This window comes from Typha angustifolia, chromosome 13 (genome assembly GCF_048772165.1).
Source record: "Typha angustifolia cultivar Huaian chromosome 13, ASM4877216v1, whole genome shotgun sequence".
In the NCBI taxonomy this organism is placed as follows: Eukaryota; Viridiplantae; Streptophyta; class Magnoliopsida; order Poales; family Typhaceae; genus Typha; species Typha angustifolia.
Genome location: NC_133251.1, coordinates 6801263 through 6945441, shown reverse-complemented (window position 1 = coordinate 6945441; position 144179 = coordinate 6801263). Strand labels below are relative to the sequence as shown.

The 144179-nt window shown below is 36.5% G+C and overlaps 10 protein-coding genes and 1 pseudogene across 17 annotated transcripts in view; 7 read left to right on the top strand and 4 right to left on the bottom strand.

Annotated features, from left to right (window-relative positions):
- Nucleotides 1-8327, top strand: part of LOC140774304 (uncharacterized) — an 8584-nt gene extending 257 nt beyond the window's left edge. The window contains exons 2-4 of one of the 3 annotated variants that reach the window (XM_073117243.1): nucleotides 6443-7433; nucleotides 7782-7866; nucleotides 8077-8327. In XM_073117243.1, coding sequence (XP_072973344.1) covers nucleotides 6487-7433; nucleotides 7782-7827 — 993 coding nt within the window. In that variant the 5' untranslated portion in view covers nucleotides 6443-6486 and the 3' untranslated portion in view covers nucleotides 7828-7866; nucleotides 8077-8327. Of the gene's footprint in view, nucleotides 1-651; nucleotides 736-6442; nucleotides 7434-7781 lie in introns of all 3 variants that reach the window. The other 2 variants (XM_073117242.1, XM_073117241.1) reach the window with 2 other exon arrangements.
- Nucleotides 8328-41039: 32712 nt separating this feature from the next.
- LOC140772910 (uncharacterized) lies at nucleotides 41040-42196 on the top strand. The gene is made up of 2 exons (XM_073115163.1): nucleotides 41040-41963; nucleotides 42047-42196. The coding sequence occupies exons 1-2, from the start codon at nucleotides 41040-41042 to the stop codon at nucleotides 42194-42196; spliced, it is 1074 nt and encodes a 357-aa protein (XP_072971264.1).
- A 6604-nt stretch (nucleotides 42197-48800) lies between these two features.
- Nucleotides 48801-50082, bottom strand: LOC140774684 (peroxidase 45-like). The gene is made up of 4 exons (XM_073117771.1): nucleotides 49930-50082; nucleotides 49629-49826; nucleotides 49317-49476; nucleotides 48801-49207 (listed from the first exon to the last, which is right to left on the bottom strand). The coding sequence occupies exons 1-4, from the start codon at nucleotides 50080-50082 to the stop codon at nucleotides 48801-48803; spliced, it is 918 nt and encodes a 305-aa protein (XP_072973872.1).
- Nucleotides 50083-62537: 12455 nt separating this feature from the next.
- On the top strand, nucleotides 62538-64897 carry LOC140774522 (LEAF RUST 10 DISEASE-RESISTANCE LOCUS RECEPTOR-LIKE PROTEIN KINASE-like 2.2). Of its 2 annotated transcripts, XM_073117548.1 has the most exons (4): nucleotides 62541-62670; nucleotides 63238-63327; nucleotides 63423-63509; nucleotides 63586-64897. In XM_073117548.1, the coding sequence occupies exons 3-4, from the start codon at nucleotides 63425-63427 to the stop codon at nucleotides 64758-64760; spliced, it is 1260 nt and encodes a 419-aa protein (XP_072973649.1). In that variant the 5' UTR covers nucleotides 62541-62670; nucleotides 63238-63327; nucleotides 63423-63424; the 3' UTR covers nucleotides 64761-64897. The 2 variants fall into 2 exon arrangements, with proteins under 2 accessions (XP_072973648.1, XP_072973649.1); XM_073117547.1 differs by lacking the exon at nucleotides 63238-63327 and having other exon boundaries at nucleotides 62538-62670.
- An 11704-nt stretch (nucleotides 64898-76601) lies between these two features.
- Nucleotides 76602-87481, bottom strand: LOC140774414 (cysteine--tRNA ligase CPS1, chloroplastic/mitochondrial-like). 2 transcript variants are annotated; one of them, XM_073117409.1, is made up of 10 exons: nucleotides 87321-87480; nucleotides 87048-87278; nucleotides 85429-85492; nucleotides 84572-84733; nucleotides 78460-78636; nucleotides 78088-78369; nucleotides 77852-77977; nucleotides 77437-77640; nucleotides 77169-77276; nucleotides 76602-77085 (listed from the first exon to the last, which is right to left on the bottom strand). In XM_073117409.1, the coding sequence occupies exons 2-10, from the start codon at nucleotides 87224-87226 to the stop codon at nucleotides 76867-76869; spliced, it is 1521 nt and encodes a 506-aa protein (XP_072973510.1). In that variant the 5' UTR covers nucleotides 87227-87278; nucleotides 87321-87480; the 3' UTR covers nucleotides 76602-76866. The 2 variants fall into 2 exon arrangements, with proteins under 2 accessions (XP_072973510.1, XP_072973509.1); XM_073117408.1 differs by having other exon boundaries at nucleotides 87048-87481.
- Nucleotides 87482-94577: 7096 nt separating this feature from the next.
- Nucleotides 94578-95425, top strand: LOC140772908 (uncharacterized; annotated as a pseudogene).
- A 3389-nt stretch (nucleotides 95426-98814) lies between these two features.
- Nucleotides 98815-107674, top strand: LOC140774326 (cysteine--tRNA ligase CPS1, chloroplastic/mitochondrial-like). Its single transcript, XM_073117282.1, has 9 exons — nucleotides 98815-99354; nucleotides 101128-101191; nucleotides 102928-103089; nucleotides 105642-105818; nucleotides 105909-106190; nucleotides 106298-106423; nucleotides 106629-106832; nucleotides 106996-107103; nucleotides 107194-107674. The coding sequence occupies exons 1-9, from the start codon at nucleotides 99176-99178 to the stop codon at nucleotides 107410-107412; spliced, it is 1521 nt and encodes a 506-aa protein (XP_072973383.1). The 5' UTR covers nucleotides 98815-99175; the 3' UTR covers nucleotides 107413-107674.
- An 8598-nt stretch (nucleotides 107675-116272) lies between these two features.
- Nucleotides 116273-117750, bottom strand: LOC140774621 (rust resistance kinase Lr10-like). The gene is made up of 2 exons (XM_073117697.1): nucleotides 117539-117750; nucleotides 116273-117462 (listed from the first exon to the last, which is right to left on the bottom strand). Exons 1-2 carry the CDS (start codon nucleotides 117621-117623, stop codon nucleotides 116288-116290), a joined length of 1260 nt encoding a protein of 419 aa, XP_072973798.1. The 5' UTR covers nucleotides 117624-117750; the 3' UTR covers nucleotides 116273-116287.
- A 7241-nt stretch (nucleotides 117751-124991) lies between these two features.
- Nucleotides 124992-127023, top strand: LOC140774004 (rust resistance kinase Lr10-like). The gene is made up of 3 exons (XM_073116815.1): nucleotides 124992-125367; nucleotides 125470-125594; nucleotides 125677-127023. The coding sequence occupies exons 2-3, from the start codon at nucleotides 125498-125500 to the stop codon at nucleotides 126897-126899; spliced, it is 1320 nt and encodes a 439-aa protein (XP_072972916.1). The 5' UTR covers nucleotides 124992-125367; nucleotides 125470-125497; the 3' UTR covers nucleotides 126900-127023.
- A 758-nt stretch (nucleotides 127024-127781) lies between these two features.
- On the top strand, nucleotides 127782-130569 carry LOC140774280 (rust resistance kinase Lr10-like). Its single transcript, XM_073117203.1, has 2 exons — nucleotides 127782-127889; nucleotides 129285-130569. The coding sequence occupies exons 1-2, from the start codon at nucleotides 127847-127849 to the stop codon at nucleotides 130514-130516; spliced, it is 1275 nt and encodes a 424-aa protein (XP_072973304.1). The 5' UTR covers nucleotides 127782-127846; the 3' UTR covers nucleotides 130517-130569.
- Nucleotides 130570-130707: 138 nt separating this feature from the next.
- On the bottom strand, nucleotides 130708-136667 carry LOC140774281 (uncharacterized). Of its 4 annotated transcripts, none has more exons than XM_073117205.1 (4): nucleotides 136132-136667; nucleotides 135944-136056; nucleotides 131310-131360; nucleotides 130708-131236 (listed from the first exon to the last, which is right to left on the bottom strand). In XM_073117205.1, the coding sequence occupies exons 1-3, from the start codon at nucleotides 136469-136471 to the stop codon at nucleotides 131310-131312; spliced, it is 504 nt and encodes a 167-aa protein (XP_072973306.1). In that variant the 5' UTR covers nucleotides 136472-136667; the 3' UTR covers nucleotides 130708-131236. The 4 variants fall into 4 exon arrangements, with proteins under 4 accessions (XP_072973306.1, XP_072973307.1, XP_072973308.1 ...); XM_073117206.1 differs by having other exon boundaries at nucleotides 131310-131363; nucleotides 135959-136056; XM_073117207.1 differs by having other exon boundaries at nucleotides 135959-136056.
- Between the last annotated feature and the right edge of the window lie 7512 nt (nucleotides 136668-144179).

The following is a 144179-nucleotide window of genomic DNA, read 5'->3' as shown; positions in this document are numbered from 1 at the left end:
GCGGGTTTTAGGGTTCCTAATTCTGATAGTTCGAGATTTGAGGGGAACTAATTCTTGCGTGCTTTAGTTCTTTTCTTTTTTTTTTCTTTTTTTTTTCCTTTTGGTTTTTTTAGCAGTCAGGTTGAAATTTTCTTTTCTTAAATTGGGGTGGGGGGTGGGGGTGTTGGCGTTTATTAATTTCTTCTGGATCTGAGTGATGTTATGTAGAATTGTAGATTCAATTCTGTTGTGTGATTCTTGGGAAATGAAGAAAAGGTGGACTTCTTTCCAAGCTTAAGAGTTATGGGATGATGTTTCTAATTGTTCCTTTGACCTAGGGTAGTGCATCATGCATGATGTATTTTGTTCTTGTTGCGTGTTAAACAAACAAGGCACTCGGTATGTTTATAATTCTGATAAGAAGATTGGCCTTTTGCCATATCTATGGTACTATTTAGTAAAAGAATGTCTGATTCAGGACACTTTTTTTGATGAGTTTTATAGAAAGATATTGTGAGTTTGGCTTTTAGGATGATGTAGGTCTGACGTTATATGGAGCTAATGTGCTTGGATTTAACTTTAGCTTGCTCTAGGAGATACTTTGGAGTGTAAGGATATAGAATGTGGATAAAGTTTCCTCATCATCTTATACCTGTTTATACAATTTAATAGGAAGGAAGATTAAATGGGAAGGAAGAGCTATAAAAGCAGATATATGAATCTGAGCAAGAAAGGAAGTGGACACAAATGAGCCAGGTCACAACCTAACTTTTGCTGAATCACCTGGTTGGATCTGTTGAACTTTTTCCCCATTTGCTTTGCCTAATCCCATTCATTGACATCCCTTGTTGACATATTCAAGAGTCCTGATATTATGGATGAGATGTTACTAGCAATGATGTAGTTATCTCAGGATGCCAGGAGGCCAAATTCAGGCATAACCATATAAGATTGCAATATCTTAGGCTGCATTTAATGAGAGATGGAAAATTATCAAATATAAGGACACGAAGTGATTAAGTTGCAAGGTTGAAGTCTATCTGTGCTCACTAGTATTTGTTAATTGTCATCATAGGTTGTGTTTAGATTGGCCTGGTTTTGGCATTTAGGTAATTTCAAAGGGGTTGTGTACCATTTATTGCTTTGATTAAATATGATCTTACATTGATTATCCTAGGACTCACATTTGAATATCTTATGGTGAGCTGTCACTGAGTGTATTTCATTGCATAGTGTTTTTCTGCCACTAGATTATCATTCTCTTTAAGAGCTTAGGATGTTGTATAACTATTGTAGCATAGTACTTGGTGGATTGAGATCTAGAAAAATGGATTATCTAGTGCTAGAGAAAAGATGGATGTTTGATAGTTTTGTAGTAGTCCTACATTTGTCCTCTAATTGGATGAACCTCTAAGTATTTCTTCTTAGAATAAGAAAAGTATTTGTTTAGTTATCCGTAAGTTTAAAAAGAATCTCAAATATGAAGAATAGAAAGGAGAAGTTGAGAAATATTATTGAACAATCAAGTCATTTTCTGGGGAAATAGCAAAATCACAAGCTGAGACTCATTGTGGTAGGAAGAACTCCTAAGATTGGTCTCATGCCAATATGATATCACACCCATATCACACCTTATCAACAATAGAAAATGAGAGGTTTTATACGAGGTTTCAAAACTCAGTATCGGGATCGGTCATTTAGAAAAATGATACATTGATTGTTCGTATCGGATCGGATTATTTTTTAATTACACAAAATTCTAAATTTTATTTAATAATATTTAAAAATTTGTAAAACTTAAAAAATAATAATAAAATAAGAAAATAATAATTATTGACATATGAAGCACAAAACCTAAAAGATGCATTAACTTACTCAAAAATTTATGAATACCGAATTGTCTATCCCTTGTTTTTCCCTCTTTCTATTATTGTCAAGGCAAATTTATTTTTTTTTCTCTCTTTTTTCTTTCTTCTCTATCAATTCCTTTCTCTCTCTCTTCCTCTCTCTTATTGCTACAAGGAAAATTTTATTTTTTTCATTTCTTCTCTCTCCTTCCTCCTCCTTTCTTTCTCTCTTACAGCCGCAAGGCAATTTTTTTTCTTTGATTCTTTTTTTTTATTTCTTCTCTCCCTTCTTGTCTCTCTGGTTCTCCCTCTCAATCTCTTCCTCCTCTCACTCTTCATTCTATCTCTCATCTCTCTATTCTATCTCTCTATATCACAATGTTACTGCAGCAGATTTTTTGTTGTAGTAATAGAGGTTAAAAGAGAGAAAGAGAGGGAGGAAGAGATCGGATGAAAGAAAGAGAGGGAGACACTAGAGAGAGAAAAATAAATGAGAGATGGGGCACCAGAGAGAGAAAAAATAAAAAAATAAAGAAAGAAGAGAGAGAGAGAGAAGAGAGAGAAGAGATAAGGATAGTTCTACGTGAGATTGCTCGAAACTTGAACCATGGTGTTATAAGGAAGTTAATTCACGAATTGACTCCAATATGCACATTAGTGATTTGTCCGCTTAATATAACCATTTAGTCATCAAATAGAAATAAAACATGAAACAATAAAGAATCCGTCTTTTTGTCAAATAGGCTCCACAATATCAGCACCGGTTGACACTTAGCATTGGAGTGTGCTACTTACACACCTCGTGCCTGGTGTTGTGACTACCATCAGTATGCATATGCATATTACACTTGCTTGCATATGCACATGTACCACCCCCCACCCAACGATGCGCGTGCACACACACACACACATTTGCATACACATATACGCAAATAGGTGTCAGTAATGTACCTCTGTTTGGTTGCTTATATACACTCTGTTTGACAGTTGTCACTTTCCTATGCATTCTACTTGTCTAGGTTGGAGTCATGTAGAAGTCTTCTTTTCCTAATTCCTATCTCCAAATTGGTGGAGACTTTGTTCATTGGGACTCCTTATTTCTATTACATAGAGAATGTTCTACCTTACTATATGTATGTAACTATATATGCATTTGTATAGGAGATGAGAAAGCAGCAAGAGATAGAAAGTCATACTAAGGTTGCTGTCTTTTGTATAAATCATTTAACATGATGCATCATGTAACTAAATGTATGCTTCTTCTCTAGCTTAACATATAAGTTATAAATTGGCAAAGCATTTGCATCTTCTGTTCTGTGTTAACAAGATTGTCTTTCAAGCTTTTTTGATTGAACTCTAATTCAGCTCACTTTGTCTGTGTTCACTCGCTCTCTATGTATGTATATATATTCTAGATGCAAAATGTAAGCTCTTGGAGATGATGAACTAAGTTTAAAATGCTTAATGTACAGAAGCATGGGTTTGAAACCTTGTTTTGAAACATCAAATGATTCCAAATTAGTAATTGAATTATACTTTTCTTTTCATACTAAATGCAGAATTATTTCTAACAGGTATTTAAAATTGAATAGTTTCTACATAAGTCTGTATCTTGTAGCTCACATCTGGCTATTTATAATTTCCATCACTAAAATTGAAATTTGAGCTAGGAATGAATTGTCCAGGTATCCGTTTCAGATAATTCTAGATAATAAAACAGATGAGATTGCCAAGCAGGAGGATTGAGGGGGATAAAGGAGACTTAATTAGTAAATGAAGGAAGTGTTTAGTTTGTTCTCACACATAATATTAATATCACTTCGAGACTCAGAAGAAATGGGAAATGGGAAATGGGAGAAGTCTATCCAGATTAGCATGAGCACTTGATTTGTGGAAGAATTGTACTCCAATGAGCAATTGATAACACTTGAGAAGATCTTGCTCGCACTATGTTGCATGCATGGTATAGGACTTACCTTTTATATGTAAAGATCAGTTGCATAACTATAGAAGAATCAAGCTCTTTATTGGAGAACCATTCCCTTAGCAAATTGTACAAATTTTGGATTATTCATAATCAGTCAATCAATGGACTGTTTGGCGTAGGAAATTACTAGAACTTAAACTATGGATGCAAGAAAAACTAATAAGATTAGAAAATTTTCGTGAGAGAGGATTCCTAGACCAATTAGATTTAACGATATGAAAATAAAAGTCTAAATCTGAATTGGTTTAAGAAAACTGTATTCTATTAGGTTTAGAAAAACTGATTAAGAATCTTTTTCAGAAAACCGGAACCAAATAGGAAAAAGAAAATCCGAATGCTATAACTATAAAAATCGAACTCAAGTCGGTGAATAAAAGTCTGAGTAAGAGTAATAAAAGGAAACACAACACAACACATTTTTTTTTCTATTTTTAACGTGGAAAACCTCTTTTGCATAAAGAAGAAAAAATCATAGACCCCTCTAAAGCTGATTGATTTATTTCACCAAGCAATAGAAATAATATTTACTTACAACCCCTTTCGATACTTCAATATCATAGTGTTTAAGTAATTGCGTGAACATGAATCACCTAATTAACTATCCTTATAAAGTAGTAATCCTCTATTTGGTAACCATTCGAGCAATGGATCAACCTCAAGCACAATTGTCGATGTGGTGGTAAATGACGATGAAGACAATGTCGATTCAGCTCATCTGGTACTATTGAAGATCAATAATTGTAGCTTTAGCTCCTAGATACATGATAATAACTCTTCTTAAAGTTGATAGCAAGGTTCAAAAAATTAGGATCGGGATTGGCCTCCCAAAAAAAATTATATGTATCAATTGTATCGGCTAAATCAGCTGTATTGATTGCTTAAATCGGATTAAACTATTTTTCATTACATAATTTATAAATATTATTTGAAAATGTAGGAAAATTTCTAAATTTTGATTAAAAAATGACAAAACTAAGAAAATAAGAATTACTTACATATGAAGTCTAAAAATAAAAAAGGTACTAAATTACTCAAAACTGTTGCAACGAAGGGGAGAGAGAGTGAAAGAAATAGAAAGAAAAAAAAAGGAAAAATTCTGCTGTAGTGGAGAGGAAAAAAAAGTATAGGGAAGAATAAGAGAAGATAGAGAGAAATAAAAATCATATAGCAAAGGTCATTAGAGTTGGATCTGCCTTGGTGGAATTTGCGAAAGCTGGATTCCTGTGTCAAAGAAGCAATAGCTATTGGTAGGGAGAGAGAAAGAGAAACTAATGAAGGAGAAGGAAATTTAGATCAAGACCGGCCCATCTAGATTGGGATCGGTTGATCCCACCTGATCCCAATCAATTGATTGGATCTTGTTTAGATCGGGATCAGCCGATCCTTCAAACCATAGTTGATATGACATATGTTCCATTAGAGATTTTAGAATTAGATAATTTACTATTCACATGACTTGGATCCCTTTCTCTAAGACTATCACTTATAGAGGTGAATAATATTTTTGCTTCGAATTAGGAGAATCCACTAAAGAAAAATCCAAGTTTGAATAGGTTTCAGAAATCACATTTCTAATCCTGTGCACACTGACCGGATGCCTTTTTAAGTGCCTTTAGGACATCAGTTGAAATACATTAGGTGTTCTGTTCTTGTTGTTCGAACACTAATTAGCTTGTCCAGACAAGATCACTATAGCAAAAATTGCTGTAGCAAAGTACTGCTCATCCAGCACTGTAGCAATATTATTTACCTGACTAACCGACCTCACCTTCCCTTCTAGTTGGCTCGCTTGCGGTTCAATCCAACCCTGATTTGGTGAGATAAATGTTGAATTTGGAATTTTTGCTTCTTTTCATGTGAATCTTCAATTTCTTGATCATATGTAATTCCTGGATTGTACATCATATATACTTAAATGTTTTATATCCACGAGTTTGCCATTATAATATTTTGCACTAATTGATTAATTACTTAAATGTATGAAGGTATATTCTAAGAGAATGGATAGCAGAATGAACCCCAACTGTAGATTGTGAAATATAGAAATGGACAAATTTATGGAACCATTGTAGGTTTTTAATCCACTATATAACATAAAAGACAAGTAACCTCGTATAAGAGCTGACAGGAAGCAAAGTATGCCCCCTCACCTCCCACAGGTTGTGGCTAGTCTCATGGGCAAATTTATGGCAACATTATGGGTTCCTGATCCACTATGAAATGTTAAAGGCAGTACCCATGCTCTTATAAAGCTGAGAGAGAGCAGACTATGCTCCCTTACCCCTCCATGTTCTGCCTATTGTTAGTCTTATCTGCAACATATGGAGCTATGTTGTTATACATTCAACATATTGAGTGTAAAATTACCTAGACATAATGTTTCAGTGAGAGAATGGAATGCTAGATCTAAAATTTAGGATGACTATGGAAGTCATATATCTACAAGTTCTCATTGTTGTCTTACAGTCCTTAAAGTTCTCAAATGCAGCATCTGTGTTAAGTAAATTTCTGAATTTTCTTTTAAATAGTGTTTAAGCCGTTAGACCTTCTATTATATTTTCTCAAATATCTTCTTATTTCTAGAATACCAAAGTATCGATACAAAGCCAACTTTCATTGTTATATGCAGGTCATTACAGGCATTCTGCCAAAACCTACTTATTATTGGCCCTAATGTTTACTTGGGAAAGCTTTGATATGGCTTTCGGCAATTTGTCTAAGAGGTGGATCAAGTCAAATTCTTTGGAACTGAATATCCAGGTTGATAGCAACTGGGAGGATGTAACTTGCCCAATCTGTTTGGATTTCCCTCACAATGGGGTCCTTCTCATTTGCTCATCATATGACAAGGGGTGTCGACCATTTATATGCGATACTGATCAGACACGTTCAAACTGTCTTGAGCGATTCAAGAGTGCACATGGGCTTCCTGCTACTGTGAAGGTTTCTTCAACTACTAATATAACATCTTTGGAAAGCATTCATTTGATTCCATCAAACCCAAACAACCAACCAAGCTGTCCACTGTGTAGAGGAGATGTAATAGGGTGGGTTGTCATTGATGAGGCCCGCGTGCATCTTAATATGAAGAAACGATGCTGTGAAGAGAAACAGTGCTCATATGTCGGCAATTTTTTTGAGCTCGAAAAGCACACTCAATTAAAGCATCCCAATTCGCACCCATCGGAAATAGACCCTGCTAGACAACTTGATTGGGAAAATTTCCAGCAGTCATCTGATATCATAGATGTTTTGAGCACTATACATGCCGAAGTACCTCATGGGGTGGTGTTGGGGGACTATGTCATTGACTATGGAGATGATGAGACTGGAGATGAGTACGAAGATTTCCATAGGGTCAGGGGGAAGTGGTGGACCTCTTGTATTTTCTATAAGGTTTTTGCAAGGTCTTCAAGAAATCGGAGGAGGTCAAGAAGAAATGAAGGAAGAGAAAGCGAAAGGAGAAATAGCAACCGATCAAGTTCTGATAATTCAAATATTGACGGTGGTCCCACAAGATCTGTAGATATAAGGGACTATGGATTTGATGAAATTGATGATGATTTTGTAGGACCAGGCAGCGTTGCTGCAACATCTGGGAGAATTACTAACCATTACAGGTACGTTTTATTTCTCAACTGGTATTCCTCTATAGACTTTATTTTGGGGAAAAAGTGTTATTCCAGTCAAATGATACAGGCTCTCTTTTGGTTGAACTGCATGCTTTGCATAGTTGTTTGGATCAGCTAATAATCAAGTGAAAAGGAATATGGTTCTGACTTCTGATGATATGATTGAAAAGTGAAAAGGATAAAAATCATAAATATTTCTCCTGTAAAGAGGAAAGACAGAATTTTCTACATAAATACAAATTCTTTCTTTTATGTTACTTTTATACAGAAATACAGTTATACACTTTAAGTGATCTCTGACAACTCTTTCTAATAGTCTTTTGTTTACTCAAACAGGGAGAGATATGGGAGGCGACGCTCGCGTTACTATTATGATCATTGACTGCTATGCGTCGTGCCCCTTTGTTTCATCTGGCAATAGGCATAATCCCATCCTTTTCTTCCTTTTTTTTCTCCTGAATTACATTAACTCTCTATGGTTGCTAGAAGTTGTCAACCCACAATTATCTCGTGTATATAAATAATTATCAGTGGGCTTACATGCCACTGGCTGTTCATTTTGCTCTCTTTACACATTATTCGACCAATTCACTGATTAGGTGCGCTGATGAGAAGCCTTGATGTACTACAGAGAAAGGAGCTCGCATCCAACAAGTCATCAACCCTTGTTGGATCTTGTATCATGGCTAACCTAGGTGGATCAAAAGGACGATCCTAACAACGGCCCCTATCAACGGTATTTACACCACCCTCTCGAACATTGTTGGGTCTCGAAGCCTGCTTTGATGTGTTTGTGATAAAAAATAGTGTTTTTGAAAGACCAAGGTCGCCACCTATGGTTTATGTACATGTGACCATCTATTTGATGTGTTTCCTTTGCAAGTTTCTTTTTGTTAGGAACACAAAACCAAGCACAACAAAAGATTTAAAAGTTAGAAAGCTATCTCATGAATCTAAGAGAGCAGAATTATTAACTATGTTCCTAATTTTGTTCAAGGGTTGAGAAAGTCTAACCATTGAAACAAGCCTACCATCAAAACATAGTAAAAGATGGTTTGATTAGGTTTGAACATAATAGTATATATTAGTTCGTATACGTGCTTGCTATTTATTTGCGGGTGTACGTCGCATAACAGAACACAAAACCATGCCAACATCTTAAGCTATTAATAGAACACAACCACGCCAACATCTCAAGCTATTAAACTTAGAGCTAGCAATAGTGAGTATATCGTTTCAATTCACATAGGTTATTTTTTTCAGTAAAAATAAACGTAGTAGAAAGAAGGACCAGAACAACGATATACATGACTAAGCAATAAGTTTGAGAATTGACGGAGGGGGGGCCCATCAGTCTTAGAAAGAGAGGAGGGCAGATTAGCCAGGGGAATTCATAAAGTGTTATGGGTGAGCCAGTTGACTAAGGTGAGGGAATCTGATTCCACATCAATCAGAGGCAACTTGAGACGACACATGCAAGCAACCCAAGGCGAAGAGCTGAAACCTTAGCTTGGATATCACTAGAACAAGGAATTCGATTCGCACCTGCAAAAATAAGACTTCAATAGCATTGTGAATCAGGAACCTGATCCCACCCACCGATGCACCAGAGGCATAAGCCCCATCGGAGTCGAGCTTGCATCAGCCCGGAGGGGGAGGGGGCCATTTAACATTGACAATAATCATCTAGCAAAATAAATCGAGTTAAATGTGAACTGATTAGTGAAACACACCATATTCCTCGCCTTAAACCACACCTGCCAAAAGGGCACGAAAGCCCCCAGCTTGGGTTCCTGGTTACTACCTTCCTCAAGCCTGCCGCTTTCAACCCAGTCAGTAGTGAACGAGAGGCAAAGTTGAATTTAAATGATAACAACCCAACTACAAATAGATTGGGGGCAAAACAGATAAAGAAATGGGAAGGGTCCTCAGGTTCAACCAGACACCAACGACAACAAACATTAACATCAAGAGGGGCATGCCGTAGTAAGAGATGAACATTGGTAGGGAGGCAGTTATAGAGGGTTTACCAAAGGAAGATCTTAACAACGAGTAATGAATGGCATAACCAGATAAAAGCTCCAAAGGACCCGGAGCACAAAATGAGTGGAGATGCAATGGGGAATCAAAGACAAATAGGCTGACATAGCTCTAACTCGGCCCAACTGATCCTTGGTCCAGACCTAATAATCGGGGAAAAAGGATGGCAGGCAGGGGAGACGGGCCCAAATCATGATAGCAAATGCTCCATATTCCAAGAGCTGCAAGAAATAAGGGACTTGCAACCAAAAGAGATATGAGAGTTAACAAACGTAAGTTTATGGGAGATAGGGATGGAGAGGATCCAAGGATCACTAATGGTATATGTATCCCTATTCGTCCCAATAACTTGAGGAGGTCCTAGCAGGAGGAGATGAGAACCTTGCTGATGCAATGTACGAGTGGGGAGAAAGACTTCCAAAGATGAGTATGCCAAGGATGAAAGGTCCCAAGTTTAGAGCAAATAAGCTCACTCCATAGGGTGGTTGAGGGAGTCAAAAGCTCAAAAGCCCCAACGCACCACCCAAAGATTATGAATGCTCAGGCCTGACATGCTGCATACCTCTTTCAGAACTGTACCTCTCCCACAAAGATCTCTAGTAATACAAACCAAGGCATCCACAATGCCCATAGGAACATCAAGGTTAGAGAACAGATAGTAAAAATGGAGTTTAAGGTAGAGTTATTAAGGATAGTCCTTCCACCCTATGAAAGACAATCTTTTCCAATTGGAGAGGCGATTATTGGCCCTCTGCACTAAATCATTGTAATTTAAATCCTTATTCAAGGGGGACTAATCTTAATGCGAAGATACAAAGAAAGGGAAGGAGCAATGGGTGATACCTAGACGCTGATTGACCATCCTATGAAGGCTCGAAGGAACCTAGAGGGGAGCTAAAACACATACTCGGCAAATTTAACATGCAAAAAATTGGTTAGGGCTGAAAGGCAAAATTAATACTATCCAAATTACCGAAGAGAAACCAAGTTCATTTGGCTCGAACAACGTTTATTTATAGTATATGTTAGTTATCACACATTTTTTTCTATTTATGCCAGGTGCGGGCGTACTTCATGTAATAGAGCACAGAACCAAGCTAGAAGCTTAGTCTATTTGACTTAATAACACAATTTCTTATTCCAAATAACAACCTAATGACAGCTAAACATCGTAATATTATAATATTATGTCGCATTCCAAAATATAAATACTATTTATTAAGATTATATCTTATACCACACACTAACCTAATTACCAATTTATCTTTGATTTAACTATATCTTATTATAATTTATTACTCCTCTGTTATCTCTTTTAAATATCTTATCATAATTTATTACAACTCTTTCGTTTCTTTTAAACATCTTATCATAATTTATTATTTATCTTACTCTCTCTTTTCTTTTCATATTATTTTATTTTACAATAAATAAATAAAATTCAATTTAAACATAATAAATGTCAATAATTTAATAATTTCACAAAAAATAAGCATATTTTAAAAAAGTATTATTATTATTAAATATTATTTTAATTTTATATACTTAAGTATAAAAATAAATATCATAAAATTCCTAATAAGATAGTATTTATTGATATAATATCTTTTTATAAATTATCTTATTATTAAAATAATTTAATATGTACTAGTAACATCAAAAATATAATATTAATAAATTAATATTTTATCGAAATAAATATTTAATCATAGATAAAGTAATATAGTTACTACTTAAACTATGTGTTAGCCTAATTAAAATTTTCTTTCTTTACATAATAAAATAAGAATTTTGGAGAAAATTAGTATAATATTATTAATAATCTCATGTTTTAAACTAAAAAAAATATATATATTTTCAATGTAAATTCTATTATTTTTTACTATAAAATTTAATAATATTTTGAAAATTATTTCTACGTTATGAAAAGTATTTGTATACCTAACACTTATGGCATACTTAGTTGGTATTGCAGACATACCATAGCTAATATTAGAATAAGAGAGCTACGTTAATACTAGTATAAGTTATTCTAATATTTAGTTAAATATTAGTATAAGGAGTAATAATTACATTAATGTGACATAAAATTGATATTAAAGTATTAAAGAATAATGAAATTGTATTGGGAATTGGTGATGTTTTAAACTAAATGATGAAATACCTTTGAGTATATTTTAAACTAATAGTAATAAATAGTATTTTCCTAAAATAATATTATTTTTATTACAACTATGGATTTAAAATATTTTATATACTCGTACTATGAGGAAATAACTATGCACTATGGGGTAGATAATACGAGATTATAAGTTGCACTGTGGAAAAATAACCTCGCACTCTATGTAAAATTTATGCATTAAAGAATATAAAGATGTATTACGAGGTAATGCGGGGTTATAAACATACACTTTATATAAAATAACCATATACTAGAAGATATAAATAGACATTGCGAGGTAATATTGAGTGATAAGTCCATATTTTATATAAAATAATCATACACTTGAGAAAATAAAAAAACACTACGGGTAATGCGAGGTTATAAGCTCGCACACTACAAAGAAATAAGCCCGCATTAAATGTACAATAATTATGCACTAGAGGATTTAAAGAGACTACGAGGTAATGTAGGGTTATAGGTCCGCACTCTATATAAAATAATCAAGCACTAGAGGATATAAATAAGCATTGTGGAATAATACTGTGGAATAATGTATGATTATAAGTCTATATTCTATATAAAATAACCATGCACTAGAGGATGTAAAGAGACACTTCGAAGTAATGTATAGTTATAGGCCTGCACTCTATATAAAATAACCATGTACTATAAAAAATAAAGAGATACTACAGTATAATGCGGGGTTATAAGTTCACATTACGAAAAGATAATCCCGCACTTTATGTAAAAAAAAAAATTTAACGCCCTTGCTTAACATAGCCACGTGTTTGCCCACGCGCCCACAATGCACGAGTGGCATACATGACAGGATGGGCAGGGTCATCAAGCATAGATACACTAATGCTTATATAATTCATTTCAAAATAAATCATGACATCATCTAAATAAATATATTAACATATCAATATCCAAATCCATAAAAATTAACTTGGACTACTACATAATATACCAGGACGCACACAAATCATGACAAACTATCAAGATACAACAAATACAACTAATACAATACCATCCAATTTGTACAATAGTTTCTATTATATAAAACACGATCGAATATAATGGAACATAAAAATATGCATTAGTATAACTCAATTTCTAGATAAGCTACAGTAGATACAATCTTACGTCTAACTCACCTCATCTTTACCCTAAAATGTCTCTTCCCGATATCTCAAATCACTATCAGGTGCCTCATATTTAGGAGGTTAGAAAAGAAAGAGAGTCATAAGCTAAAAGCTTAGTAAATAGAGTTTATCCTAAATTAATTCTGTCAAAAAGAAAATAAATCATGTACTAAATAATATAAGTAAAAAAAAAACATCATGTCATAAATAAATATAAAGATATGTCCTTAATAATATATAAATATATAATAGATATCATGTCATGACTAATTAAGTATATAATTCTAACAACATATAAATAAGTCTAAAGTCATACCATTATTATAACTCTCTTAAATGTAATACATATGATGCACGCCGATCATGATCATACTATGATATTTAATGCAATTACATATGATGCATTATGATCATTCGATAATCAGGTACATTAGATGATAATGAAATCATATGTATTTTTTAATATCTTAGTCATTAATATTAATTTTGAATAGCATCATCATCATACTAGACCATTATGCATAGTCAACATTTGGTACCCAATCCCATCACATGCCCAAAGGCTTAAAGCATATCCTACCATTTGCTAAAAGTATTTTAGTAACAATCATACCCTACCATTCGCTAAAAGTATATAAACATCCATCCAGACCTGGCATCTCTTCTAGATGATAGAAATAATATGAGGATAACTTGTCATATATGCCCTAGCGAACACTATGTGACTGAATGTCTGCTGTGTACACAGACTAATGATCTCAGAAATGAGGCCAAAGAATCACAAATATATCAGAGAATTAATCATCCACCAAGCATATCCTAACCCTCGTGCCTACTTGGGTATCCTCACGCTTTCTATCAACTATCTTATCATTCAAATGCATGCTTTCCTTTTAAATAATAGATTATATACATTTATCCAATACTATAACAGATCATGAAACTTTAGAATTTAGGTGGCAAAAAAGTCAAAATAAATATGATGCGATGCAATATCTAATTGTACATCTATCACATACATATTCATACTAGAGATCATCTTGACATAAAGTCAAAACAGTATAGTCATCTTCAATCATCTCTAGATATCATTAACATACTAATATCTAGGATTAATCTAATTAAATAAATGATAAATTATGCTTGATTGTAATCATCTTTATATAAGATCATATAATCATGATCTTATATTCAAAGCAGAATATGTACACATATAAGTATAATATATGTTAATATAGGAAAGCTCTCTAGGAGGTAAGACTACTCATAATTTAATTAGAAGACATAACACACGTATCCCTTACATTTATCGACCAACCGTCAACTCATCACCAGCAAAGTTCAATGAGTCACAAATAAGAGGTCTGGGATCTAAAATTGCTTAAGTAATATAAAGTTAGTTATTTTATTTTAATCCATTTGAGTAAAATATGATAGTTTATTAAGTTTAAAATTAATTAGATTTATATGATAAATTTAATTGTAATAATATTGATATGCTATTACTATAATTTATATTTATCTAATAAGAATCCTAGTTTGTTAATTATAGAGTAAGTATATAATATTTTATCTTTTTTTAAAAAAAGGAAAGGATTTTTACAAATCAAGTGCCGCGGTTTCAAAAAGGCGCCATTGAGGTCGGAGCGCAAAAATTGGAGCAAGGGGCTAGGGAGTAGGGACCGCCCCAACCCAAGTACAACCATACCCAGAAGTCCTCCTTGTGTTGGCAAGCCAATTAGCACTCCTATTGGCTCTCTATACACATGGGTGACTTTTACACACATTAAAAAGAAAAATGGTGTATGTCAGAATGGATTCCAACGCACATGGAGGTTGGCGGAGTCTGTAGGACATGTTTTTAAGGACCACGGAGTTAGTCTCAATCTAGATATTGATAAAGTAATAGTTGTTTAGTTCCTTCAGGTCTTCTTGGACCACAACTGCTTATATAGCAAGGGTTCAGTACGCCACTATGCTTCTAGCACCTGCAAGAATAGGCGCTCCATTAGGGTGGTAGACCACAAAGCTTATACCCACTCACTCAAGGGGCCCTATGAAGGACCCATCCGTGTTGAGCTTCACCCAACCAGGAGGAGGGGGCTTCCAAAGGATTGTTTGGCTAGCTTGTATAGGGCGGTCAGAGGCCGGTTCATGTTTAAAAAATTCAAGAGCTAAGCTAATGGATGAGTTCTAGACCTTCAGGGTGGGGATCAAGGTACTATTATACACAGCCTCATTTCTCTTTTTCTACATTTGCCAGTTTTGTATGGAGCAATTTTTTATTCCTAGGCACTAATCCTTCCCCCTTATTTAACTAGTGTCTGGTAAGCTAGTTACGTTGGTTGATGTACGTATCAAATATCTCCTCTACGAAGGCCCAGAGAGGGGTACTAAATTGACGGTCATTGAAGAGGTGATTGATATTTTCAGGTAGGAGAATACTTTTTTCACAAGAGAGGGACTAAAAAGTTTAAGGATCATGTCCTCATTCTAGGTATTAGCTGTGATAACATCTAAAACTTGTCTAAAATAACCCATCGCATCCATATTTATGTAGGTAGGCTAGTAAATGATGGGTATAGAGCTAACCAAGGATCATGCCAAAGATTAGTGTCTCGCCCATTCTTAATTAGCTTGTGAAGGCCAGATTTGATTTGTTCAGTCAAATCCCAAATCAACCTCTAGCTCCATGCACAATGCCTTGGCCTAGAACCCTTCTAAGAATGCAACATTCTATATTTTGCCTAACCAAATCTACCCATGCTTGGGGTGTTGATTTAAGATAGATAGAACTTTCTTAGCCATGAGGGCCAAATGAACACTATGCAAATTATGAATAGCAAGGCCACCGTTCTGGCGTGGGAGAGTAGTTTTGTCCCGACCACAATGTGGAGGCCATCGCCATCTTTGCCTTCTTCCCAAAGAAATTTCTGTAACAGCTTTGTGATGCAATCCACTATGGCTATCTGGGTCTAAGTCAAGGACAGAAGATGGATAAGCATAGAGTTGAGTACCAAGTTAACGAGGGTAATGCGCCCCGCTTGAGTAAGTGAGACCCGTTTTCAGCCCGCTAACTTGGTTTCAACTCGAGCTAGAAAATCTTCATGGTCCTTGATTAATAGCCATTTAGGGGAGACTTTAGCTCCTAGGTATTTAAAAGGAAAGGACCTCGCTAGTATATTGAGGATGCACAAGACATCTTCTTTGTTAGGGGCTAGATAATTGTTTGGAAAATAAATTTTAGATTTTTGTCTATTGATTCTCATATTAGTAATGCATTCATAGGTCTTAAAAATTTTCATTAACGAAGAGCAGGACGCAACAAAAGCATATATCACAATTAGCAAATCATCCGCATACATTAAATGGCTAATAACAAAATGATCACCAATGTGAAAATGCTTCAAATCATTACTAAAAACAGCTTCTTTTATGAAGGCCATAAAAATTTATGAAACCTAAATAAAAAGATAGGGTGAGAGGGGGTCTCCTTGGTGGATACCCCTCTTTCCCACAAGCCACTTGAAATTATTGTTGTTAATCAAAATTGCAAAAATAGGAGAGTTGAGACAAACCAAAATCCAATTAACAAAATATTTGCAAAGCTCATTTTAGTCATGACACTTGTGATTGCCTTTCTTCTAATACGATCATAGGCTTCCTCAAGGTCCACTTGATCATAATATATCTACCATCCGACTCAGAGGAATTAATAAAGTGAGCAATTTCCTAGGCGATGGCTATGTTATCATTGATATAACAATCGACTACAAAAGCCGTTGCTCATAACCAACCAAGGGGTAAGGACTGGAGGTGAGGCTTGATTCTGTTTGTCAGAATCTTAGCCAAAATGTAATAATTCATATTACAAAATGAAATAGGCCTAAAGTCGCCAACCTTAGCCAGGTGGTCATTCTTTGGGATAAGGGTGATGGTTTGACCCCAGCTCCATGGGATATCATCATTCCTTTGAAAATGGACCATAGCATCCACCATAGTGTAGCCGACAGCGTCCCAATAATTTTTGTAGAACTTAGCATGATAATTGTTAGGGCTCGTGGCCTTTCTACTAGGTATCAAACTAAGAGCCTCTCTCATCTCAGTCTCAGAAATGTCCTTAGTAAAATCACCACTACTAAGTCTATCCATACGAAGGACCGGTGGCCAGTGATCTAATAGGAAGTTCCCCTTGACATCCTCACACAATAACCCTTTATAGAAATTCAGAAATTCCTTTCTCACCTCAATGTGGTTAGTCTGAGTTTCTTTTCTTTTATTGCAAATGCTTGTGATGAGGTTTCTCAGACTATGGATTTTAGTAGCAATATGAAAAAAAAACAAGAATTCTCATCACCCTTCTTTATCCAAACAACTCTAGATTTGCTATGCCACTTAAGGGTGATTTGTGCGAGCAGAGCCACGCATCTACAATTGAGGCAAGCAAGTCTAGTGCTGTCATCGACAGATAAGATATTGTTTTTAACATCCAATTGCACTTCTAGAAGAGTAATCTCATTTTTGACTCTATCTAATTACACTTCCAACCATCCCAAACAGTTGCGGTTCCAATTAATAAGTTCATGACGAATAAACGACAAATTATGATTAAGCAAAGAAGGAGAGGAAGAAACACTAAGATTATAGCTTCTAGCCCACACATCATCAATGATATTTTTAACATCAGGATATTCAAACGAAAACCATTTCAAACCGAAGCATAGGCTTAAACAGAAAATTATTTTCACCAAACTAAGTAATCAGGGGAGCATGATCAAATGCTATCCTAGAAACGTGAGAAAGTTCAAGTCAAGGAAAAGCATGAAGAAAAGCATTATTTATAAAGCATCTATCTAATCTAACCAGAATATGTGAGGAGCCATGCTTACTACTACACCAAGTGTAGGGATTTCCCATTTAGCCCACGTCGATCAAGGCAGCTTTAGAATTAAGTTTTTAAATGCCTTGATAGAGTAGGTTACTCTAAATGGGGATCTGCCACACTTGTCCTCCGAGTTAACAATTCAATTAAAATCACCAATAACACACCAAGGCATATCATGAATATCCAGACATCCCAGTTCATGCCAGAGAAATTTCTATCCATAGGATTTGTACTAGCATAAATAAAGAAGAGTAGCCATAGGGGCTTACCTTTCTCTGAGACAACGCAATGTAGAATCTAGGAAAGAAAGAGATTAGAGATACCTTTATTGACCTAGCAAGCTAGTAGCCTATGTTGCCACCTGCAGCACAGTTACCTAGGATGAAAGTCCCCTTTCATTTGGTCTCATCCTGCGGAGGAGAAACATAGTTTTTGAGAAAGTAGTATGTGTTTCAAATAATATAAACATATTAGGAGATTGAGGAAAGAAGACTTAACAGAGACGAACAGCCTTCTCTCTTGGCTATTCCTCTACAATTCTAGCTAAGGATACACATTAATCCATCCTTGTGGTGGTTGACTTGAGGTCCATGCCCCTTTGCTCCCAGTCTTTGCCCTCCTCATCGTGGTTGTGTTCACGCATTTGACATCTAAAGCCATGCTTTCTTCCTTTTGGTTTTAACAAAGTAGTGACTTGGACACTAGTAGTCCTAGCTAGCTTCTTTTGACGCAAGGATTGCAGCTACAGTCCAGGAAGAAGTTCCTTGTTAGGAGACTCCTTTAGGATGTGAACGTTGTCTACCCTCACCCTTTCCTGCACGACCATTTCTTCATGATCAAGGTCAAGAACAGTGTGATCCTTTAGGGTTAGGGGGAAGTCAACATTTAAGTTGGAGTTTAGATATGGAGGGAGTAGAGGGGGAAGGTTCGCAACCTGATTGAGAGAGCTACAGGTTTGTGTAGGGTGAGGAGAAAAGGGATGGGAGGTCATAGCATGGGTATTGGAGAGGTCTTCACTGGAAAATTCAATGTTGTCACTCATCATGTGGGTAGGGGAGTCCACTAACATCTCCTCGGGACCAGCCTGGCTCATTAATTATTCATGGCTTGAGGCGACCTTTGCTGTAACCACGTCAGTATCCTCACCCAAGATAGAGAAATTAGCCATTTGCTTAGAAACATTGGGTGGACCCACCACCACATTGCTAGCACCATGGCCAAGCTCTCCCCCTGCTGCGTTAATGGGATGGCCAAGCTTTTCCCACAAAGGCGATGCATGTGAGATCGAATAACATCTCTAGTCCCATCGACCTTGGGTGTGGTGCGCACGATAGAGACTGGTGCCCCTTTAGGCTGACTCATGGAGGTATCAGTAAGGTCGCCAACTCATTCTAGTGTAGAATTGGGGGTCACCTTACCATTAGGTTTTAGGGCAGCACTAATGGTAAAGTTGCCCCACCCCCTTTGGTGGCATTGGTGGAGCCACCATTAGCCGGGCAATTTTGCTGACCACATCTTTGAACCCTAATCTATGGCCCCAAGGCCTCCTGCTCCGGTGCCTGCACAGATTTGCTACCCTCGATGGAGCCACTACCATCTTGGGTGTTTTGGGCGAGTGCCTCTGTAGGTTGTGGGGTCTCTCAGATAGCAACTTCGGTGGCCGATGTAGGATCACAAGCTGCAAGTAGGTGCCCAAGACGCCCACGGATTTGCTACCCTTGGCAGAGCCACCACCATCTAAGGTGTTTTGGGCGAGTGCCTCCATAGGTTGTGGGGTCCCTCAAATAGCAACTTCGGTGACCGATGCAAGATCACAGGTGCAAGCAGGTCCCTCAAATAGCAACTTTGGTGAATATGAGTTTCTATCCGATTAAATAATTTGGATAAAAATCAGCATGAAACTTGCAAAGGTAATTGGGATCGATCAAAGTTGGATTGATATAAGGTTTGGATATATTCTTCCTCAACAAGTTAGGAATCTAACGCAACTAGAATCTTATTGATTAGATGAGTAGATCGAAAAGTACATATTAAATAATGACAGAAGGTTAGGGGATAGCAAGATGGACATAAAATACGTGGTTAGGGTATGAAAAGATGATTATCATACAGTGGATGGATTAGTGCTTGGAACTAGATGAGGGGAGAAAAGAGAGCTTTCAAGTATGGTTGGATACTAAAGAAAGAAGAAAGAAGCGACGAAGGATTAACCTCGACCTTAGACGAGAACTTGGGTTGGATACCAAAGAGGAGTAAGGAAAAGGGAGAAAATGGCTTAAGCCTAGATGAAAACTAATTTTAATATTCTATAATCAATAGAGGTTGCTTCTCCACATATAGAGAGGCTAGCTAAACATCCAAAAATTATAAACAAATCCTATTACAACTCAACTTAACCCTAAACAAGTTCTATTATAATTCAACTTTTCCGTCGTGTGTTTAAATACACCCCGATCACGTTCAAACGATCATAACGCGTTCTCTATATGTGCAAACATGAGAACAGACGTTCAAATGACCGTATTCAAACGCAATTCATTTGCATTCGAATGCCACCTGCTATAAACTATTTTATTTTCCTAAAACATAAATAAAAATTGATACAAATTGAAGCGGTTTTACTATGCACCTAAATCAAGAACCGCAACACATCAAAAAGAAATACTAGATAGATTTTCATAGGCAACCATCTAAAAAAATGTTTTACTAGCAGGACCAACTCTAGTGGATGATTTCAAAGGGGCAGCGAGGTTGATTTCCACAAAGACCCGGGCAAATCGACCACACGTTCTCGCCAAAGTATAGGCATCAACCTTGAGAGGCCTGCCAATGTCGGAGGCAACATCTAGGAGGATGTCTTTGGGCCAATACTCATTAGGCAACCTAATGAATTGGACCCAGATTGGAGTAGTCTTAATTTCCTCGACAAGAGGTTGAAATTTTGATTGCCAAGGGATGAGGTTTAAGATTGTTCCAACCGAGCCTAAAGCATTTTTATTTTTTTTTGTAATCTTTGTAGGATCTCGCTGCTTGTAGAAACCTGGTGCAGGCCCCCCTATGCCTAGCTTTAATTCCCTAAACAATTTGTGCCCAAGATGTCGGGGGTGGATTTAATTTGCCCATCGAGTCTTTGGCCTATGCTTTGGTCCTCCCGATTAACTGCTCCAAAATGTCAGTAGGGCTCACATTATTGAAATTAACTGCCATATCTAGCTACTCAACAACCATTTCAGAAGCGATGGCCGGGAGGCTTCTTTGGTTGCTTGCTCCAACGAAAGCAGCAGACATTGGGTAGAGGAATCCACTAACTAGCAGACATTGACATTAACTGCCATATATATTTCGTATATAATAGACAACAGGTATGTATGATTTAGAAAAATATAATAATAAACATAGTCTTATTATTAATTATTTTTGTTATTCTTACTATTGTTTAATTAATCTTTAATTATATGTAAAATATTCATTATCCAATTATAGATATAATATGTAAGATTAATCTTTAAATATAATATGTAAGAATATATTTCATTTTATAAAAAAAATTGTAGACAATAAGAAGATGCTAAAAATAATTATATAAACATGAATATAAGAATTTTATTAATATAACTATATGCATTAATCTAATAATAGTGCCAAAATTATAGATACATTTATACACAAATATTTATAATTATATTTAATCAATTTTATACCAATTTTACGTAGCTAAAAATTATACTAGAAAGTGTAAATTATCAAAACAATTTACTATCTAAATAATCTAATTTATCTTAATTTTAGAAAATATATTCCATAATTAATAGAAATTAAAAAGAGGGAGCAACCCTTTTGCTGTAGTGTTGGGCTCGGCCCAACACTGTTGTAGAAAGAGGAGGAACCGAGGAAGAAGAAGTAGAAATAAAGATAGAAGAAGAGGAGAAGAAGAAAGAGAAAGGACGGGAGTGGGGTAACTGGGCCGGTAGGGAGGGGTCTTGGCTGCTACTAGCTAGCTAGTAGTTGGCCTCTCACTAGCAGCTTGGTTCAACAAACCTAAGAGAAAGAAAGGAGAGAGAGAAAAGGGAAGAGAGAAGAGAGAGAAGAAGGCTCACCTTGACGGTGGCAAAGAGAGAGAGTGTGTGTAAGAGAGAGAGAGAGTGTGTAAGAGAGAGGAGAGTGAGAGAAAAGTATAAGGAGGAACGGAGAGAGAGCTGGGTTGTTGTAGTAGTGGTGCAGTGCATGCACAAGAGGTTGGCCACAGTGTCATGCACAAAAAAATTTTCTTTTTACGATTGGGTTATTATAATAATCATGAACTAGAGTATATAAATACACATTATGAAATAATAAAAGTTATAAGCTCACATTCTACGTAAAATAATCATGTATTAAAGGAAATAAAGAGACAACGAGATAATGCGGGGATAGAAGCTCGCACTACAAGAAAATAATCTTGCACTCTATGTAAAATAACTATGAACTAAAAGATATAAAAAGCACTATAGAGTAATATAGGGTTATAAGCTCACACTCTGTGTAAAATAACTATGCACTAAAGGATATAAAGAGGTACTACGGAGTTATAAGTCTACACTTAATGTAGAATAATCATGTATTAGAGGAAATAAAAAGACACCACGAGGTTATAAGCCCATACTATATATATAATAATCATGCACTAGAGAAAATAAAGAGACACTACAAAATAATACGATGTTATAAGCTCGCACTGCAAAAAAAGTATGTAGGCTTAAATTTTTTTTTAAAAGTTTTATAGAATTTCTAATTCGAAATAAAGATTGAGTCTCATCTGTAGGTTAAGATAACTAACCGTAGCTAAGATGACAAGTTTTTAAGAGAAAAGATAATGGAGAGAGAGAAAAAAGAGAATCTGAACTATATTTGAGGTGATTTATAATTAAATAGGTCTAATCTAATGTGAAAATAGTAATTATAGATTATTATTAAATTTTTTAAAAGATTATTTGAAATAAGATGAGAGAGACTATGAATTACCATACTAGAATAAGATAACTTATTATTTAGTTACTATTAAAAATAAGGAGGTTTATTTTAGAATAAACCTATTTCTATTCCATAAATGAACTGGGCTTAGCTGTCAATAATTGTTTACATAACACCATTGCATTGAATACTTGCATACTTAGTTGTATTTCATCTATCCCATCAATCTCCTTAATATAAAATCGAATGACATTTCAGTAATTGTTTTACTTTTATATCACATAAAAAATAAATATTATATTTTTATTTCAGAGTAAAAATAAACATATGAATAACTATTCATAAAATAAAACTCTTATTTAGTAATAACAAACCGCTGCGAATTTTCACTTGTGGCTCAATCGCACATGAAATGAATAACCTCTGAAATGAAACTATATATTCACTATTGCTGGCTCTAAGTTTAATAATAGCTTTAAGGTTCTGTCTTGGTTTCGTGTTCAGTTATGTGAAGTATACCTGCACATGGAATAAATAGCAAAAAAAAGATGTATAAGAATTAAATTATACTACAAATATTACCCATTTTCTTTAATTAAATTTATAAGTAGTTGCTTCAGTACTGAAAAGGAAAATTAACTTGCACTTTGAAGCAAGTCGTTCTTGTTCTAGTTTCTTGGTATCTTTGCAAGCCGGGGAGATGCGCATACCTTCGTGTGGATGAGGATTCCTCTCTTGCTTCAAATAAGCATTCATGGTCCTCTGCCTGCCTTCTCAAGTCATTGTTTCCTTTGTCAACATCTCCCTTGCTGACTTACTCTATACCTGTTTTAGTGCAGAACATTTAAAATATCTTCTTCTGCACTCTCTGACTGAAGTACATGTGAAGGGAAAGTTTAGTTGCAAATATACTCTTTGTAGTGCTTACTTACGTCAAGTAAACAGTCTCTCTACCAACGGAGACAAGCCAAACATATTTGCCCTCCTCAATCCTCGCACTGATACGAGTTTCGTGCTAGAATATCCTTAATTAGTGCCATTCTTTATGTTAATTACTGGGCTTTTATGCTAAAATCGAGATGACTCTATCCTTAATTAGCGCATTCTTCACGAATAAAGATCTGTCACTTGAAAACAAGGTTATCAACTTATCCTTGTCTTTCCTGTGTATGTCTTCCTGAGAAGATGGCTTTCTATGTGAGGTCAATGGGTTTTAATAGGGCTTAGCATTGAGGGGACCACTAGAGAATATCATAATGACTCGAAGAAACTACCTTCTAGATCTATGACTAGTCGAGTTAGAATTGTTGGGTTACTTTAGATGATATCTCATGCTATGAACTCAACAGTGATGCATGAGGATTAACTAATAAGGGATAAGGGAAAAGCAGATGCAATTGTTAATAAGATTCCAATGCTAGCTACGAACAGCAAAAACCCGAGGCCATTGTTAATAAGATTCCAAAGTGAGGAAGAAAAGATTTGTGCTTTAACTATGTGTCTTTGTAGATTATCTTGCATGCTTTATCTAGTTGTGTTGGATGATCTCCACCTAGGAGAGCGAGCCTAACCACATGAGTTTGATGCTTGAAAATAGGTCGAGGGCTTTTACATCTAGCCCCTTGCTATTTATCTATTTGCTTTTATCATAGTACTTGCTTATTAGAGTGCTTTTGCAATTTAGACCCTAATTGCACTATCACCATTGCCTAGCCGATCCACCACCATCGATGCCGAGCTCATCCACAACCCTCATTCAGACCGAAACCATAACAATGGTATCAGATTCATCAGTTTTTGGACCATGACCACCAGTTGTTCAATGGCAAACAGCAAGATTGCTACGGAGGTCAATGTCAAAGAAGAGCTATCTACCGTTGCGGCACCCTCGATGGAAGTTGAGGCCACCTTGAGATCACCGAACACGTCAATGGTTGGAGGGGCCATCATGACTGCCCTACCACCAACCTTATCCTCCAATGTTTGCTAGAGTTGCAAGAGAGGTTGCAAGAGGAGATTAGAGGCTTGCGGGAGAACCTTCGCACCCTCGTGCTCAGTGGATGTGCGTCGGAATCGTGCGCCACTGCTGCACCAATCCATGGCCCCAGGGCTATCATCACCTATACCAAGCCCATCTTGCCTCCCCCCTAGTCCTATGACACATTACCACGTATGGACTGATGTGAGAAGGACTTTTGGTTGCGTCGAGATGAAGAAGATTGTATGCAACGTGACCATGTGGTGCAGCTATTCTATTCACTTGCGGTTAGACTTGAGCACATGTACACCCCAACTGTGATAATGGCATTCAAGGGTGAACGACAAGGCTCGAGTTTCTAACGTTGCAAGGAGGTAACTTATGGGATTGGATTTTTAGAGCTGAGCAAATTTTTGAATACCAAAGTATAACAGAGTTTTGCCAAGGTGGTACTAGCGAGCTTTCACTTGTAAAGAGCGACACTCCATCGGTACCAATTGGTGAGTGCCCACCAACCATTTGACACTTGGACGACACTCATTGATGGCATGTCTAGGTGGTCTAGGGTTGTTGGTTTCAAAGATTACAATGCTAGGCTCTCCAAATTGATGTAGTGGACAACAGTGGTTGCGTACAAAGTAGAGTTCGAGCATGCTAGTAGCCGGTGCTGACCACCTTGGCCTCAATAATTATTAGTCGGCACTTTCACACCCTGGCTGCATGAAAATATCAAGCCCGATGTCATTTCCCTTTAGCTTAGGAACTTGAGCGAGGCTTTTGAGGTTGCCACAAGGATGGAACAAAAGCATGCAGCCTTAAGGAGTGCCATGCGAACCACCTAGACCAGCCGAGACAGTCGATACACACCAAGAGCACTTGGTGTGGCCAAACAGTTTTGTTTCAGCCTTGAAGGCCGCACCAATGCCTTATGGGTCAAGGACAGCGTCGAGACCAACAACAGGTTTTGAAGGAAGAGCATGATCTTTGGTTTACACTCTCACATCGGTATAGACGGAGGAGCGATAGGCCAAGGGATTATGCTTTTTATGCAATAAGCGATTCACTTCGGGCCACCATTGTGCCAAGGTACCATGAGCATGATGTTGATTGATGGACAAAATGACGATGTATATGACATTACTAATGATGCTATTATTGTGGAGGATGTCAAGGAGGCTTCGGATTAAGGCTTAGAGTAGGAGATACTGGTCGAGATCTCCCTACATGCTTATTCTAGCATGAGCACCCCGAATACCCTAAGGGTGGATGGGTTGGTCGAGAAGCAATGCATACACATCCTTATTGACACCATGATTACTCATAACTTGTTGGACGAGTGCCTTATCTATAGGTTGGGGTTAGAGATGGAGATGACATCTAGATTTGAGATAGTATTTGGTAACAACACAAAGTTGCGGGCAAACAGCTTGTCACTGGGTTTGAATTCGCTTGCAAGGACATGAGCTTACCGTAGACTTGTACATAGTCACCCTTCGAGGAGCTAACATTCTACTAGGCACATAGTGATTGCGGAGTTTGGGACTAGTGACATTTTGACTTCAGTAGCATGTACATAACATTTTGGCAAAATGGTAGAGAAGTTCAACTTGAGGGCATGAAGACGAAGCCAAGCCCGTCCTTGCATTCAATAGCGGGGGTTAGTGTGGCAGCATGAGTCAGACTTACACGAAGCTGACCCGGCCGACTTGATCTATTGACTAATGAAGGCGGTTAGGCCTAGCCACCCAAATTCCAATCAATATTGGATTCAACCCACCTTGTTGCAGTGAGTTGATGATGTAGAAATTGAAGCTAAGATTTTGCGAGTTGGACACGAGCTGGACCTTGAAGCAAATAGGTCGAGCGGAATCAAAATGGTGAAGTTAGAGGATGGACTCAAGTCAGGCATGGGTATGACCCAGCTAAGGCATAATGAGTGGAGAAGTGCGAAGGGCAGTTGCGGTTCAGAAAGACTAAAGGGTAGTAATGACTTGAGAACAGTAAGGAACGCTGGCCTACTAATGACACAACTCGACTATATAAGGAGGCCTCTTTCTTCTAATGATCGTGGGAGGGTTAGTGATGACTACACTAGAGACTGAGTACTTTTCTCAATGCATATTACCAACTTTTCCTTATTGAAAATATGTGACTCGAAGTGGGAAAATGCTCAATCACTAGCATAAAAACCCACGAGGAGACATGGAGCTGGAGTGGAGATTCAAGATCAATCACCCACAAAAAGATCTCAAGGCTGACAATCCCCTAAGAAAGGTCACTCGAGGGCGAGTTTTGAATCGACTACTACATTGGGGCCGAACATTTGTCCCAACTTGAATTACCAACTAAGACACTAAAAGGTTGGTGATTTAAGTCGGGATTAACACTCAATTGCAGTTACTAAGACCATCAAAGAACAAGGGCTAGTAAGTCATAAATGCAAGGCCACTGACTTTACACCTTGACAACAAGGTGATAGAAGCGTGGTAGCCTATTATGATCCACCTAAGGGAGCGAGCATCACATGGGCTTCAACGCCTCGAAATATGTCGGGGGCTTTTACACCCAGTTCCCTAGCTATTTATCTATTTGCTTTTATCATTTTACTTGCTTATTGTAGTGCTTTTGCTATTTAGACGCTATAAGTGCTATAATTGCTTTCTAGTCCTTCTCTTATGAGTATTAGTCAATTGGTTATGAATATTAGTTGGACTAGAGCCTATTCGATCTGATTGAGTCAAATTGGATAGCCACCAAATAGTATGGTACACACTCTCATTAGGGATTATTGGACATTTGATCATTCTCTTTACCTTCTCTCTCTCTCTCTCTCTCTCTCTTGATTGCCCCTTTCCTTCGTCAAAGTTGTTGACCACCACTGGGGCTTGCCTTCCCCTACTGTCCATCCAATCCTCCTTGCCCCTAAGGAAAGGACCTTTCTCCCGTCTATTCTCTCCCTCTTATCTAAAACAACTACCACTACTACCCTAACCACACCATCACCATTGCCCTAGTCAATCCACCACCACCATCATCGCTGATGCTGAGCACATCCATAATCCTCATTCGAACCAGAACCATAACATGTAGATTGCAAGATCTTAGAAGGGAAGGAAGGTCCAATGTCGATTAATAGTGGGAGCACCCATAAGTTTGCAAGCAAGTTGATCATTAAAATGTTTTGGTATAAGATAGTGTCGCTTGCCTATTTTTAATATTGGTCTCTAATAGAAATAGACTGGAGTGCAAAGAGATCTACCATAATGTAGAGCTCTGATTGCAAGAATCACTTCCTTGTCCATATACATCCCTTGAGGATTACAAAAATCATTTTGGGAGTGCAATTTCTATAAAGTTTGGGAACAAATATCTTTATATAAAAAGTTTTAAAATGGATTTTGAGATGGAAGGAAAGATGTACAGATTATAAGGGGATGTAGGGGCGGGTCTTTAGATAGAAAAAAGTTGACACAATGGAAGATGATGAGCCACAAAGCGAGGGGGCATTCTTTATGATGACGATGAAGACTAGTCTAAAAAAGCCACCAATAGTAGCACAGAACCTATGGGATCCAGGGTAGGTAATTTGGATGTTGCTGAGTGTAGTCGAGAGATTAGAATAATTGCCATTAAAGGATTCTAAGTGGGAAGATTTTGAAGACTTGAATCAGCGATTTCTGTATCTCAACATTGAGGATATGGTTCATCTTCAAGGGGAGGAGAACGATAGGAATGGACGTATAATCGCTCCATTCTAATTTACTAATCATAGGAGGCAACACAATAGGTGGCTCGTGGAGAAGGAGAATCGATAGAATTTTAGTCCAGCATTCAAATGATTGGCCGGCCGTTCAAATGACATCTTAGTTTTTCTCAATGTGTTTGAATGGTTCCATGATATTTTCTCCATAGAGTATAACTTTTTTGCATTTCAAGCCCAACAGTGAAGACTTATATTAAATAAATTATTTTTGTGAGTTTGTGCTGGGTTAGGACTTATTTTTATTTATTTTTCTTTCTGTAGGTGATTAGTTTGATTGGGTTACTATATATAAATTATTTTTATTTAAAATTTGGAAAGTGATAAAGTATTCTCTTTCGTCTGTATCTCTTTCGTCTGTATCTCTTTCAATAGGTGATTAATTTGATTGCAAGACTATATAGGTCATTAGGCCATATCGTATCATATACCCAGATGTACGAGCTTGTCCACGGTATCATATATTTTGACCGTTGATTGCTTTCCTTATATGGGACTATGTAATGGTTAACTTCCATTTGTATCCTGAGAAAACTTAGGATAATATCTTCTATTTAAAGAAATAAAATCAATGCTCCAGTCTAGGAGAACAGACCAAAAACAATCGCCTACTCTCTCTCCGCATACGCAAAAAGCTCGACGCCATTTTCCTCTAGAGAACTGTGCAAGCCAGTAGAAGTGCTTTGATAGTACTAGTGAATGTCTTGTTCACCTATAAAAGTAAATATCCCTAAATAAAACTAGTTATCCTTCAACTTAGCATCAAGTGGTGTTATTCGGATGTTTAGAGAGTTCCTATTCTTCAAGATTGAAATATCTTCTAATGCTCTCACATGTTAAAGGGGAGTTCCTATGTCAGTCGATTGAAACAGGACTAATTGTTTTACAAACTTGCAGTCATTGATAAATAAACTACTCTTTTCTCAAGAGGAAAGAACATACAAATACGATTCAAACATGAATGTACAGGTTACCAACACCTAAAATATATTATGAATCCACAAGGTTTAATCACCTCTAGAAATGCACATCAAGACTCCTGATAGTTCCAACCTCTTGACAGTCCTCATCATCATCATCTTCATTGGTCTCAGGAAGCAACCATGTATAGGAACCATCTCCCTTTTGCTCCTCCTATATCCTCTCCGTGCAAGTTTGCCACCGTGAGAAAGCTGTGCACTTTGCATTGCCGGTGGAGGGCTCAGAGGTGGGATCATCTCACACTCAGTTGGACTCTTGGGCTTACCAGGCTCTGCTTCCCAATCAAAGGGTACTTTGCCACAGGCTCTGTAATAACCTCTTGACGAGAGCCCTACCTGGATGGAACTCCGGGAGAGAGCGCGGCCGGCGAAGGCTTCGTCTTCGTGGGACCTCAAGAGGGTGAAAGAGCTGTTGCTCTCCTTCTCCTCTGGTGTAGTAGCTCTGGATTCCATTGTATTCTTTGTTTCTTTTGTTGTTCACTAAGAAGGGTGTTGTAATGTTGTGGTGTAAATATACAGCAAAGCGTCTCTGATATGGATGTTTCTCTCTTGGATCATAGGCTGTGGATTCTCCGCAGCTTACACTGCAGGAATTCTCTACAGTCCAATTCAAAGGATGCCAAGTACCATGACTTGGCATTTCTATTCATGGATTTGAGGATATAGTGGATCTATTTCTCTTGGTTACAGGTGAACTTGGATTTGTAGCTTTGACTAGAATTCCACTATATGTAGCTTTATGGTGGATTGGGCGGCTGTTTCACGCCAATTACTGCCATATTAAGCATGGCAGCCGACTAGTTTTTTAATTTGATGGATGGCCAAAACGATACACAACAATCTGCAATGCTTTTATCTTGTACTTCTCAAGCAAAGGGATCTATTTTAAGGTGCGGCTCATGTGTGAGGTGAAACAAAATGGCGAAAAATATGGAGGACTTTGAGGAAAATTTTCGTCTACATGGAAGATACCATAATTAAATATACCGAAGCAGTTTTAGATTGTTTCAGATTTTAAGGTCAATATACACATCCCAATTTGTAATCATATTGTTGGATCCTCCATTTATTAATTATTTGGTTAGCTACAGAACCCAATACTATGGGCGTAAATGAGCGGACCTAGCTTGGTTCAAAATTAAATTTAATCTCTAAATTCATGTTCAAGCCCAATTTATGCCTAATTCGAGCATGAGTCAGCTTGAGCTTCAAGGAAATCCAATTCAAAACTATTTCAAACAAGCACAATTCAAATCTAGTCTGAGGACAAGCCTTAAGTAGACCCAATTCAAACCCAGCTTAAGTTGAATTTAAGCCTTAATCAAAATTGGTTGCTCAAAGACTGATTTAAGCTTGAATTGAATAAGGCCCAAATAGTATTGGAATAACCGATTATATTAGGCCAAAGAGAGTAGAAGATGATATGACCATTAGATCAAAGATCTAATATATTAGTATAATATATAGATCAATTGGAGCCAACCTTAAGTGAGCCAGGTTGTGTTCGAGCTCCACTCAGAATCAATTTTGAGCCTATCTTACTGTTCAAACTTAGCTTACTTAATTTTGAGCTGAGCTCGAATAAACCAATTTTTGCTCAAGCTTGACTCAAATTAATTTGGAAAATTATTGCTGGATTCACATAATTATGAGCTGAGCTTGAATTGAACCTGCATTGAACCGAGCCCAAGCCAACTTGAGTTGCTATGTTATTTTGACTGCGCTACCTGAACTAGGTTTGTTGACCTCATGGTGAGTGCTAAAATAAAGCAAGCCAGGGGAAATGAGTGGGTGAAAGAGAATGATGCGAACCGGGTCAGATCGGATCACATCAAAAGAAGTTTAGGATCAATAGATTGAGTCTAATTATCTTATTTGGTTATTTGGTTTAATTAAAATCTTAGCAGGTTAGGATTTTGTTTAATTAGCCAAATTTAGCTCTCCGCAGTTTCAGAAAAATATTCGCAAAATATTCTACATATATCCAAATAATATCAAACTAGTTGGATAAGGTCGCCAACCTTTAGATCTACAACTAAATTCGGAATCTATTTGCAATGAAATGAAGGGTTAATCTGAGAAAAAAAGGAAGATTGGTTTTGTTCGTTTGTTAGGGTTTTAACTTAGTTGTTGATTTGTTATGATTTGTTAGAGTTGTTTAATTTAGTTGATGAGTCCCTAGGATGAGTCTCTATATATATGTGGAGAAAACCCTAATTGGAGTATGATGATGATGATATTGGAATTGGCTTTGGCCCTTATCTTCTCCTCTACTTATCTCTAGCTATTGGCGCCCAAGTCTTTGGTTGACCTCTTCTAGCTTTTAACCTCCATCTTCTACAACAACTTCTCCTCTTTCACACCAAGAACTAAACTTAGCATCTATCTAGCCATTCGTGGGCTATCAAGCTAGGATCTAATTGACCTTCGCCCACTATTTGGTCGATATCTTGAGATCTAACCGTCCGAATTCTGTAATCTTGGATTCTTTAGAAAACTCTCTCCAAGAACAACAATATATCCAAAATTTATGAGGATCCGTTGGTTAGATTGTTCATAAGTCTCCTTGGAAGTTACGTGCTTCATCGAGTCCAGAACCGTTGTGGATTAAATTAAGCCGATTCGTAACAGAGAAGTCCCTCAAAGCTGCCTTGAAAACCTTTACCTCAAATAAGAGATCTATTGGAAGCATAGATTCAGAGTGGATTCGACTCAAAGATAGAACAACAAATTTTTCCATACTTGCCATCGACTCAATAAATAAGAAACTCCATTATTAACTCCCTCAACCTAGACTTTGACTCTCAAGGTACTCATTAGATTCACGATATCTGATAATCCGAGAGGCCTTTTAAAAAGCTTTTTACCTTCTTGAACCTGCAATCTATTTAACCTGTGCATTGACAAGAAGAAATTTTGTTCCTTAGGTTCCTACATCTGAACCTCAAATCCATTCCTTTGGAGGAGGAAATTGAGTCCACTCTTAGAAGCCTTGGCCCTGACAAGGCCTTGGATCCAAATGTCTAAATGCTTGGTTTCTTCAAGCTCTCTAGCCCACTTTGAAGACTGAGATCTGTAAGGCTGTCAAGGACTTCTCCTAGTTATATGGATTTGGCTCTCAATAAAACAAATATTGTCATTATCCCTTAAGAAGGATGACCTTTCTATCACCAATGGCCTAATCTGTGATGCCAAATTTGAGCATTCACATTATTAACAATAGAATAAGAAAAATTGCAGACTTGAACAATTGAATTCTTATTGCTAATATGATCTATGAATATCCCAAAATCAAGGACGAGATAATCAACCCTTTTACCCCTGCCAATTGTCTTCAATTATAGAAGATCTTGGATAAGACAAATTTGTGAGAAATTAGACACATAATGTAGAATTCCTAGTTGAAGCATTCATAGACAATAAGTTAAACTTGAACTGAGGCACATATAAAACATCATCAAGCACTAGTTGAGAAGATAGCCTCACATCACCAAGAAATAGACTGGAATCCTACTATAACTAGGTAAAGTAACAAAATCATTATGGACTGGTTTCATAGAAAGAAAATGTTATGAACAAGATCTAAATTGATCTGTTTATAAGAAATTTACAATATTTTTATTATTCATAGACTCACAAGGTAGAGTTATTTTGGCTCTTGTTTAACGTGATTCTGAGATCATTGTGACAAGATATGATTGAAATAATGGAGAAATGTCAAAATGGGATAGAAAAGAAAATCTCTGACGTTGCAGCGGTCATCAAAGGGTGGTGGTCAGCTGGCTATAGGTATGGATAACTTATAGAGAGTGATAGTAGATAGGGTTTGAAGGTGAAAGTGGTCTTTTCTAATTAGTCTACTCATAAGAAAATACTATGAATAATAATTATAATAAAAGAACTAGCTAACTTAATATTTGTCTTAACATCAAATAATTCCAAATGAACCATGATCACTCCTATTTATAGTAGTAGAGTGTCAGTGGATTGGATTCACATGTGAATTATTTGTTTTAATTCAAAATTAAAGATAATAAATAAATATAACTAACTAGAGTTGACTCGACTCAACTTGGCCGATTGAACTCTCATGGTCGGATCATAATAAAAAATAGTTTGATCGAAGCAAATATAACTTGTAGCACATGAGTCCACTATTCAAATAAAAGATAGGATTTATGGAGATAAACAAACAAGTACCTATAGCTTGAGTAGAAGAACTTTCAGCCTCTGCACCAATCTAACCAATAGATAGATGAGTACTCAACATGGCCGTTAAAAGAGAGACTTGATTAGCAAATTGAGTTACAATAGTAGTAGAATTTGACTTTTGTCTAGGCTTATAACCAGGAGGATAACTATGAAGTTTATAACTTCATGGTTACAACTTGAGTACAAATCAATTTTTCTTTCTTCTAGTAAAACCCTTGTTATGAGGATCAGACTTAATAGAGGAAGCTATAAAGGAAGATTGTTTAGAATTTCCAACAATATCATTGACATGTGTCTAATATTCCTCTTGGGAAACTTTAGCAAAGACTTTGTTAATTGGATGAATAGGATCCATGAGAAGCAATTGACCTCTAACTATGCAAAGTTAGGAAGGACATCATATATTCCATATGATGATGATCAACAAGAGCTTTCTTCCTCCACAAGAGCACTTACCACAAGAACAAACATGTCTATAATGTTAAGTCCTTCACAAATAATTTAAAGCTCGGTGAAATATGCATTAAGAGTCAATTGTCCCTATATATGGTTCATCAATTCACTAATTCACTTCTAAGCTAAAAAATACGAGGACCATTCCTAAAAATAAATCTAGATTTCATAAACAGATTGAAAATATATCATAGAAGTAGACACTTCTTTAGACATAGAATTGAGTATCCAAGATATGACTATATTGTTGTTTTAAATTCAAGAGTTAAGAAGAGGATCACTACCTATAGATCGATGGATTGATCCATCTATAAACCCTAATTTGTTCTTGATAGACAAAGCAATCACCATAGCTCAACCGAAGCATAATTTCGCTTGTGGGAGGTTGGGAAATAAGAACTAGACTGAGATAATAAAAATGATAAAGAAAGTAAGGACTCGATGTTTTCAATGGAAGATTTGCTCATTGAAGAACTAGATGAATTCTAAGATTGTAAAGAAGCTTCATTCACCATAGCAGAGAACATCAATCCAAAAACCACTAACATAACTAATAAATCAAAATGAATCAACAAAAGATAAAGCTTAGAAGAATTTGGATTGAAAGAATATGAACACTGGAGGAAGCACGCTAGTGCTGTGATACCATACTAAACCAGAGAAGGAGAACGAGAATTGATGAAATATTTTCACTATTTAATAAATTGATCGTTACAAGAGAAGCCTAGTTTATAAATAGCTACTTAAAAACCAAAACAAAACTAACTACATAACTAATCAAAATATGATAGCTGTACAACGAATTTAATAAATTGAATAACTAACTAAGTTCCAAATATAGAGAGCTCTTTATTTTTGCCGCTATCCGTTAAGAGAAGAAACAAGAAAGGGAATAGTGTTTAGAAGGAGATAGGTTCTTTTTTTTTTGGTAGAAGGAGATAGGTTGGTTCACTTGGTTATAGTATTTTTCTTTCTTTCTTTTCTATCTTTAAACATATTCGTCTGGCCCAAAAATAGTATGAGGGCTGGGTTATAGGAAAATTGGAAAATTCGGTTAGAGTTTAGTATTATTTATAATCATCTGGATTGTTTGATCATCACCCAAGTCTCCATTTCTCATTTCAATTCATTTTCAAATTTGTCCACGTTGATGTGGGCTTTGTCAAAGACTTTAGATAAGTTAGCTCTCATTCACTTGTGGAATAGGAATTATTCTAGAAACAGTTTGTTTACTCTGGTGTAATAATTAAACAACATCGTACATTTTTCTAGTATACTAATTCAACATTCTCTCTCATCTTATTACTTACAACCTGACAACATAAAATTACTAGTCATATCAGCTACGGTTGCTATCTCTTCTCTCACTCTCGCCTCTCTAAAGGCATACTCGCATAGTGTGGGGTAATACCTTGCACGCTCGAGTGCAGGGTAGTACCCCGCATATCTGAGTACGGGGTTATAACCCCATATATCTGTGTAGTGCAGGGTCATAAAACTACATATCCGCATAATGCGAAGAAATTTTAAAATATTGTTTCTCATCAGCTCAAATGTATTTTTGTCATTAGGTTTAAAACATCACCAATTCTCAATACTTACATATCAACTGTATGTCACATCGTATATAATTATTACTCGTTATATTAGTACTGAACTAAATATTAGAATACTTATACTAGTATTAGCTCTTCTTTTAGAATAATTATGCATATTCCACATTTATTCCACAAGTGAACATAGCCTTAGCTTTTAGGAAAATCCTGTCCACCGCATTAAAGCACTGAGGAAGACAAGCTTTTCTTGACAAAAGGTCTAATTATGTGCAATTAAAAGCCAAACACAAATGTATTTTGCTCCTTAGATGCAAGAGTTGTCCTTCCTACCACACAAGGGGTGTCATACTCAATAAAGTGGAATTTGATTTTATTTTGGAACCGTATCTACTTTCGCATCATTTGTTCTTGTCTCTACAAGAATGAATTGCACCAGCATTTTTATCAAGTGATCATTGAAGTATTTTGCTAAACAAAGATAGCTCTTTTGCTTCTAACAATCATTTGTTTGTTCATGCTTTTGATTTTGTTCGTTGTAATACTTGGGATCCTTTTCATACATCTACTCACAAAGATTTTTAGTACTTTCTTACATTGGTGGATGATTTACTAGCTTCACTTGGATCTATTTTATAAAACATAAGTCTGTGATGTGATCAAGTAATTTTATTTTGACGATGCTTTTTAGCTGTAGTTTACCAATTTATTTCTTACCAAAGGGGTCATTTACTAGAATAAAACTTAATAGTGGAGAGAAAGCATCAATATCTTCTTGATATACCTAGTGCCTTATTTTTTCAATCTCAAGTGGCTCTTCAGTTTTCGGGTGAATGTCTTCCTACTGCTATTTTTCTTATTAATAGAACTCCATTTCCTTTGTTAGCTAATCAAATTCCATACTCCTTCCTTTATAGCAAATTTGGTAGTCTTTGTTTTGCCTCCACCCTTTTTTCTCACATCACTAAATTTTCTCATTGCGTAAGAACTTGTGTTTCTGTTGGATATCCTCCGTGCATCAAAGATTATAAGGTTTGTGATATTGTTTCTAAGCAATTCTTTGTTTCGAGAAATATTATTTTTCATAAAAATATATATATTTTTTGCATACTATTTCTTCTTCTTAGCCCTTTAATTGATCTTTTTTCTGGCTTTGTTTTGCTTAACTCTCTTATACTACTTCTACTTCTGGTCATACAATTGATGTAGTAGTTCCACATGTTTCTCCTACTATTGATTCTATTTGAAAAGAAGAATTTAAATCTGCTTCTAGTCCTTCTTCAGCAGTTGATATTGCTCATTTTGAGTTGATTCCACCTCAGAAACTTTCTTCTATTGTTAGAACTTCTAGAGTTATCAAATTAATCTCCCTCTTATCTAAGAGATTTCTATTATAATCTCTCGGAAAATTCATTTCTTCCTCCGTCCACTTGTTTTTATCCACTTGCTAGCTATCTTTCTTCTAATTATTTTCTACACAATTCCTTGCTTTGTAACATCTCTTCCACTTTTAAGCCCCCAATTGTATCATCAAGCTTTTAAGTTTGATCATTGGAGAGATGCTATTGCCACTAAATTAGTTGTTATTGAGTTGAACAAAAGATGGATTGTTATGCCTTTACCCAAGGGCAAACATTCTACTAGTTGTAAGTAGATTTACAAGGTGAAATACCGGCATATGGGAGTATAGAAAAACACAAGGCATGTTTGGTTCCTAAATGATATACTCAATAAGAAGGCTTATACTTTATAGAGACTTTTTTCTCCGGTTGCCAAGTTGGTTATTGTCAATGTTCTTCTTGCTATTGTTGCTAAAAATCATTGAACTCTTGTTCAACTTGATGTGAATAATTCTTTTCTCTCAATAGAGATTTGTTTGAATAGGTTTACATGGATATGCCTATGGTATAGCAACTAAATTCTTGCATAGTCACTAAGGGGGAGAGATTGGTTTGCCGATTACATAAGTCCATTTATAGCATAAAACAAGCTTCTAGACAATGGTTTTCAAAGTTCTCAAATTTCTGAAATGATATTATTGTTCATGGTTTTCAATAGTACAAATCTAATTATTTATTGTTCACAAAAGGGTCTAGCCAGTCCTTTGTTGCTTTATTGGTTTACATTGATGACATTATCATTACTGGTGTTGGTTCCAAGTCTATTGATTATTTGAAGTCTTTTCTTCGTGGTTAGTTTAAATAATAAAATCTTGGTTCACTCAAATATTTTCTTGGTTTAGAATATGCTCGGTCCAAAAAGGATGTCGTTCTTCTTCAAAGACATTACTCTCCACATCTTCTTGAAGACATTTGATTTCTTGTCATTAAACTTGCTAATCTACCTATGGATCCTAAGATCAAATTGAGCTCGTTAAAAAGGAGATCTTCTTCCTAATACTATTGTTTATAGGAGGCTTATTGGATGAGTTCTTTACTCAAACCTTTCCTAAACCTAACATTACCTTTTTTGCTCAAAAGTTGAATCAATTTGTTTCTCAACCTCGACAGCCTCACCTTGATGTTGTTCACCACTTGCTTCGATATATTAAGTCCACTCCAGTTCAAGATTGGGGTGTGCTTGTTTAGATTAAAGAAAATATATTAGGGTGCTTGTTTAGATTAAAGAAAAATATATTTTCTAGTTTTTGTATGTTCCTTTGAGACTAGATAACTAATCTCTTGGAAAGTAACTTCTATTGCCAGTGAACTTGTTTGGATTCATGGATGCTTCAAGCTTTTCATGTTTCATATGTTGCTTTGAGCTTGATATTTTGTGATAATCAAGCTGCAAGTTATAACCCTACTTTCCATGAACACACCAAATATATTGGAATCAATTGTTATCTTATGCTGACAAGATCACCAAAAGATTTATCAAGTTGCTTCCTATTCGAACACAACAATAGCTTGCTGATGTCTTCACCAAAGGTCTTCCTACTTCTCAATTGTTTCCACTTCTATTAGAGATAGTTGTGATTGATCTTCACTGGCCATCTTGATTGGGAGTATTAGAAATTAGTTTGTTAGTTTGTAATATTCCTTGTACAACAATTATATTTTGATTTATTGTATAGTTAGTTTGTTTTAGTTATTATCTAGCTACTTATAAGCTAAGCTTCTTAAAACCTTTCATTAATTCTCAATCTCTCCTTCTCTAGTTCAATACTCTCCTTACCTTCTTGAGCTCTCTTCTCTTAGCTAGGAAAAAAAAAATCGCACACCTTCCTTCTTCACCTATAACCAAGGCTAGGCTCTAACAAGCTCCAACCGACGATGAGAAGGGTTGTGTCCAGTGATAAGGAGCCAACAGAACTAACATCGCCTCTGAGCTCGCTCCACCTTGCATTTTACTCGGCTATTTGGCTCAATGACATGAAACCATTATATATCTTCAACTTCAGCATTAACCCTCCTTTGGTTTAGACTAGAGCGCAACAATTACTTATTTTTATTATATTTGACTAATATAAATGTCGAATTTAAAAATTCTTATTAGAGATAAAAAAGTTATAGAGAATTGAATAACCTCTCCATTATATCTAAAATAATATCAATTGAATTTTAGATGATAAAAATATAAATATATTCAATATATTTATCATCTATAATTCAATTGATGCATTAAAAAGAATTAGTCCTCTACAATTTTATCTCTAATGATGACCTTCAAATTCGACTTCAGGTTAATTAAATATGATCGAAAAGTAACTATTATTCTTTAATGTAGACTATAGAGGAGTTAAATGCTTAAAGTCAAAATATAGTTGGGTATCATGTAATCGAGCCAAACCAGACGATATAGTATAGGTAGGTGGTTCCTCATGAAAAAAAAATGGCCAGTTAGCATTTTTAAAAATTGTTAAATGCTGTCTAGGGAGTTCTCCTAAACTAATGTTAAAATCCGACTATGTCAATGGTCACACAGTCAAACTAGAAGAAAATGGAGATTAAATAGTTTCAAAAATCATTAATATAGGATATATTCTATTAATTTAAATCTAAAAAAGTAAACCGTTAACAACCCAATCTAGTTGGCGTCCAATCAAAAATTATGCCTACTCTTCGGCCATGTCACCTATTATTAATCAAGACGAAACCGATAAAATCCCTACCCTAAACTTTAATTATCAAAACAATCCTGACATAAATGACTTGTACGATTCGGAGAGCAATTTGTCGAGAAAAGATTCCGACACGAACAATAAACATTGGTAAAGAATAATGCTATGCTCACATACACTTTTGATATAATCTTATTTATATTATATTTATAAAGTGATTGTGGGCACAGCGCTACGAAGTTTTTGATTAAACTAGACTTATTTTATATATTTTTACTGAAATAAGTTGCCGCTTAAATTTATTACTAAATAGGGTCACTATAGTCCTAATAAAAATATCGATCAATTTAACATTTTTAATTAGATATTTTTTTGCCTTAACTATTAAAAGACTAATTTAAAGATATTTATATACTTAAAACACTAATTATTTCATCGTTTTAGGATTATTAAAAACTGCCCAACCAAATTCCTAGACAAAGACGCTGATTAATTTAGCGTTTTTATTAGGACTACAATAAATTAGACCCAATTTAATAATAAATTTCAAAAATCTATTTCAATAAAAAAAATTGAATCAGAAAGCGAAAAACTCTTGCATTACTCATCTATGTGTTAATTCAGCAACATCACCTTGAAGGAATAATTAATAGATATTATAGTAATATAAAATAATTAAATAATAGTTAGGCAAGAATAAAGATAACAACTGGGGATAGGTGACTATTAAGTGCAATAGAAATAATTAATTTTCCAATATCATCAGTAAGGAAATAAAAAAATATTAAATAAGGGATTGGTAAGAGTAAAGATTATAATAAGGGCTAGGTGACAGTTGAGGTATTTTTGGCATGATAGAATAATCTATTTTCTTATCTTACCGCTTTGGAGTTCTGTATTATGATTTACAAGAGACATAGTATATATACATTTCTTTTATTAACATAATAAATGCATCATCCTCCTTTCTTCTAAAAAAGCATAATACTTGTATAGATTTAACCTATCATATTCTATATTTGGCACATATGGTTGGTGCTGAAAAATGAAATAAAAAAGATTATATTATAAGTAAATATGCTAGTATGGATCACTCTTATCTGTAATCCAGTTCTCTAACCTCAAGATAGCTCTTGCATGGTTACATTTTTTTGAATTAAGCAAAGACTTTGTCCAACTCGTTCATCTTACATCGATCGTTCCTTAGCCACAAGAGAGCTGTCCAATTTCGGGCAAACCTCCGCCAAACAAACCCCAAGCCCTCCGACAAATTTGGCGGCAAAAGTTCTAAAAATAACAAATCAAACAAACTGAGATAACTATATAACTGCCCTCGCCTCCATACGTCCTCCCAACCCAACCAAATAGATCCTTCCCAATAAGCCGAAAGGGCCCCTTGTAAATTCTAATAATGGCCTCCAAGGCTACGGCCGCCGTGGTGCTTCCGCTCCTCGTCTTCCTCTTCTCATCCACGTCGACCGTGGCCCACAACATCACCGAGATGCTCGCCGACTTCTCGGACTTCTCCACCTTCAACAGCTATCTCACCCAGACGAAGATAGCCGACGAGATCAACAGCCGGGAGACGATTACCGTCCTCGCGGTCGACAACTCCGCTATCGGCCCCATTACCTCCCTCTCAGCCGACGTCCGGAAGAATGTATTGGCCGTCCACGTCATCCTCGACTACTACGACCCCGTCAAACTCGACAGCCTCAGCAACAAGACCGCTCTCTTCACCACCCTCTACCAGACCACTGGCACCGCCACCGGCAAGTCGGGGTTCTTGAACTACACCGAGCTGCCCAACGAGCAGATGATCTTCGGCTCCGCCGAGCCCGGGGCACCCGTGGACTCGACATTGATCAAGGTCATCGCTGCTAAGCCGTACAATATATCGGTACTACAGATCAGCAAAGCCATCATTCCCCCTGGTATCCAGAACTCCGGGAAAGCATCGCCTCCTCCGGCTCAGGCCGCAGCACCACCCAAGAAGGCTCCTTCTCCGGCCCCGGCAAAGCCCGGATCTCCCGCTCCCGCTCCGGAGAAGAAGCCGGTCACTCCAGCCCCCGTTGAAGCCCCGAAGTCTAGCCCGCCCGCTCCCGAGAAGAAGCCAGTAACACCAGCCCCCGTGGAGGCCCCGAAGTCTAGCCCGCCCGCCCCCGAGAAGAAGCCAGTAACTCCAGCCCCCGTGGAGGCCCCGCAGTCTAGCCCACCGACCGAATCCGCCACCGTGCCTACACCGGTTGCTGATGCCAGCGCACCCGTGAGTGAAGGTCCGGTAGGGGCTGCAGGTCCCGTCGGGGAGGTGAAGCCGCACTCCTCGGCCAGCAAGGTGGCCGTCGGTGCGAGCCTTTGTTTTGCAATAGGGGCTGCCATTTTGTTGAGTGCTTACTGAATTATTAATTTACTATATAGTTTGTTTTGACGTTGGGTGATTGTGTCATGGGATTGGAAGGCCTTGCATTGGGTTTTAATAGGGACGTTTTGGTTCTCATGGGTGTATTAATCTTTGATGAGAGTGTACGCTACTTTGAGAACCTATTTGCATTTATGGCAGAGTTCTAATGGGCTTCCGGTTGTCCAAGGATAATCTGGTCCTGACGTATGTATAGTCTCAATTGTGGTTTGCGTTTGTTCATTAAAATTATCAAAAGTTGGAGTTTAATTAGCATTCTCAATTAAGTTGTGTACGAATTTTCAAATAACCCCCCCTTACATGTTTCAACTAGCTTAAAGTAGATTTGCTTCGGGTGAGAAAGGTATCATGGGCCTAGAGACTCTGGGTAGCGAAATTCAAGATTTGGCCCAAAGATCAGCCTGGTGATCAGATCTAGGGCTGAATCAAGGATTGGATCAATGATCGGATTGAGGGGATCAAAACTCGGAAAGTTCCAAGTGGTTGGATCGACAATCGACAAGTGAGAACTAACTATTCTCACCCACGACGGAGAGCTCGATGTGGTCTCATCTCTTCAACAATCACGCTAGAAGGAAGTGAGTACACTGAAATTTGATAGGGGAGAGAGTAGTAGACCGCTTTACAAGGAGGCTCTTCAAGGGTTTCAAGAAAAGCTGAGAGAAGATAGACAAGCTAGGGTTTCTTCATCTAAAGGAGTGAGAGGATTAGGAGGTATTTCCAGTGCGGTGATTGCAACCACTAGGCATCGACGTGCTGGAACAGTATCCTTTGCTAGAAGTGCGAAAGATTTGGGCATTGAGCAAGATTCTGCAAAATGGAGCAAAGAAATCAAAATTATGTCGAGAATGGCTCGCCGATGGTAATGTTGAGGGCATCAGAGGAGATGCAAAAAAATGAGTTCAACTTGAAATTATGTATGACAGTAAACATAGTAAGAGGATAGATCTCTACAAACAACCTGGAGCTAGCAATGGATGCCTTATGATCATGGGGCAATGTCTGGAGAGTTAGAGCGACATTGGGGAAGGAATACTTGGTGGACTTCCCATTGGTGATTCGCATGGAGGAGTTGCAAGAGTGGGGGAAATTGACTTGGGTAGCTACCGTGAAGTTCTCGGCATGGAGGAAAGATGTAAAAATGATAAGGAAAAGGGATCTAGTGTGGGTTCATATATGATTACATACATTTTCTTAAGATAGTGGATGCATTTGGCACTAGGGTCGTATTTCCCACCCGTGGTAAGAGCTAGGGTCGAAACCCTAGCTTTTCATCGCCTGCAATCTAAGTACTTTCGATCCAAACCACCACCTTTGGCACTTTCCTTGGACCGCCCACACCTGAGCCATGGCATAAACCACTTGCAGACCTTGGCTTGAACCACCAATAGCTATGATTTGGCCCGAGCCACCCACATTTAGGGCAAACTATGGCTCAAACAAGTGGGTCATAGAGCAGAACCCACCATAAGGTCGTCCTCCACATGGTAGATGAGACCAACATGGAGATTGAGGACATACAGTTCGAGAACGATGAAAGGTATCGAAACCATAATGAACACCTTGAAAATAAGGTGGCCAGAAGTATGGTGAATTAATGTGAACCAGGTCAGATCGAATTGTATCATAAGGACATTAGGCTCAATAAATCGAATCTATTTATCTCTTATGTAAGCCCTTAAGGCAAGTCTATTTAAGTCATGTAAGTTACTAAGGTAAGTTCAATTAAGTCACATAAGTCACTAAAGTAAGTTTAATTAAATCATGTAAGCTCTAAGATAAATACTAACTCAAATTATATAAGCCTTTAGGGGCTAAGTCTAAGTAAGACTCATTAGACCTGACCTCAATATATAGAGGGGCGAGCTTCTTTATTTAATCATCTAAGTATTAAGAAATTATTTTAGTCTTAAGTTATCTTAGGAGTATGAGTAAGATAATCTTAGAGTAGAAGTAAATTAATCATAGCCGTTTATTTTCCTAAAAATAGATCTAAATTAGAAACCCTAATACTACCTTTAACCCGTAGCCACCATCACCTCCACGAGCCACCCTATCTTATGGTCGTCTACCACCACCCCTACTCGTCCGCCATCCTCCAACGACTGCCGCCAACGTCGGATATTTACCGTTCTGACCTTGTTTCACTATTTTAATTATATATTTTCATCCAGACATTTGATTGATGTAAAATCAGAGCCATTAAAATCATATCCCGTAAGGCTACCATCACCTAAATTTTTATAATCTTTTTATATTCGAATCAGTCCAGATCTAATTCGTAACACAATTACTAGAGCAAGAGTAGGTTATTATATTATAAGTTTTTATGGCGAAGTTCCAAAAAAAGTAATATGAACTTTCTTAGATAATGGAAAGAAGTAATAGCATAAGATCCCACTAATCTATAGAAGCCTATAAATAAAGTAGTCATGGTAGGGGAGGAGAGGTATCAAACAGCAACAATGACGACAATGGAAAGATGAAGCAATGATGATGTTGAGAGGCGGTGACAGAATGAGGCGGTGGTGACAATGAAAGAAGACGACAGCTATGGAAGAAAGCAATAGAATGAGGGCACAAGGCAATGAGAAGACTCGATAAGATTTGGGAATGATGAAGGCAGACATATTTTTGTTTGGGTTGATATTCTTACCCAATTTTCTTTTTATTAAAGTACACTATCTTTTTTTAGTTAAAAGATGTATACTTAAACAACTTTAAAATGTATTTATATCAAATAGAGGAGGGTTCATGGAACAAGATTTTTCGTCGACAGATAAAATGGACTTTGATGGGTTGATATTCTCATCCAAATTTTTTATTAAAATGCATTCCCTCTCTTACTTTGTGTATAATTAAATAGCTTAAAAAGGTATATATATCAAATAGAATAAAGGAATATGGAAGAAGATATTTCATAGGCAAAATGAAGTAATTTGATTTTCGTGGATTAATTCTCACCCAATGTTTATAAACCTACACTCCCTCTTCTACTTAAAGGGTGTATTTAAATAAATTAAATAAGTATATATATCAAATTTAAGATAAGAGTAGGAAGAATCAATGAGGATTTTTACGTGCTATTTTAATTTTGGTGGGTTAATGTTCTTTAAATGTACACTTCCTCTTTTAATTATATATCGAATATAATTGTTGTTATGTAAGAATAGATAGTGACATTCATAAATCATCACTAAAAATATAAAATTACTTCTATACAAGAATAAATAGTAGCGTATGTAAATCATCACTAAGAATATTAAAGTTTATTACTGAGACAAATGTAATAACAACATTTGTTTATACATCACTACTTTATTTACTTATGAAAATTATTATGTCTAAATGTAATAGTAGAGTAATATATCTTGTAGTAAGAGTGAATGGTTAGGATAGTACTTCATGTCATACTAACTAGTGTTTTGGGTTAAATTTATTAAATATTATACAGTCTTAGCCATTGGATGATGAAACATTCCTAACTCACCATATGCTCCTCACGTGTAAACAAGAATAGCTAAATATATACACCTTATCATTGAATAAGACCAAAATAGCAAAAATAATAGTAAAGTCCATAAGAAACAATAAGTTTGACAATAGTACAACAGTGGATGGAGTATCAAAATATAAGAGTACATACTGAAATAAAGCTACAATAAGGGAAGAATATATCCCTTTACAATGCTACCATAAAATTAATATGCAAGAATTCTAAATACCCTACCTACTAAATAAACTTCTATAAAAGCTCTCATGAAGGCTGTAATCAATCTACATTACACATCAAAACTAGATAAGTCTAACACTCAGTAAGTACACTAACTCTAGCATAATAGTGCATAAAGAATTTTATGACATGATAAAGTTTATGCATTTACTATGTTCACTATGTTCATCAGTACACCTAATTTGCTAGTTATTAGGCTCATAGGCCAACGCCTATACTACACTCAACACTAGGCCCACTAGCAAACACCCATAAGGGGATAGATCTTAGCAATACAATTGCCTACTTATTATCAGGTGAACAACTAACCGATTTGTTGCTAAATGACTAAGAACCCTAATTGTAGGCCTATTACTATAGGTCAGCATTGTACCTCAAGGATACCAACCAAAGCTCTTGATTCAATATCATCACACTACTTATGCCAAATATCATGAGTCGCCGCTCAATAATGCCTTAATCTTGCGTTATCAGATACCTCTAAGTTCAAACCATCCCACTCCCCCTACCACCATTTTAATACAATAAGGGTTTGACTTTTGTGAGTCGACCATATATTGCCCAATAGGCTTGTCAAAATAAATAAGCAGCTCCAACTCAACTTGAACTCAACTCGGCTACAACTCGACTTAAGCTCAACTCGGCTAAATTTGAGCTAACCCAAGTCTAAACCAAAACTAAAGCTTGTTTATTAAATAAGCCGAGCTAAGCCAGAGTTGACTCACTTAAGCTCATCTTGATAGGCTCAAAAAAAATATTATTTATTAATATATATGTATATATATTATGTATATATATATTCTTAACCATTAGATCTCTGATCCAATAGCTCACCTAAGGCTTTTAGGCTAGTTTAATGCTTAGCCTCATTCGAAGCTTGGGCATTTAAGCCTTTTGGGCTTGTTTAAGGCTTGGGCTCATTTTTAAAAATGGGCTTGTTTGGCTCAAGCTCATATTGGTTTGAGTAAGCCGAGGCTAAACCTAAAATTAAAACTCCTTTATTAAACGTGATAAGCTTGAGCTGGAGCCAAATCACTTAAGACCGTACCATATAATATTATAATATAATTCTTTCACCCATTACCTTAGCTAGGGGTGCTAGAAACTATTCGACATGGATGTTATAGCTATTATAGTAGTGCATGTATGCCAGTAACATCCACATATCAACGAATAAGTATAAAGAAAATATCATAATGGAATAACAGGTATTATCAAACATATACTAATCAATATACACAATAATCACACGAAATGTAGTCATGTCAAGTATCAAAATGAGTCAATATGTACAATTAAGTAGGGTAACTCTACTATGCAACATATAAGTTAATAATAAAAGGAAAGATAGTTTATTTGCCCGCAATCACTATTTTTCTAGTAACGAAAAGACTCCACTCTAAACTCAATTCACTTTGGAGGTTTGTGCTAATCCAAGGATATCTGCGGTAAATGTTGAATTACTACTAGACTGACATTAAATGATAATAAAAGAGTAACATAACCTGCGAGAAGTTTGGGCTCAGCAATAGATAGGGCTTGGCCAAGACTCAGTCCGCAGCCCACCCAACAACCCACCTCGCTTTAGCCAGCTTGCATGGGCTTGGGCTCGGGCCTACCTAGCCCAACTCAAATTGGCTTGAGCTAATATGTCTTTCCAATTGATCTATAATTTCTTCAGATATAATACTCTTTGATAAGTAATGTGTCCTGATTATACATCATAAATACTTGATATTTTGTGCCCATAAATTTGTCATTACATAATTTGGTGCTAATGATTTTAGGCTCATTTCTTCACTCCAATCATCTAATAGAGGTTTGCCTTGACTGTGAACATATAAATTACAGATGTACATATGAATTACAATATATAGAATACCAAACTTATTTGCCACCTATATATTTGCATTACGAACTTATCTTAAGCATATCCAAGCTAATATAAGAGCACCTCGTTTATCAAGCTCCTCGCCTTCAAATGGTAATGGATCTTCTCTTTCTTCTTCACCCATTTTTTCTTTCTTTGCCAGTGTGACAAGATCAGTTGTAAACACTAAGTTTGGGACCAATAAGTTTAATTTACGAAATCTCTTTATATGATATTTTTTTTCCATAGAATCAAGAATTAGATAAATTGGAGATTATATGAGAAATCTATGAGCAAAATACTATTGTACCGTAAGGTAGGTGTTGGAGATAATCTGACAATTTTATGTCTATCTCTCAATTATTGAACCTTAATTCGAATGAATATTGATAAATGTTGAATATATAAATTGCAAATTACTAAATTACTTTTCTATCACATCACTTAGATATCATACCCCAAATTATGGTAAAAAAACCCATCAACTATATGTTCAAGACACAAAGCCATCATCAATGAACTTCAACATCTAATTGGACCTAATATAAATGTTGGTGGTGATATTGAATTGAGAAGGTTGGTATGGTCTGGTGATGAGCTTAGTGTGACAATGGTGAATAAGATGCTGTTATGGGACGACAAGGGGGAAGGACGTGGTAAGCAGTTTGATACTATCTGACCACATGAGTCAAGTTAGGTAGTCGAATTTATTTGTTACTTTTAATTTCAGATAAAGCAGTTATAATCCTAAATTTACAAAAGCATGAATCAATTAAAAGATAAATAGGCTCAATCCATTCAGCCTAATATCTTTATAATTCGATCTGATTAGACTTGGATCGTATCAAAAAATTAGTTTAATAAGATAATTCAACTCGAATCCTCACGTCATTTTTTTAATTTTTTGATTATTTAGTTATTTAATTGATCGAACTGGGTGTTACATAAATAATCCAAAACACTGCTGTGCATTATTTGAAAACCAAACGGCCCCTTAATTTATTCGTGCGTTTTACAGCATTGGCTTTAAAATATTCTTACTTGCAACTCACAGCTAGCACTCATGACAAGTAAGAAGAAAAAAATCCCAAGGAAGACCAAATCATTCACTGTGTCAAACAAACCATATCTCTACCGATCTCAGCGCAATCTAGTTCGGCTTGCTGCAATCGATCCGAATTTCTCCATTCGTACTATTCTTCACCCCGATCCTCCCCATTCTAGTCATGGCAGTAACGAATGCCTCGTAGAAGGCAGTCTGGTTGGCAGCAAACAAGTCGACGGTACCTTTCGACCTTGAATCGGTGTAGAGGACTTCATCGGAACCCAGCAAACCCTTGCCTTGCTGCAGAGCCTTGTAGTAACCATTGTCGAATCCGAACGGACTTACATCGTCCAAGAATTTGAAGGTTATTGAGTTGGGTTGCCGTGGACAATCTTTCATCAACTGAGCAGCAAATGCCGGATCCAGTGAGGGGTCCGTCGTTGCATTTGATGAGTAATTGTAGAGACGGTACCAGAACTTTTCACAGCGGGCGACTCCAATGGTATGGCCACCTAATAAGCAATACTCAGAAAATTATTAGTTTTCCTTGTTAGTTTGATAATACTAATCTATCTATAAATGCATATGTTCTTTATATATGGCCTAAAACAACCAACCAACCTGATAGAGCAATCATGTCAGTTTGTGTTAGGTTAAAATTCGAAAACATCTTGTTAAGCTCATCCAGATCGAAGTTCGGATGCGGGAGAATGACACTGCTGTTTGATGAATTCCTACCGTCAAGTCTCCCCAGCTCGACTGTGTATTGTGGTCCGCCAGTCTGCAGAAAATATTTAACAATAAGTATATAAGTCATTGATGAAGGCGGGCATGCATTAAATGTCGTAACCAGCTAGCCTTGAAGAATGTCATGAGCTAGTTACTATTTCATTAAATTGTTGAGCTTATATATATGTATATATATATACTTACAAACTTTACGACATCTCTTGCGGCAATGGCCAATATATCGGCGCAGGACACTTTGTTATTGCACTGCGGATCGCTATCAACAGCGACCTTCGCACTCACGATGGTATTGAAACCCTCCGCTGTAAGCGACATATCATCTGGGCTGTGCCATTCGTCGTCTTTATTTGGTGACAAGATCATCACTGACGCATCGCAACCCTGCATGGTCAAAGATCAAAATGATTTCATAATGAGCAAAAACAAAAAATAACTAGCAAACTATTAAAATTATAATTGCAGCATGCATGAAAGAAAGACACACGTTAACGAAGCAATCGTGGAAAAATAGCCGGAGGACTCCCGGGGCGACGATGACACTCTCCTTCGCCTTCTGGGTGACGACGTCAAACACAATTTTCTCGAGATTGGGACAGGTTGTGTTATAGTAACTCGGACTCAATTGAGCAGTAGCCATGGGTGATACGATGGAGAAAGCCAAAAGGAGGGAGAGAAGAAAAAATTGCAATCCCTCCATGGCGGCCTACCCTTTGGTAATATACGACTAGCTAGTGACCAAGTTTGCTTCAATTTGTTTCTTGTCCTTTGATGACAAAAAGTTATACCTATATATAGAGCTGGAGAAACCTTGAGGCGTGTGGATTCAATAATAATAAAAGTATACATAGAGTCAGATACAGAAAGATCTGTGTGCCCATAATCACAGGTTCTTTCTTTTTTTGATTAACGAACCCAGGTACTTTTATAAATATTATAGTCTAATTTGTTGCTATAATATCTCTTAAACATGGAGCTAGTGCTAGAAGACTCTAGTTTTCTATGGCAATAATAGTTGTTAATCATGGTATACAAGTGGAGAGAACGTCGGACGTTATGTTTTATCAAGAAAAACCTTATTAATTGAAGACGGAACTACGTGACGACGATATAGTATCTATAGAAGTATTAAAATCAATTTATATTCTCAGTCCATCTGATTTCGAGAGAAATAGAAATATCTGTGGGCTTCTAGCTAAGATTATTTAGCAAATAAATTAGTACATGTATTAACAGTATCTTGCCTCTTTATTAAATAATTCACTTGAAGTGTTTTATTACGTTATTGTGTTACTACAAACTTGAAACACCCACTTCCAAAAATCACGTGTTCTTCACATTGAGAGTTTCACGTGATTCTCACGTGACCTGTCAGTGAAATAATCTCACGAAGTATCTGGATAAGTCTAGAAATACCATAATAATCTAACAAATAATCTAAAGTTACAATTATCACAGACCTCAATAAGTCTCTAAGAATACAAGTTCATACATAAATTTTAAACATAAAAGCTCTTACAGGGTTAAGTCCAACTAGAAATAATAGAATAAATAATACTAATAGGGAAATGAATCTGCTACTCATCGATATCCACATCCTTCATAATTAGCTCTGAAATATTTTCATCAAAATGGCAGTGAGCACGGGGCGTAGCAGTATAACCCAATAGTAATCTATGAATATTGTATTGCATGATAAATAGAAATGCAAATCCATAAACAGATCAAGGAAATGTGTATAGTACAACTTTTAATAACTTTCATATCATAGCTCAATTACATATAAATCCACATAGAAACCGAGTCACTAATGACATGTCTCACAAAGCAACATAGTATTGAAAGGGACTAATCATCTAGCAATATTATCGCCCATATATGTTTGGCGACGCTGCATATAACCGGTTGTCTATGACCATCAAACTAAGGACCCCAGTCATAAGCCCATCAACACCGCTCTAGTAAATCATCGCACAGAGCATATTCATTACTTTTAGCTGAATCATCGCATAGAATAGAATCATCGCATACGGCAGGTAAGAGCACACAGCAAGATAGACGCCCTGACCCTACGTCTTCTAGTACCGCTAGAACTATAACCTTAGCTCTCAATCATCTTTACTAATATCATACTAGACTAGTCTCCAACTAGGGCAATATAATCACCTAAATGCTCCACCAGCTAACGACCTCAGGTGTAAACCGCTAATATAATACTATATAACACACTCTACCCTTAACCCAGATTGAGTGGGTGAGAGAGGTACTGCCTAGTTGGGACTCGACTAACAATGATACGTGCACGTGGTGCCATGACTTCTGTTATTTATTATATCATGATCATCAAAGTAACATGTATTATAAACAATGCATGGAGCCTATCGTACATGTGCAATAAATAGTAAATAATGCAGATAAGAATTAACATGTAATTAATACAAATAAGAAATAACATGTAATTATTGCAAGTAAGAAATGGCATATAATTAATGCAGGTAAGAAATGACATAAATATACATTATTCGAGACTAATATAGGATTCTACTCGCTTGGGATATCTCTAAAATACGTCTCACTCTCCTAATCAGTCGACTCCTCCTAAATTTCGAGATCCTCCCCGCATAGTAATTGGTCTAATAATTTATAGATAAAATAAACATAAGAATGATGAACTTATAAGACTAACTACCTTGTTGTATAAATTAAGTTTGATTTTCTAGGTCCGAGTAGTTGACTTGGTTTTGTATTTATCATTTCCTATTAATATATTATTTTGTATTAATTTAAAATGGTCATTTATGGTAAAATTAGAGTCATTTACATTTGCAAGTGTCGAAGATGATTGAAAAGACTAATAAATTTAAATACCTATTTTAATTATGTATTGTTCTTAATTTTATTAATAATATGATTGAGAAAGTAAAATAAATAATAAAAAAAAATGTAGCTAACAAAAGTTAAAAAGAAAAATATAAGACTAATAATGATTAGCCTATGGTCCATATGCTGGGCTGAGCTCAAGGCCCAGCATTGCTTAGATGAGAAAGTGGGCTGCTGACCTACCTGCAGCCCACTAGTCTAAAGGTGATGGACTGGGCTCAAAATACAATGTTATAAGCCCACACTAAAATAAAAGATTTAGATACATACCTATTAGTCATCACTATAGTGTAAGGCCACACTCTAATTTATTACAAAAATCTAAACTATTTTTATTTTGGGTTGAAACTAAATAAGTTTGGGTTAAAAAAGACATTGATGTCATCAAGTGATCTTTTAATAGGATATTTTAGCTAGCCAAAACTTATTGGATTACTTGTATACTCAAGCATGCATATATTTTGTATTTGAGTTTATTTTTAAAAAAAATTAGGATTGATTGATCATTTTTATTTTCAAGATTTAATTTAATTTTTATTATTTCATATTTCACTTTTTTTTATTTAAATATCTTATAAAATAAAATTAATAAAAACTATGATAATTTGAAATTTCGATATACTTATTGAGTTAGAGTAATTCTTTAAGTCGTTTGACTATATAGTTTATTATTGGAGTTATAATCATTTATCCGCACCATGTACTTTTTCATAATCCTGTCAACCTTAAGTGTCTTTGGTGCGACGAACCTTCTCATTGTCCTCCAACAGCTCATGGTTAGCGGACTCTTCCAAGAGCATTATCAAGGCCATCAAACGAGCGCATTTGTGCCTCGAAGTATAGCGTTTGTCATAATAAAATACTACCATTTAGCTCTTGGATCCTCTATCTAAACTTGTATTATATCAAAACATATATGATTGTCTTTGAGAGGAATATTGACAAAACGTGAAAGTGATAGAAGAGAGAGAACATTAACATAGCATGAAAGTAATAGATTTGAATCATATTAATGCTAAATTATAATTAATTCAAATTTATATTAGAATTTTTATTTTATTTACTAGGGAGTAGGGATCAAGTTTACCCCTTGAACTCAAAGCAAACAAGAGATAGAGGATTAAAGAGAAAATAGAATAATTTCATCTGAGATCATCTACGCCCTGGAGATTAATTGAGAGAATGGCACTTCGTATACGACTTACATATCGATGATTTCAACATCTCAACAAAGTGAGATTTGAGCGATCCAAGGTGATGGACGTCAATCAGAGGCGATCATTGATATGGGTAGTAGTTAATAATGGGATCTAGCGAGCAAGAGAAAGGCTCTAATAAATAATCATGGGTGTAATATCGAGAATTGTAAGTGAATTTTATATCTTCTAAAATTTCTTATTTATATATGTAGCCCTCTAAAGATTAAATCTTTTTTTAAACAAAAACTTGTGTGTATATCCCTTAATTTCTCTTATTTCATCAAGTTAACTATAGAAAGACAAAAATAAACTTGTTCTGCATTCTTTCTAGTTAAAAGGGAATTTATATCTTCCCAAATTTTAAGTTACTATGAATGTAGTTGTGAAAAATAAAATAAAGAGTATCCATATAAAAAGTATAATGGAAGTACACACAAATGTAAAATTTAAATAGATACACACGCTAATACAACTCGAGCTATATTGGTTCCATTCGCGATATTGGGTTTATTGGGATGAGTATATTTATCTAGTTGATTTTTATTTGAAAAAATAAAAAGATTATTGCTAAGAGGCGTTCGAACACAGGGACCACGTTTGAACGAGCCATGCGAACGCCTGCACACATTCACAAAAATAAAGAACACGATTTACGCATTCGAACAGGCTCGGGCCGTTTGAACGCGATTATTCGAATGCCTGCACACGTTCGCAACAATAGAGAATGGTAATTTCGTATTCAAGCGTGATCAGGCACATTCGAAAGCACCATGGCGAAAATTATTGGTGTGTTAGGGTTTTTAACTTAGTTGAAAGGTCTCTAGAGTGAGCCTCTATAAATATATTGAGGAAACCATAATTGGAGTTTATCTGATAATTAAAAACGATATTGTGCTTTTATCTCCTTCTCTACTTGTTCTAGCCATTGGCACTCTCTCCCACCTCCTTCCTTTCACTGTTCAAGTCTTTGGTCGGCCTTTTCTAACTCCTAATCATTGTCTTCTACAACAACTTCTCCCATTTCACTCCAAAAAATTAACCTAGTACCTATCCAGCCATTGAATGGCTATTAAGCTAAGGTTTACCAGACCTTCAGCCACTCTTCAGCCGATATCTCAAGATCTAGCTATCCAAATCATGCGATCTTATATTCATTGGAAAGCTCTTTTCAAGGGAGACAACATATCCAAATTTGCGAAAGATCCAACGACTAGATTATCTGTAGATTCCTTAAAAAGTCACGTCCCCAATCAATTCTAGAACCGTTTCGGATCGGATCAAGCGAGTTTGTAACAACTGGTATCAAAGCCAATGTTCCTTGAATCGTAATGGCTACCACAAGATCGAAGGTGGAAAAGCAAAGAAAATAAGTGATCAAGGCTTAGAGACGGACCACATGGCTCCGTCAAGATCACCATCCTCACAAAGTTTGCAAGGACGAAGAAAAGGCCCTTCCGATCTCTCTCAAACACTAGCACTCGTGGCACAAACGATGTTAGGGATCAAGGCAACCTTGGTGGACATGAACCAAAATCTTCCAAGGCGTACCTTGGAGCATTTCAATAATGGGGAAGTTAATCAAGGCGGCATTCCACCTAGGAACAATGAGGAAGAACCAGCCAGGGCTGCGTCTTCTGTGGCTCCACCACTTTTTGCTGCCCAACTAGATCGTCGACCTCCACCTCATGAGCATTATCTAAGACAAGAGGCTCATCCCTTACCATGAGATAGGATCCAGCGAGGACCGATCTTGGAAGCATCATGGCAATAACGCAACAAACCACAAGGGTGTTGCACCAATTTACCACCCTTGCACCCAACGGCACCTATAGCCCTATACCCAGAGGAGGAACCTTAGGAGGAGTCCCCATATCAACCAAGGGTCCAGCAACATGAGCCACTTCATCGAGGACACAAGAATAGACGTGACCAAATGCTACAATCCTGCACCATTCAAGTCGATTTTCCTAAATTCAGCGAGGGTGACTCATTAGATTAGATTTATAGAACGAAGCAATTCTTCACCTATCAAAGGTGCTTCTGGCCTCATTCCACCTTGAAGACGTAGCAGTGAGATAGTTCAAGCTACAACGCATGTGCCTTCATCACTTGGGAGGAGTTTGTCGACGCGCTTTGTGTGCGTTTCAGACTCTCTAACTATTAAGACTTCCAAGCTACTTTAACGAAGCTAACCCCAAAGACCTCTATAAGAACTCTCAAAAGCACTTTTTCTCCTGGCTCCGTCGTAATATCCAAGCGGAAGTCAAGACGACTCGTCCTACTATTTTGTTGGAAGCCTTTTCAATGGCTTAAATGATGGAAGAGAAGATAAAGGAGTTGAAGGTGACACACCATCCAGCATGGAGCACTAGCGACCCGCTCTCTAACCTTAGACCGCCGGTCTCGAGTGTGGCACGTTCAGGGTGGGTTCGGCCACACCCTAATCAACCACCCCCACCACGGACAGCCCCTGACCCTAGGGGATAGCCACGGATGATGGGATGACGCCTCACACCTACAGAGATCGAAGATTGGTGCTTGAAAAGCATATGCTTTTATTGTGACGGGCGCTTCGCATCGGGCCACAAATGCTCCAAATAGCCTGCTGCCATAATGCTCATGGAGGAGATGATCGAGGATTATCCCATTGAAGATCTTGAGGAGCAGCAAGAGAAGGTGGCCAAATCGAAGAGGACAACCCGCTTGATGTCCAAGCCAAGCTCTCTACTCTTTTGCTAGCAAGTTGACTCCGAAAACTCTTCGCGTCAAAGGTATGATCAAGAAGAACAAAGTCTTAATTCGTATTGATTTAGGAAGCACCCATAATTTTGTGGATTCTCGGATGGTGCAGCATTTGGGATTGGAGTGAGAACCTTCCAACAGCTTCGATGTGGTTATCGGTGATGGAACCATGTTGAGAACAGATGGCATATGCTGCAAGGGCCAATTACAAATTCAAGGCCATGTCTTCCGAATTGATCTATATTCGTTGGTTCTACGAGGAGCCAACTTGGTGCTTGGGGTGCAATGGCTTCGGAATCTTGGATCGATCACCTTCAACTTCATCACCATGGAGATGGAGTTTAGTTATAAAGGCTAACCGATCTAGCTACTACCCGCATCAAGCAAGGAAGTCAAGAAAGCACTACAGTCCTTAGAAGGGTTGTCGAAACCCAAGTGCCGCGGATCCCCCATGCAACTCATTGAAAGGGCCAAGGACGTAGACGATCCAACACACTTACTTGCTGACTTAAAGACTATTTTGCAAGAATTTAAAGAGGCATTCCATTAGCCACATGGATTGCCTCCACCTAGGACGCAAGACTATCGCATCGAAATCATGCTCGGGGTTGGTCCAGCAAATGTGAGGCCATACCATTATCCCTACATCCAAAAGGAGGCTATAACAAAGATGGTCCAAGAGATGTTGTCTAGCAGGGTGATAAAACCAAGTCGAAGCGCCTATTCTTCAACAGTCTTGCTTGTGTGAAAGAAGGATGGATCATGGCAGTTTTGTGTGGACTATCGAGCTCTCAATTCTATCACCGTCAAAAATCAGTATCCCATACTAGTGATCAAAGAGTTGCTGGATGAATTGGCGAGTGCATTTCTCAAATTTGGATTTGAGGGCAGGGCACTATCAAATTAGAGTAGAACCATCCGATGTGCACAAGATAGTGTTTAGAACTCATGATGGGCATTACGAGTTCCTCGTTATTCCCTTTGGTCTTACCAATGCTCCCGCCACCTTTCAATACTTAATGAATGATTTCTTTAGGCCTCATTTGAGGCAATATGTGCTGAAATTCTTTCATAATATATTGGTATACAACCGCACATGGGAGGAGCACTTGCAACACCTTCAGACGATACTTGGCCTATTGCAGCAACACAAATTGAAGGCCAAAGACTCCAAGTGTTTATGGGGTGTTAGGTTTTTATTTGTTGGCAATTGTGTACAAAATATTCTAAGTGTATTTTTTACATGTATATGAGCTTTACACAAGTCTAGAATATCTCTGGTCTGAAGAATTGCAAGGTTATTGGAGAAAAGCTGTTGAGTTCACACCGCGTTCACAAACGCGTTCGAACGCGGTGCGTTCACAAACGAGTTCGAACGCGGTGCGTTCACAAACGAGTTCGAATGCTAAATCTACGTTCACACAGACAGAGAGCCGCGTTCACAAACGCATTCGAACGCGGGCACTGCGTTTACACAGACAGAGAGTCGCGTTCACAAACGCGTTCGAACGCAACCTGAAGAATTCAAGCTGTCGCGTTCGAACGCACTCGAGCTTGTTCGAACGCACCAACAAAGTTTAAAAATATTGGACTTTCATGAGTACGGATAAGATTCAGATTTGGCTCTATCTTGAAGATCATGAGTACGAATATGACTCAGATTTGTCTCTATCTTGAAGATCATATATAAAGATTGTGAAACCCTATCTCAAGGGGAGTTGAAGAAATATTATTGAAGGAGACTTCTTGAGGCTACATCGATTCTTCAACTAACAATGTTCCACTCATCTACAAGAATTTAATCTTTCGTCTTAAGGGTGATCTAGACGAAAGATCAATCTCGAGGGCTACTGAGATTGGACTTCAATCATAGGAAGCAGTGAATCGTGGGTTCTAGCGATCAAGACTGAGAGAAACAAAGTCGTTTGGATCGACGAGGTGTTTTGTGAGTCAGTCTTGTAACTGCTACTATTATAGTGATTGGTTTTGATCCGAGTTTGGATCCGTGGTTTTTTCCCGTTTTGGGTTTTTTCACGTTAAAATCTTGGCGTTCATCTCTACTTTCGTTTTTAATATTTCTTCCGACTTTTACTTAAGCGAACGAGAAATATCATTACCTAGAGGTTAGATACATACGTGTGTCTAGGGATTTATTTTTTTTTTCATGGGGGCAGCAAAAGGTTGACTACCTGGGCCACATCATATCTAAGGATGGCGTGAAAGCTGACTCCAAGAAGATCCAAAGTATGCTGGAGTGGTCGTTGTCCAAGACAACCAAAGAGCTACGCGACTTCCTCGGCTTAATCGGCTACTATCATCAGTTTGTGGCGAACTATAGCAAGATTGTGGCTCCCTTCACGGCCTTGCTGCAAAAGGGTGCATTCACATGGACGGACAAAGAAAGCAAAGGAAGGATTTGAAGCCATGAAGAAGGCGATGATCTCAGCCTTAGTCCTTGCTTTAGCGGATTCACCAAATCGTTTACCATTGAGTGCGATGCGTCTGAAGTCAACGTTGGGGCTCTTTTGATGCAAGACGGTAGACCCGGGGCTTACATGAGCAATGCTCTTTCTAAATGTTCACAGCCGCTATCCACTTATGAAAGGAAGATGCTCGCCATCATCCATGCTATCACCAAGTGGAGGTCTTATCTCATCGGACAACGCTTCACGATTCGCACCGATCAAAGGAGTTTGCCCTACTTCCTTGGGCAGCACATACGCACACTAGCATAACAAAGGTGGGTATCCAAGCTACTTGGATACAATTACGAGTTGGTGTACAAGAAGGGGATCGAAAACAGCGTCGCCAATGCCTTATCAAGGTGCCCAAATCCAACCGAGTTGGCAACGATTTCAGTGCCGATTTTTCCTTTTTTAAGTAGCTATGGGAGGCCTACAAGAAGGATCTGAACACCATAACGATGCTGGCCAACCTTGCTACAGATCTCAGTTGTATGCAAGGAGTTTTGGTGGAGGACAAACTCTTGGTGGACAAAGACAAGATAATTTTTCTAGTTGACCGCCACTTGCGCTTGGAGTTAGTGCGCCACTTCCATGACACTCCTATGGCTGGACATGAAGGGGTGTTGTGCACCTATAAATGGCTGAGCTAGAGTTGCACATGGGATGGAATGAAGAAGGATGTACAAACCTACGTCAAGGCTTACAAGGTGTGTCAAAGAGCAAAGACGAAATCGATAAAATCTACTGGCTTGCTACAATCGCTTCCGATTCCAATGAAGGTTCGGGAGGACGTCGCCATGGATTTCATCGACGGTCTATCCAAGGCTAGAGGACATTCCGTGATCATGGTGATGGTAGATTGCCCCAGCAAGTATGCATATCTTTTAGCCTTGGTGCATCCCTACATGGCAAGGAAGGTTGTAGAGATTTAGGTGCGCAACGTGGTCAAGATGCATGGTATGCCAAAGTTGATTGTCTCAAATTATGATCTTATATTTGTGAGTAAATTTTGGTAGAAATTCTTTGCTCTCTAAGGGACTACCTTTCGTATGAGTTTAGCCTACCACCCTCAAACGAATGGCCAATCCGAGGTGCTGAACCGATGCTTAGAGCAGTATTTTCGGTGCTTTGTCAACAAACAACCATGGCAGTGGCTATCTTATTTGCCATGGGCAGAGTAGTCATACAACACGGTTTTTTATTCGGCAATTGGCATAACCCTGTTTGAGGCCATCAATGGTCAGTTGCCTCCGACCTTGCATACATACTTGCCATCAGCCCGAGCTGACCAAATTAAGGTGGATACAATTTTGCGAGATCGTGATAAGGTATTAAGGAGACTCAAGATGCACCTAACAGCTGCCCAAAACTGAATGAAGCAAGTCTTTGACCAGCGGCACTAAGAGAGGTCCTTTTCGATTGGGGATTGGGTTTACATCAAACTCCAACCATATCGGCAAAGCTCGGTTAGGCCCATTCCTAATCAAAAGTTGGCTCCAAAATTTTATGGACTCGTGGCATACCATCTAGACTTACCTAAAGAGGTGCGGATACATCCAGTTTTTCATGTCTCAAGCCTTAAGGCTCGAGTTCCCCCTGGCGAGCCAATAGGAGCTGTTACACCCAGGCCAATAAGGGCTGACCCCGACAAGTCAGAAGCTGAATTGAATACTCCTATTATAGTTCGGATCCTAATTAGATAATGCACTCGAGTCTAAGATGAGTGGGTGACTAAGATTTTGGTAGAGTGGTGAGGACGCATAGTGGACGAGGCAACTTGGATGCCTGAATCTGACTTCATGTACCGTTATCCAGAGCTGACACCTTGAGGGCAAGGTAAACGAAAGCGTGGTGAAGTGATACGACTAGGTCCATATTGGCTCCACTCGCGACATTGGGTTCATTGAGATGAGTCTATTAATCTAGTTGATTTTTGTTTGAAGAGGTAAAAGAAATTTTTTCGGGGGGCGTTCGAACGCAAGGATTGCGTTCAAACGTAAGGACCGCATTCGAACGGGCCATACGAATGCCTGCACGCGTTCACGACATGATTTATGTATTTAAACGAAATTGGGTCGTTCGAATGCAATCGTTCGAACGCCTACACACGTTAGCAACGACAGATAACTGTAATTTCACTTTCAGACGCAATCAGGCGTGTTCGAACACACCGCGGCGAAAATTATTGGTTTGTTAGAATTTTTTACTTAGTAGGTCTTTAGGGTGAACCTCTATAAATATGTGGGAAAACCATAATTGAAGTTTATGTGATAATTGAAAACGATATTGTGCATTTATCTCCTTCTCTACTTGCTCTAGCCATTAGCGCTCTCTCCCACCTCCTTCATTCCACCGCCCAAGTCTTTTGTCGCCTTCTTCTAACTCCTAATCCCCCTCTTCTACAACAACTTCTCCCTCTTCACTAAAGAATTAACCTAGCACCTATCTAGCTATTGAAGGGCTATTAAGCTAAAGTTTACCAGACTTTCGGTCACTGTTCAGGCGATATCTCAAGATCGAGTTATCCAAACCTTGAGATCTTAGATTCGTTGAAAAAAAAATTTTCAAGGGCGACAACATATCCAAATTTCACGAAGATCCAACAGCTAGATTATCCGCAGCTTTATTCGAAAGCTACGTCTCCAATCTAATCCAAAACCGTTTTGGATTGGATCAAGCCAGTGCACACGCCAATAAGGAATTTTGGAGGGGTATAGATATAAAAGAATCTTTTTATTTTTGTCTCTAAAGTTCTACTTATGTTTTCCACTTTTCCTCAATTTAAACAAGAAAAAAGAAAGTAGCTATAAGTTCTAATCCCACATTCTTTGTTCCCAGCAAATGCTATGAAATGATAATGGTAATTTTTTGTTAGGAAGTAAGTTCCATTAAAACTTTCACTTCCCATATCACTTCCTCTTATTTCACTTTTCGCAACCAAAACACCACCCTTTTAGCAAACCCAACAAAGGCGATGTATTGTTTGCATCCGTGTATATATATATATATAGACTTTTGTAATCTATGAGCTCAATATCATTTCTACATAAGCATCATATTGTTTTAGTACATAGAAAAAAAAAATCAAGCATTTAATGAGATGCCATCCCTTTTTTACACTTTACATGCTTATAAAAATAAAGGAAATTTTACAAATCAAACCATATATTTTATCTATTTTATTATTCATATCTCGTCTTTAAGGTTTTGTAATCCAACCCCTACTTTTTCTTTATATCCTCTATTAATTTAAACAGTACAAGCAAAAAAATATTTCATTATAATATATAAAATAATTTATAAATATCTAAATTATTCATGCCTTCTTCTGAGAGAGGAGGGGCAAAGAGGAGAAAAAAATAATGGTGAAGGTATATTATTAATTTGGTTAATATTCAATTAGTCAAAATAATATGAGAGTGTTAAACGAGAATCATAAAGAAAAAAGAAGGGATAAAATCATCGAAGACAGAGTATAAATTATAAAATAAGTAAAATATAGGGTGTGATTTGTAAAACACCCTAAAAAAACATCACTTACTTTTGAAGATGAATTCATTGGATTGGACTACTAGTTCAAAATTATGAAAGAGACATTACAGCTTACTAATAGTATATCTTATTGTAGTCCAGATAAATAAAAAAAATTTACAACTCGATGGTGATAACTAACATTGGATATTTGAGAATGCCATTATCTTTCCCTGTTCTTGTATTTGTTGCGTACAAGGTTTATCAATATCAATTGCAGATTAAGAGTTCAAACAATGTGCATAAGCACATAGCATTCATTTTTTTCCCTCTTAGATGAAGAATCTTCTGACAGTAGCCTTCTTTAATCATCTCCTGCCTTTGCTTATCTTGTTCTGTACTCTATATCTTGTCCAAGGAAGAAGAGGTTGGATTGTTGAGTTGTATAGCTTTCTGACATCATATAAACTTGTAAGTATTGTTATTGTTTGTTCCTTCCATGGTGGATCTCTTTTCGTTTAATTTTATTATCAAGATAGGGCTTGTATTAAGAACGTCATGCGCAAGTCCAGATTGGGGAGTTAGATTAGATTTATTAGACAATGCTGCAAAAATGATCTGGCAATCTAAGTTACAGCAACATCTCAATGACGTACATTGAAATGAATCCAGTATCCTAATATCGAAGATGTCCATAGTAAATCCTCGATAAATTATTGCCGATCCAATTGAGTTTTGTGATTCTATTTTGCTTTTCTGATGGGTAATTTCGTACATAATTTCTAAGGAAGTTGCACTTGGGTTGCAACTAGGAAGTTATCAGGTAGATCTTGCGTTATCATGATTATATCTATGACAGTTAATCAAGGATGAAAGAGTAATCAATTCTTAAATTCTAATTGCATATATAACATTGATCACAAACATCCGGGTTCAAGATATGAAAAAGTAACTTAACAGTACGAAAAATTCTTACTTACTAATAGCATTTTACTACGGTTCAGGCTATAACTTTGCAATTTGTCACTTTTTTGTAAGATTTCAATGAGCTTTTGAATTGACAACTACAAAAAGGTTAGCTTGAGGTAGACTATTCTGGAATTCAAGTAGCTTGCTCAATAAACAGAAGTAAGTACTACTCGAGCCATTTTTCTCTCTTCAGTATTCATCATATATATTCTGCTATCCTATCCTAATTTCGTTGTTGATTTAGCACCTTACAGCCATGGCGAGTTCATCAGACATCACACGATCACCTGCCTCAAATGGCTTCACAGGCAGCGCAATAGGCGACATTGTAGTTTATATCGGTACGCTGGTTGATTTACTCATGCAGTTAGTAGTATATTAAGTTCTCATTAACATATTTGGCTTTATTTTCTATAGCATCACCAATTGCGGGAGTTGTCCTAATAATCCTGACAGCAATTTTGATCTACAAATGCTCCCAGACTAGCTGCTTACACCGTAGAGTTGCAAATATACGATCCCCCAATGATTATATTACTGCTACTAATGATACTTCTACCTCGTACATGGAGACTCCAGATGTCGAAATGCAAACTGTTAATAGATTGATTGAAGACATTTTAGAAGGGAAGATAATTAGATTTACTTCACAGCATCTAAAATATTTCACTCAGAACTACACAGACAAACTTGGATCAAGTGTTTTTGGCACTGTCTACAAAGGAGAGTTTCCTACTGGAGTGCAAGTGGCAGTTAAGGTTCTCCATGACTTGGATAGCAAAGATGAGGAGGAGTTCACAGATGAGGTTACTACAATAGGAAGAACGGTTCACTTTCATTTAGTTAGGCTTTATGGCTTCTGCTTTGAGGCAACACTGAAGGCACTTGTGTACGAGTACATAGAGAAAGGTCCGTTAGATCGATATTTATTCGATCTAAGCCACCGTATTGACTTTGAGACGCTGCATGCGATTGCGGTTGGTACTGCGAAAGGAATCAGATACTTGCATGAGGAGTGTGAGCATAAGATAGTACGCTATGATATAAAGCCAGGCAACATTCTACTTACAGCAGATTTCTCCCCCAAAGTTGCTCATTTCGGACTTGCAAAGCTTTGTGATAGAGAGAGATCTCACGTCACAATCACAGGAGCAAGAGGAACTCCAGGTTATGCTGCACCAGAGCTGTGGATGCCACTACCTGTCACTGAGAAGTGTGATGTCTATAGTTTTGGAATGCTCCTATTTGAGATCCTTGGAAGGCGTAAGAACCTCGAGTTAGACAAGCAGATTGAGAGCCAGGAATGGTACCCAAGATGGGTCTGGCAAAAGTTTGAACAAGGGCAATTTGAAGAAATATTATCTCAAGCTGGTATTGAGGATGAACACAGAGAGAAGGCGGAGAGATTGTGTAAGATTGCATTGTGGTGTGTTAAGTATCATGCAGAGGAAAGACCTTCCATGAGTAGCGTGGTGAAGATGTTGGAAGGGGAAGAAGTAATTGTTGCTCCTAGAAATCCATTTGCACACATGGCTGCTTATACTGCAGGCTCATCTCTGTTAAGAGACAATGAGAGCGATTTCTCATATTGAGAGAGAACATAAAATCGTTAGTAATTATCTAAGTTTCTATTATGAAAGACAAAGATAGAATTGATTGTAGAATGAAGTTATTTATCTTTCGCACTAATGTTTGCATAGGTGAAGTTGTAAATTAAGCACTACAATGTTTGAAAGCTTATTCCTCTATCAACATACAAAGTTTTCTATTTTCCCTTGCATAGACAGAATTATTTTTCCCACAAGTGCTTGTGCAGGTCCCATTTTCTCCCTGACGGACAGAGAATAAGAAGCAAGCTCTCTTTTATCTATAGGTAGATCTTTGATTGGGTGAATATGACAGTGGCTTCGCATAAGTATCGGCTCAAACAAGAGATTACAACAATATGGGCCTTAAGAAAGTTCAGAGAGAACGAATGGAGAAATTTCTCTGTCGCAAAATAGAAATACAGAGCATAAAACTCCGTGATATTTAGGTTAAATTAGTTACAAAAGCTGATAGGTTACAACAAACAAGTAGGGGAAAAAATAAATAATTGTGGTTAAAATAGAAATTGCTTTCCTAGAAAGTACATGCTAGGGCTCTTGTCAACCTTCCTCTTCTAGGGAAGTTAGAGTGGAAGAAAATAATAACAAGGAAACAATAGCAACTAAAGCAATCAACAAGAGAGTGATCACAAACAAAGATTTTTATATGAAACTCTCAAATCAGGAAAAATAAAACACTGCGGTCCCCTAGCAAATTTATCCACCTCACGTAAAAGTTAGAAAATCTTCTCTAGACTGTACTAAAGACATACTAATAGAAATATCTTCGTAAAAACTAATTTTTGTTAGTGATTCTTTTGAGAAAATATCGGTAGACAATAGTCCATGGAGCTCAGTGATTACATAGAAGATCTAGTTCCGAGCTAGACCAAGTTTTACAACTGGAATTACAAATGGCAAATCTAACTAGGAGATTGGCCGTGGTATTGTTACTCCAACTAGTGTAGCAAATGTTGATACGGGGATGCTTCTCAAGGATTGACTCCATTGAGAAACAATGGAGTGGACTAGCCGATTGGCCCTAACTACCAAACCATTCAAAGTATTGACGGCAGTCAACGGGTCACTAAAGACCCAAACGAGATTGTTGTCAATGTCCAGGGACGCTTCTTTGACATCGGATAGTAGTGCCGAGACTTCACCGTAGAGAGAGTTGGCACAATAGTTTACTAAAACTTATGAGTCTTTTCTAGTTTTAGAGCATCTTCAACCTACCTCCAAAACTTTAAATTTGAAGTCTAGTGGAGCTTCAATCGGGCTATAAATTTAGAGCTAAGAGCATCTCCTATCAGACTCCAAAACTCCAAATTTGGAGTCCAGTAGAGCTTCAACCGAGCTCCAAATGGGGCTCCAAAATTGGAGCCAGCTACAGTGGAGCTCCAAATTTGGAGCCCCATCTAAAAATTTGGAGCCCAGCTCCAATACTATTCAACTTTTAGAAATACCAATTTTACCCTACAAAAGTTTCATTTAAAAATTTAAATTCCGTCCGTATCCTTTATTAAATAATCTAATTAATTAAACCGAATATATAATTAATTTTGCTAATCAAATTTTAACAAAAATAGTACCATTAGAATGCTCTCATCGAGATCTTTAAAATGAGTCTAATATTAAATTATTTAAGTTGTTTTAAATATTTTATTTTTATTTTATGTAATATAATTTTAATGTTTTTAATTAAAAAATTAGTAATTTAAAATTATGTGTGAAACTATTGAATTTTTAGTCTTATTATAAAGATATCGATGAGAGTTTTATAAACATATATTTTTTATTAATATTAAGAGGTCTTATTAAGTGATTTAGCATATATATATAATATATTATATTAATTAAATAATAAATATGGAGCCCAGTGCGTTGGAGCGTACCGGGCTCTTAGCTCTATATTTGGAGCCTTTGGGCTCTAAATATAGAGCCCTCCCTTAGAGATGCTCTTACAGTGGAGAAATTTAGAACCTAGCTCCAATATTATTTAACTTTTAGAAATATTAATTTTACCCTACAAAAGTTTAATCTAAAAATTTAAATTTCATCTATATTCTTTATTAAATAATTTAATTAATTTAACTGAATATATAATTAGTTTTGCTAATCAATTTTTAATAGAAATAATATCATTAGAATGCTTTCATCGAGATCTTTAAAATGAGTCTAATATTAAATTATTTAAGTTATTTTAAATATTTTATTTTTATTTTGTGTAATATAATTTTGATATTTTTAATTAAAAAAATAGTAATTTAAAATTATTTCTTAAACTATTAAATATTAATCTTATTTTAAATAGTTTTTTAACCATATATTTTTTATTAAAAAATAATAATATTAAAAAAACTTATTAAATAATTTAAATTTATATATATATATATATATATATATATATATATATATATATATATATATATATATTAAATAATAAATATAGAGCCCTGTGCATTGCCGAGCTATTAGCTCTATATTTGGAGCCTTTGAGCTATAATAAATATAGAGCCCTTCAAGCAAACCAAAGCCTATTCCACCTGTGGAACTTATATATGACAGCTAGCATCTACCCAATAGAATGAATATGAGGAAGTAGGACCCTCATTGATAAAATTCCCAGCACTCAACCCGACTTCCTTATGCTACCGAGGTGAAAGTGAAGGGGAAGAGACATGTATATCAAGACCAAAGTTTGCCGCAAGCAACGAGAGAGAACGGTCTCTCTCAGCTGCCTTATTAGCTTTGGTGATAACGGTTGATAGTGATGAATGGCCTTTTCTAAAATGAATGTCATTTCGAGATTTTCAGATTTCCCAAAGCACTGCGAAAAGAAGAGCAGCGTCTTCCTGCGAAGCCAACAAGGAGAGATCAGATGTCCATTCCTCCTTGCAATATATCTTTTCTAATACCCAATCGAGAAGCAAATCAAACCACTCTAGAGAATGGACAATAGATGAAGAGGTGATCAATGGTCTCTCCACTGGCTTTGCAAAGTGGGCAAAGGTATTCAACGTTGGGACGAATATGCTAAGTTTGGCCAGAACAAATAGAGCATTGGAAAGGCGGCGTGAGATGAGCGTCTTGATTCTAGGGATAACAAAGGAGTTCTTCTAGATCTTCTTCCACATCGATGTAGGAATACTGGATGAGGTCGAACTAGTCCAGTGACCATTGGAGAGGACAGCATAGGCTGACTTGCAGCTGAAGAAGCACGATTTGGACGCTATCCAAACGAAACTGTCGAGTTGATCGGAGGAAGCTTGAGTCAAGTGGATCTACGAGATGGTAGCTACAGCCCGAGGAGGAAGAAGGTCGCTAATTAGAGTCCAGTTCCAGTTCTTCCCCGCAATAATGTCTTTAACCAGATTGACATTTCGAGGGAGAACTAGATGTTGGAGGTCGCAATTTGGAAGCCAGAGATCTTCGACGATATTTATCTTCTCACCGTTGTGAACTAACCAGCGAATACTGCCATGTAACACTCCTCTTACCTTCATTAAAGCATTCCAGATACATGATCCTCTAGGATTTGGTGATGCATCCCAAAAGGAGCAAAAACATAGAGTGTCTCACCTTGATCACCTTTGCCCATAGGTTTGAGTGGAGCCTCCAAGCTAGCTTTAGAACCAATTCTTTGTTTACAAAGGAGATGTTCTTGAAACTTGGCCTCCAAACTCAAAGGGGCTTGCAAATGGAATCCCATTTTTTTATACGTAGGTGTCGTCCATTCTGCTTGAGCCCCCACCAAAATTCTGAAAAACAGAGGTGATTTTATCTAGCAGAGAGTTAGGGAGGACAAACATGCTCATATAATAATTTGGTATGGAGAAGAGAACCGATTTGATTAGCACAAGCCGACCAGCATGAGAGCATGAGAGCCTTCTAGCTTGCTAGCTTTGGGTGAAGTTTATCCAGGATGAACTTGAAAGCAGCAGCCTTTGATCTAGGAAGTAGTAGAGGAGAACAAAGGTACTTTTCTCTCTCTTACAGCATTCTAGTTTGGAGAGTATCTAAGGATACGTTGCCTTCGAGGATGGCTAGTCTTCCTACTGAAGTAGATCCCCGACTCTAAGCCGCACGGCAAACCAACTGAAGATGGGCCGCCAAATTCTGGTAGGTAACACTAGGACCACGAGAGCAGCCTATGACCCCTAGACTCACGAGGTTCCATGGAGCAGACAAGCTAGGGTTCTCGCTGAGGCATTAATGGACAAAAATATGAAGGTGGCAGACATCATTGGCAACCAACACTGGACCATAGAGAGATTATGCAGAGAGGCCGGTACTGACCTGGCTTTCGAGATTTATGCTCTCCCCATGGGTGCCGCCACCACCGAAGACATATGGATATGGTGGCCACACCCAAGGAGAGTGCCCTTAGTGAAAGCCATTTACTCCTTCCTACAACCTCAGCAGGAGACCCATTGGGAAGGGTGAAAGGCTATTTGGCAACTACTGGTGGCTCCAAGGCTGAAAACCTTCAGCTAGAAGCTATTCTAGGGAAGGCTCCCAACGAGAGCATACCTCCATTACATCCACATTGGACTGGATGAGTGGTGTGCCATGTGCGGACAGTATCGGGAGACGACGGACCACCTTCTATATTGATGCAAGTATAGCCTGGAGGATTGGAGGTACTAAGGTTGAACGAGGGAGTAGAGAACATCTCGGTAGATCTGGACTGGATAACCAAAGCTTGGAAATCGAATAAATATGAAGACTTGGAGATCAAGGGCATGATAGCTTGCATCCTCTGGATAATATGGAGACAGAGGAATGCGGTGGTATTTGGTGGATAAGCGGCACCATCTACAGTAGTGGTGAGGAGGGCAATAGCATTAGCTAATGAACACAGGCCGACAACTAAGGATAATAAAAAACATAAGGCGAAGAGAAATAAGGAGCGGTGGAAACCACCTAGCAAGGGTGGGTCAAGATCAACACCGACAGGGTGTTCACTGTGGGAGCTTTCCAAAGAGGTGCAGTGGCGGTTATCCGCGACGCAAACGGAGATCTCGTTCAGGCGGTATGGGAACCATGTCCGGGGACCTCAGCCTTAGAAACGAGCTATGGGCAATCAGGCTGGGGTTAAGGGTGGCCACTAGAGATAGCAGACTGGTCATCGAATCAGACTGTCAGGAGGCAATTAAAAGCTTGAACAGGGTAGAGTATAGCCCTTGGCGCATCAGGAACATGGTGCTTGAATGCCTCAGATTGAGAGAGGAATTTTTGGAGATTAGGTTTGCTCATGTAAGGAGGGAATGTCATGTAGTAGCTAGGGGTGAAAACGTTCGGATACGAATCAGATAGTGCTCAACCTATATTCGGATCCATATTTATGCTCTAGATATGGATTCGGATACGGATATTAGACGGGTAGCAAAATTTAAAACCATATCCTAACTAAGCAGATACGGATATTTTTTGGATACGGATCGGATATTAAACGCATATGAATATGAACTGGATATGGATCGGATATTAAACGGATACGAATACCAAACGGATACGAATTGAATCTTAATTGGATACGAATACAAATCGGATAAGAATCAAATCTTAATTGGATACAAATACAAAATGAATATATTACTAGGGTGAGGGGTTTTATCTTAACGGGTCGGGTTGGTTTTCAAGGGTAGGATATTTGTTAATATTGTATAGTATATGGGTAAATGGACATCCAATATCTGTATCCGTATCCGAACAGATAGACTACACCCGTATCCGGATCCAAATTCGGATATTTTTATAAACTGCGATCCGTATCCATATCTGTATTCGGATTGGATAAGTTATTTTGACCTGTTTCTGATCCGATCCGGGTCGGATAGCGGATCGGATCGGATTGAATCCGATCCTTCACCCCTAGTAGTAGCTGACTAGGCAGCGGCCAGGGCTAGAGTGTCCTCTAATTATTGTAGTTGTAACAAGTTAGGACCCATCCCCTAAAATTATGTAATCTTATTTCTACTGATGCGGTAAACGCAGAGGTAGCCCAATAATATATAGCTGAAAACAGCTCCTTGGCTTCAAAAAAAAAAAAAAGAAGTAGATCCCCGACTTGTCCAAATTGATAGATTGTCTTGAGACAGAGGAGCAAATACTTAAGATACTAGTGAAGATGGATGCTTCCTTATCGATAACTCTTCCAAACAGCAATTAATCATCAGGAAGCATCAAATGACTGATAGCATCAGTCCCTCTTACTGGTTTAACCCTTATAAGCTTTTCGGTCCTAGCTGCTCACTCGAGAAGATAGGAGAGCATGTTTGATCCCAAAATAAAAAGGAAGAGAGAGAACATACAACCTACCTCAAAACTCTAGAGGGCACAAAGAACTTATCAGCCTTCACTTTAATCTCTATTATTGTTACAAACTAGATCTGGAATGATCTGGATATAAAAAAATTATGAAAATTTAGGTGATGGTAGTCTCGTGAGTTAGGGTTTTAATAGCGCTAGTTTACCTAAATTAAAGGTTGGGATGAAAAGTTAAAAATAAAAAATGGAGATAGGTTATAATAAGGTAGAATGATAAATATCCGATGTTGCGGTGGTCGTCAGAGGGTGGCGGACGACCAAGGGTGGTGGTGGGCAGTTGTAGGGTAAGGTGGCTACTGGAGGAAGGTGGTGGTTAGGGTTTGGAAGCTTTGAACGTTCTACGGCTATAATTTACTCCTAGAAAAGCAAAAACGATCTTAACGACTACGATAAACGATAAATACGGTAATAAGTAGATAATTAAACACAATTAATGCTCAATGCTTGGATACTTGGATTCCTTGATTAATAATAAAGAAGCCTTACCACCTCTATATATAGAGGTAGAATACAATGAGTCCTACTCGAACTTAGCTTTAAAGACTGACATGACTCAAATTAGGACTTGTCTTACAAACTTATATGACTTAATTGGTCTTGCTTTAGAGGCTTACTTGACTTAACTAGACTTGCCTTAAGGACTGTCGTGACTTATTTGAACTTGTCTTAACTAGACTTACCTTAAGAGCTATCATAACTTATTTTGACTTGCTTTAATGGCTCACATGACTAAACTAGACTTGCATAAAAGGCTTATATCATGAAATAATTAAAAGGTAAATAGACTCCACTCAACTTGACTCTACTTAATCCACGTGGTTGGATCGTAACAATTATGAATCTCACCGATGTGATACATGCCATTCCAAGCTGAATAAAGTTGGTGGGAAAACCATACAATGTAAGAAATTCCTTGAGAAAAGGTCATTCCATGTGATCAAATACTTTGGATAGGTCTGCCTTAAGCATGAAGGCACCCTTCTTGGTTGAGGAATTCTTCAGCCGACTGAGCGATCACTTTGGTTGTCGACAATTTGCTTTCTCGGAATGAATGCATTTTGAGAATTTGAGATGATGTCGCCAAGAAATGATTTCATTCTCACCACTAGAAGTTTAGAGCACAATTTGCATATGGTATTGCATAGAATGATGGGTTTAAAATCTCCAACTTTGAGGGGTTCTCTTTCTTTGGGATAAGGACGATAGTAGTTTTGTTGAGATTGGGGACCATTGTGCCTAAGGTTTGCACACTGTGAAACAAATAGTAGCTTTGACGTCCAGTCCAGCCAAAACATGAGGAAGAAGCGAGTTGTTTGATAAGAACAGAACATCCTCTTCAATATCCGGATTGATTGCAAGAAGCAGCCCGCACAATCGAGAAAAAATATTCACCAGATATTCTCCCATAGTCAAACAATTACGAAATTAAGGGTGGCAGATCTGTAACTTCCTGATCTACATTTTTGGTATTTACACCCTTTATAGATTTGGACTGTAACTAGGATGAAAATACGCTAGAGTAGAGGTGATGGTGTTGGTGACGGGTGGAGAGGATGATAGGGTTATGGATGATAATGGAGATGAGGGTAGATGGTTGATATAGTTTCAGGGATAAGAAAGAAAGGGGAGAAGTAGCTAAGATTTCAAGGAGGAGGGAGGACTCAACAGCCGAGGGAGATTAGAAAATATATGAGACCTTGCCAACGGTAAAGGTGGCTAGTTGGTAAAGAGAGAGGAGAGATATTAGGGTAGAGAAACTAAAAAGAAGATAGAAGAAGATAGAAACTAATATTCATTCATCATAATAATTTTGGCTGGCATCCGCATCTTTTAAGAAGCTAGCCAAGAAGCCAAAATAATAATTATTAACCCTAATACTAGTGAACTATCACCGATCGCATTCGAACAGGGTCGACCACGTTCGAACACACAAAATACGTTCTCTATGGATGCTAACTGATGTAGGCATTTGCACGCGTGCATTCGAATGCGCCCGACTGCGTTCGAATGCACATTTTGCGTTCTCTATTTTTGCGAATTAATGCAAGCATTCGCAAAGTTGTTTGAATGTGCCCCCTTCCGCGTTCGAACGTGACCTACATAAATTTAAAAAAAATAAACAACTAATGCAATAAAAAAGACTCTAACAAGGTGTATCAGCCCACCATACTTCCCCCATCTTATCCTCGAGGTGTAAAGCTGAGGAAACACTCCAAGATGTCCGTCTCCAGCTCCCATGTCGCCTCGTCGCATGGTTTGCAAAGCCACTAAACTAGGGCCTCCATCTCCAATCTAGTACCATGACATCGTCGGCATCTCGCAAGTACACGAACTGGCTCCACAATCTCTATCTCCTCCAAAGGCTCCGGTAGAACTGATCCAACAACCTGATGATCTTCAATCCGCTCCCTTAGCAACAAAATATGGAAGACTGGATGTACTCTCGACCCCTCAAGCAGCTCCAAGCGATACGCAACCGGACTGATATGCTCTAACACCCAAAATGGACCGAAGTAGCGATGTGCTAACTTCTGATTTCGCATCGGACGCAAGGTCACCCGTTGGTACGGTTGCACCCTCACGAACACCCAACTGCTAGTGTCAAACTCCTACTCCCAATGGCTGCGATCATAAACTTGCTTCATGTAGTTTTGAGCAAGTTTAAGATGGGCAAGCAACCTCCTCAATGTGGCATCTCTATCCATCAATGACAAGTTCACCTTCGTTCGATCCGCAAATGCCACAGGGTTATAAGCGCGTAATGACGGGGTGGTGCGCCCATACACCACCTCGAATAAAGTCATGCCAATACTACTGTGGTGGGCAATGTTATAAGACCACTCCGCTCATGATAAGAACTCTAACCATCGTCTTGGCATCTCTCCCACAAAGCACCACAAATACTACTCAATGCCTCAATTAACCATCGTAGTTTGGTCGTCCATCTGTGGATGGTAGGTTGAACTGAAGTTCAATTGAGTCTCCTATAATCTGAAAAACTCCACCCAAAAGTCGCTCACAAAAACATGACCACGATAGAAGAAAATCGTACATGGCATGCCATTCAACCTAGCAATATCTCTCACAAAAATTTCAACCACAAACTTGGCTAAGAATAGATGCGATAATACAGAAAAGTACACATACTTGCTCAATCTGTCAACCACCACTAAAATAACAAAATAGCCACGTACCAGTGGAAGACCTTCTATGAAATTCATAGAAATGTGGTATCGTTAGAGGCTGAAGTTATTAGGCCGGTTTCAACCAAAGGTTAGATTGTTCTTCCATAACACCAATAAGAAATTCGCTATTATAATTAATAAGAAGATATGTTTATTCTTAGAGAAATTCACTATTTGGTCCAAGAGTCCCTACAAAGGGTGGAATATAAGTAACTTTAAACTACGAGTTCTCTGCCGTAAACCGAAAAGAGCTATTTTTCCCAAAAGAGACCATCTGAAGCAGTAGTGCTTTCAATAAGGGCATGGGAGTCGAGGGGTGAAAAGCACTATCATAATGACTAGCTAGGCTACTCTTTCTCCCAATGCCAACAAAGTGTACTCACAAAAGCTACTTTGTTAAAGTCTATGTCTTTGAGGGAAGGTGGGATCAACACGGCAAGTAATGATGTGTTGGGATCGCTTTGAGAGAGTTTTTAACCAAACTAGCTTTATTGTAAAATTTATTTACCAAATAGATAATAACCTAAATTTAAATACCAACAGAGTCTATATTATTATAGCCCTAACTGAAATGGCTAACTATTAAGCGTTTTACTTATCTAAAAGTATAATTATTAACTGTTAAGTATTTTTCTAACTAAAGACCTAAAGGATATGAAGCATTATCTAAAGTGTTTTAATAAAAATGCTAATAAGATTAGTATTTTACTTAAAAAATAAGTTGATCTTGTAAGCATTTTATTTTTAGATTTGTAAAGTACCTAACAGTTAAATATTTTACTTAGGGCTACAGTAAAATAAATATATTTTGATATTTAAGTTTGAGCGTTATCTACTTTACTAAATAAATTAAAAAAATAGATCTATTTCTATCAACAACTCTACCTTGAGAATGAAAAATTATAGTGTTAACTGTCTGCCAACTATGGTGGTTGAAAATGGAGTTTTTGACCAAAGTACTGCTATTATAATATATATTTCTCAAACAATAACACTGTTTTAAAGTATTTCAGTTAATTAGTAACTCCCATCTCTAAGTTATTAGGGAAAGCGATTAATGATGCTTTACTAGAAGCGATTGATGAATTGTTTTACCAAAAAGCGATTAATGAATTGTTCAACAGAAAAGCGATTAATGATGAATCACTTTATTGGAAAGGGAAAGTGAAAAACGATCAATGAATCACTTTAGAAATCGATTCATCAACTTATTGCTAGCCCATAGCCTAAATAAATCACTCTCCCGAAAAGCGAATATTAAATTACTTAACGGGAAAGCGACTAAATAATCACTTAACGAGAAAGTGACTTAAGAATTGCTTTCCCAAAAAGCATTTCCACTTGTAAATAAACCCTTGGCCGAGCTAAACCCAAACTCTTCATCATTTTGACAAAAGATGCATATTCTTCCTCTTGCACCTTAGCATTAAATATGATTGATAAGTCATGAGGTATTGCTGCACGTGTAATTCACAAAGATGCTACACCTCCGACTCATAAGGATGTTGCACCTCTAACTCGCGAGAACGCTGCATCTCTAGCTCACAAGGACATTGCACCTCCCGAGATTGAGGTCCCCGTATCCTAACTAACGCATGATCCATCTAGACGAATGAGAGAATGTGGCAGATTGGGACAGGGATGAGGACGTAGAGGAAGAGGATAAGGGGAGTCTTATAGTCCAATACATAAGGGATTAGAGGTACAGATTGTTAAAGGCCCCCCGAGAGGTTAAGGCTCTTGAAATGGAGGTCTCTACACGCAAGAGCCATCTATACAAGGACTTATTGTTTATAAGAGAAGGAAGTCATCACATATTCATTTTTATGTACTCGGAAGATAGTTGATGATATTTATTTTTATTTTTATTTTAAATCTATTCTTGTAAATATTTGGGGAGTTACGATGCATTCCGATTTTCTTACACCTTTTTACTAAAATTTATTTTAGTTTTATGGCAAGTTTCATATGTTGGGAGATTCATATATAACTTCCCAATTTTAATTCGTAGTTTTGTTGATTGTTAAGTTACTGAGTGTCATATTGTTAAGATGCCAGATTGACTCATTTTCTTTCAAGTCCAGATTTTATTATGAAATGAATGTGGGGGGGACTGGAGAGCAGCTCCCCAAGAAAAAATTTACCAACCAGAGCCCAGACTTTGGAAAGGTGTAGATTTCCCTAGCAATTAAGGAATTTTGGACCAAACTCTCTTTAAATTTTATTTACCCAAATAGATCCCACCTCAAACTTTTGAAATATCTCACACAAAACTGTGCTTTTGGCATGCAGTGCAAGTCCTAGAGGTTTCATTAGTCCATAAATGTAAGGAGGCTACAATATAGCAAACCTTAATTAAACAAAACTTGACGTCGTTACAATACAATTAATAGCATTCATTTTCTTATAAAACAGTCTGAGTAAACGGCAAATATCACCTGTACTGCTCTTACACATATGAAGTTAGTAAAAAAGATAAAATTCAAGTAAATGGTCGATCAATAAGCAAGGCATGAGTGAGGCCTCTTCACTTCACTTTTGAAGGATTTGATGGTAAGCTGACAAATCTTCCAGCTTCTCAGGAAAGTCTTCAATTAATTATCCAAACCTTCAGGATCACATGGTCTCCATACCGTCCTGCCATGTTCATCCATTAGAGCAATGCCAAGAGCAGTTAGCTCTTTCCTGATCCTGTCTGACTCTGTGTACTGCTTATTCCTTCTTGCTGCAGTTCTCTCCTCGATCGTTTGTAGAAGTCGTTCCTCTGTTAAGCCTGCTCTTATTAATGCCTTATCTTTCAGCTGCTGCAGAACCTATTAAATTTGAAAAGGTAGAAAACTCCTAAGACTGCATAGAACTTTCATAAAAGCAGAGCACATTAAACTAGGATCATTACCACAGCACAAGATGAAGAAGGCATTAGACCAAGAATACCGAGTACATCCTTGACTTCCTTCTCCAAAGCAAATAGAGTTTGAATAAGTGACTGCTGCTGCTTCTTACCCTTGGGAACATAATTAATCAGATTGTAGTTAGGCCTTTTCCCAAGTTCAAATAGAATAATAGCTAATTTTAGTTTCCACATGGAGTGTCCAATTCATTGCGAGCATCTGAGCTATGTAATATGCGTTCTCTTAGAAGGTAAGAAATACCAAAATCCATACCTTAAACTTCTTCAAATTGCTATTTATCGCTTTCAGTGGTTCCATAAGATCATCCAGGACAGCAGTAGTATGCAGATCATCAGACATAGAGGTTACAAAATTGGAGTGGAACTTCTTGATCAACTCTTGGATTTCATTTGGGACTTGAGCTTTGATCTCCTCTCCATGAAATGGAGATAGAGCTGCTTCGCAGTCATGCACAGTCTGCAGCAGATAGAAACAAACTAACAAAGTAATTAACCCCCACGAAGGTGGTTCTTTCGAAGCACACAAAACTTTTCCAATACATAGGCAGGATCATATTAATATATTTGGTGAGCAAGTGATGACGGAGATTTTAATCATTTATAGCCGTTAACATATGTTTACACCTGATCTAAACAATTTATCCTCCTCCTCTAGGCAAGTTGCAGACCTGGTATATGTAGAAGACACGATCAGATGCAGTTTCAAGCTGTCTGTCAGAGTAATTGACATCTGCCCTATAGTGTGTGCGCATTAAGAAAAATCTTAAAGCCAATGGATGATACTTCTCAATAATCTGCACGCATTGACATAAGTTAGTTCGTAACATAGAAAAAATCACCTTTTGAATGGATAGTATTTGAAAAAGAAAAAATGAATAACATTAAAACATTATTCACCCCATACATCTCTGATTGTGAAAAAGTTGTCATCTGATTTGGACATTTTCTGATTGTCCTTGTTGACAAAGCCATTGTGCATCCAATAGTTCACATTGCAATCTGAATAGGCAGCTCGACTCTGTGCAAGTTCATTTTCATGATGAGGGAAAATCAAATCCTTCCCTCCACCATGAATATCAAATGAATGACCTAAATAGTGAGCACTCATGGCACTGCACTCAATATGCCACCCTGGTCTTCCAGGGCCCCAAGGACTGTCCCAACTTGGTTCACCAGGCTTAGCAGACTGCCAAAAATAATAATTAGAGCAAAGGATGTGTAAGCACAGCTCTAGTTATGACAGATTCAAGATAAAAGCTAGCCACATTTCAAGCACCTTCCATAATGCAAAGTCTGCAGGGTTTTGCTTTCTTAAATCGACAGAAACCCGACCACCACCTCCAGCAAGGTTATCATCTAGCTTCCGTCCAGATAGGCAGCAATAATTAGGAAAACTATCAACAGAAAAATAAACATCTCCATCAATAGTATATGCATGACCATTATCCATTATCTGTCAGGGAATGTGAACTGTGTCAGAAACAAATAATTGAATTTGAAAAGAAAGAATTTGTGATCAAAATGATTTCTGGAAAGAATATCATGGAAAGAGACATTTACAAAACCATGTAGAAATTAGGTAATACATGTATGCAAAATTGCAATACCTGGAGCAATAAGTTGAAAAGTTTCATGTTCTACTGAAAAAGAAGTTAGGACTTGGGCAGACAATAAAAGGATCTCATTTTAGGCGCAATTATTTAAGAATTATGCATCTAAAAAGGACGAAGTGAATTATAGAATCCTAGTGTACTTGGACTTGTTTGGTTACTATATGTTGAATCACACCACTAGGGATCAAGTGGAATCAACCCTCAATCTCTTGGTTGGTTATAAATGTATCGAGCAGGACGAACTGCCCGATACCCCATCAATGCATAATGTCACCTCCTATAATTATTATTATTATTATTATTAAATATTTTGTATTCCTAAATGCCTAAACATAAGTATACATGTTAAAAAATTGATTAATAATCTAAAATTGCCATGATATGCTGCCTAGCTAATTAAGAATGTGACTGAGAAAAGTAGTCGGGAAGGTCACCGCCTTAGTGAGTGACCTAAGCACCAAAAAGCACTTGGCGGCTGAAGCAACCTACTTTAAAGGGCTGGCAGTTCAGCCCGCCAAAACATTGAAACAGGTCAAATCATCACTAGTGGGTCGGGTTGCATATTGAGTTTCAGGACTAACTCACCTATAAAAAAAACACCCCAAATATCCACTTGAACCAGCCTTAGATTGATTCATCTCCATTCTCCCTTCCTCGAGCTTCCACAGCCAGAAGTAGCGAGAACAATGCAAGGCGATAGCAATGACCCAATCTTTTCCCACACTACCGGCGATATCTTCTCATTCTCACTCTCTTCCCACTCGCGCCGACAGCCATCCCACTGGTGGCCACTGCCACCCATGCTCCCACACACTCACACTCTCATATCTCACTCTCACTCACTGCCTTTGTTAGTTTGCTCTTGATTCATAATGACTGAAGTCTTCAATGTTCTTATAATTATCAATGAACTGTCCAATATACGTCATTATTTTAAACACAAGTAGATGAGAAATTACAACCAGGACTTGGTGGTTTGATAGCATTCCAGGTATGCGAAACAAGTGATAAACAAAATACTTACACTTTTATATGCCACAGTAATTATTAGCTCTTCTCATGGTTTGACACAAGCTTCTGAAACTCAGCATCAAGATCAAGAGTGACTGCTAGAAAAATGTACACATCTTATCAAACCGACCCAAATCCATATTGTCATACCCGTATCGGGCGGGATCGGCTAATCAGGCATCGACCCGACCAAATAGACTAGTTTTGGCTGAAACTCAACATGTATTTGACCATATGGTCAATCCTAAACCGAAACCAATCACAACTTGGGAATCTAGATCAACTATAATTGATCCCCCAATCTAGATTGGTCGATTTTGGGAACCATGCTTTAATAACATGCTAGTAGTCAAGTCCTGATGGATAGGAAGATAGATAAGCATTACTTTTTATTTGCCTTTAATATATAAAAACTTATGCTTTGGTAACATGCTAGTAATCAAGTCCTGAAAATTTTGTTTTCTTTTCCTTTGTTTTACCAATCTATTAAATTGAGAAAATAATAGGAACGCTATAAGGGGGAGATTTACAAGTGTGGCATCCATTTTGGTCATTATTGACAAATCATTTTACATATTGATGAAAGCAGTTAGTCGCTACCGTCGGGAGTACAAGCCAACATCTATGCATAAGTTGCATGAGCTATTTTTGAAGAAACAAGCAGCTAAAACAAATAATAATTTAGATAATTATAAAGCTACATTGAAAAAAAAATTGGTCATTCAATTTTAATTAGCACTTAGACAAATTATAAAGGAAGAAGCATTATGAATTTATATATCAGTTGTGATGCCCACTATATAAATTTGATGTCTAAAAAAATATCCAAGGAAAGAGGGATTAAAAGTTCAATAGAATGTAGAGATAAGTGACTATCACGACCCAAAATTAGAATCATAATCGATCATATACCCTAATAGAAGTTAGGATACACAGCCTAGACATGTAGGTTATCAAAATCCACAATATAAAAAGAACTCAATATAATTATAACTCCAAGTCAATAACTAAAAAACTCTCAAAGCAATAAAGATTTTTAAAATATGATGTTTTAAGTGTTAAAAAGTGCATCACTTTTTTCTTTTGCATTAACTTTCTTAAAAAAAATAGTCGGCTGGCTTAGCTGGTATTAATTAACTTTCAAAGCCTACTTTGAAAGTCAAAGTATTCAGTTGGCTGGATATTAAGAACATTGAAAAAAAAACATTCTAGGATATGAGATCTATCACATACTATAAATAATAAAATGTGGAAAAGGTAATCGCAGACACAACTTTTTATGTGGAAAAATATCAAATCGAGTAAAAAATCATGGATCAAAACTTGGAGTGAAATTAATCACCAAATCTGTAGTAGTTAACCAGAAACTTATATGTCACTTGCCAATTTTCACGACTCAATATGTACTAACCTTGCTCGCTAAAACCCACGACACTACTTCTCGTGATAGGTTTTTAAAGTGAACATTGAGGTTGATCCTTCTGTCTCAATGACCCTCTAGATGTAGTTCTTCTAAATCTGATGTAGACGCGTTGAGATGAGAAGTGATCTCTAGTAGCATCCAAAAGATAATCTTAAATATGATACATTTAGTTAGGGTCTTTTCTTATTGCATTAGTTGTTTATTTTTATTAAAATAAAATTCCTGTAGGCTGCATTCGAACGCGGAAGTGGTCGCGTTCGAACGCCTTTACGAACACCTGCATTAGGTTCGCAAAAACAGAGAACGCAAAATATGCGTTCGAACGCAGTCGGGCGCGTTTGAACGCCCTTGCGAATGCCTGCATCGCGTTCGCGCATACAGAGAACGCCTTTTGTGCGTTCGAACGCAATCAGGAGCGTTCGAATGCGATCGGTAGGAATCTTCTAGAATTAGGGTTAATAATTATATTTTGGCTTGTTGGTTAGCCTCTATAAAGGTGTGGATGGCAACCAAAATCATTATGCTATTGGATTATTAATTTCTTGCATCCTATCTTCTCTCTATTCTCTCTACCTTAATCTCCCTCCTCCCTCTTCACCAACCTACCACCTCTACCGTTGGCAAAGTCTCTCGTAACTTCTAATCTCCCTCGTCCGTCGAGTCCTCCCTCTTCCTTAAGATCTCGACCACTTCTTTCCCTTCGTCTTAATCACTTAAACAACATCACCCATCCACCCTCGTCTCCATTATCATCCATAACCCAAACATCCACTCCACCCATCACCACCACCATCATCCGCAATATATCGTGTTTTCGTCCTAGTTGCAGTTCGAATCTGCGAAGGGAGTAAATACGGAAAACGTAGATCAGGGAGTTACGGATCGATCCACTTGGTTTCGTAATTTTCTGACTATGAAAGAAAATTTGGTGAATATTTTCCCTCGGTTGCGCGGACTGCTTCCTACAATAAATTCAGATCTTGAAGAAATCATTTTATAGCCTTATCATTAGTATTATAGCATATCTTTTGGTACCGTAGATCCTATCAAAATAATTGTAGACGACTTTGTAAAAGATGATTTTCAAATTAATGCTTCATTGCCCCAACTAGGGTTAGATTAAACCGTTTATATACCTCTTAGAGATAAAATAAATCTCTTTTAAAAATAAGATAAGTATCTCTTAAAGATAAGATAATACTTCTTTGAAGATCTCTACAGATTCTTTTAGAGATAAAGTAAATAGAGATAAACCAAAATTTAAATCAAATCAACCAATGGTCGTGTTTGACCGTTTAAAACGCCAAAGAAGAACTTTTGTACAGCAAACTTTAAGCCTTCGTGTGAGCGCTAAAATCAATCTTTCACTTTAATATTCTTGTCAAATATTTTATAACTTGTAATATATATTCATACATAAAAAATTAGACAAATTATATTTAAAAATATAATTTTTCTCTACAACTTTTTATCTTATATGTCTTCAAATTTAACCTAAGATTTGGTAAAATTTTATGAAAAACGTAATGGTTGCACTTTAATCTAGACCACAATGGGATGAAATGATATAAATGAAACTATAAAGGGATAAAGTGAATTTAGGTCTAACCACATGAAAGTAAAATATAATTTCCCCTAATATATTATATATCATATATAATTATTTTTAATTTGTTATATAATAAAAAGGCTAGACCGAGGGTAAAGTGAATTTAGGTCTCACCACAGGGGGGGTAAATAAACTCCTAGTATATATTATATATCATATATAATTATTTTTAATTTTTCATATAATAAAAAGGCTAGACCGCCTTGGTGACTACATACCGTCTAGGGCGCGATGCAATGGGGTAACTGCCTTGTAAAACATTGGGAATCATTGATTCATTCATCAACCAAACAAGCTGATCATCGATACATGTATCACAAATTCATGAATTAGCTGTCTATCATTGACATCGACGTGAAGGGTTAAAGAGCGAGAGTGAGTGTAATCCATATTGACACAAGGACAATCAACAAAGATGCTATCTATGATCACAAAGTAATTCATCAAGGAGGTTGAGTAAGAAAAGAACTTCAATCGATGGTCGTCTCGAGTATGATAGAGCGATTATAAGTGAAACTTATATTTACAATTTTTATTGAAATAGATTGATTCTAGATGATGGGATATGTGGTATTTCTTCTCTAGGCGAGAGAGGTTTTCCAAGTTACAAAAAAAAATCATGCCGTGGTCTTTGTCATGCTTTTTACTTTTCTGATCTATTCTCAACTTTTTTTGTTCCTTACTTTTACTCGATTCTTCACTTTCCAGGGGGAAAATGGCTCCAAAGTGCTCGAAGGCGGACCTTGGCTTATTGGTCGTCGGGTTCTCATCCTGATAAAATGGAAACTAATTGGATCTCAATCGTGCATCAGTATGATGACGGGATGAACCTTCTGCATTTCTACCTCATACAGCTCGGGCCGAAGACCAGGGGAAGTTGAGGAGAGATGGGGAGACCCAACTGCTGGGACCATCCTTCGTGTCCTTAAATCAGACAACGTGCATTTCCCTATCAAAGCCCTTGAACTAACCTTTTAGGCACGAAGGGCATGAGGAGGATGTATTTGAGTTTAGCTTTTTTAATTTGAGTAGTATTCTGGTTTCTATCTCCTACTTCGTTCTAGTTTTTAGAGGTCAATTCTTAATTATTTATAATTTTTTACTAATTAATCATTTTTCTAAACCTAGTAAAATTTGGTTTCCCTAGACCATATTGGTTTTAGTTTTTATTTTTGAGTTCGATTTAAATTTGTACTTTTCATATCTCTAAACCTAGTCAAACTATGATTCATATATCTCCCTCAAATTTTCACATTATATCAGATAAGTATTGTTCCATTAGCAATCCAAACTACTATGGCAGTATAGGACTTCTCGCAAAAGCTACATGACCAAACTCATGGCAAGAGCCATAAGGAACCAACAGATCAAGTGATCAACTACTCTACAGCTCATGGCATGTGTCACACTTGTAAAAGATTAACTGTTCATGTCAGGTCTTAAATAGTTCAAATACAATTATATACAGTCTCATGTGAAGTTGAGAAAAATAGAAACCAATGTAAACATATAAGATCCGGTAAAACAAGAGATACAAACACTTTATCAACATATCAGTAACCCCTCATTATGTAAATATTTTACCAAGATATCAGAACCACCATCATAACGTAATATGATATAAAAAAATAAGCAAAATCATGAACAGTCAGAATTTCAAACGCATTAACATCTCCAGCAACGAACATGCAATTTACAATTTAAAAAATGACCAACAGTGGCTAGAAGTTACCTGGGTTATCAAATCCTTTATCTGATCTATGTGATCTGTTACACGAGGTTCATGAGTAGGAGGCAAGCACTGAAGTTCTGCCATATCATCCAGGAAATATTGGCTAAATCTTCTGCTCAAATGCAATGGATCCTCTCCCGATTCATTTGCTCGTTTGATAATCTGTAAAATAACCATAAATCTCTCCTAAATTCCATAAGTACAAAATACAGGTAAATGTGTATATTCCCTTCAAGATTGAAAGCAGTCAAGCACCCTAACTCCCTAAGTATAATGTCCAAGCTAATATGTGACTAATGAGTGAAAATTAAACCTTGATAATGATGAACCTCCACAATGTGCAATAAATATATGTTGTCTCACTCCAATTGCATAAGAGTATACTCATAATATGACACACCATAAGAATGCGACAAAATCAGAAGGAACCCAATTAAATAAGAATAGAGCGGTAAAAGTATATGATAAAGGAATTCATTATAGCAGAAAAGATGAGATAGCATGAACTTTATGTATCTGAAAAAGAAAAGAGAAACAAGTCCATTTCTTACATCATATAGTTGCACTAGTTAACTACAGCTTTTAATCAAGCATTAAAGAATATTACTGAAGATTCTTCAAGTAATATAACAACATAACAAGAGCAGACGTGCACCATGACAATGAATTACAATGTTAACAAACTAAAATATTCAATATGCATTGTACCAAATGATGCATACCTCCTCCAAATAACCTGGATTACAACCTTGGCAGTATCAGAAGAAATCATAAGATTTAGATTCATATGCAAATATCTTTGATCAAAACATTGTACTTCATGTTGTAATCCACATTCATTGTGTATTGCTCTCTACCTTGTCATCAATGTCAGTGAAGTTGCGAACATATTTGACTTCATATGCCAAATGCTTTAAGTACCTGCCATGAAGATTATCTTATAAAATGTCTATCTTCTATCACAAATCTAAATACAACTGCCTATAAAATATTTTTGACTTCCTTCATCAATGATTTGGTAGCAGTCCTAAATGAAGTCATTATACTGGAACATCTTACAATTTGTGTGCACAAAACTGCAGATGAATCTTTTTAGGAAGAAAAAAAAAACAAATCAACTAGTGGCACTTCCAACTTGTGCAACTAAAAAACTATGACACAAGGAACTGTATAATATCCATGGGTACATACATCACAGGGTATGACCAGAATCAAGGTCCAAAATGTTTTCTCGTATACAAAGTGTCAAACAATAGAAAAATTAATAAAATGTCAAGATTAAATAGCAGAAAAAAAGGAAAATAAGTTGCCATAAAGCCATTCTGGCGCTAAAATTATCCGGAATAATTCTTATCACATGTATGAAAAGCCATTTGGGACTTTCTCAAAATAAAGAATTGTTACCATAAATTGCTTAGTTGCATCCTGGCTTTGAAGTGGCATAATTGAATCCAAGAAAGAAAGGGCACACTATGCACTCTCAATATCTCAAAACTACAAAACTTAAAATTAGAAACTAATCAGCTTATAGGCCGATCAAGAACTTAAATATATTAGATTTTAGAAAATATATAAATATATATATAGCATGTTCCTTCTTTTGCCTTCCCAAGAAAAAGAAAACAAAGAAATGAAAGATGGAAAAACGAAGAAGAATATCAAGGCTAGATGATTCTATACATAGTGCACCACAAAAAGACAAAACATTAGGCATTGTACGGAAATCATGTAACTTTGATCTCTTGGCATTGGTTCTCCACTTCTAAACACCTAAATAACTTCCTATCTTGGAAGAGCTTCCGACTGACCTATAAGGGTTATACAATGCAATTCCCTAATGGGATTCCTTAAACTCAGACCAAGATTTGCCAAAAATAGGATCCAAAAGTACACAAATTACCAACTTTAGCTCAAGTAAACTATTAATTAATAATCTATCCTTGGTTTTGATAATTATCTACCACCTAACAGCTCTACCGTATATAGTTCACCTATGAAACACATGTACACAATTCACTAAATCTATTAAGCTCGACAGATGATATAAGCCAGATAGAAGGGGAATTCATGATACCGATGACACCCTTGCTCAAATAGCTCGCTTGAAGCTGGCAAGCTTACCATCTCAAGATTCTTAACATCATAATCCAATAAGAAGCAGACGATTCTTTAAGCATTTTCTCATCACTATAAACTATACAGAAAAAAGAAATATTCGCTTCTTCCTACAAATCTTTCAGCCTGCTGCTTCTGTAGTCCCAAAATTTCAAAAATTCTACAAAACCCCCACTGTGATAAGAAAAAAGCGAATCTTTTTTATCTCCAGAACCAACTACTCATTTAACAAATCAAATCTGCCGCAATCAATCATAATCAAATCAAGGCAACCTAATTCAGTTCCCACCAAAAAAAAACGGAAGATCCGATGATGACGGGAACAAATCACGAAGCAAAGATGGCAGGAGATGAATTAAACCTGTAGAGGACATCGAAGGCGACGTAGGCGCGTGCGTGGCCGATGTGACTGAGATTGTACGGCGTGACGCCGCACACGTACATGCGCACCTTCCCCTCCACGATCGGCTTGAAGGGCTCCTTCTTCTTCGACATTGTGTTGAAGAGTACCAGATCCGGATCCTTCGCCATCGCCTCCATAAACGTTCCAACCCGAGGGTGAGAGGAGAGAAAGAGAAAGAGAGAGGAGAGAAAGAGAAAGAGAGAGGAGAGAGGAGAGAGGAGAGAGGAGAGATGGAAGGACAAAAGGATATAAGAGAGTGTGAGAAGGTTAGGAGTAGTAAAGGCCGGGTGGGGTGGCCGCCGGCAGCGGCTGCTGTTGGTTCAGGCGAGATGAAGAAGGTGCGAGGGAGAGATGGGAGGGTGTAACATCCCGTAACAAAAAAAACACGTGCGTGCTGAACCCTAAGGGTGCGCACGTGCCGGACACTTGCTCCCCTTTCATTCCCCTTCCCCTCTTATGTTTTCTTCTCATTTTGTCCATCTGCCACCGCCATTAAGCAAAGGCCCGGCCGCCTCGTTAGAGAGTCATCAGAGGACGCCGACTCCATGAATCAACGTGTCAAAACATCCCCTACAAGTCTACAACCAGATATGAATGATTTAAGTTTAATTAGGTATTTAATGTTTTCTTCGTATTTTCCTTTCCTCTCGTTTTCGTCGAAAATTTAGCTAGTCGAAATTTAGCTGGTCGACGGCCATTTGCCTCCCTGCTGTGGTCCTTCATGATTCTCTTTGTCGCCCCCTTGATATTGATGTCGTTGAGGGTCGTCCCATCTCCATATGGAGACTACATATGGTATTTTAAGCAATTTTTTAGCTATTATTGTCGACGTCTGCTCCCCTTGGTAGGTGGGGAAGCTTCCCGTCCACAAGAGAAAGTTGACAATACTTTGCTTTGGGGCTCTTATAGCCCGGGTGACTATGTGGGCCAACTTCATGACCGTCGGTCGTGGAGAGGCCTTCCCCCATGCATCATGCACATCCCCTCAACTTCCTTATCCCTCTAGCATAGAGCATAGTTTTTAGTTTCCCTATCAGACTCCTAAGTGGCTCATTCGCTCCCCTCGTCACCATCAAGCTTCTTCCTGCCAAGATGAGCTCATACTTCATCTTCGATCAATACCTTGTGTGCCTTTTCCCCATACGAGTGAAAGAGGGGGCGGGTGTGTTAGCCTCGACTGCCAACAGCAATGTTCGTCAGCAACCACTCTCCTTCTTCTCCTCGACATGCTTTGTATTAAGGGTGAGGAAAGAGGGGATAGGGTGTAACACGGTCTAGGTGTGGCCCAGCTTAGCTCAAGCTTAGGTCAGGTGCAATAGCCCAGCCCAAGTGGTGGGCTGGCTACATAGGTTGGGCTCCTAGCCTATATTTTAACTGAATTACATCAAAATGACCAAAACGCCTCTATCATATTTGTTAGAGAATGCATACAGATTTTAATATAATACAGTAAAATTATCAAAATAGCCATGATTTTTAGTTAAATTTAACATAAAAATTAACAATCTCGCTTTAGTCATAAGTATAAGAACTAGTTTAAAACTTTTATAGGTATAATAGGGTAAAGTGATTTTGGGCATAAGTATATTAGGGTAAAATATATTTAACCCTAATAAATTAAACTATAGTTTAAGAGTGCCTTTACTAATTATTCCTAATGGGGAATTAGTTCTAATTGTTCATCTTTTTAAATCATGCTTTAGTAATCAATAAGTTCTATTTTAATTTATTTTCAATTGATAATAACTAGGGAAATAGTTATCATGATGATAATTGTATTAATAACCCTCAATAGTCCATTGGAACATCGTAATTAAATACTAACTCTTCCTAATTAATAAATATAATAATTCTTAGTTAGATATACCCCAAACCTATAAAGGTTAGTCATGGATTATTTAATTCATTAATTCAAGTAGGTTTGTGCTTATATTTACTAATTTTATTATCGAGGTAGATTTACCACCATGCGAGGACGATCACATGACACAATTAGAGTTGATTAACTTAGAAGCTATTAGGCAAGTGAATCATCCATAGTTTAGGAATAGTGTAGTACTGAAGTGATAGTGGATTTATGATTTCATAACATTCATATTATACATATTCAAATACTTATTTATTGATTAACATAATTATAGTTATTTTAGTGCTTCTTACCTATTCATGAATTATTGGTGAGTTCCTAAGTATCGGTGTGTGTGATTGATAATATTGATCACTACACTACTTACATGTACCATCACGTAATTAAGTTTTGGCTAGGTAGTGTCATCCACTTATTTAGCCAGAGGTTAAAGGTAGGATATATATATATATATATATATATATGATGCTTATATTATTAACGGTCTATGGTTGAGATAATTAGCCTGTGTGGCTTATGGTTAGAGTTCTTAGTCTAATGATCATAGACCAATAGCCATATACATCGTCCCTAGGTATATACATGTGACATTACTGCTAGATGTCTATGCCTCCTCGATGTGTGAAATGATGCGTGAGTATATATTTCTGTGATTAATAGCTTTGTGAGCATATGTTATTATGTGATGGATAACTCTGTGAGCATATAATGATATTCCATGGCTATAGCTCTATATGAGCCTAAAATAAGTGATTTAATAGTTTGAATAATATATAGCATGTGTTCCTTTACTAATACATGTGAGCTGTAGATATAGACATGATAGATATATTGCATGGACGCATTACTGTGATCACATTGGCATTTATATATATATCATATAACATCCTTCTTTATAATACTTACAATGTAAATGCATATACTTGCTAGTTTTATGTTCATATGAAAATATTTTCATATTAGTAAATGACCCCAAGTCCACAAACGAGTGGTGAAGATTTACTTATAATCTATTTTATTAATTTTTATTATTATAAAATAAATTAGATGAATTGTAGCCTTTCCACGGATATTAGTATTATAATCAGTCTCTCTCTCTCTCTCTCTCTCTCTCTCTCTCTCTCTCTCTCTCTCTCTCTCTATATATATATATATATATATATCATATTCCCTCGGATTTTTGATGTCGCCCTCTTAAACCTTGCCACCGCCACCACCAAGCAACTGCTGGTAAGCCTCATCCTCTCCTTTCTTCTATCTTTCTTTCTCCTCTCTCCGTTTGGCTCAAGTTTGCTAAACTGAGCCGCCAAGATAAGGCTACCTATTGGCTGGCCATCAGCAGTTGGTCCTTTCCCCATGGGCCCAAATCCCCCTCCCTTCTCCTTCCCCTTTCCTTTTCTCTATCTTCTTCTTCTTCTTCTATCCTTTCTTCTCCTTTTCTTCCTCTTCTTTCTCGATCCCTCCTCTCAGCAATAGTGTTGAGCTCGGCCCAGCACTCTAGCAGAGTTTCTAGTTTATTTTAGTTTTCCTTTTATTTGGTTTCTATTAATTATGTATTTTATGTTAATTAGTTAATTGAAATTAAATTTTTTGAGCAGCTAATTATTTTAAGATTATACATTTAATAATATAACCATTAGCTAAATATAATTAGTAATATTTATAAGTAAATATACTTACAAGCATTTACATATATATACATGAATTTAGGTGGTGGTATCCTCGTGAGTCAGAGCTCTAATAGCTCTAGTTTCACCTAAATCAGAGATCGTGATAAAAAGATATAAATAAAAGAATGAAGCACGGTCAGAATGGTAAATATCTAATGTTACGGCGGTTGTCGGCGGGTGGCAAACAACCAAGCGTGGTGGTGGACGGCCGTAAGACAGGATGGCTCGTGGATGTGATGGTGGCTATAAATTAAAGGTAGAATTAGGATTTCTAACTTAGATCTACTCTTAGGAAAATAAATGACTATAATTAAATCAAAGTTCGGGATGAAAAAATTTAAAATAAAAGAGTGAAGCAATGTCAGAACAGTAAATATCCGACATTGTAACGGTCATTGGAGGATGGCAGACTGCTAAGGGTGGTGGTGGACGGATGTAAGGTAGGATGGCTCATGGAGGTGATGGTGGCTCGTAGAGGTGATGGTGGCTATATGTTGGAGGTATGAGTTAGAAGTAAAATTATAATTTCTAACTTAGATCTACTCCTAGGAAAATAAACAACTATAATTAATTTACTTCTACTCTTAGATTATCTTACTTTTACTCCTAAGATAGTCTAAGGCTAGAATATAATTCTTAATTCTTCATTGAATGTTTGGATGAATAAACAAAGAAGCACATCCCCTCTATATATATAGAGGTCGAGCATAATGAATCCTACTCGGATTTAGCCCTAAAAGTTTATACGATTCAAACTATAATTTACTTTAAATACTTCCATGACTTAATTGAACTTGTCTTAATAGCTTACGTGACTTAATTGAACTTACATCAATGGCTTACATAGCTTAACTAGACTTACCTTAAGGGCTTATGTTTAACTTAATTGAACTTGTTCGTTTCAAAAAAGAAAAGAACAACCTAATGAAAAACACTTCTCTTTCTCTCTCTATCTCTTGTTCTCTAATACTCATGTATTATTTTTCTAATTCCTTGTGTTTAACTACATTGGCTTCTCATTTTACTAACTTTCAACTTTTTAAATTTCTTTCTTGGAATAATATCATCGCCAAAGTCAATCACTTATTAAACTCCACTTTTTAACAACTAAGTAATCCTTACTTTCTACTGCTAAACACTAGAAAGTGAGTTTTTTTTTTAATTACCCATTTCACTTCTTTCACTTTCTAATAACTAAATACACCTTTTAGAAACAGAATAAATATATTTACAACCACTCTAAGATTTCAAAGAGACCTCTAAACAACCTAAAAATAGTCAAGTACTAAAACAGGAGTTGGTTCACTTACCCTTAATTGAGCCAATTAGTCCTTGTTGACTTTTTGAGGAGCCACTAAAGGCCCCGTCGCCAGAATGCGATAGGGTGTTCAAACTGTCACGCTCGCTTCACCCATTGTAATGAATACTGATCATTTAGAGTTATAAAAATCAGTAAAAATTGAACTAAGCCACCTTAGGGGGGACAACCAGACCAACTGGTAGGCTTCCTTTGTGAAGTTTCCCTCTGGGGCCAAAATATCATTGAATTCATAGGCATATGGGTGTCTCAGGTAGTGATTGATTTAATGAGAAAGAAAGACATGAGAGTACTTATGATGAGTTTGACTAAATTAGACAAACTTTCTTATTTTTTTTATTGAAATATACAATCTCTTAAATTTATTATCAGATAGGATTAATTCACTATAGTCCTAACAAAAATGTTAAATCAATCAGCGTTTTAAAAACGCTAATCAGTTTAGCATTTTTATCACTAAGCAATTTTTTTAACTGCTAAAAGATTAAGTTAAATAGATTTATATACATAACACGCTGATTAGTTCAATGTTTTAGAACTAGGCAAACACACTGAACTTATTAGCATTTTTGTTTAGAGATAAAATATTAATTAGTTCAGCATTTTTATTACAGTTATAATAAATTAGACCTCATTTGATTATGAACTTAAGGGATAGTCTATTTCGATTAAAAATAAATTGAAACATGGCTAATTTGGTCAAAAACTCCACCTATGACTACATAAGATTCTATTGAAAATGAATCTTAATAATATTCTTTGCTAGTGGAATAGAAGCTTCACTCTTTCTTGTTCACTTTGTCGAGGGGAGAGAACTATTCGATAACTCGAGTGTCACATAAAGTGCAAAAGTACCTAACTAGGTTAAGTTAGGCTCTAATAATTTAGTTCAATCCTTCTATTATTAGGACTAACCTAATCAAAATATTATGATGCACCTCGTCGCTTCCTAAAAAATAATGAATTATTGAATCAATTAAGACCGTAATTATTTTAAAACTTGTAAGGGCTATTTGCACCCTAAACCAAATACATTTATAATTTTGACTCATTATCCAATTTAAATTGTCTTTGAAGCTTTACCCATATGTTTCTAAAAGTACTAAAAGATGCCCTTGCACCAATTTTTAGGATATCTCTCTACATTAAATGTAAAGAGATACCTTCAATTGTTAGTTACAGTAAATTTTTATTTATATATAAATTGATCAAATCACCATTAGCAACATATTAAATGTTGTTTTTTTCCTGGTTTTATATTTATTGGTAGCGATTAACAAGAGATTAGAGGAGAAAGGAGATTTCTTTCTTCTCTTACAGTAAAATAAACTTCATACTTACTTACTCTATGCTTATTTATTTCCTAGGAATGAAGAGGTTTGCAACAAACTTTCTTTTTACCTCTTTTAAAGAAATAGCTCAAAAAACTCTACATTTATACCGTTATGGTACAACCTTTTTTTCACATGGATGACGCTATAATAGTGTTTGAATATAAAATGTTCTTTTGCTATGAAGGTGGAAATACTCATCTTTTACACATTAAAAGAATTTCACCATACTAGAAGTGAAGGCGAAATTTTATGAATTAATGAAAGAGCATCTAGATGAATATGATATTAGCATTAAATGCCTCTTTCCGTCAAAGTAAGTTGATTCTTTTGTTCATATTATTGAGGATGAAGATCTTTTATTAATGTTTGATGTATGTCCATTGTATCAAACCGCTATCTATTTATTTGGCAGTAAATATGCAAGCATGGAGATTGACTAATGTAATATTTATGAATTCCATAAATATATAGGTTTCATAAATATCCATCTTTTGAATTTGTAAAAATTTACCTTTGGATTCCGTAGATATATTTTCAAATTCCGTAGATATTGAAAAAAAACTTGATTCTTATCACCATGCATTTAATAAAGAAGATATCATCAAAGTTGGTGAGATAAAAAAATTATTTTATAGATTACCAGTCAAATTAATTCTATTTATATAATTATGGTATTAATCAAGGTGTGATTGAAAATCAATTCTTAAAATAATTCATCTTGATTCCTCACATCATTTTTTCTCTAATTTTTTACATTAACTAGTAGTTGCAAAAAAAATTTCAATTTTACCCTCACTAGTTGTTATAAGTATGACAATGAACTCTATATATATGACCAATCTTTTCTTAAATAAGAATATCCACTTATTTCTCAATATTTTTCATTTCTACTCTACATATTCATAGATTCAGATTATTGGAGGCGAATAAATCAAAAGGATGATGATATAATATTCGTTATTTTTTCAAATTTATTTGATAATCAATCATATAGATAGCATTGCCATACATCGATTCTAACAGGTGCAGCATATGTTCAAAAATTTCTTGAAATTATGAAAGTCGTTGCAAAAGTCAATTTCGAATGGATGCTCATATCTTCCATACCCTGTTGTGAATTTTCTAAACGAGAGAAATCTTCTTCGTAATACTAAAGGTGTTGCAGTTGAAGAGCAAATTATAATATTTTCATATACGTTATCTCGAAATGCAAGTAATCGTGTTGTACAAGAAATATTTCAACATAGTAGTAAAACAGTATTTCAACATTCTAAACAAGTATTAGAGACAATTACTGAAATGACACAAGATTATGTGCAAAGGCCAACAACCATTACACCATCAGAAATAAGAAACAATAGCAAATATTTTCCATATTTTAAGGTAAGGATTACTTAAACAAATCTTTATTCTTTCGAATACATTAGAGAATGTTACTTTATTTATTATTATTGTAGGATTGTATTGGTGCTATTGATGGTACACATGTCCCTATATCAATATCACTAGACAAGAACCTTATCGTAATCATAAAAGAATATTATCACAAAATGTAATTTTAGCTTGTGATTTTAGTCTATGCTTGTGATTTTAGTCTACACTTTGTCTACGTAAGAGTTGGATGGGAAGGTTCTACATTTGATGCTAAAACTTTACAATATTTAGTAGATCAAGATTTTAGTATTCCACGAGACAAATATTATCTAGTTGATATAGGTTATGTTAATACACCAAGTTTTTATTGCTCAATATAGAGGAGTGCGCTATCAATTGTAAGAACAAGGAAGAAACTTAAGCAAGACCTAGAGATTATAAAGAATTATTCAACTTTCGACATGCATCTCTCCATAACCATGTTGAATGCATCCATCATTGACATCTTAAAGATGCGCTTCTCAATACTAAATGTAGCTACTTTTCACCAAATTGATTCACAAAGAAATATCGTTACTATAGTCTGTGTGTTACACAATTTTATTAGAATTTATGATGAGGATATGAAATGGCTGAATAATTCTATTACTCAAATTCATGGAGACAAGATCATTGATATTTCAAAAAGTGATAAAAATTATGGAGAAGATGTTGATAGCATAAACAATCAACGTATTGTCGGTGCAACCAAAAGAGATGAAATAGCTCATTAAATATGGAATGACTACTATAGCATAAAAAGAGTTCGTACTACAACATAAGCAATATAATCACATGTATATTTTCTTGTGCTTAGCTTTTCGTACTTCAACAAACTTCTCTGTATGCATAATTTGGTTACTCACATATATAAGATTTGCATAATTTTTTTTGTAAAGTGAAACTAAAGAAAATTATCTTTATATTTGTGAGTTCAAAAGAGATCATCCAAAAGAAAGATAAACATCAACCTATTAAAGGTTCAAAATAGTCATAAAAAATTAGAAATAAAAATGAAGCATCAAGGTAGCTAACGCAACTAAGCCCTAAGCCAAGTCACAATTCTATTACCTTTGAGAGCCATGAATGTTTCATGAATATCCTTATCTATTTTGCTTTCAATATATCTTCATAAGATGCAAATTCTTCCATTTTACTGAAAGCTACAATACATTTGGTGATAGGAAAAGTTGAATTTTCATGATTTGTCTCTTTTTTTTCTTATAGCTATATAATCTTAAATAGAATTGATTTAAAACTTTTGGTAGTTTTAGATCTCTTTATTGATCCAAAACCAACAATAATAGCTCTTACATCCCTTCTATCATTTGGGTGTTGTATTTGAGATAAAGGAATTTCAGTATAAGGTATTTGAGTGGATGGTGGGTCCATAGTTGTAGCATCAGTTTTTTAGCATTCCTCTACCGAATGAAAGCGACGAGGTGATACTCTAGAAGCAAAAATAATAAGGTCAGGTGATAAATAACGTGCAAGAGTAACTTGATAGGGCTACAGAATGATTCCTTCAAAATCTGGATTTATTGTAAGAAGTAGTCCACGCAACCGAGGAAAAATATTCACCAAATATTCTTCCATAGTCATAAAATTACGAAACCAAGTGGATCGATTTGTAACTCTCTAATCTACGTTTTCGGTATTTACTCCCTTTGCAAATTCAAACTGCAACTAGGACGAAAACATAATATATTGCAGATGATGGTGGTGGTGATAAGTGGAGTGGATGTTAGGGTCATGGATGATAATTGGGATGAGGGTGGATGAATGATGTTGTTTAAGTGATTAAGACAAAGGAGAAGAAGTGGCCGAGATCTCAAGGAAGAGGGAGGACTCGATATACGAGGGAGATCAAAAGTTAGGAGAGACTTTGCCAACAGTAGAGGTGGTAGGTTGGTGGAGAAGGAGGAGGAGGAGGAAGATTAGGATAGAGAGAATAGAGAGAAGATAGGAGGCAAGAAATCAATAATCCAATAGCATAATGATTTTGGATGCCATCTACACCTTTATAGAGGCTAGCTAATAACCCAAAATACAATTATTAACCATAATTCTAGAAGATTCTTACCGATCATGTTCGAACACGCCCGACTATGTTTGAACACACATTTTGCGTTCTCTGTTTTTACGAACCTGATGAAGGTGTTCACAAGAATGTTCGAACGCAACTCCTTCCGCATTCGAACAGTAGGAATTTTATTTTAATAAAAATAAATAACTAATGTAATAAGAGAAGACTCTAACTAAATATATCATAACTGAATGAGATGTTGTTTGTCCGTGTGATTACATACTAGCTCTAACTCCATAGTTCTTAGGTCCTCGAGATCGTCTACCTTCAGCGTATCTCCCTACAACTATTTATTTTATAACATGTAAAAAATCAATACATAATATGCATGAAGTCTATTACTTAAAAAAAAATATATCCTTATATAGGTCATGACATGTTAGATAAAAAGGAAAACTTTCTTATGTCGTTTTCTTGCTTCTTTATTTTTCTCCAATAGTGACCTCCAAACTTCATCAAGGCTGTTTGGTGTAGTCCCATCCAAATCTACTACGTTTAGATAATTGTTTTAGGATTTTGCAATCTTCTTCAATTGTTGCTCACAATCTTTGATTTGATTCATAGTCAAATTTGCTTCAGAAAATTTAGCATTCAACTATTCAACATTTTACCCTATGCTTCATTGGTCCATGCATTTTGTGCTTGATATCTTGGAATATTATAATCTGTTAGTAATTTTACCAAATGTGTCTTTTGGATATTGTTCCATTTTGCTCTCCTTTTGTTTTCTTTGATCCTTCACCTATATCATCAATCCAATACATTCGAACATGCCGCTATGATATTAATATTATAAACTTTTAAATAAAAATAAAATTGAATAAAGTCACAATGAGAATCTATAGAAGAAATCTAGAATTCAATGTCAATTATAGAGCATCACAAAGAGAATTTATGTAAGCATCTCTACTTCCAATACTTTAAAAATTCAATACATGACAGAGATTAATATTATATGATTTGGCCTTCTATATGTACTACTACAAAAATCATCCAAATATTAGCAACATTAACAGAGCAAAAGAATTTATAAATCTATTCAGACATTTTTAACCATTAGCAAAAGATCAATGACTATTACATATGCAAGGAAAAAGTGAATCATTTATAGGCATAAATATAACTAATTTCAATGTATCAAATTCACCATTAAATCCATTTATTACCTACAAATGCTATTTGAGTTTAGCGTGGTATTAATGACCTTTAATTCAACTAAAAAAGTTTAGCATTGGAGGGGGAGGGGGTAAATTTTGACAATATGTGGAGTGGGGGACAACATGTGTAGTAGTACTAGTGCTACTACTGTAGGCTAAATAAATGAGATAATATCATGTGTAGTAGTACTAGTGCTAGTGCAGGCTAAATAAATGAGATAATAGCTTTGACTCTTCTCTCTTTTACATGGCCCATGCGCATTCCACATAGAGCAAAATTGAGTAATAACCTAGTTGTCAGTTTTGGCAAACTAAGATAGTTGTTTTAGCCTCTCCCCTTCTCCCATTCTTGTCTGAATTTTTTTGGGGATTTTGTTGTTGTTGCAATATTAGGGTTTTCTAGAATAGAAGAAAGGCGTGAGAGAGAAGGAGAAGAAGGGACGGCTGATTTTTATCACGGGTGCGGGGTCTATTAGGAGGGAAGAGGGTACGACGATAAAAGAGAGATATGGAAACAAAAGAGATGATAGAAAAGGGAGCAGGATGATCTTCGTTTAGAAAAATACGAAACTTTGAGTGGATTTTTTGTTTTTACTCGAGTATTACTATGTTTTAGCTATATACTGCAGTGTTATTTTACTGCAAAAGATAATGCCATACACTCCTATAGTATATTTTTACCATGGAGTTTAAAATATTATAAAATCACCTAAATCCAAACAGGGCCTTAATAAAATTAAATTGATCGTGTTTTTGTATAAAAATTTTGATCGGCTTAATAAAGGGAACATGTTTGGGTTATCCTGATTCGACCCAATTCGAATCCGGTTAACCAGACCCGATTTCACTACTTTTAAACTGCATTTGGACGGAGAGAATTAGGAGATGAAAAAAAAGGGAAAGAGAAAGGGAGAAAAGCCGATTGCCAGTCTCTCCTCTAAACCCACCCCAGCCCTGTACTCACCGCCGCCTGCCAACCTCGCCGGCGGCTCCACCCTCTCTCTCCCTCTTTCTATCTCCCTATTTCTCTCTCTAGCCTTATTCGTTCTTCTTGCCTGAACCAACAGCAGCTGCGGCAAGGCCGCTGTACGCGCTCATCCCATCCGGCCGCCACCCCTCCTAATCCTTTCTCACTCTTTTATCTTCTTTCCTCCTTCCCTGTCTCCTCTCTCTCTCTCTCTCTCTCTCTCTCTCTCTCTCTCTCTCTCTCTCTCCGTACCCCCGTGTTCGAATTAGGGTTTATGGAGGTGATGGCGAAAGATAGGGAGCTGGTGCTCTTTAACACAATGTCAAAGAAGAAGGAGCCCTTCAAGCCGATCATGGAGGGGAAGGTCCTCATGTACGTGTGCGGCGTCACGCCCTACAGTCTCAGCCACATCGGCCACGCACGCGCCTACGTCGCCTTCGATGTCCTCTATAGGTCGATTTCTGTATTAATCCATCCTCTCCTCTCTCTGCTTCGTGATTTGTTGATCTCCTTAGTTTTCTTTTTTGGTGAGAACTGAGTTAGATTCATTTTTGAAAATACTGTCTTGTCTTGATTGGAAAATCATGATTAGCTGTGGCGGTTTTGATTTGTTAATTGATTAGTAGGTTTTGATTTGCTAACGTTTAGAAATTTTGGATCCTACCAAAGTAGCAGAGTGGAAGATTGGTATGAAGAAGCGATTTTGTTTTCTTCTATGGTTTATAGTGGTCTTGCTTAGCCCCTAACATTACTTTTAGTGATAAGAAAATGCTTAAAGAATGTTCTACTTCCTATTGGACTATGATGTTTAGAATCTTAAGATGGTAGGCTGGCCAGCATCAAGCCTGCAGTTTTGATTAAGGGTGTTATTGGTATCATGAATCCACCTTCAGTGGCTTATATCTGTTGGGCTTAATGGATTTAGTGAATTGTGTACATGCTTCATAGGTGAGTCATATATAGTATAGCCATAGATGGTAGATAGCTATCAAAACATAAGATAGATTATTGATTAATAATTTACTTGAGCCAAAGTTTGTTATTTTTTTTTTACTTCTGGTTCCTTTTTTGGGCAAATCTTGGTGTAAGTTTTAGAGTCCTGTTCTAGAATTGCGTTGTATAACCCGAAGCATAGAGTTATTATGGGTAAGTTGGAAGCCCTTTCTAGGTAGGAAGTTGTTTAAGTGTCTAGAATTGGAGAGCCTCAGCCGAGAGATCAGCTTTGCATGATTTTTGTATGATGTCTAATGTTTGTCTCTTTTGTGGTGCATTATGTATAGAATCATTTAGCCTTTGCATTCTTCTTTGTTTTTGCCATTTTCTTTTCTTGGGAAGGCAAATAAAGGAACATGCTATATATGTTTTCTAACGTCTAATTTATCAATCTGAGTTTCGATAGGCTTATACTTAGATTACTTTCTGATTCCGAGTTTTGTGGCTTTAAGATATCGAGAGTACATAGTGTGCCCTTTCAAAATATCTTGGATTCACTTATTCCACTTCAAAGCTATGATGTAACTAAACAGTTTAAGGTAACAATTCTTTATTTGAGAAAGTCCCAAATGCCTTTTGATACATGTGATTAAGAATTATTCTAAAACTATGAAATAAATTTTAGTGCCATTTTATTAATCATCCGTTGTTTGGCAGTTTGGGGGCACGTGGTGCTACCTGTAGCAAGCCCTTTCTCGTCATAATCAACTTTCAGTATTCCACTTGATAATTTATCCTCATTCGTCATTATGGATAGATATAATGCAAAGTGATACAGGAACAAACAGAAAGACTTTAAGTCCTGTTTTAATCTATCAACCAGGGAACGGAAAAAAATAAATCAGAAGTATTAATCTAACTTCCTGTATGCTAGAAAAACTATTGGACCTTAATTCTGGTCATACTCTGTGATGTATGTAGCCATGGCTGTTGTACAGTTCCTCGCGTCAGCTTTTTAGTTGCACAAGTTGGAAGGGCCACTAGTTGATTCATGTTTATTTTTTCATAAAAGATTCAACACAGATGCATGCCATGTTGTTTGGATTTTAATTGCAAATATATGATTATGCATCCCTGCAGTTTCATGCACAAATTTCAAGTACGATGACTTCATTTAGGGCTGCTAACTGAATCATTGGTGCAGTCAGCATTATTTTATAGGCAGTTGTATTTAAATTTGTAGGTACAGATTTGTGATGGAAGATAGACTTATTAAGATAATCTTCTTGGCAGGTACTTGAAGCATTTGGCATATGAAGTCAAATATGTTCGCAACTTTACTGACATTGATGACAAGGTATAGAACTTTGATCATTAACACTAGGTTTGTCAGTAACTTATTTTGAACTGGCTAATGAAGAATATTTGTCCATCAATTTTTTGATATAACTATATAAGGAATTTATTTCAAGCTGTACTTACCTACCTGCTGGATTTTTTTGAACTTGAGTTATTATATTTTAATTTTGATTGCTGTGCTTCCTAGATGTGATTATGTGAAATGTTAGTTTACATTTATCTACATACTGCAAGCTGTAGCTACTTGATTTATGATTTTGCCAACCTTCTTTATGTGTCATTGGTACTATAGATTGAATAATGCTTAATTTTCATGGCACTTATTTTTCTTAGTTGGATGATAGCTGTCAATTATCAAAACAATCTATGCTTAGTTAGACTAATTCATTGCCTTTTTTGTCCGGAACTTCAGCCCATTTACAACGGTGCAACTAACTAGACCAACTTAAATCCCTCACACAGAAAGATATGTCAAATTCAATTATATCTGTTAGCTTATAAAATTAAAAGTGACAGATTTAGATATTTATATACATAAAAGTATGAGATTTCATTTACTTAATTTTTCCTTTCTTGTTTTTCTAAACATTTCATTTATGTTCTATTTAATTTTTAATTTTCATTTCAATTTCAATTTAATTAATATATTGCTAAATTAAATTATATTTTATTAAAACTTAATTTTTTATTTTTGTACATTTATTTTTTGTATTACCTTAATATTATTATTACTATTGTTATTAGTTTTAATTATTATTTATTTTTTAATATGAATCATCTTTGTTTGGTGTTTTGTTTGCATCTACTATTTATTAAAAACTTAAGAATAGTAAATGTTTAATAAATTTTTGTATATATTTTGAAATGTAAAATAATCTACTTGAGCTATATAGCTTTTGTATGAGATTATCAACATTAGTTTGAATAATAATTTTGTGCTATTAGTTTCTTTTGACAATGATAGTGGTCACTTCATATGTATAGTTCTGTCTTCATTTAAGTTATCCTATGCATAGTCTAATATAAACCAAGCACTAGTCTAAAATTTGGACATCTGATATGTAATCTCATGTGATATGCTGTCCTTTGCATAAGCCTAAAAATGACTATCCCTCCTTATTCCATGTTGCAACTATAGACAACATATGTGGATGACAACATGACGTAGAATGATCAAAGATATTTGCATATGGATCTAAATCTTTTGATTTCTTCTAATATTCTGAGGATGTGCTCCAGGTTATTTGGAGTTATTTTTCATTTGATACAATGCATATTGAATATATTATTTGATAACATTGTAAAACATTGTCATGGTGCACTTCTGCTCTTTTGATGTAGTTATATTACTTGAAGAGTCTTCAGTAATATTCTTTAATGCTTGATTAGAAGCTGTGATAAACTAGTGCAACTATATGATGTAATAAATGGATCTGTTTCTTCTTTTTTTCTGATTCATGGTGTTTAATGCTACCTCAACTTATTCTGCTCTAACAAACTCCGTCATTTGCTGCTATTACTGATCTTTTCTGGTTTAATTGGGTACGTTCTGATTTTGTGGCCATTTTTCTGGTCTATCATAGTATCATATGATGGCTATATTCTTTTGCATTTGGAGTGAGACATCGACACACTTACTGTACATTGTGGAGGCTCTTAATTTTTAAGGTTTAACTATTTCTTGTTTGTCACTTAGCTTGGACATCTTATACTTACAGTGCTTTCACATTACAGATTATCAAACGAGCAAATGAATCAGGCGAGGATCCATTGCATTTGAGCAGAAGATTTAGTGAATGTTTCTTGGATGATATGGTAGAACTTCAGTGCTTGCCTCCTACTCATGAACCTCGTGTAACAGATCACATAGAAGAGATAAAGGATATGATAACCCAGGTATCTTCTAGCCATTGTCGACCATATTATAAATTTGAATTGCATATCCGTTGCCAGAGATGCAATAGCATCTGAATGTTTTACATCATGATGGTGGTTCTGATATCTTAGGAATACATTTACATCATGTAGGAGGGGGGGTTGTCTCTTCATGGTTATCTGAAATCCGCATCTTCTGTGCACACATTATTTTCTCAACTTCTCATAAACATGGATATAGTTGTATATTTGAACTAGTTAAAAACCTGAAATGAACAGTTAGTCTCTTATCAGTATGACACATTCCATGAGCTTTGTTGGTAATTTATGGCACCTGCCTTGAGCTTGGCAGGCTGAGCAGCCCGCTTTGGCATTGGTCGGCCTGCCTTACCATTGAAGTGGATCGAATCGTGCTAAGGTGTCAGATCTACTAATGGGTGACCACTAACCATGAAACCTCTACCCTTTTACACAAAATTTTACAATGCAGACAAAACTCAGAATTCTTCATTAACCCTAAATAGACAAAACTTAGAATTCTTCATTAACTCTAACTGGGAAAATAGTGGGTCTTTGTGTAGACCTTATAATGACAATAAACGAAAAACACCCTAAACAACTGTAAAAAATAAATGCAATCATAAATATCATATAATAAAAAAAAGCATAATATCTAACTCAAAATCAGATCCCTACTAGAGGGGATCATCAACTGTCAGTGTTACCTGCACTGGTACACATGCTAATGTATCCGATCAGTGATCTTTGCATCATTCTCCCAAGATGGTACTCATCCTTCTTCAAGATATCGGGATCATGTTGCTCTAAGTCACCATCATCAAACTACATGTAATCAGATGTAGCCATCCTTTTCAATGTATCAGATATCATCAAGTTTCACCTTCTCTATTAGATATGAGCTCATCTAAATTTTATCAATTTTATTTGCTGTATTAGGTGGAGTGTTTGGAAGTGGAGGTAAGAAGGGTCTCTCATAAACAGGCTCGTAGGTAAGCTAACTAGCTAGTTGATTTTCAGAAGTATATGGACCTTTATAAGTTACTAGATCCTCAATATTAAAGTAAAATATGGACTTGCTGCAGGTGCAGTGTGTACAATGAAAAGAAAAGGAATTAGAAACAAAAAAAAAAACTCACTCAAGGTCGCCGGAGGTCCAGGTCATTGGATCTTCGTCGGAGAACGTCATCGAAGGTCGAGGTCATCAGAGACCTATTCAATCGCCGGTGAGAAAGAGACCCGTGAGAAGGGGAGAGAAAGAAAAGAGAGAAAGAAAGAAAAGAGAGAAAGAGAGAAAGAAAGAAAAGAGAGAGAAAAGGGAGAAATAGAGACAGGTGGGTGGGTTATTGATGTCCCCCGGGTCAGATCCGGGTTGGATCCGACTCGTTCCCACTCATTTTGGTCGAAATGGCCGAAACCCTAGCCGAAACCATCCAATCGTGATTGGCTAGGGCCTTTATAAGTTGCTAGATCCTTAATATTAAAGTAAAATATGGGCCTGCTACAGGTGTAGTGTGCACAATAGGAAAAAAAGAAATTAGAAACTGAAAAAAAATCTCACCCAAGGTCGCTGGAGGTTGAGGTCGTTGGATTTTCATTGGAGAATGTCGCTGGAGGTTGAGGTCATCGGAGATCTACTCAGTCGCCGGTGCGAAAGAGACCTGTGAGAAGGAGAGAAAGAAAGAAAAGAGAAAGAAAGAAAAGAGAGAAAAGGGAGAAAGAGAGGCAGGTGGGTGGAGGGATATCAATTATTAATGTTCCCTAGGTCGGATCCGACCTGTTCCACCCGTTTCGGTCGAAACGGTTGAAACACCGGCCAGAACTAGTCAATTGGGATTGGCTAGAGTCTTTATAAGGTGCTAGATCCTCAATATTAAAGTAAAATATGAACTTGCTGTAGGTGCAGTATGCACAATGAAATAAAAAGGGAATTAGAAATTAAAAAAAAAAACTCAACCAAGGTTGCCGAAGGTCGAGGTCGTCGGATCTTCGTTGGAGAATGTCGCCGGTGGTTGAGGTTATCGGAGATCTACTCAGTTGCTGGTGAAAAAGAGACTTGTGAGAAGGAGAGAAAGAAAGAAGAGAGAGAGAGAGAGAGAGAGAGAGAGAGAGAAGGGAGAGAGAGAGTCAGTTGGATCCGACCCGTTCCCACCCGTTTCGACTGAAACGGCCGAAACCAGCCTAGATGAAGAAAGGTAATATTAGCTGCCTGTCGGCCTTCTCTCTATTGTATCTTTGATTAGCATTTAGGTTTCCATCTGCCTGCCATCTCTATTTCTTTTTTTCTCTTCTTAGTGATGCAGCTGATTAGATATTGATCTATTTATTGCCATGCCATGGGCAGTTCCTTGTTATTTAAAATTTATGTACTAACATAAATTATTATTAAGTACCTACCTAAAATGAGATCCTTTTATTGTTTGCCTAAGTCCTAACTACTTTTTCAGTAGAACATTTTTTTATGATATTCTTTCCAAAATTAATATTTTGTTAAAAATATTTTCCTTTTACAAATTCAATTATTTGTTTCTGACACAATTTGCATTCCTTGACAGATAATGGATAATGGACATGCATACATGATTGATGGAGATGTTTATTTTTCTGTTGATAGTTTTCCTAATTATTGCTGCCTATCTGGACGGAAGTTAGATGATAATCTTGCTGGAGGTGGTGGTCGGGTTTCTGTTGATTTAAGAAAGAGAAACCCTGCAGACTTTGCATTATGGAAGGTGGGTAGAACGTGGCTAATTTTTACCTTGTATTTGTCATAACTAGATCTGTGCGTACACATCCTTTGCTCTAATTATTATTTTTGGCAGTCTGCTAAGCCTGGTGAGCCAAGTTGGGACAGTCCTTGGGGCCCTGGAAGACCAGGGTGGCATATTGAATGCAGTGCCATGAGTGCTCACTATTTAGGTCATTCATTTGATATTCATGGTGGAGGGAAGGATTTGATTTTCCCTCATCATGAAAATGAACTTGCACAGAGTCGAGCTGCCCATTCGGATTGCAATGTGAACTATTGGATGCACAATGGCTTTGTCAACAAGGACAATCAGAAAATGTCCAAATCAGATAACAACTTTTTCACGATCAGAGATGTATGGGGTGAATAATATGTTAATTATATTCGTATTTTCAAATTCTATGCAATTCAAAGGGTGGGTTGTTTCCTATGTTACGAACTAACTTATGTCAATGCATGCAGATTATTGGGAAGTATCATCCTTTGGCTTTAAGATTTTTCTTAATGCGCACACACTATAGGGCAGATGTCAATTACTCTGACAGACAGCTTGAAACTGCATCTGATCGTGTCTTCTACATATACCAGGTCTGCAACTTGCCTAAAGCAGGAGGATAAATTGTTTAGATCAGGTGTAAACATTTGTTAATGGTTATAAATGATTAAATTCTCTGCCACCACTTGCTCACCAAATATATTAATATGATCCTGCCTATGTATTGGAAAAGTTTTATGAGCTTCAAAAGAACCACTTTCGTGGGACTTAAAATTACTTTGTTTCTGTCTGCTGCAGACTGTGCATGACTGTGAAGCAGCTCTATCTCCATTTCGTGGAGAGAAGGTCAAAGCTCAAGTCCCAAATGAAATCCAAGAATTGATCAAGAAGTTCCATTCCAATTTTGTAACCTCTATGTCAGATGATCTGCATACTACTGCTGTCCTGGATGATCTTATGGAACCATTGAAGGCGATAAATAGCAATTTGAAGAAGTTTAAGGTATGGATCTGGTATTTCTTTCCTTCTAACAGAACACATATTGCATAGATAGCTCAAATGCTCTCAATGAATTGGACACTCCTATGTGGAAACTGAAATTATCTATTATTCTATTTGAACCTGGGAAAGGCCTAACTGGAATCTGATTAATTATGTTCCCAAGGGTAAGAAGCAGCAGCAGTCACTTATTCAAACTCTATTTGCTTTGGAGAAGGAAGTCAAGGATGTACTCAGTATTCTTGGTTTAATGCCTTCTTCATCTTGTGCCGCGGTAATTTATGGTCCTAGTTTAAAGTGCTCTGCTTTTGCCAAAGTTCTACGCAGTCTTAGGATTTTTTTTTTTCCTTTTCAAATCTAATAGGTTCTGCAGCAGCTAAAAGATAAGGCATTGACAAGAGCAGGTTTAACAGAGGAACAACTTCTACAAAAGATCGAGGAGAGAACTGCAGCAAGAAGGAACAAGCAGTATACGGAGTCGGATAGGATCAGGAAAGAGCTAACTGCTCTTGGCATTGCTCTAATGGATGAAAACAATGGGACGGTATGGAGACCATGTGATCCTGAAGGTTTGGATAATTAATTGAAGACCTTCCTTAGAAGATGGAAGATTTGTGGTTTGTCAGCTTACTGTCAAATCCTTTAAAAGTGAAGATAAGTGAAACCTCACTCATACTTTGGTTATTGATCGACCATTTACTTTGAATTTTATCTTTTTTACTTTCATATGGTTAAGAGTAGCACAAGTGATGTGCTGTTTATTCAGACTGTTTTATAAGAAACATAACTGCTATTAATTGTATTGTAACTTCAAGTTTTGTTTAATCTTGTAACAGAAGTTTGTTCTATTGTAGCCTTCTTACAAGCTCTTGTCGGCTAATGAAACCTCTCAGGACTTGCACTGCATGCCAAAATCACATCTGCGAGATATTTCAAAAGATATTTTTTTATTGCTCATATGCACATTGGTTATAAGCTAGATAAAAGGGTTAACCCTTCCTGATATGTAGAGTCAAACTCTTCTAAGCCTCGATTGATTTAGGAACAAGGTTCAATCTAGAATATAGCTATATCTATTTCTTACTCCTAAAAGGCCTTTATTTTAGGGAGGGCAAAGTTAGAATAGCTATTTAAATCATACATGCTAATGTAACCTCTTGGACTTATGGCCAGAGAGGATATCTTGCTACCTTTCAAGAGGGTTCCGATGCAGGTTTCAATATACTTCTCTGGCCATCCTTGGTTTGATAAAAGATTCTTACATCTATTAGTTTTTCACCATAATTGGTGAGGTCTTCTATGTGTTCCATTTGTTAGTGGTGAGACTCTTTTGTTCGACTTGTTCTCATGAGAATGTTTATATCCTCGTATCATCTAAAGAAAAATTGTAAATTCTACATATGGTAGAGAAGTTTTCTGCAGCAAATTCTAGTATTTTTTTTTGGTATTTTCATTTAGATATCTGAAATATTGTTCATTTCTAACTTTTATTTTTTAATTACACATAGACCTTTTAAACCATTAAAAAACTTTGACCCAACTTTAACCCTCCTGACTTTTTAACGTAAAAAATAATAATAAAAAGACAGAAATACCCCTCTACTTATAATGGTGTTTTGGTATATTAGTATTCTCTTTCTTTTTAAAAGATGATATAAATGTCATATATTTAGTCACATGTGAGTCTAGGAAAAAACTAATAAAAGAGAGCTTTGAGACTTTCAATAGTTTAGTGGACATATCATCTGTGTGTACGAAAAAAAAAAGTTCTTGGACATGAAAATAAATAATAGTTTAGGAGTCCGGTGAAACTATACTTTCTTTTTTCTAGTTTAGGCTTTTCACATACACAGAAAAAAAACATCTTGCACTTTTTTCTTTTGCATTAACTTTCTTAAAAAAATTAGTCGGCTGGCTTAGCTGGTATTAATTAACTTTCAAAGCCTACTTTGAAAGTCAAAGTATTCAGTTGGCTGGATATTAAGAACATTGAAAAAAAAACATTCTTAGGATATGAGATCTATCACGTAATAATAAAATGTGGAAAAGGTAATCACAGACACGTAACTTTTTATGTGGAAAAACATCAAATCGAGTAAAAAATCATGGATCAAAACTTGGATTGAAATTAATCACCAAATCTGTAGTAGTTAACCGGAAACTTATATGTCACTTTCCAATTTTCACGACTCAATATGTACTAACCTTGCTCGCTAAAACTCACGACACTACTTCTCGTGATAGGTTTTTAAAGTGAACATTGAGGTTGATCCTTCTGTCTCAATGACCCTCTAGATGTAGTTCTTCTAGATTTGATGTAGACGCGTTGAGATGAGAAGTGATCTCTAGTAGCATCCAAAAGATAATCTCAAATATGATACATTTAGTTAGGGTCTTTTCTTATTGCATTAGTTGTTTATTTTTATTAAAATAAAATTCCTGCAGGTCGCGTTCGAATGCAGCCTTCTGCGTTCGAACGCCCTTGCGAACACCTGCATTAGATTCGCAAAAATAGAGAACGTAAAATATGTGTTTGAACGTAGTCAGGCGAGTTTGAACGCCCTTGCGAACGCCTACATCGCGTTCGCACATACAGAGAACGCCTTTTGTGCGTTCGAACGCAATCAGGAGCGTTCGAATGCGATCGGTAGGAATCTTCTAGAATTAGGGTTAATAATTATATTTTGGCTTGTTGGTTAGCCTCTATAAAGGTGTGGATGGCAACCAAAATCATTATGCTATTGGATTATTAATTTCTTGCATCCTATCTTCTCTCTATTCTCTCTACCTTAATCTCCCTCCTCCCTCTTCACCAACCTACCACCTCTACCGTTGGCAAAGTCTCTCGTAACTTCTAATCTCCCTCGTCCGTCGAGTCCTCCCTCTTCCTTGAGATCTCGACCACTTCTTTCCTTTCGTCTTAATCACTTAAACAACATCACCCATCCACCCTCATCTCCATTATCATCCATAACCCTAACATCCACTCCACCCATCACCACCACCATCATCCGCAATGTATCGTGTTTTCGTCCTAGTTGCAATTCGAATCTGCGAAGGGAGTAAATACGAAAAACGTAGATCAGGGAGTTACGGATCGATCCACTTGGTTTCGTAATTTTCTGAATATGAAAGAAAATTTGGTGAATATTTTCCCTCGGTTGCGTGGACTGCTTCCTATAATAAATCCAGATCTTGAAGGAATCATTATGTAGCCTTATCATTGGTATCATAGCCTATTTTTTGGTACAGTAGACCCTATCAAAATAATTATAGACGACTTTGTAAAAGATGATTTTCAAATTAATGCTTCATTGCTCCCAACTAGGGTTAGATATAACCGTTTATATACCTCTTAGAGATAAAATAAATCTCTTTTAGAAATAAGATAAGTATCTCTTAAAGATAAGATAATACTTCTTTGAAGATCTCTACAGATTCTTTTAGAGATAAAGTAAATAGTGATAAACCAAAATTTAAATCAAATCAGCCTTCGTGTTTGACCGTTCAAAACACCAAAGAAGAACTTTTGTACGGCAAACTTTAAGCCTTCGTGCGAGCGCTAAAATCAATCTTTCACTTTAATATTCTTGTCAAATATTATATAACTTGTAATATATATTCATACATAAAAAATTAGACAAATTATATTTAAAAATATAATTTGTTAATTATATAAGTACAAATAAAACTTAACAAACAACATTCTAATAAGGAAAATCTAAAGAAAAGGAAACTGGTAGGAGATGACAAATGTATTCTTTTGTAAGAGCAATCAGGAAACAAGCAACTAATTATTTGTTAATTGTGGGTCCATGATGTTTGGAAGTAGCTTCAGAAATTATTCAAGTTCAAAGGCAGGCCTGGCACGATCCTATGAGGAGCAACAAAATTAAGAGATGATTAAGAGGTTCATGGGATGACGTTTCAATTGTTACCTTGTGGCTAATTTGGAGAGAGGATTCTAGAATCTTTAGCAATAAATGTCATACATTAGATGACCTAACTCAACAAAATCAGGATGACCATACTACTATGGTCTTGGACTGCACCAGAGAATGGAAAAAAGAAAAGAAAGATTGTGCACAAAATTGAACAAAGTTTACAATATGAAGTTTTGACAAAATCAGGATGACCATACTAATATGAAGTTTTGGTTAGTCTGGACTTTTTATCTTTGAAAAATGGCTCTGCAGGTGAGGTGTCATTTATTCAAATCAAATTATTGCAAGCCTGATAGATGGAGGAAAATGAGAGAGTTTGAACAAGCCTATGCTACTTAGCAAAAAACAACACAATAAAAAGAAGAAAAAAAATATTGTAAAGCCCAAAGGATACCTAAAGAAAAAAGTCTAAGTCTAAAATGAGTCCAAGTCAGAAATTAACCCGTCTCTGAATTGTAGGAAATTTACACTATGCATAGTTTCAGAAAAAATAACTAGAAAATAGGTGTTCTAATTTAATGGAGATGTTAACTAGTTTATTTAAGCTTATTATTTATTTTTCATTTGATTTTGTGATTCTTTGTTTTATTTCCTATAAATAGAGCCTTATTTTATCTGAGGCATGCTTTTAAATTGAACGAATTAGTTTTCCTCTATCTCTCCTTACCTCTTCTATCAAGTTCTCTCCCTAACCTTGTCGTGCACTCCTCTTAGCAACTTTCACTTTCACTGCATGAAAGTGAAAGTTGCATTTTTCTAGCCGTGCACAATCCTACTAGGGTCATTACCTATGTTCCACTATCATCTACATCAACCCTACCCTTACCATCTACTGTACCTAAATTCTAGATCATTCTATCACCTAGCTACACCTTTCCACAACCTTCCCTTGAGTCTAAACACCACTCGACAACCTCTTGCAATCCCAAAAAGTACTACCTAAAGCCCATCCACAATAGCCCACCATATTAGCCTCACCGAGCTCATCACATTATGCACACTCCAGGATTCCGATGCGAACTGCTTCTAGAAACCAGCAAGCACAAATTGGCTAGTCTCCTAGTTGGTCATACTATATCCAAGAAACAGCAAAGAATCTTCTTTGGTATCTAACGACAATTTGGTTGATATCCTTTGCATGGTCATAATAGTTTATTATTAGAGCTAGTTTGTATCTCAACAATTTGGATAAGTCAATATTTGTCAACATGCTGACCACAAGAGCCATGTTCGCAAGAAGGGATACAACTAATCAAGGTTCTTCAGCACCTTATATTGCACCACTTGAGTTCTCAATGAAGCATGAGATTGAGGACTTTCAACTAGAGAAGCAGATGAATCCAGTTTCACCAGACCTTACCAAAGTGTTGCTCATGATAAGCTCTAACCTTTTGAAGATATTCGTCATAGAGAATGACTACTCTCTCCATGAGATGAGAAATATCTGTTGATCTAGAACTACCATTGGATCATCAACTAGGGCTCCCACAACCACCCTTATGTATAGCCCTAGGCTGACACCTCCGCTATCACTTAAGCATAATGACATTTCTATGTTACCCTCAGGATAGCAAATCCAAGCACCGTTGTTGTCTACTCTAGAGCCATGAGCAAATGGTGCTCCCACTGATAGGTTTTATACCCCTACAACTATGCATGTCCACAACCATGTGCACGACCCATAGGCTGAACATGATGATACATCACAACCATATGAGAAGGAAGTAAAGGTGCCCTACCATGATCTTTATGATGATAGAAAGACATGCAAAATGGCGATTCAAGGCCGGACCATGAGGCTAGACTTTCCTAAATTCAGCGGTAGCGTCCCACTTGATTCGGCCTATCAAACAAACCAGTTCTTCCTACCTGATCACACATGAAGAATCCAAGGTCGTTTTGGTCTCTTTTCACTTGGAGGACATTACCATATGATGACTCTAATCAACCCAAAGGAACCGATTGTTTTTGACATGAGACGAGTTCACAAATGTGACTTGTCTTCGATTCGGGTCATTCGTATATGAGGAGGTAACTCTCTCAAAACTTGTTTAAACTACCGCTGTCCAAATCATAACAAGAGGAGTTTGAGAGGGTTTAGAATAGAGTTCAAGGATGGTCAGACTACTCTTCAAAACACCTTTATTAGCGAACTCTGCCATAGTGTCCAAGCTAAAGTAAAGGCCGCTTTACCTACTTATCTTATGAAAACCTTCTAGATGGCATGGGAAATGGAAGAGAATCTTGGGGCACTAAAGATTAGATGAAAAGTACCCTAAATTGGGATGGACATGCAAAGGAGCACTAGGCCACCTACGACCATGATGGCATGGACGCAGCCACAGCCGTCATGCAAGCTCTAACTTGACCACAATTGGCTAGGGTGCTCTAGAGACTTACAAAGGTCCCCAAGACCTCCGACATGATGTATCACAACATTGCAGATAGAGAAATAAAGAACCAAAGGCTTGTGCTTATAATACAAAGAGAAATTCGTCCCGAGACACAAATATGCAAGATCGTCAACCGTGATATTAATAGAGGAGACGACTGACACTAAGATTGGGGTTGAGGCACATGAAGGAGATGAAGCAATGGAGGAGGATTTGGAGGATATTGGGGATGGCAAGGAGCAGATTAACTCTAAGATCTCCTTGCATGCATATTTAGGATCTACTGCTCTACAAACTATGTGGATGGATGGAATAGTGAAGAATTGTCTAGTTCATGTTCCTATGGACAATATAATTACTCATAACTTCCTTAATAAGAAGATGGTTCATAGAATAGAATTAGAACTAGAGACGTCCATTGATTTTAATGTATCCATTGGAGATGACACAAGATTGAGAGTCGAAGGAATTTGTCGTAGTGTGATGATTATAGTCCAAGGACATGTCTTTTTTCTAAACTTACTCCCATTGGACCTTTGAGAAATAGACATAGTACTTAGCATTCAGTAGCTTGAAGGGCTCAATAATGTTTTCTTCAATTTTGAAATGTTAACCATCGACTTCCAAAGTGGTAGCAAGAAGTATACTTGGAAGGGCAGCGACCAAATTTGGGTGCAACCTTACATTCATTGAATGGTTTATCCAAAATAGATTATTGCAGCTATTTCATGCAACTGATTAGACATTCAACAAAGTGATTCATGAATGTGTTACCCACTGATCTATCTTCCGTATTGTAGAAACTCGGTGAGGTATTTAAGGCCCTAAAGGGACAAATAGCTAGATGTCACGATCATTGGGTTGAGATTGTACCCGTGTTGGACCGACAAGCATACCCACATACCCAATAAAGGAAATCACAAAGTTGGTCATAGAAATGATGTTTAGTGGGATTATTTGCTCAATCTGTTGTATGTTCTCCTTGTCAATGTTGCTAGAACAAAAGAACGACGAGAGTTGACAGTTTTATATTATGGATTACTAAGCATAGAAAGCTACTACTATCAAAGACCGTTATCCAATTTCGATGATTGAGGAGTCACTAGATTTTCGAGACGATTTGCTTCTCCATGTTAGATTTGAGGGCCGGATAACATCAAATCCAAGTAGGCCCGTCGGATATGCATAAGATGACTTTTTGCATGCATGACAAACACTATAAATTTTTGGTGATATTGTTTGGCTTCACTAATGCACCGACATCTTTCTAACGACTCATGAATGATATCTTAAGACCTCTATTGTGATGGTATTTACTTGTATTTTTTTTAAATATCTTATATTTTTTTGTAGGGAGGTGCAATCTCTACTTCACCAAAACCACTTAAATGTAAAGATATCCAAGTGTCTTTGGGGTTACCAAAGAGTAGATTATCTTGAACAGATTATTTTAGCCATAAGGGTTGAGGTGAACCGCAAGAGAATCATCATGAACATGGTGAGATGGTAACTACCAACGAACCAAGGGAGCTATGTAGTTTTCTTAGTATTACAGGCTACTATCGTCGGTCTATCAAAAAATATGAGAGGATTAATGCCCCATTGACATTCTTATTGAAGAAGGGTGTTAGATGGACAAACAAAGCAGATATATTTGAGAAGTTGAAGGCATTCATGACATCCGCTCCCATTTCGTCGAGTGCGATGCTTTAGAAGTTGGTATTGGAGCCATGCTCATACAAGAAGGTCAACTCTTGGCCTACCTCAACAAAGCTCTCTTGCCTAAATCTCAGCAATTATCTACTTATGAGTAAGAGATATTAGCTATTATTCATGTTGTCACGAAGTGGCGTACATATCTCATTGGTTACCACTTCATTATTCACCTTGATCAGTAGAGTTACCTTACATTTTAGGTAAGCAGATATATACACCGACAGAACAATGATGGATAGCCAAGCTACTTGAATGCAATTATGAAATAATAATAAAAAAGAGGCAAAAAGTTGAGTGATGGATGCGCTATCACGACAATCTGATCTGGGCGAGCTAATAATTTGCTGGAACGAGTTGGACCCAGAGGATATCGAACTAGCTATATGAGGGTCCCCAAGTAGAGATTGTGCCTCATCTTGAACCCAAGGTGGACTGATGAAGTGCGGTGGATTGATACAATCTAAGTCTAAATTGAGTTTGAGTCAAAGATTAGTGTATTCCTAAACTACAGAGTAAAACCTATGTAGTTCTGAAAAAAATAATTAGTAAATATTCATACTATATCTGTTTATTGCATATTTTGGTGCTTGATTGTAAGGTTGTCCGTTATGAATGATGTATAACCTAAATGTTCTAGATCAGACTTGATAAAGTCACATTAATTTGATTTCAATCATTATAAAATGAATAGGTGGATTTGCAACCTAATTAAAGAAAAAACGAATAAACTTTCTTGCAAGAATTGTCGCTTGAGAGAAAGAGAGTATATTTGCTTGGTCTAGTCTAGAAGTTTACTGCTCCATGGCTTGCACAAGTTCTAAATTAAAATGGATTTCTTTCCTTCATGGAGGCATATATCTATTTCAATCACAATTATTTAGTTTTATCCTACTTGTTTCTTGTAACCTTTATTATAACTAATTTAACCTATATATAACATAGTTATATGCGCTATGTTCCTAGTTGCAACACGGAGATTTCTCCATTCGTTTTCTCTATGAACTTTAATAAGACCTATATTGTTGTCATTTCTTATTTGAGCCGATAATTTTGTGAAGTGCATGCCCACTCTTATATTCACCCCAACAAAGATCTACTAGATCTACCTCATAAAAGAGAGGTTCTTATTTCTTATTTCCTGTCTATCTTGGAGAAAAAGGGACTAAATAAGGAGTCAAGGACAAGTGAGAAAAGTACTCAATATATAGATGAAGAGGGAAAACATAATTCTTCGTATGTAGATAGAGAAACAAAATTTCGAACATTGTAGTGTTTAATTACAGCAACACTAAGCAAACACTAGTAGGAAAGACCAATGAATAATAAAACTTTATTCTACAATCAATTCAATCTTTCCTTTTCATAATAGAAACTTCGTTAATTACTATCCATTTTATGCTCTCTCTCAATATGAGAAATCACCTTCAATGTCTCTTAACATAGATGAGCCTGCAGTATAATCAGCCATGTGTGCAAATGGATTTCTAGGAGCAACAATTGCTTCTTCCCCTTCCAACATCTTCACCACACTACTCATCGAAGGTCTTCCCTCTGCATGATACTGAACACACCACAATGCAATCTTACACAATCTCTCCGCCTTCTCTCTGTCTTCATCCTCAATTCCAGCTTGAGATAATATTGCTTCAACTTGCCCTTGTTCAAACTTTTGCCAGACCCATCTTGGGTACCATTCCTGGCTCTCAATCTGCTTGTCTAACTCAAGGTTCTTACGCCTTCCGAGAATCTCAAACAGGAGCATTCCAAAACTATAGACATCACACTTCTCAGTGACAGGCAGTGGCATCCACAGCTCTGGTGCAGCATAACCTGGAGTTCCTCTTGCTCCTGTGATTGTGATGTGAGATCTATCTCTATCACAAAGCTTTGCAAGTCCGAAATCAGCAACCTTGGGGGAGAGGTTTGCTGTGAGTAGAATGTTGCCTGGCTTTATGTCATAGTGTACTATCTTATGCTCACATTCCTCATGCAAGTATCTGATTCCTTTTGCAGTACCAACCGCAATCGCATGCAGTGTCTCAAACTCAATATGATGGCCCGTATTGAATAAATATCGATCGAGCGATCCATTCTCCATGTACTCGTATACAAGTGCTTTCAGTGTTGCCTCAAAACAGAATCCATAAAGCCTAACCAGATGAAAGTGAAATGTTCTTCCTATAGTACCAACCTCAGCCATGAACTGCTGCTCAGCACTCCTATCCAAAGTTCTATGAAGAACCTTAACTGCCACTTGCACTCCATTAGAAAACCCTCCTTTGTAGACAGTGCCAAAACCACCTGATCCAAGTTTTTCTGTGTAATTCTTAGTGAAATCTTTTAGATGCTGCGAAGCAAATTTAATTATCTTCTCTTTCAAAATGTCGTCAATAAACCTATTTATAGTCTGCATTTCGATGCCTGAGGTCTCCACGTACAAGGTAGAATTGTCATCAGTGGTGGTAATATTATCGTTAATGGAATGTATATTTGCCATTCTACGGTGTAACAAGAACTTCTGGGCCTTGTACATCAAAACTGTTATCACGATTATTGCGACAGCGACTGCAATTGCTATTGCTATAGAACATATAACAAAATTTATTAATGAGAACTGGATGTACTACTAACTCCATAAGTAAATGAGCCAGCCTACCGATATAAACTGCAATGTCTCCTGTTGTGCTTCCTGTGAAGCCATCTGAGACAGATGATCCTGTGGTGTTTGGAGAACTCGCCATGTTTCTCAAGGCTTAAACAAGATTAACAATAGGAGAACACAATATAAGTTATGAATACTAAAGAGAGAAAATTAATTGGAGTAGTATTTTACAATTGAATTCCAGAGTAGTCAACCTCATGTTAAACTTTTTTGTAATTGTTGCACTTGCGATTTTTTATGCTCATAAAGAAAACATTGTCGAACTATCTTCTTCACTTAATTTGGCCATGGGTTGTTAAGACCTCGAACACCGTTAATTATAGGAGAAATTGGATTTTTGACTACTTGTAGTTTGGCTCAATTTTACTAAGCTTCTATGTATTTTTAATTTAAGCACTAACTTTTTATCTTTTCTGACTAAAATACAATCGTTATTTTTTTTATTATATTTAGACTTGGGCCAGGCCTAGTTTGGGCCGGGCTAGAATATTATAAGCCAGTTACTGTCTACTAGCATATGAGATATCGGGCATGGGCAAATTTAAAAAAAAATATTATATCTTATCAAGTTGAGCGCTTTTATGAAGATGTTTTAGTTTTCCATTATGGTAATCTACTTATATATAATATCCAGTTTATCAAATATCTGACGTGGGACTAAAATCTTATGGGAATAGACATGTATAACGGATCGAGCCACGGGTTGGCGTAGTGGGTTAGGCTTTTGGGCCAAGCCGAGTGGGCAAACTTAGCCCATACTACCTATTACCATTTTGGACTTGGGTTGGGCTAGCTCCAAACTAGGCTCAAACCGGGCTTAGCTAGATTAAAACTTGCCGATTTGGATCGGGCTTGGGAAAGACAGACCCCACGACCACCTCTAATTGCACTTCACCTGTGGAGTACTTTTAACTTAAGTATTTTAACCTCCATGTGATTTTGACTAAAGTATAACTGTTATTTTTAAAATCAAATATTATTTAAACACTAATCAAATTCTAATGCATTAAATTTTAGATCATAAAGAAATGACAAAAAATATATCTACTTAATATATTTATTATTTAAAAATCTAATATATAATATTTTAGCTGTGACAATGAAACTTCTCTAATCTCGCTGAAAAAAAAAATTCTTTAATCTACTAAGTAAGGTGGCGCTTGTGTTGCAACTAGGAAGTCTATTGCTTAAGAGGATTAGATGAGAACAAAGAATTATTTGGTTTTATTCATTACAGGAGAAATAGTGTATGTGCTTCATATTTATAACTAAGGAGCTTCAAAAATAGAACAAGAATCAATTTAAAGAATCAGGTGGGATACCATGATTATATCCAGGATGTTTAACCAAGCATGAAAGATTTATAAATTTTTTAATTGTAATTGTATATCAAATGACAGATCGATCTGACGTCTAAGTTCAAGGTAGAAATTCGAAAGGACAATTTGGCTTGATCAACCTTCTTTTGAATTTCACCATATTTCCCAAGGCTTAAACCTCAATGCTCAGTGACCTCATCTTATTTTAATTTAAAAGTCACAGTTCCTCCTTGGCTAGGTTATCAATATATGCACACCATCACAACCCATTGTGCAATTGGGTTAAGAGTTAATTATATTTAAAGGTGATCATCGGGCGGGTCAGTTTTGCACCGAGCTTCTCAAGTCAATCCACCTATCGCATCTAGGATTTACTATCATTCTCTTCTATTTCCCTCTCTCTCTCTCTCTTGTTTGTTATTGAATTCACTTCAATGGTGTAGATGAAATTTTCATTGCCAGACTCATTTTAAGATGTCTAGTAATCTAATATAACTCTCCAATATGAAACTACTGAAACTTCTGAATTCAAGCCCTAGATCAAACAAATCGGCTTATCAATTCGCCACTGCATGGATTGAAGATTGATAATAAAAGTAAATGGAAAAGAGATGCACCCATGGAGAGAAGAGGCAAATACTTACATAGTTTATCATGATGTCAGAAAGCTATAACTCACTAATCCTTCGGTTCATCTTCTTCCCTTGGACGAGATATAGAGTACGGGATCAGATAGGCAATGGTTACGGTGTGAAGATTCTACTTCATCTTTTAAAAGGAAATATAATATGATTCTCTTTGAAGGTACATCGTCTACGGCAACTAAACTGAATTGAAAAATGAGCAAAATATAGCATTTTGAAAAGTAGAATGCTATGTGCTTTTGCACACTCTTTGACCTCATAATCCGCAACTGGCAACAAATAATCTGTGTGCACAACACATCCAAGAACTTTGAACTGGTCCGGTTCTTCAGTGATGTAGTTGCTTTTTTATATGTCAGCTCCACAATAGTTTTTGTTATGCCTTTAATAGTTAATTGGAAAGACAAGGTACATTATTTCGCATTACATAATTCACTCTTTTCTTTTTCCTTTTTGTTTTCAAGAAAAGCCCATGGACTGAAATTCATTCAAGAACAGACATGCAAGAGGTATCCCCCAGTTCCTAGATCGACTGGACCAAGCATTACATAAACAAGTACGTAGAGAGAGTCTGGACAAGATCATGAGCATGAATATTACTAACCCTGCTAGTATAATCGACCCGAAAGGAGAGCTAGCATGACAACTATTGTTACGAATTAAATTTGGACTGATTTGAACGTAAAAAAATTAGTTATTTTAATAGGAGGTAACCTCATGAGTTATGATTTTAATGAATTTAGTTTTACGTGAATCTAATATTAGGGTGAAAAATTAAAAAATATATAATGAGGGAAAGTTGAATTTGGACAGAATGATAAATATCGAATATTGCAACGGTCATTGGAGGGTGGTGGACGAGCGTAAAGTAAATCGTCGATTGATTGGCTGAAGTTGATAAAAAAAAAAGGTTGAAACTCAATGTTGGTGTAAACAATTTGAAAAAAATCCCTAGACACACGTATGTATCTAAACACTAGGCAATGATATCGTTCGTTTGCTTAAGTAAAAATCCAAAGAAATATTAAAAATGAAAGCAGAGATGAACGCCAAGATTTTAATGTAGAAAAACCCAAAATGGGAAAAAACCACGGATCCAAACTCGGATCAAAACCAATCATTATGATAGTAGCAGTTACAAGACTGACTCACAAAACAACCCGTCGATCCAAACGACTTTGTTCCTCTCAGTCTTGATCGTTAGAACCCACGATTCACTACTTCTCATGATTGAAGTCCAATCTCAGTAGCCCTCGAGATTGATCTTTTGTCTAGATCGTCCTTAAGACGAAAGATTAAATTCTTGTAGATGAGTGGAACCTTGTTCGTTGAAGAACCAATGTAGCCTCAAGAAATCTCCTTCAATAATCTTTCTTCAGCTACCCTAGAGATAGGGCATTACAATTCTTATATATGATCTTCAAGATAGAGCCAAATCCGAGTCTTATCCGTACTCACGAAAGTCTAATATTCTCAAACTTTGTTGGTGCGTTCGAACGTGGCACAGGTGCGTTCGAACGGCATGACTTAATCCCAGGTGCATTCGAACGGGCTCGAGTGCGTTCGAACGCGACAACTTGAATTCTTCAGGTTGCGTTCGAACGCGTTTGTGGACCCAGCTCTCGGTTTGTGTGAACGTAGTACCCGTGTTTGAACGCGTTTGTGAACGCGGCTCTCTGACTGTGTGAACGCAGTGCCCGCGTTCGAACGCGTTAGTGAACGCGGTGTGATCAATGGCTTTTCTCCAATAATTTTGTAATTCTTCAAATCAGAGATATTCTAGACTTGTGTAAAGCTTATATACATGTAAAAAATACACTTAGAATATTTTGTACATAATTGCCAACAAATAAAAACCTAACACAATTGTTGAAAAGATAAAGGGGAGCATCACCATATGAAGACAGCACAAAGTAGACGTAAAAGTTATGCTGATAAGAGGAGACATGTTTTGGAGTTTCAAGTTGGAGACAAGGTATTCTCAAGAATTTCACTTGAAAGAGTGTGTTTCAATTTGGAAGGAAGGGAAAGCAAAGCCCTAGGTATATTAGGGCCTTACTGAGATTCTTGAATGGGTGGGGCTTGCAGCCTGTAGAGTGGCTTTACTACCTAATTTGGCTCAAATTCATAATGTATTCAATGTGTTAGTGATAAATAAGTATATACTAGATTCTTCACATGTTGGTGGATGCGGGTCCGCCATTTCCACGATTACCCACGGCCACGGTTGGCTTTCTCGGGCCGACTGCTAGCTAGTGGTGGCTACCGTAGTCGCTGGCGATCGTCGTGGTCGAACCCAATAGCCTTCACCACGGGAAGCTACCCCTAAGTCAAGGTGGCTACGCCGCGGATTTCCGTCGCCACCGTGCCCTTGCAATGGGGCTATGAGTCCCTTCAACAACTGTCGGGGGCCGGGGTACCGGTCGGAGGTGAACCATGGTCGTCGCTACATCAGCTCGAGTTCGGCTTTCCACCACCGCTCTTTGCCATTCCGTTGCCGCGTCAGATCAGATCATATCATGAGGACATTGAGCTCAATGGATTGAGCCTATTTATCTTTTAATTGATTCATTTTTATGTAATCCTTTAAGGCAAGTCTAGTTAAGTCATATAAGTCATTAAGATAAGTTCAATTAACTCATGTAAACCTTTAAGGCAAGTCCTACATCGAGTTGTATAAGCCTTTATGGCTAAGTCCGGGTATGACTCATTGTACCTGACCTCTATATATAGAAGGGCTGGTCTTCTTTGTTTATTAATTTGAGCATCCAAACATTGAGAATTAATTGAGTTTAGTTATTTTCTTATTATTATATTTACCATTTTTATCGTTCATTTTTATCTTCATAGGAGTATATCGTACTAGTAGAATCCTTCCGAGCACCCCAAACCCTAGCCACCACCTTTCTCTAGTAGCTACTCTACTATATGGCAATCCATCACCATCTTGGCCGTCCGCCACCCTCCGACCACCACAGCAATGTCGGATAGTTACCCTTCTGCCCTGTTCTAACATTGCTTTATTATTTTAATTATATCTTTTATCCAGATATTCGATTGACGTGAAACCAAGCTATTAGAACCCTATCTCGTGAGGCCACCACTACCTAAGTTTTCATAATTTTTCTACGTCCAGATCGGTCCATATTTGGTTCATAATATCTCCTTCACTTGGATTAGAATTCTTAATTCTTAAATTTTATAAATATGAGCAACTCAGTACCAATATCATTATCGGAATTCAAGTCTTCTTTTTATGAGAGAAAAAAGAGCTATATACCTTATCCCTTTTAAGGAAGTCATAAAGTGGACTCATAATTGTGCAAATTACCTACCAATTGTTCTTCCTATATGAAGTTGACATCCTTGCTTTCTACAATAGCCATTACTTTTGGGTTAAAATCTTTACTATAGAGATCGAAGGACTGTAATTTGGATTTGGCTCTTCAGGATCTCTGCTCTCCAATTTTGAAGCTCGAGTTCACAATGTAGTTTAACTTTGCATAGAATTCATGTTATGTTTTAGATAATCTGCTATGAGAGTCTCAGAAAAAGTAGTCAAACTCTAAAGTTCAGGTAATTTAATGAAATATATAGTTGTATGTATAGTTTTCTAGAATCTCCCAAGTTTCTTTAGCAGTTTCATAATTACAGATCCTTCAGAATTCTTCTTAGGAAACACTATTAAAAATAGTATTAATGGCCTTACTATTCCACCCCAAAGTATCCAAACATGCTCATCAATAGACTTAAAAGAAAGTCAGACTCTCATCGTGGTTTTTTTAATAGAAATAATTGTAACCAATGAGGGTATGCCTAACGTTTGACTAATCTTCTTAGGTAATTTAATATCTCAAGAATCTCTCTAAGATAAGAGGAACCCATTCTGATACTAATTGACCGACTAAAATGAATAAGATTAGACCAATCTAGACACAATTTTCTAAACGAGGGAAAACCTCATTCAACAAAGAGAAGAAAAAAAAAATCACAGATCAGATTAAACTCTTGGATTAATATGTTTCACTATCAAATATAGTACAAGATTCTCAACAATCAATTTTACTGTACATTGAACGATTGATAGTTGAAGTCTTTCTCTTATTCGAATTTATTATTTCGATGAGCTACATAGTGAAAGTCCTCGTTGATTTACCCTTTAACTCAACATGGATCACATGCTGACGATTATAGATGTGCCTGATGATGTTTAAATAAGGCACCCAAAATACAATCACACGGTACATAGTTTTTCATAAAAGCTGTATCAAGTAAGGGTATAAAAGTATGCACCCTCTCTATGAATAAAAGAACTATTGCACTATAATCATAGGTACAAAAATATACTTACAACCTATCCAACTGCTCAACACCCACAATCAATGGTTGAAGGTCTTTTAGCTCATGTGTCGGTCATCTCTCGAGATGTTGATATAGATAGATGCAGTATATCCAAGAACTCCATGTTGTATGATGATGAAGTAGATCTCAGACTAAAATAATCTCTTCCCTTGATCTCTTTAATGGCTCCTAATGTTTTGTGGAAGAGATCTCTAAAATTCCTTCTAAATAAGATGCCTTCATTCTTGTTATATGGGTGATAAAAATCTTCGTTCAAATGTACTATAAAACTCTAAAATCATCTTAAATCCTCCTTTTCAAATAAGACTTCAAAAGTTATCAAAATTATTTGGGAGCTCGAGCAGACATGCCGTGCGAACACACTATTATTTATCCGTTCAAACAACATTATTCATCACATTTACTATTCATTCCATTTGATACTTTGAAAGAGTTAAATAGCAATGTGACAAGAATGCTCCAGGTACCTACGTATACATATACATAATTCTCTCTCTTATCTCTCCTCATTAGCTTGTGTGTTATCATACTTAGGCGAATAGATCAATGAAAAAGAAAAATCTAAATTTTTCCTATAATTCTCTTCTTCTGCAGCAACTTCCAGTCGATCAGCGCGCGCAAGCGGCAGATGTCATCGCATCGGAAGCCTACTGGCGTGTTCAAGATCCGGTCTACGGGAGCGTCGGCGTGATCAATCTCTTGCAGCAGGAGATCTACATGAACCAACGTGAGCTTGCAAGGACTCAAGCTCAGATTGCAATGCACACAGCTCAACAGCAGCTAATTGAGGCCACAGATTACTTTTGATCCACAGACAGCAGGATAGTGTTCGTAGCTCTAGAGAGAACATTTATTGAATTCAATCATATCCCAAACCTATGTATTCAGAGATTTATTCACAGGTAAAATAATAATTAATGTCCAAAAGCAACCGATTGCTATTTATTAAATAGCTTTTTGCTGTTTTCTTTTTCCCGTTTTTTGAGGGTAATCTTCCGACCCGAATGAAGTATGCGTGTGCTTACCATCCTTGAATCCGTTGACCTTGCCGTTTCGTGCGTTCCAAGAAGCTGATCACTAGACTAAAAAAAACTATAAAAATGATATTAGCATCAAAAGCGGAGGCATATGAGGCAAGGGAATATCACAGATCCGACACGCTTCAGAAAATACAATATAATTTGTGATTAGAGGTCCTTTTCTTTTATGTACAACTGCATATATGAATGATGTGGCCCCTAACGAACAACGAATTCTGGTTCCATCCTTTATTTTGCACCACCGTTGACTTCAATCAAATAAATTTTCAAAACCGCGTGGGTAGAATCCATCTATTTAATCGGTACGCGTGAACGTTATCCTACTACTCGTATTCAGGGTTTGCTGGGTCAGCTTCGCTATTGCTTAAAGACCCAGTAAGTAACTTTAAGAATGGTTCAGCTTCACTATTGCTTCCGGCCAGATAGAGACGTATTAGCAAAGCAAAGTCCTAACTAAAGTACGTAATCAAATCGATCTGCAGAATTATCCCTCACTTCCTTGGGTTTTGCCATTATCTGTTCTTTCTCTTCTTCACTTCTCCCTCTTTCTTCCTTCATAGCTGTAGCTACTGATTCCTCTTCACCAGGATGTCATTTGAATTTACACCTCCATCGCCAGACTCGTTTCAAGATTTTAACAATCAAGCTAACAAAGCATTCAATACAGTCGCGATCGTCAGTGTTTGTGAGAAGCTAAACAACCATATACCACTACTCTAAGCTAACTACGTATTTCTGCTTATCAATTTTTACCTTCAATTTTGCAGTGGTTTCAGTAATTGGCGTAATTGGGCTAGTTGTGGTAGCATATCTCGTATACAAGTGTGTGAACAAGCATGGGCTGCCATCAGTTAGCATTCAAACTCACACTACAAGAGGAGCTACGCCATCAGTTCCACCTTTTTATGCAACAGTTGCAGATTCCGAGATCAGGATGGCAACAGTCGAGAATTTCCTCAACGAAATTGCTGGAGAGAAACCGATCAGGTTTTTGCCACAGCAGATCGTTGGATTCACACGAAACTACTTGACTAAATTGGGCTCCGGTGGTTTCGGAGATGTCTACAAGGGAGAACTTCCAAATGGGGTACTTGTAGCAGTTAAGGTGCTCAACGGAAACTTGGATAAGAGAGTTGAGGAGCAATTCATGGCAGAAGTGGGAACTATTGGTAGAACATACCATATCAATCTTGTTAGGCTCTATGGTTTCTGTTTCGATTCGACTGTGAGAGCACTCGTTTATGAATACATGGAGAATGGCTCGCTGGACGACTATCTGTTCGACAACAATCGCGATACAAACTTCGCGACGTTGCTGGAGATCGCAACTGGAGTAGCTAAAGGAATCAGATACCTGCATGAGGAGTGCCAGCAGAGGATAATTCACTATGACATAAAGCCTGGAAACATCCTTCTTGATCAGAAGTTGATCCCTAAAGTTGCAGACTTTGGATTAGCAAAGCTGTTGAGCAGGGACAACACTCATATCAGCATGATGGGAGGAAGAGGGACACCAGGTTACGCCGCTCCGGAGATGTGGTCATCGCCGGTGGTCACCTACAAGTGCGACGTGTATAGCTTCGGTATGCTGCTATTTGAGATAGCCGGAAGGCGGAGGAATTTCGAAGGAAGCATGGCGGAGAGCCAGCAGTGGCTACCAAAGTTGGTGTGGGAGAAATTTGAAGTCGGTCAGTTGTGGGAGATCAGGTCACTTGCCAATATTGGAGAAGAGGATAAAGTGATTGCAGAGAGGATGTTTAAGGTGGCTCTGTGGTGTGCTCAGTATCAGGCAGAGGCAAGACCTCCCATGAGCAAGGTGGTCAAGATGCTTGAAGGGGAGATGGAGATCCATGCCCCACCAAACCCATTCAAACATATGCTAGCATCTGGTACAGCTATGCTTCCATGGAGTGAAGGCAGCAGAGATTCAGGAAGTGGGTCAACAATTGCAACTCCTAGCATAGAATCTAATCCACTACTTGAAAAGTAAGAGATTGAAGGCTTCAGCTTATCCTAAAAATTGTTGTTGTATAACTATATGTCTGTATCTCTCTTTCATTAATTTCAGCAACTATATTTTGACTTCATTTATTCAAGCAATTGTTTAGTAGCCACCTTCGAAGAGGGGAGTTTTTTTTTTTTTTTTTTTCTCTGAAGGTAGACTTGTCTTCTATAATCCTAGTAACACGACCAACTTTACATTATATTTAAAAAATTTACAAATTGAATTTGAATATAATCATTAGAGATAAAGTTGTAAATAATTGAATAAGTTTTGTAACGTATGTAAAATAATACTGATCATATTTTAGATGACAAAAATATAATAAAATATATTTTTTAATATATTTATTATATCTTTATTATTTAAAATCTGATTATTATTATTTTTTGAGCTTTGAAAATATTTTAGAAGCATCGGAGAGTTTATCTAATTATCTACAAATTTATCTCTGATGAGTATATTCAAATTTGACTTTTAGATTGGTCAATAATAAAAAAAGTAACAATTTTAATTTAAATACAATTAGAAGAGGGTAAAATAATGAAGAGATATTAGCACCAACATATCTACCACGCTCAGAAAATACAATATAATTTGTGACAGGAGTAATTTCTTTATTCTTCTGTATACAATTGCATATATGAATGACGTGGTCCCTGACGAGCAAACAATAACCCTTATTTTGCCTTTTTGACTTCAATCAAATACTATTCAAATTTGTGAGGGTTGAAATCCATCTTTTCTTGACGTCTGCTGAACGTTACCCTTCTAGTCGTATTTACTGGTTGCCGATCTTCTTCTAAAGAATTGTCAGCTTGCTACCACCCATATATATATATATACACGACTATATCTCGTCCCTTTAGCTTTTGCCATCATCTGTTGTTCTTCGTGTTCTTCTTTTCCCCTTCTTCGTTTCTAGCTTCACCAGGATGGCTAATCCAACCACAATCATCGTCATCGTCGTGGTCATCGGTAAGAAGCTAAAAGATGTGCCAATATTAGCTGATTATATATTAATTACTTAGGTTTTTTTTTTATAATTGCCACTAAAAACTTTTAAAAATATTATAATTATCATTACGTTTTTAAAGTTTTATAATTGCCGCTAACCTTTTTAACACTTTTAGAATTGCTATTATGACTAATTTTTATCGGAATATTTCTAATAGATTATTGTCAAAATTAACATACTTACATAAATAACAAAATACCCTTTTCCTCTTTAAGTTTTGATTGTAGAATTTTTTATCAACTGCTTTTTGTCTCACATATAAGATAATTTTTGTTGAACTATAGTATTGATTAAAATGTTGTATAGCTTTAAAATCATTTTAAACAATTTATACAAATATGTTATGAATTGGTTTGATTCGATTTATAGTCGTTCTGACAGATTTGAGGATGTAACTTTTAAGAGATATTACGGAGGATCTAGCCGTTAGATCAATATGAAATTTTGATACGAAGTAGCCTTGAGAGATAACTTTCCAATGAATCTAGTTTCACTAAATCAGATGTGTAGATCGAAAGATATCTTCGAAAGCGTAGATAAAGGTTGGAGAGTCAGACCTACGAGATAGGTTTGCATGAGATTTGGGATCCGTTGGTGGAGGCACGGAACCCTAGGTATAGGATGGAGGTGATGATGGATTGGAGGCTGAGTAGTTGATGGAGGTGGCTCGACAATAGATGATGGTAGTGGTGGCTTGCATATGTGGATGCGATAGATGGTTGAAGGCTACAATTGGCTTATAACTATGGTAATGGTAAAGATAAAAATTGTACATGAGGTAAAGACTATTAAGATAGAAAGACGGAGGTGGAGAAGTAGGCCTGTCATACGGGACTAGAGGGATCGGTGGAAGATGCAAGGGCAAAAGCCAATTAATCCTTCATTCCAAGCATACCTAAGATACAAGCCATAATACACCGACCTTTCCATATGGTTTGATATTATTCGGATGTCTGTAGAATATTCTGTAAATATTTTATTAAAACTGCGTAGATTTAGATTTAGCTAATTAAATAAAATTCTAACATACTAAGATTTTAATTAAATCACGTAAGAATAATAAATAAGATAACTAGACTCGATTCATCGAGCCCAATGTCTTTTGAGGTGATCTGATCTGGTCCGAATCGCATCAAAATCAAAGCAGTATTTGTGAATCTAAATTCACTTTAATCATAATTAGTTAGATTTAATAAATAAAATGATATTTTTGAAACAGCACAATAATTTCACTAGCAATTATGATATTTTGAAGAATATAATGGTAATTACGATATTTTTATAAAAAGTTTTCAGTGGCTACTACGATGAGAAAATCCCAATTACTTATAACCTTTTTAACTTCAATTTTGCAGTGGTTATAATAATTGTCGTAGCTGTAATTGGGCACTCTGTTATACCTTACCTCATATACAAGTATGCGGATAAGCATGGGCTGCCATCCGTTAACATTCAGACGCACCCTACAAGTGGAGAAGCGCCATCAGTTCCACCTTTTTATGCAACAGTTGAAGATTCCGAGATCAGGATGGCAACAATCGAGAATTTCCTCAATGAAATTGCTGGAGAGAAACCGATCAGGTTTTTGCCACAGCAGATCGTTGGATTCACACGAAACTACTCGACTAAATTGGGCTCCGGTGGTTTCGGAGATGTCTACAAGGGAGAACTTCCAAATGGGGTACTTGTAGCAGTTAAGGTGCTCAACGGAAACTTGGATAAGAGAGTCGAGGAGCAATTCATGGCAGAAGTGGGAACTATTGGTAGAACATACCACATCAACCTTGTTAGGCTCTATGGTTTCTGTTTCGGTTCGACTGTGAGAGCACTCGTTTATGAATACATGGAGAATGGCTCGGTGGACGACTATCTGTTTGACAACAATCGCGATACAAACTTCGCGACGTTGTTGGAGATCGCAACTGGAGTAGCTAAAGGAATTAGATACCTGCATGAGGAGTGTCAGCAGAGGATAATTCACTATGACATAAAGCCTGGAAACATCCTTCTTGATCAAAAGTTGATCCCTAAAGTTGCAGACTTTGGATTAGCAAAGCTGTTGAGTAGGGACAACACTCATATCAGCATGATGGGAGGAAGAGGGACACCAGGTTACGCCGCTCCGGAGATGTGGGCATCGCCGGTGGTCACCTACAAGTGCGACGTGTATAGCTTCGGTATGCTGCTGTTTGAGATAGCTGGAAGGCGGAGGAACTTCGAAGGAAACATGGCGGAGAGCCAGCAGTGGCTACCAAAGTTGGTGTGGGAGAAATTTGAAGTCGGTCAGTTGTGGGAGATCAGGTCACTTGCCAATATTGGAGAAGAGGATAAAGTGATTGCAGAGAGGATGTTTAAGGTGGCTCTATGGTGTGCTCAGTATCAGGCAGAGGCAAGACCTCCCATGAGCAAGGTGGTCAAGATGCTTGAAGGGGAGATGGAGATCCATGTCCCACCAAACCCATTCAAACATATGCTAACATCTGGTACAGCTTTGCTTCCATGGAGTGAGGGCAGCAGGGATTCATCAGGAAATGGGTCAACAGATGCAACTCCTAGTAGAGAATCTAATCCACTCCTGAGAAAATAGAGATGGAAGGCTTCGACAACCTAAAGATTGGTGCTGTTTAATTTATTGCATGTATTTCTACTTATGTTTCATCTATTTCAGTTGATACATTTATTATACTTGATATCTTTTATTCAAGCAATTGCATCCAACTTTTAGAAGCCTTTAAAGAGAAGGGCACTAATAAAACGACTTCTGCACGGGGTAATAAATGAATACAAAAGTAGAACCAGGCCTTGTGACTCATTAATCTTTGGGAAGACAAATAAAGCTTACGATTGAAGAGAAATTCCGGCCCAAGAGTAGGATGGATAAATCCAGCAGTGAACAAGATCCAAATGAAAATCGTACTTCATCAGATCTATCCAAGATTGTCAACAAGCTCAACTTGGTGCGCAGCCAAAAGTTGATGATGGGACTATCGTTGACAGACCATTAAGTTGTATTCCTTGTTCCAGCTTTGGCATGTAAATCTTACCTTTCACAAAAGAAAAAGATAATTCCTAATCGCCACTGCATTTGATTCAGCTGTCTCAAAAGAGTTCAAGGAATCTCATACTACAAACTCCCAAGAGCGAACAAAATGCCAAACCTCAAAACTAGAACTCTTAATCAAACTGCCATATTGCTTTTGGCAGGGACACATGAAAGATCTAGTAACCTCACTTAAACAGTTACAGAGTCATCCTTCATGGTCTCCAAGGTCATACAAATGATGCCAAGAATACCACAAACAACTTGCTGCAAACAAAAAATTGATCTGTAAGTATGAGAAAAAAGTCTCAACAAACATATGGAAATAATATTAACATACTTAGACAGCTTGCTCTTTGCTAATAACTTCCTTGGATTTACCACCTTCCTTCTGCTGCAAAATTGGAAAAGGTATCAGGAAATTGAATTTTATAAGCAAAAAATGCAGTAGAAGATACATGAAGATTTGTAACCTCTCAATTAGCCAAGATATATATGAAACAGTCCAACCTTTTGTTTTAATGAAAGACAAATGCATCACAAGAATATTAAGGTGCAGAAAGAAGAGCTGCTTATATTTTATGTACAGAAAAGCAGAAGATAAAGGCATTACAAGACCATCACACCGTAGAAAGAAGAGCTGCTTCTATTTTATCTATTCATCTAGTACATCATATAGAAAATGTGCAAGTGTTTAGAGAAATAATATATAGGCCACATTCTTAATTGAAGGACAAGAAAAGAATAAATCAACTATACAAGACAATGAAACTTGCATATAAAATATGATATAGTAGTTAAATGCAAAGTAAAATGCTGCAATACCTGACATAACCGAAGTAAAATCTTAAAATTCTAGACCTTGTTCGGTTTGAGGCTAAGCCCCAAATTCAATAGTTAGTCTCATTTCTTAGTTTTAATTTTTTGAAAAATAAACTTGATTAAATATTAAAAAAAATGGTTTGGTTACTGAACTAATTTAGAAGTCCCTAAACCAATTCAAGAGTCTCTAAACTCAAAGCAAACAAAGCCCTACTTATTTTGTAGTGCCTTGCAAGTGCAATGCTTTGATGATCATGAGTAGGAATGAACAACATTATTCATTCATAGATCAGTGATATGCAAACAAGGTGCATACTACTGAGCAATGGTGCTAAACAAAGGGTACTTGCTGATGCAAACATTTTCTTATGTTCATTGCACTAAACAAAGGGTACTTGCATTAACTGGAACATTCAGAATAAAATGAGAGAACAGCCTTACCATCCTGAGAAAGTAACTTTAGTACTTCTCAGTAAATTTCAAAGCAGTTGAGTAGTATTTTACTCCCCAGTAATAAAGATACAATTGATGCAATGCAACATCTACCATATTACAATTGAGTCAGATTACCAGCATCCAAAATTTGAACTTTTGGAGGCAAAAGTTCCACAATGAAAGGCAAAACTGCTAGCAGATCTCAACAAAACTCGCACTTAACTAGATCTACAAATGGATGTTCTGAGATATTGAAACTAACTTTGCACAAGTGCTGGTCCAAAATCATAATGCATGTAAGCATTGTTATTGATGGTCTAAGGTTGAAAACATTAACAGATGAAAAATTTCAAGATACAGGCCCTTGATATTTCTCAATATCACCTGTCCTTGAAAAGTGCATAAACACAAGCAGAAGAGCTAGAGAAAGACAAAAGCCAAATTCCATAAATCCTCTTGCAGGTATTTATTATCATGCTCATTAGTAACTTGAGAGAAGAAAAATGAAAAACTTCAGCTGTTATTAAGTCTGATTTATAAATATAAGTATAACAGTGAAAGAGAAACTTGGAATTCTGCTCTATTTGATATTTTGGCATAGTTGTACCATAGCGAAGAAGACCAGCAAAATTTCTATGTATGCAGGGGTGAAGTGATCAATTTAAAATGATTAGTTATATGCCTCGAATTATTCAGAAGGGTGAGCCACAAAAGACCATCTTTATCATTTTCTGGTATGAGAATTTGCTGTCTTTATCAAGAATTAGAACATTTCTGACAAAGTCATTAAAATGGTGAGTCTAAAATACTATCTTTATCATTTTTATGACTTTGAATTCTGCTCTAACTGAAACGTAATTAGCATACTAGTCATGACTCCTAATTACCCTTATTGACAATTAATTAGATACAGTTTATTAAATGAACTAGCTCACCTGAAAACTATAATTATCAAGCTTTCCCTTGCTTTCTACACAATATTCCAAAAGAAACAATCAAAAGAATTAGGCTAAATTATATTTCACCATTGAACTATGACCCAGTAGCATATTATAACCTAAATAATAAAAGCAAATAACTTTCCCCTAGAACTATCTAGATTCCAAAATTTCACAACTTTCACAAATTGTATAGTGTGATCTTGCAGATTGTCAGTTGCTTTGACAAAAAAAAACTCCCAAGGCAGATTAATAAATGGTGCAAGTTGCTAGTTTCAAATAATTCAAACAGCAAACTGTATGTTCTTTTCTGTTCTTAGGAATGTAATGGATGTCGTGTGATACTAAATCATAGATCGGGGATGAAAAATATAATTAAACCAAAAGAAAAATATTGCTATTATAATCCAGATTACAAAAATCCAGGTCCATTTTAATGTAATTTCTTGCTTTAGATCCCAAATTGCACCACCCATATAGGTGACTTATCTTTTTCAATCTATCACTTGCTATCTTCTCTCAACGCGTAACTAAGTTGTCGTCCAACTTATTCCTAATAATCAGTGTTTTTAAAAGCAGTTTTGGTGGGGCAGGCATCGGCCGCCCTGTTAAGCTGCTTGGCACCAACGTAATGTGGCCTGCCACCTTTCGGGGCCGCCTAGGCACTAAAAAGAGCGAGGCAGGCCGACGGCTTGCCGCCTTTGCGAGCTCATGGCTTGGCTTGCCAGCTAGTGAAACAAGTCAAAGTGGGTTGGAAGTGGGTCGGATTCAATTTAAGCGGATCAGGGTTAAGTAACCACTTAAAAAAGACCCTATCTCTTGCTGCTCTCTCTCTCTCTCGATCAATCAAATTTAAAACCCTAAAGCCCTCTTTTTTATCGTTCTCTCCAGCTCTCTCTTCCATGGCTGAAAGAAGCGAGTGGCGACCAAGCGACCAATCAGCTAGGGTGGTAGTGATTGGCAGTATGCAGCAGCGAACTATTGTGGACAACGGTTGACAACGACAAGCAACGGTATGATCTTTCCTCTCTCTGTTTGTCTCTCTCTCTCTCTCATTCTCTTTCATTCTCTCTCAGTCTCTCCTGTTTCTTCCCACCGATAGCACTATTGAACTCCCGAGCTTTTTATCAATCTTGAATTATTGATTGTTCAAATGTTCAATAACTCTTAATCTATTATGCTAGGCAAATAGAGCAATTAATTGGAGGAATTAATTGCTATATTAGTTACAAATAAGTGTATAATGTATATTATATATCTGTATCATATATGCTTATTTATTTATTTTTATTTTTTTTATATTAAAAATGCTAGACCACCTTGTCACCCGCCTTCTGCTTAGACTCTAGGCGCTAGGGTGATCGTCTGCCACCTACAGCCGCCTTTCAATACATTGCTAAATATTCCTATTTCTAAATATGAGAATAATCAATGTCACCCTCTTTAAGTTTAAAACTAGCAACACAAACACTAGAAGCCACCACCATACACTCGCCAAACAATTTTTGAAACAATGCTCACCCTAAGCCTAGTTATGCACCAACTATGTTGAGAAGCACTACACCACTTCTAGTGTAAGATACATTTTCTATCCATAAAATTAAGATAGATAAATTCTTGTTTGCAAAATATTTTCATTGCAAAAATGATATAAACAACATGACCTAACATATATATCTTTCCTTATTTCATCTAACTTCAACCTTTAATAGAATCTTCTAGACTTCTAAAGACACTAATATAGAAATATATCATTTACATATATTATATAATAATATGGGAAAAATATTGACTTCACAAATTCAATAAACATTGATGTAGACCGAGAAACCAAACAATCAAGTGATGATCTTTTCAAAAGATATGTTCTTATTTCATAGTTGAGCAATACAAAAATCATTTTTAGAAGCGACACAATTTTTCAAGTTTTATCAAATTAAAGTTTGATATGTACTATGATTTGTTTGAAAACAAATAATAAAAATTATGTCCTGCAAGGAAGAGCAGAGAAACATGTTCCTTCAGTGTTCTCTAAAGAACTTCATAGTGCAGAAGTATATTGATGGAAGTTCAAGCATGAACTACAAAATGTGGGATCAGCAGAAAACTAGTTTGTATAGAAACAAGACTCAAAGTCCAATTAAAAAAGTGAAATCATGCAACCCAGGCTACAAACACCTAAAAGAGTTCAACAGTATTATACAGACGCGATGCATGGAGACAGAGAGATGGTTGATGCGAAGTAAACAAAAAAAGGTTCAGTTACCTTAAGGTAATTGTCACTAGTAACAAGGAAAATACACTGATTACATTATCTAGGTTGAGTATGCACAAACCTCAGTGCTGAAAGCAAAAGGTGTAAGATATCTTCGCAAAATAAAGAACAAGAGATCAGACATAGAATGGAGCAGGCAGTGAGGCTTACAACTTCTATTAATTAGTAAAAAGTGTTAAAGAATTAACCAAATCATATTCTCCATAAAGAATCTAGAATACAAACAATGCAAACCCTTAATAGGACAGAAATCCAACTAGATGATAAAATGAAGCAATACAGAAATGTTGGAAAAAGCAGGAAAAAGGAAAAAAGAAACACTTCTTTTAAAACCAAAGTAAACAAATTCCTACTCAGAAAAAGAGCAAATTAGAAGGAGAAGGAGAAGGAGAAAAGAAGAGAATTAACATACATCACAGTGAGTCCACAATTATAGGTAGAGATCGTCAAGGTCAAAAAGAAAAAAAGAAAAAGAAAAGAAACACAAAATGTCCCCACACTTACCGAAAAAGCACTTACTTTTCCGTTGTTCTCATAGTAATCATTCAACGCCCACTGATACTTCGACTGGTTCAGCCCAAACCAATCCGCCAAGTACTCATCCAAGCTCGAATGAGCTGCCAATCACAACCATCAAGCACATCAAAGTCGAAACAACACAACAATTAGCCAAACAGGCATCAAAAAGTTACCATCTTGGACTTTCGCAACGGCGTCCCAGAAGAACCCAAACGATCCCGATGACTTCGCCGCCGGCTTCTCGAATTGCTGCGGTGGGACCTGAACCGGCGGCGAAGGAGTCGGCCGAGACGCCTTCACCGGAAAAGGAGACGGTGGAGACGCCTTCACCGGCAAAGGAGACGCCTTTCTAGGGCTAGGACTGGGGCTGGGGCTCGCCCTAGGGCTAATGCTTTGTGACCTCGCAGCCTCGGAGGGCCTAGGCGTCGGCGGCGGGGTGATGAAGACCGTCAACCTCCCGGCCTTCCCGATTACCGGCGGCGGCGTCGCCTCCCGCGCATGCAAGGCAGCCATCGGCGACTGGTATCACTGGCAAGAAGTAAGAGGAGGACTTCGGGTCTAGGGTTGGTTAAGGTTAGAGGTAGGATTAGGGTTTGGTGTAAGAGGCGAGAGTGAAACCTTAAGACGCCATGGGAGTAGAAAAGAGATCGGAAATTGGAGTAAAAGCTTCCTTTTTTTTCTTTCTTTTCTTTGGTTCAGTGGACCTTTGTCTCCGGATTCGTCGCTTCAGATTCCTTTGTTGGAATTGAGGACTAAATTTACTTCGTTACCCTCAATGTTCTCCTAAATCAGCAGTAATGACACTGTGGGAACGGTAGGTAGTCTGCGGTAAAAGAGTTGGGGCAAGTTCGGTAGATTTAGTGGAGAGTACAAGGGTATAGTAGAAAATCTCTGGACCGAAATTGTGTCTTTGAGGTTCAGACTCTTCGATTTGAACCATAGGCTCTGCTTTAAATTAATTAGCCCGCGCGAAGGAGGATTAGAAATTTGGCTTTTCTCTGCCCTTCTATTTTATTTCGAAATTTATATTGAGAGGGAAAGAATATGAGAATGGTAATATTCGGTCAGAGTTTAAAAAAATTAAAAGAAGTTGCAAATTTTTGTTAATATTCGGATCTATATTTTTGTTCGGATATAGATTCAAATAAAAAACTTCAATGGATAGCAAAATTTAAGATTATATTTTTGATACCAATCAGATATTAAACATATATAAATATGAACCGGATATAAATTGAATTTTAATCGAATATGAATAGAAACTGAATATACAAATAGAATTTTAATCGAATATGAATAGAAATTGAATCTATTAAAGTGGAAAACTGATAAAATCAACTAATAAATTCATTGCAAAAACATAAGATGCATACTTATAGACTGTTTTAGATATAATTGATATCATCTTGATATGGTTATGTGTTTATGAATCAAATATTATTCATATTTGATGTATCATATTTATCTTGCAAATAATATGAAACATAAGATCTATGGTTATGTATTCTACACATCCAATGCACATCATATGCATATGATATATCAAATAATAAATGCTCCTTTGGTAAGAATGCCACTTGATCTACATATCTACTGCAGCATTGGAATTGAACTAAAATATTCCATGACACACGCTTAGGCAATTAGGCCTTTCAATAAACCCTGCTCACATAGTAATAATAACTATGCTACACCAAGATTCAAAAAATAATTTAAGTACAACAATCAAATTTGATATAACAAAAGACCAACATTCCAAAGTGATCACCAATTTCACAACAATTTAAACCATACAACATTCAACATTATAACATTACACATAATTTTGTGTTCAAAAATCCAGTATACACATTTTTCTAATCTTCAAACAAGCTAACTCAGTAGTGATACACTTTAAAAAAAGATCAACAAAAATAAATGAATGACATTACTTTAACTGTTGAACTAAAAATCCATAAATTGAAACATATCAAGTAATACAACAAACAATTTCATACAATTTTACATACAATTCTGTTTCAATTTAAACATACAACATTTGTGATAATATATAATACTTTGTATCTTCTGTCTTCCACCAAGTACATTAAAGTTAGTAGGGATAATTCATTTTTACCCCACTAAACTATCACACTTTCTCATAATGATTTTTAAATATTTTTTTGGGTACATAATGAACTCTTGAACTATCAGAAAATACATCACTTGACCATTTCCATTAGGGGGTCATTATGTAACAAAAATAAAATTTTAGGAGGTCATTATATTAAAAAAAAATTAAAGAGTGATTGGTAAAAAAATAATAATAGTCCAAGAGGGTGAGAAGGAAATTATTCCAATTTAGTACCATTACTTTGTCATAAAATTGATCAAGTGAAGGCAACACCCCTTTATTGGCACAACAAAGATGGTAAGATCTCTTTGAGTACTCAAAACTTCCCAAGGTGATGAGATTACCTCTACTAAGGCAGGCTAACACCTTATGATAGTCTCTTCCTCTTCAGCTAATAATGTTACAATCGACCATGTGCAATCTTTCCCCAAATCTCCTATTATCAAATCACATGTCTGATCGAGGTTGTCATACCTAAACTGGAAAGTTGTAGCCAATGGGGAGTCCTCTTGGGCCCCTCCACATGTGTCCTCAATCAACTGCTAGGCATGTTGACCTTGGGGGGGACTCTGGGTACCTTAAGTAGTGGACCTTCACTTCTTCCCAAGCTCCACTATATGGTGGTTGATTCGTCCATTAATGTTATTGGTCTCTCAGTGCCTATGTCTAAGGCTTCTATTCTTAAGCTTCTTACCTATTCTATGCACACTTCACTTATCTTATCGATCCATGTAACTTTGAGTGTTCAAGATGGGTCTAACCTATTTACGGCTTCTCACTGCACCTCAAATCCATTTGCTACTTTGGCTAATAGGTTAGTAGAGCCATTAAGTGGATTCTCTAACATTGTCGATCCTAGCCTTGATATCGATGCACATCACTCTAACCCTAATTTTGTTATTCAACCTTCCCACCTAACTCCCTTATCCCTCTCCTCCACCATCCTTTTGACCCTTCACTTTCCCAAATCAATTGACACTTTTGTTGTGACATGCTACGTTTTCTCACCCATCGCTAAATTGTTGATGGGTTGCATACCTGACACACATGTTTTGGCCTTGCTTGTGTGTCCATAACTCAAAAGAGGTGACATAATTGTTATCGCCTAAGTAGACATACCAATAATCACTAAATTTATATAGATCTGAAGCACTCTATTGTCTTCGTCCTAGATTTGGAGCATGAGGAGCTTGTCCTTCAGGGTTCAACAGCAAGCCGTGGCAGTTACCATTGAAATCCCTAAGGAACCTCCTAATAAGAACTTGAAGCCTGAGCCACACGCCACAACCTCTATCCTTCAAGTAAATGAAGGTGCTCAAACCTTCCTCATCAGTTAAAGTGGCAATCACGCTTAAACCAAAGGGTTGTCGAAGTGGTTTCAAGTGCCAAATTGGTGATGATGCTCACAACGAGGCTCTAGCTACTCTAGCTACGAAGTATAAGATGCTTGCATAGAATTGTTTTGAGTGGAATAAAAATAAAGAGACAAATAAGATAAGAAATTTAAGAAGAGTGCATTAGGAAGGTATTAGTGGTTATGAAATATCTCCAAAAGTTTAAATATAGTAGTATCTTTCTTTTTCTTTTTTCTCCTCCTTTTTCTGACAATAATTCATAGTATTTTTTTACAAAATTGACAATCAATTTATAAAATTTGTTAATTTACTCTTCTTCTACTTCTTCTATCTCTTACTCCACCACCTTTGTTTTTTTGAGGGGCTTATACATAATTAATTTTAGTGGACGAAGAAGACAAAGAAGGTAGTGGAGTGTTAGATAAAAGAAGAAATAGAAAAGAGTACATTAGCAAGATTTTAGTGGTTATAAAATGTCTCAAAAAGTTTGAATATTATATTCTCTCTCTCACTCCTTATCATCCTTTTTTTTTCTTATCGTATTTCGTAGTTATTTTATAAATTTTATAAATTAATTGTAAATTTTGTAAAACAATGTGAATTATAGTCAGAAAAAAAAAAGAATTAGGAGAAATAAGAGAGACACTAACTTATTCAAACTTTTGGAGATATTTCATAATTGCTAATACTTTACTAATGTACTCTTCTTCTACGTATCCTTTTATCTTTTCATTACTCCACCTCCTTCTTTGTCTTATTCTTTTTCTACTCAAAATAACGTTGTACAAGCCTCTCATACAATTATACAAAAGAATATTACTCTACTCTTATAGTTCTTTCTTCTATCTCTCACTCTTTCACCACCTTATTTTATTTGTAGGAGATGCTTGTATAGAATTATTTATAGTTAAAGAAGAAGAAAACAAAAAAGTGGTGAAGAAGTGAGAGATAAAAGAAGAAACATAAAAAGAGTACATTAGTAAAATATTAATGATTATGAAATATCTCCAAAAGTTTAAAGAGGACAGTATTTCTCTCACTCTTTTTCATCCTCCTTTTTCTGCTTGTATTTCACAGTTAATTTTATCAATTTTGTAAAATAACTGTGAATTTTATATAAAAAAAATTATGAATCACAGTCAGAAAAAAAAGTAAGGATGATTCTTTTAGCTATTTCAATTTGGGAAAAAAAATTCTTATGTACACTTAAGAAATTATGTTATGTAAACGAAAGTGTCCATAACTAGGTACCATAGCTTATTTGCAATGCATATTAAGTTTTTCTTAGAGGAAATCAAGCAATTCAAATTAATATGCCAACTACAAAGTAAATGTGCAAATGTCTATAAGTAAAAGGAAGCTTCCCTAGCAAATCTTTAATTTTTATTCCATCCACCATTGGAATAACCGAATGTAAGAAGAAGAAGAAGAAGAAGAAGAAGAAGAAGAAGAAGAAGAAGAAGAAGAAGAAGAAGAAGAAGAGTATAGATCACTTTTCTCTATTCTTACAATATCCCATCACCATTTAATGAGGCACTAAATAATAGAAAAATATTTTTTAAAATAAAGGAAAATATCTCATCTGCAAAAGAAACTGAAAATGAGTTTGAGTGACAAAAACAAAAACTTAGTATGTTTTTGGTGCAAATTACCCTTATATTTATTTTCAGTAGACAACAAAGAATATGATTTTGTTCTAATTAACTCTCACATGAAGCTTTTGATTTTCTTTAATCCTTATTAGTTGAGTATAACTTTTCATAGTTAGTCTTAAATAATCTCTTTAGTTGTCTAAGTGGGTTCAAAAGGTCTTCAAACTACAATTGTAACTTGCCTTATTATGTTTGTAACTTTATTTTATTGGCAATTATGAACAAAATCCTATTTTATTTGTGTCGATAGATTTTTGTAAAGAGCATGATACAATAGAATTGTTTAAAAGTCACAGTCATAGTGTTCCAACGTTTAGGCGTTCGAACAGTCTTTGGAGGCATTCGAACAGCACCAGAAGCATTCAAATGTGTTTTCCTGAGAGCAATGGCATTCAACAGGTGTCCGAACGACATGAGAAGCGTTCGAACACGTGTTCTCACGACATGAGAAGCGTTCGACACGTGTTCTCGAGTGAAGTGAGATTTAATTGGTGATTGATCGCACCTTGTGAGCGTTCGACCAGCCTTAGCTGTTTGGACTACTTATGCTATGTGCATTCGAATGACTCTTTGTACGTTCAAACGCACTTACAAAGTTGATCAATTCTGGGCCGACTTAAACTAGGTTTCTCATCTATCCTTGGAAACCTATATGAGTTTGAAGAGCCTAGAAGATATGAAGGTTTTGGAGAATGAGAATTGAAGCTTTGGAAAAGATTTGAGTGGAAGTTCTTCATCAGGAAGCTACAGGTTTTGAGGGTTCAAAGATTGTTTTTGATCATTGCAGCATTGTGCAACTTATCTGGAGAGTTACTAAGACAAGATTTAGTTTGATCTCAAGGGTCAAAGAGATCAGTGTCATCAATCACTAGAAGCAACTTATTGCGGGGTCTAGCAAACAAAAGATCTTCAGATATAATTATAGGTTTCAACGGGTAATATGTAAGTAGTTCTTGTACTTGTTTTTTATTGGTGGTTGATTTGATCCTAGCATAAAGGATCCGTGGTTTTTACCCTAATTTGGGGTTTTTCAAGTAAATCGTGCGTGTTTGTGTTGCTTACCTTTTAGCTTTCTTTATTCATCGTCAAGTTTACTAGTTAAAGGTTTTATAATTGAGTTTAGGGTTTGCCCTAGAGTTTTTTTTTTCAATTAGTATTAGAGTAGGCCTTTCTTACTTTAGAAAGAGATCTTTTGGATTATAGATTTTTCTAGGGAAGGACAATCAACTATTAGACCTCCTTTGCTTGATGGATCTAATTATCCATATTGGAAAACTAGTATGTGGGCTTTTATAAAGTCTATAGATGAACAAGTCTAGATTTTGGTTGATCATGGTTGGACATCTCCAACTATGTCATTGATAAAAAAAGAAGTTATCAAACTTGACAAATGGGATAAAATAGATTATGAATTGTGTGGTTGGAATAGTAAAGCCATTAATACAATTTTTAGTGGTGTTTCTCTTGACGAATTTCGCAAAATTTGCAATTGCGAAGTTGCTAAGGAAGTTTGGAATATTCTTGAGACTTCACATGAAGGTACTCCTACTGTTAAATTATCCAAGTTTTAGAGACTTACGGCTAGGTTTGAAACTTTATACATAGATAACAATGAGTCTTTTGATGAATTTTATGCTAAACTTACTGATATTGTCAACTCTAGCTTTAATCTTGGAGAAAAGATTCTTGAAAATCAGATTGTCAGAAAGATTTTTAGATCTTTACCTGAGAAATTTCAATCCAAAGTTACAGCTATTGAAGAGAATAAAGATGTTGATGATATTAGAGTTGAACAACTACTTAGGAATCTTCAAACTTTTGAAACTACTCTTCGTCAACCTAGAAAATCTAAAGGGGTTGCTTTGAATTCTGTGCAAAAAGATTGAGAATGATCGCAATGATAATAGTGAATTTAATCTAAAGATGTTGGCTCTTTTTGTCAAGAAGCTTAAAAAATTATTTAAAAACTCAAAGGATGTTTCTAATAAGCTAAAAAAAATCAAAACCTCATAACAAATCTAAAGAGCCTAGTGCTCCTACTCAACTTGTGAGTTTGAAACAAAAGGGCAAGGTCTCTAGTGGTGGTTCGGTTTAAAAGAAAAGGAAAAGCTATAAAAGTTACTTGGGATGATTCAGATGAGTCCGATGGTAGTGATTCTAAAGCTGAACAAAAAATTTTATAGCATTTACTGCATCAATTGTTTCATCTAACAATTCTTGTGAGAATGTGAGCACAAGTGAAGAGAAAGATGGCAATGATGACATGGACATACAGAGGGCGTATGATGAATTATATCAAGAGACATACAAAATGAAGAAAAATTTCATCAAGACTTCTGACAAATTGAGGCACTCAGAATCTGAAAGGGATAAACTACATGTTCAACTAAATGAAGCCTTAGAAAAATTGATGAAGTTAGAAGAAGAAAAGAAGGAGCTTAATAATCTTGAGAAGTCTAAACTAGAAACATAAAGACTTACTAAAGAAGTTACTTCTTTCAAAGAAAAAACCAAGCTGGACAAGATTCTTAATGCTCAAATTACTGAAAAAGGGAAGTATAGTATTAGATATATTGGAAATACTAGTAAAACTAATTTTTTTTTTTTATTTCTGCAGGCACTCAAGAATATCCAATAAAAAATTATGTACATGTGACTTTAAGTGTACCAGCACATCCTAAGGTTACGAAAGCTACACATTTCTTAAATATGAAAAATGTACTTTCAAATTACAAAAAGAAAGGTCAGGTAAGAAAATCTAATTTTGTACCTATTTGTCATTATTGCGGTGTTTTAGGGTATATTAGACTAAATTGTTATGCTTTGAAGAATGCAATGTTTTCTAAAATTGGTGTGAAAACTACACAAGTGTAGATTAAGAAAAATGATCTTAAGTGCTATGTTGTTCATACTGTTATCAAAACCTTGAATTTTGATATGTGGTATTTAGATAGCGGTTGCTCTAAACATATGTTCGGTGATAAATCGTTTTCAGTCTCTCGAAAATTTTGAAGGTGGTAGTGTAACTTTTGATGATGGTAGCACTACTAAGATCATGGGACGTGGTGTTGTGATCACTCTTGGTTTACCAAAGTTAGAAA

Coding starts and splice junctions, on each gene's coding strand:
- LOC140774004 (XM_073116815.1), top strand. CDS start 125,498: ATGTCATTTGAATTTACACCTCCATCGCCAGACTCGTTTCAAGATTTT. Junction 125,595..125,676: donor AGTCGCGATCGTCAGTGTTT/GTGAGAAGCTAA, acceptor TCAATTTTGCAG/TGGTTTCAGTAATTGGCGTA.
- LOC140774326 (XM_073117282.1), top strand. CDS start 99,176: ATGGAGGTGATGGCGAAAGATAGGGAGCTGGTGCTCTTTAACACAATG. Junction 103,090..105,641: donor TAAAGGATATGATAACCCAG/GTATCTTCTAGC, acceptor ATTCCTTGACAG/ATAATGGATAATGGACATGC. Junction 106,424..106,628: donor GTGTCTTCTACATATACCAG/GTCTGCAACTTG, acceptor TGTCTGCTGCAG/ACTGTGCATGACTGTGAAGC.
- LOC140774522 (XM_073117547.1), top strand. CDS start 63,425: ATGGCGAGTTCATCAGACATCACACGATCACCTGCCTCAAATGGCTTC. Junction 63,510..63,585: donor CGACATTGTAGTTTATATCG/GTACGCTGGTTG, acceptor TATTTTCTATAG/CATCACCAATTGCGGGAGTT.
- LOC140774621 (XM_073117697.1), bottom strand. CDS start 117,623: ATGGCGAGTTCTCCAAACACCACAGGATCATCTGTCTCAGATGGCTTC. Junction 117,463..117,538: donor AGACATTGCAGTTTATATCG/GTAGGCTGGCTC, acceptor TATGTTCTATAG/CAATAGCAATTGCAGTCGCT.
- LOC140774280 (XM_073117203.1), top strand. CDS start 127,847: ATGGCTAATCCAACCACAATCATCGTCATCGTCGTGGTCATCG. Junction 127,890..129,284: donor CGTCATCGTCGTGGTCATCG/GTAAGAAGCTAA, acceptor TCAATTTTGCAG/TGGTTATAATAATTGTCGTA.
- LOC140774684 (XM_073117771.1), bottom strand. CDS start 50,082: ATGGCTACTGCTCAATTGAGTCCGAGTTACTATAACACAACCTGTCCC. Junction 49,827..49,929: donor TCCACGATTGCTTCGTTAAC/GTGTGTCTTTCT, acceptor TTGACCATGCAG/GGTTGCGATGCGTCAGTGAT. Junction 49,208..49,316: donor TGACATGATTGCTCTATCAG/GTTGGTTGGTTG, acceptor ATTGCTTATTAG/GTGGCCATACCATTGGAGTC.
- LOC140772910 (XM_073115163.1), top strand. CDS start 41,040: ATGGCCTCCAAGGCTACGGCCGCCGTGGTGCTTCCGCTCCTCGTCTTC. Junction 41,964..42,046: donor CGCACTCCTCGGCCAGCAAG/GTGGCCGTCGGT, acceptor TTTACTATATAG/TTTGTTTTGACGTTGGGTGA.
- LOC140774281 (XM_073117204.1), bottom strand. CDS start 136,471: ATGGCTGCCTTGCATGCGCGGGAGGCGACGCCGCCGCCGGTAATCGGG. Junction 136,057..136,131: donor CGTTGCGAAAGTCCAAGATG/GTAACTTTTTGA, acceptor TGTGATTGGCAG/CTCATTCGAGCTTGGATGAG. Junction 131,364..135,943: donor GAAAAGTAAGTGCTTTTTCG/GTAAGTGTGGGG, acceptor CCAATTTTGCAG/CAGAAGGAAGGTGGTAAATC.
- LOC140774414 (XM_073117408.1), bottom strand. CDS start 87,226: ATGGAGGCGATGGCGAAGGATCCGGATCTGGTACTCTTCAACACAATG. Junction 85,493..87,047: donor GCCTTCGATGTCCTCTACAG/GTTTAATTCATC, acceptor TCTTCATGGCAG/GTACTTAAAGCATTTGGCAT. Junction 78,370..78,459: donor CAGACTTTGCATTATGGAAG/GTGCTTGAAATG, acceptor TATTTTTGGCAG/TCTGCTAAGCCTGGTGAACC.